This window comes from Prunus dulcis, chromosome 7, assembly GCF_902201215.1.
Source record: "Prunus dulcis chromosome 7, ALMONDv2, whole genome shotgun sequence".
Taxonomy (NCBI): Eukaryota; Viridiplantae; Streptophyta; class Magnoliopsida; order Rosales; family Rosaceae; genus Prunus; species Prunus dulcis.
Genome location: NC_047656.1, coordinates 15,583,980 through 15,719,330, shown reverse-complemented (window position 1 = coordinate 15,719,330; position 135,351 = coordinate 15,583,980). Strand labels below are relative to the sequence as shown.

Below are 135,351 nucleotides of genomic sequence, written 5' to 3'. Positions count from 1 at the left end.
AAAACACAAAAAGGAAGAAGAGGTGTTTGTATTAGGTTAGAATCATAGGTCTCTTAAGTGTTGGTAAAATTTATGAGCCAATTGGTAGTTATTTTGCTTTAGCTGAAGCATGATATTCACAACATTCGCCTCTATCAATTGTTGAATTTACTTACATCAATGGTTGAAAGCCGCTTAAACATCATTACTACGTTTAGCATAAAGAGACTTATGAAACCGAAATTGTTGTAATGAATTTTAAAAGAGTTTCCGTTTCGGAATCAAGAAAGGGTTAGTGAACTTTTTGTACATACTTTGTAAGCAAAAATTCCAACATAGAATGATGAGTCATAGCTTGGTGGTAATTATGGCTGTCACCACTTATATGTGTGCCCGCGGCATCCTCTTTTAAATTCTGAAATGGACCGTGTGACTTAGTAAATGGCTTCGGCTTATCGACTGACCTTTTAATAACCCACCTGACCTGATATTTTTTTTGGCCTTTAAAGCCTTCCATGGCCAATGCATGCTTTTAAACCTCGGACAAATATCAATATCCACTGTGAATGTGAATGTGAATGGCTCCAAACCCAGCACCAAAACCGAAGAAAGCAAAAAAAAAAAAACAACCCTCATCACATCAGGATTTGCAGGCATCGAAGCAGCTCTTTTAAAATCCAACGGTCAGGATTCAGCACAGAACGTGCAGTTTACGCCACGAGAAATTATGTCGTCTAGAGAAAAGCCTTGGCCTCTCTCGTGGCGCGCTCGGTCATAACATTTTTGCTTTCCAACGGCCACCAAATTAAAAAGGTTTTGAACGGTTTCAAATTCACTCAAAGGGTCAGTTTCGACAGACCACCAAATCTCCTCATTTTCCCTCTAAAAACCGAACCAAAAAATTAGGGGGCAAATTAATTAAATAATAAAAACCCAAAAAAAAAAAACTCTAATTAGGAGAATTAAATTTAAAACAAACCAAGAATATAATTTAAAAATTAAGTACATATTAAGTAAACTAGTAAAGTCCTGCCTAATCAGTTACATGCCTACAAACCTACCGCACCAACCCATGCAAAAGGAAAAACGAAAGAAAAAATGTACACTAACTCGGCCTGTTCGAACCGGGTTCAATCCAATCTAACCCCGGTTCACTTTGTCCTCTCTTCCCTACTTGCTAACTAAAAGTTTTAATCCTTTTTCTTTCCGCCTAACCAAAACTGGGCACCACCGGAGGTCTGGTCAAACCGGGTTCGGGCACGCCGGTGACATCCTTCTTCTTCCGCATCTCTAGAACTTTACGGTGGTGGTTCGAGTGCAACTCGCTCGAGAAAGTCGGGCTGCATGCGGGTCGATATTCCGGTAAGAGCCGACCCGACTTGTAACGTACCCCACAGGCGTTACAGAGGGTCTTGGCTCCATTGGGCCCGGTTCTCCACTGCGGGGTCTTCTGCACCCCACAATGGCTGCACCGACGAGGCGGCTGGCTCGAGCTTCCATCCACCAGTCTTCTCTTGGGCTTCTTCGGAGGCTTCTCCACTGACCCGACCGGTTCGCCGCCCGTTTCGGCTGGTTCCCGGTTCTGGGTGGTGGGGTAAATGAGCCAGGGGCTAGACGGAGACGAAGAAGAAGACGAGGAACTAGAACTCGAGGATGTCTCCGTCAACGAAGGTGACCCCAGTGACCAGACCCGGCCGCCGGTTCGGGTTCGCTTGCTTCTGGCCTTGGCCGGAACCGGAGTCTTGAAACAGGGTTTTTGGGGTAAAGGCGCTGCCGGGTCGGGACGTTTCTCGGTCTTGGGCTTCTCGGGGATGAACCCTGCCGGCAGAGACGTAGTGAATTCCGTGAAAGAATCCTCAACAAAATGAGACAACCACTCGAGGTTTTCCAAGTCGTCCGCCTGTAAAAATGGTAGCTTTTGGTCAAAAACCACAACCCAAGGCCTCAAAAAGGGTCAAAATCACCATTTTTAAAGATGGAAATTGGGAAGAGAAAGTACCGGAACGCTGAGTTCGCTGGTGGGTTCGGGCCCAAGTTCGTTTTTTTCAGACAAATCCGAGTTCTCAGGGTCCTGGGGTTGTTTCTGAGGCGGAACAGAGGCAAAGCCCTTGACTTTATCTTTATCGTCTTCCTCAGCCTCTGTTTCCACAAACCCATCTTCGTTCGAGAAGTCAAGGAGGTCATCGACTGAGAAATCGTCACAAGCGACACCGTTTTGTCCATTGACGCCGCCCCACAACAAGTCATCAAAAACCGCTTGTGAGCTCGCCTTGACAGCCATCTCCTTCCTAATACTGGTCTTCAGGGCCGCTTCCACGCATTCCATTTCAGTTTCAACCTAAGACAACAAAACCAGAAAAACCCAAAACCAAAATAAAGCAACATTCTTCCTTGCACTAAACACACAGCGGTTACAGAAAACAACAGGAGGAAACCCAAGCCTTTTTATTTGATTAATTTGAAGACAAAAATGACATTTTATCATGTATACCTGTTGTGGAGGTAGAGGTGGAGGAAAGGTTAAGGGCAGAGGAGGATGAGGAGAGAGAGAGAGGAGAGGAGAGAGGTTGAGGTTGAGGTTGAGGTTGAAGAAGAAGAAGGGATTGAACAAGTAAAGGGATGAAATTGGAATAAAAAGGAGTGGTGAGTTTGGTAAAGCATTGAATTAGGGCTGAAAGCGTCCGTGGCCTATACTAAAAGTGCCCGTTTCTTTCTCTCTCTCTTCTCTCTCCTTTAATTTACCTTTTTTTTTCTTATCTCCCCACCCATCCACTTTATATATCCACCTATACTGTTCTCTGTATTTACACTTTGGATACGTTTGCAGTCTGTCTGTACTAAATAAACCGTACTGTTCATAAATAAATATATTTGTTTTTGTAAAAATAAATAAATATGGAAAATATTATTTTTTCTGTCTGAAATTACGAGGACTGCCCTTTTGACTGGATTTTTCTTCCCTTAAACATATGGGTAGGCCAGGGCGGACCATATCCTCAGACAGCTCCCATCTTTACATAACTTCCATTTTCTTTTTTATTTTTTCTTTTAATTTTGTAATTTGTAATTTGGATTTTTGGGAGGGGGAGTGGGATAAGAATTATAGGGTGCGGTTCGTCCCACACAAACCTCTGCGTCGTGAATACCTAGGAAACCGGCACCTTTGTGTATTTTTCCTTTCTTTTTACTTTTCTTTGAGAAGGAAAGGAATTGGCCCATTTCTTTTGACTAATTTACAACATCAGCCTACCGCGTTGATCGCCGCTCGTTTTGGTCCTTCACCACTTGAAGCTTTTGTTTCCCCGCTCATTGTTTTCGCACTTTATTACGAACTCAACCGAAATTGGCGCATTGCTTATTTGTTCCTTTTTTTCTTTTTTCAAAAAAACTAAATTGAACTGGAATATATCTATTTGGCTTAGATTTTGTCGCTTACCTGATAACCGTCATATCCAGTTTTAATTAATAGTCCTTAATCGCTTGCATCGACAACTTACGATCTAAATATAGTTCATTGTTTCGGAAAAGTAAGGAAACACAATTCTTTTGTGTTGAACATTGCTTAGCTCCTTGAATTAATCCAACGACGCACATAATTAATAGTCTTAACCCTCACTTATACTCCTCAGGTAAGCGGGACTGACATTCCCTCTATTAGAGAAGGAATTCTAAATTGCATTTGCTTAAAAGAAACAAAAAACTGTAGAGTAGTAGAAATTAACAGGGTTTTCTCTATTTTCCTTCCAAAATTCTTGAGAATTTTGAGTAAATGGCGGCAATGAATATGAATACGATATGAATTGTTTGATATCATAAATCATGGCACAAACGCAGCTACCATTTGACACTTGTACTAGAAATTTCCAAAATAATTAGTACAGCTAATAATTTTCTACAACTTGTGTGATCATGACAACATATTAACGAGTTTTCTTCAAGTTGTGATTAACGCGGACAATTAATTAAAGTTATATCCAACGTGTTAATGTTTCGTGATGTGTCGTAAAACTATTGGCCCGTAAACGCAATACAATGAGTTCAAGCATATTTGACAGGTCACTAATTAGTACTGTATCCCACTTTTATCCACGTAGATACATCACCTTAATTAATTTTCCATATAAAACAAAGAAGAGAATCAGTGTATCTCAAGAAACTGAGGCAAAGCAAATTGAATTATTTTATTATTTTGGTCTGATAACCCAAATTGAATTGATCCATAAAATTTAATCAATTCATTCATGAATTGAGGCCAGCCCAGAAATTGGTACGACCAAATTTATATGGTACCCCTGGACTGGAAAACCAATCTCCAATCTGCAATGTCCATAATGATCAAAGTTCAACGACAGACATACATGGCTTAGAAGCAACCAAGGGCGCAGAAAAGTGATGATACGAACCAACGAGTCAATGACATGGGTCCAGCTTTTGTCTCCAACCTCTCCCAACTCAAATGATTCCCCTTCATTTTTATTTTTATTTTTATTTCCATATACATAGGTCTTCTTGTGTGCTGGCCACTGATCAAACCCTCATAGGTGTGAGTTCAAATTACGAAAAATACATTCGTGTGGGCAAGGTTGGGCAAGGGTGGACCAGGAAATTTTTATAGGAGTGGACTAATATGTTTTAATGGGAGATCCATTATATTGCCTTTTTTTTTTTACTTTTTAAAAGCAGGTTTACATGGTTAATTGACTATAAGTTATAGTTTTTTTTTTTATACGCAAAGAAAATGAGTGGTAGCAACTATTTTTCAATTAACAATATTTAAATTTTATGGGAGTACACATAGACGTAGAGTGTGCAGTCATATAGATCTACAATTGCTCAATCACAAGCTACAAGCATTCAACAAAACCAAGAGACAATTAGACTATATAAAAGCATATATCAAGTAATGAATAGATTAAATCAGAAAAATAACGAGTCATCAATAAAATCCTAGCAAATTGCATAAGCAAAAAATCCCCACAATTTAACACCCTAACTCTAAATCATAAAAAGATAACAATAACAATTGAAATTGTAAATTAAACAAAAAGTAAGAGAGAAACTTACTAATATTAAAGAACCCATTGGATATAGGTTGATAAAATTTTAAAGAGGAGGAGACCTACTACTTCTAAGCTCTCAAGTTCAAATATAAAGTTATAGCTTATATAGATGGGTAATAGAAAAACATGATGTTTGATGTGTGTGGGTGCCTCTAGAGATGAAATCTTATGGTTGTGATAGGCTAATATCAACAAAGAGGGGTGGACTATTTTTAATTAACTTAGGTTTGACTTATAAAATTAACATTAATTTTTTTCATCTCCAAATTTAGCACTAGGCTAGAGTCTAGCCCATGCCTAAATATGTTCTTGGATGTGGATTGTGACACTATCGCGTAATGTTATTAGATTATGTTTTTAAAAATAAAAATAACATATGCTATAACATAATATTGGTGCACGACACCACGCGACCCTCTAAACCCCTACACTATCAAACTTTATAATTTATAAAAACAAATTTGATAAATTGATATGGCCATCAAATTCCAATCTAAAATTATTATTATTTTTATTATGGCTTAATATCACAAAACGTCCCTAAGGTTTACGAAACTATCAGACTGTATCATTATTATTATTATTTTTTTTTGTCACTCGTGGTGCTCAAAGTTAGTATATGTGATCACAAATGGTCCATGCGGTTAGGTTCTGTCAAAAACTCCGTTAATTTGCTGATGTGACATATATATATCACAAAAAATTCCTGAGGTTTACACACCTTTCACAAATTGTTCATACAAATTTTTTTCATTTAAAATTCATAAAATTCTGGTTTTCTTTTTAAAATTATTTATAAAAAAAACCATTTATATAAGGATTTTAATATTGATGACCATTTATGAACCCTAAACCTTTAGTTTTTTCATTTTAAAATTTTATGAATTTTAAATTATTTTTTAAAAACTCCATTAGTTTGTTGATATGGCATATATATGAGACCACATCTATAATAATATAGTGTCACATGTATTTAAAATATAATATATATTTTTAAATCATTTAAAATTCATAAATTTTTAAAAAGATAACCAAAATTTTATGAATTTTAAATTAAAAAATTAAAAAATTTCGTAGGGACCATTTGTGATACGTGCGTGAACCTCAGGGATGTTTTGTGATAAATGTATATGCCACGTCAGCAAACTAACGGAGTTTTTTACGGAACCTAACGGCAAGGACCATTTGTGATCACACATACTAACCTTGAGGACCACGAATGACACCAAAAAAAAAAAAAAATTAAGGATGCAATCTAATAGTTTCGTAAACCTTAGAAACATTTTGTGATAATAAGCCTATTATTATTAAAGTGGCAATTTTACAGTTTGGGAAAAAAAAAAGTGGCAATTTTGCAGTTAATGCCAAACCTACTCTAATTGTTGAAAAGGACTTGAATGTCACAAGTAAGTGATAACATTATCTTATTATCTCTATCCAATCATACTTCGTCATATAATTTTTTTATCATATATAACAAAATATAATTGATTGAAATAGCAAAATAATGTTATTCTTATAATATACAAATTTTTCTCCTCACTGTCACGTGTTCCAAACCCTCTTTTAAATTATCAATGAACGCCAGTGGTTGAGTAACGCAGCTCAGCTGCGGTAGGGGTGGTTTTGTAACTTCCAGCGGAATAAAAATCGTCAATGGAAACAAAAAAACGGAAAAACAAAAACGGAGGGAGAGAGCCGGTCAAAATACGTATTTTGAGATTCCAGTAGTTGACGGTTTACTAGATGGGGATGGTAAAACAACAACATGAATAAAGAGCCGGCTTCGTAGACTTCCCCCTGTCGTTTTCAGCCGCCCAGAGTCGTTTGCTCACATGGTTGGTTACTATTGGACAGGTGACGTTGCCCAATAAAATCATACGTTATTTTTTCTTTCTTTCAATTATTAGAATTCTTTTTTTTAAGTTTTTAAAATTTGAAATTTGAAAATCAAAATTATGGATATGGTTCTGTCTTGGAAAGGAATGACGACGAAATCTTTATATTTTTATTTTTTTGGGAAAAAAAATAAATAAAAGAGTGGGCTTGAAAATGGAATGCGGATTGGCCCTCCTCGGCATATGGAGCCCAACCAGGATAAAACGGGGTGCCCCAAATGATATATATATTTTATAAAGAATGGACGGAAATGCCCTTGGAGTTGGAGCGTGCTGGTGTTTGTGATGATGGTACGGGAAAGTGAGAAGTGAAAATACAAACAGAAAGTACGGAATCTTGTGAAATTTCCAATGAAGAAGGTGACTCATGTCTTATATGTGTCTGTCCAGTGTCTTTTGTTGGTAATACGGTGCCTTCATTCATTACGGATATAAGGTATCTCCATCTATCGGAAATCCCTCATGAAGCTCCCCAACCGGCTTGGAGTAGGTTTTAAGTTCGACACACTTGAATATGTGTTCGATAGTACTATAAGTTCGACAACTATTTCTGACTCTATCCTATTGTAATTATTTAACTTTGTTGTTAGTGAGTTATCAGATTATAATTTTAGTTTTGTAAGTATCTGATCATTTATTAAACAATTAAATTGGTAGAAGAACTTTCGCACAACCTTTCTTATATGGGAGAAAACAAAATGCAGAAACATCCGAATGCTTGATAATTTGTGAATGGAAAAGGGTCATGCAAAGCACCATTTTCTTAGGTTAATTGATTGGCTTCTTCAATCCGTTTAAATTAACCACGAATCTTCCCAATAGGGTAGTATATCTCTCACACTCTTAATAAGGAGGAAGAATTGGATTTAACTCTTAATAGTAATTTACCTCTTTCACACTCTTTCTCTTGGTATAGGATGAGGTATTAGGTCTTGGATTTAACTGGGGCAAGTAATTTGAAGTATGAAGTGTAAATTTGGTTATATTCCTTTTATGTAGGGTTTTCAATATCAACATACTTAAGTTACTGCAGTCTGCAGACACGTTGGTTAGCCAAGTTGGCTAGGATACTGAATCAGTCCCCTTGCACTCAAGTTCGAATCTCCTCCTCTTTGATTATATTAATTTAAAGTAAACAAAACATACTTAAGCTACATATATTTTTTTGCTTCTTTGGAACCAGAATTGGAGAACGAAGATACGTTTGAGATGGAGGGCATAGATAAAGTGATAACACATTGAGATGTGGAGGGTGGACTCTCTCTCTTTCTCTCCCTCTCTCTGCTTCCATGATTGAGTAGATTCCCTTGATTCGTGGTCCCAAGCAAGCATGGGTAGCATTTTGAGCTGCTTGATGTGGACTGCCATGAATCTGCTTTTCAGGACAAGGGTATGCATATGCTGCAGTGAAAAGTAAATTTTTTGTCTGAGATCACTTCATCATGTGAGTGCAAACACAGTAGAAATCAGGGGTGAGATTGAAGAGGGTTTGGTATTGTAAGTGATAGATTTGATAGGTACATGAAAAATGAGAGGAGGTTTGAAAAAAAAAGGATTGGAAGTTACTTCCAAATGGTTGGGATATATTTATTGGACAACAAAAAGTGTTTTGAACAATGTTAGAACTTATAGATATAAACAACTCAGATTTCATTACAAATGCAGAAATTGTGTTTGCTGTTTTCTGCACTGTAACAATGAAAGGTAAAGAGAGTTCCTAAGGCCCATCATTCTCCATGAAGGGCTAGATAGAGCCCATCATTCAAATCAAATAGGGAAAGTTGTGCCCGGCATAATTTGGAAAACATCCATCTTGCAAACAAATGTGTATGATTTTTTGGAGCTTAAATGCTAACAGAGCCCACTTAATCTGAAGTACAACCACCTGTGACTGTCTGTCACAAACTCAATGACACATTCAAATTTGATCAAAGAGGGTCAGAGTTCAACGGTTGGAAGTTGGAACACAGAGAGAAGGAAAAAATAATTTGGGGGCTTTGACTTTTGTGTCCCGTTTCTTTCATTATGAACCCCTTTCAATTTTGAAGGTGCAAGTACTTTAATGAGCTAAGACTTCATACATCAACTGTCCAAGGAGCCTTTGATTGAGTGATATATTTGAATCAGAATACCAGACAGGATCAATTGTCAAGTTGGTTGATCAGCTTACCGCTCACAACAAATTAGCCTTTCATTTCAGTACAAGGCTAGTTAAGCAAGCATGCTGTCTCTCTCACAAACACACACGGCCACATACATAAAGACACTCACTTTCGTATTGATTTCATAGTTCCAGAGCATATGAGTGTGGTTGTTAGTCGTTGATGCATTGCGGGAGTCTATGTGCATCAACAATCACTCGCACGCAAGTGGACGATTGATGTCTCTATCTGTGCGGCTATGCCTCGCTTTCCTTGCATCACAATCATGGTTGTGCTCAATTATGGGTAACTTGTCTATATGGGTTATGTTTAGATTTGATGATCATGATCGATAGATGTATAATTGGCCTAAAAAAAGAGGAATTTCTTCTCATTTTGGCACCCCAAAATCAAGTTCCCTTTTCTCCTTTTTCGAAGATAGATAGGCACAAGCCTAGTTAGGCTTTTCGCTAGGCAAAAGTATAATGCATGTTCTTCAATATATCACATACATACGTCTCTAAAGCTATGCATGTTCAAACAAATAAACATGTGGTGTGGCCCAAATTTGACAGCAAAAACTCCTTTTGGGTTGCTTTATTTGTCCTCAGCCTTTTTCCTTTTTCTTTATATATATATATATATATATCCTTATTTGCATTTTTGTCATAGTACTTTTCGGGTAATATATTTCCAAATTTGGTTAGTCTTAAGCAAAACGTGCATGAATAGTTTTCTGTGGCACTCGTGAGACACAGATATGAACTCAACAGGACACGTGGCGAAATCAGATGAAGACTGGTGATATGATGAACATTGAGCAGCAAGAAAGGGCACGAGGCACTGTCACGTGATGGGCTGAGAAGCAGGACATGGCGGCCTTTGTAATGCAGGCGCACTAACCAAACCAGTTGCCCAAAAGCAATTTGCAATTTTTGCAGTCTTCTTCTGCACAATGCAACGCAATTTATGCCTTGGAAACTGCCAACACACGGGCCTTCGGTACTCTTATAATCTATCCAACTCGTAACTATTTCCATTTTCTGCATCATCCACTTATTACGGCTTAATTTAAAACCATATCCCACCACCATTGAGATTTGAAAGTGGAAACTCTTGATAAGTAGTTTTGTGAAACAATCATTAATGTTTATAAAGAGGGTTTGGATATTTGGACAAGGCAGTCGCTCGCTTCCTTGCACCCAAATTCGGGTCCTCCTCCCTTAAAAGTTCGAGTACTTTGATTATGTGGTATGTTGGATGTGCTCGATATGAGTATTTTTTGCAAATGTTTTGCTGGTCCCAAAGGTGTTTGTGCTTTGAGAGAAATGGTCAGAGCTTTTGCTTCTTATAACCAAAAAGAGGGTGAAAGGGGAGGAAGTGACAATAATGAACAGGTTATATATGGCATGAAAATGGTGCATGAAGCAAAGAGGGAGGAGAGTGTGCAGTGAAGCCATCAATGCAAGTTGCAGGGAACTTGTTTCTATGAACTGTCAATAAAAGCACTTTAGATTAAAGCGTGCAGCAACATATTAATTTAATATCCAGTTGAAATGTTGTTGTAAAATACAACAAAAAAAGAATCTGCACCAGCCGGGAATCGAACCCGGGTCTGTACCGTGGCAGGGTACTATTCTACCACTAGACCACTGGTGCTCTGCTTGTTAGCTGTCTAGCCAAATAAAATAATATATAATATATAATATATATATATGTTTACCTGGTGACGCTTATGCTACAAAAGGATATCAATGGTCTTTTAATTTTATATATTGACATCTCTCTCTCTGCCCTCCTATACCTACATAAATGCAACGCTTTGTTTTTCATTTATGAAACCTTTTCTTCATCAGAAATTTCTCGATATGACTGTCACACAATAACATAGTATTGCCAATTCATTTCGTTATAACACCTGTATTTATTTGTTAATACGATACTTGAAGTTCATGAAATATCAACAACCTCAAAATTTATTCCTTTCATCACCCCACTTTGTGAAGGTGATATATCCCCAAAATCAATGCAACATCAAGTACTCTTATCAGCTTAATGTTATTACTGAATTCACTGATTGGGAGTAGTAGCCGGTGTAAAGTAGTATTCTAGCTCAGAATCATAGACATAGCATATTCCAAACACAAGACACCAAAACAAACAACACAACAAGGAGAAAAATACAAGACATGGTTTGAGTCTTGAGGATGACCAGCTTACCTCAATTTGTTTCCTTACAGTATTTTAACATGTTCTAAAACTAGGGCAACGTCGTCCATTGCCCCCATGGCCTGGCCAGCATTAAGCTTTTTTTATTATTTATCTGCAACAGATTTGCTAGGGTAGTAGGTATGGACTGTGTTTTTATATTACAAGTAAATACCTGTCTCACATGGTGCTTCAAGGTGTTGAAGATTTAATTAGTCTTTGCTTTAAATCGTGAAATGTGGAGCTTAGGGCTGGAAAAATAGCCGTTAAGGGGACATTGATCTGTTGCCTCTCAAAGACTCAAACACATCAGAACTTTCAATATTTTAGTGATGCAATAGCATAAACATTTAAGCCTACACAAAAAGTAAAGATCTGAACTTTTTAAGTTTTCATCTTTAATCAGAATTTCAAGATAAACTTTAAAAATGGAAATTTTGGGGAAAATGTTAAGAGTGATTACAACGAGGAAGTGGAGCTCCACACAAGCCAGGATTATCTGCAAAAGCAGACACGGGGAAATTAGCTTTGTGAGGAGGAATTTTCCCAGACAATTGGTTTCCAGACACATCAAATTCTTGAAGATCCTTCAAATTCAGCACCTCCTTTGGAATAGTGCCACTCAAGTTATTGCTTGAAAGAAGAATTGTAGCCAATTTTGTGGCATCTGCAAACTCCATTTGTATCCTTCCAGAAAGCCCATTATGCACAAGCTTTAGGACCTGCAGCTCACTCAACTTCCCAAGTGACTTTGGTATGCTTCCTCTCAATGGGTTGTGTGATAAAACTAGACTTTTGATAGAGGTCATTGTGGATCTTTCTCCAATGTCCTCATCAATGGGGCCAGTGAACAAGTTGTTGGAAAGATCAATGGAATTAAATTGGCCAAGAGGGTTTTGGGTTTCTTTTGAGAATATTGAATCCATGTGGCCAGAGAACTTGTTGGAATGTAGATCAAGATCCATTAGAAGTGAAAGGTTTTTGAATTCAACTGGGATTGATGCATGGAAACCATTGTTTGATAAGTTCAGAAATGATAGGCTACTCATGTTGCCTATCCAATGAGGTAACTTCCCTGTCAAGGCATTGCTTGATAAGTCAAGTATGGATATAGATGATGAAGATAACCAACTTGGAAGCTGCCCTTGAATACCAGTTTTTGCCAACAATAGCCTGAAAAGCTTTAATCTTGCAAACCAGGTTGGTATACTAATCAATCCCAAAGGATTGAATGAAAGTTCCAAAGTGTCTAGCCTCTGTAGTTTTGCTAGCTGAGGAGGAATTTGACCCGAGAGTCGATTTCTCGATAAATCTAGTGTTTGTAGGTTATGTAAATTGCCAAAACTTGAAGGAATCTTGCCTGTAAAATGGTTGTTGGAGAAGAAAATGTCAGTAAGAGTTGCAAGATGGCCAATGGTTTCTGGCAGTTCTCCTGAAAATTTGTTGTTCTCGAAAATGAGCCTTTCGATCTTTGGGAGCTGGCCTAGTGATGCTGGTAAAGTGCCTCTGAGCTTGTTTTCTGATAACTGACAAAACCGCAGAGAATTGAGCCCGGAAATCGAAGATGGAATGCTTCCAGTAATCTGATTATGATTGAGATAGAGCAAGACTAATTGGGAAAGTGCACCAATGGATTGAGGAAGTCTTCCACTTATCTGATTTTCTGACAAATCAAGATACATAAGGCTCTTTAGCTTGCGAATGCTAGTGGGAATGCTACCAGAGATATTGTTCCCATGGAGATCAAGCTTTGCGAGCAACACCAACTTCCCAACTGAAGTTGGAATTGGCCCTGACAATGTATTTCCAGATAGGCCTATTTCCACAAGTGATCTCAAAGATCCAATAACAGAGGAAGGAACAGCACCAGATATATAATTGTCACCAAGAAAGAGCTTCTCCAATCGAAAAAGATTACCAAATGCAGTTGGTATTGAGCCAATGAGCTTGTTTGAATCAAGAAAGAGATGAGTGAGTTGAGATAGCTTCCCAAGTTCTGGTGGTATGGTACCCTTCAGGTCCTTGAGATTACTGAGGTCAAGAAGTTGAAGAGAGGACAAGTTTCCAATATAAGGGGACAAAGTACCAGACATGTACGTGTCGACGATGAAGTCATTGTCTGAAACAAGTCCCGAACGTGAGACATTGACAACTCTGCCGGAGGAGCTGCACGCGACACCTTCCCAGGCAGAGCAGCAGTCAGAGGAAATTGACCATGAATGCAGCAGCTTTGAAGGGTCAGAAATGATGTTATGCTTGAAATGGAGAAGGGCTTGTTTGTCTACAAAATGGCATGCTTTGGAGGCAAGAAATGAGAGGAGCTGTGAGAGAAAGAGGAGCAGCAAGGTTCTGCTGTGAATGGAAATCTTCATTTTCTTAACCTTGTAGAATTAATTGGGTGATGGAGGTGGTGTTCTATAGCTAGCTGTGCAGCAGGGAAGGAGTGAAGAGAGAGGTGGTAGGTAATTTAAAGATCAAAACTTTTTGTCATGTCTCTCATGTGTTTGAATTTATTGAACTTAAGCCTCACGCTCAAGTTCTTCTATGCTTATTTATTTTTATTCTAACTAAGATGCAAAGTACCCATTAATGTAGTGTGTGTGTGAGTTTAGTATATGATCGCCCCTCCAATAAAAAGTTCTTCAAAAAAAAAAAAATTTCTGACTAAGATAAGCAGTGCTCTCCATACTTAGTGGGAAGTGACTAGGATTTGTAATTTGGGGTTTAGCTCCACTGTGGCTAATGCTAGTTTTGGTAAGTTGGAAACGTAATCTTTTCAAACACTGGAATGAAACCAGTAGGGCCACCATGCTTGACCTGTTAAGCTTACTTATTATAGTCTGGCCGCTGATAAGTATTGTGGCTGGATCAATGTTGCCCCATGAATCATGATCATGATGCTTGTGTTGTGGAGGAGGTTTGCAGGTTCCATAACGGAAAAGAAAAATGAAGTCTGCAAATCGATAATTTAAGCATGTAGCGAAGGTTTGGTATGAAGATAATGTAAATTAACCATGGGACTACTCTTTCAAATCATGGATGCCGCCACACCACGTGTTACTAGAACATCGTCACGTGGTATAGAACATTGCTACTTGGTATAACTTCACACTTCACACCCATATTATAATACGTAGATTGGTTATACCACGAGAAAAAGGTATAAAAACTGGAAGCTGTAAAACAGTACAAGCACATTCAGCCTATACGTACATACTGTATGGTATGAATCTATTAGACATACGGTATAAAATACCAAATAGTAGATCAGAGTGGGGGCCTCAGTCCATCAGAAGCAAAGAAAACCACGTGGGCCTAGCGTTCCTGTGTCAGAGGAAGATAAAAAAAATCTAGCAGCTGCCCCTTAGTTTGATCATGTACCACCAGACAAGGACGGCCCTTCTCATTATTACCGTATTTAACACAAGATTTCCCACTTCAAAAAATAATCCAATAAAAATAAATAAATAACCCAAAAAAGAAAAAAAAGAAGCAAAAACAGAACCAGAGGAAGCAATCAAAATTAGTAATTTTTATGTCATAATGTTACAAATAATAACGTTTTGATCATGGGATTATTGGGCCGAAGCTTCTGCACTCAGAAAGCGATTTCTGGTCACCACCTTGACAAAAAAAGAAAACTCTCGGGCATCTGTACAAGCAGTTATCGGCCAAACCCACATTTGCAGAACCCGGTTTGAGCCCCAGCAACGGACCCGGGATGGGTCCGAATAAGTAATTCCCGCCCAGCAACAGCCTCTCGAACGCCGAGACTCCGGATCCGGGTACGGCCACTTTGAAGGCGTACTGGGTCGGAATCATACCCATGAACTTGTTGTTCTCCAATGTCAAAGCAGAGAGCTTTGGCATCATGGGCAGGAAAGATGGCAGGAGACCTTTGAGCTGGTTGTTGCTGAGGTCCAGGGCAATCATCTCGCTCTGGGTGCCCAGAGAAATTGGGGGCTGTACGGACGAGAATTGGTTGAAAGAGAGAGTGAGTTGCTGGAGTGATGGGTGCTCGAAGAGGTAAGAGGGAACAGAGCCACCGAGTTGGTTGTGACTCAGATCGAGCACCTGCAAAAAACCCAAGTGTTTGATATTTTCCGGGACTGTTCCTTGCAAGCTGTTGTTTCTCATGGAGATTTGGAGCAGAGAGCTCGGGAGGGTTAATGGGATTTGCCCAGAAATGACGTTGTTGCTGGCGTCCAAGTAGAAGAGGTTTTGCAGAGAACCCAACTCGGGCAACTCGCCGCTGAGTTGGTTCCCCTGAAGCTCGAGTCGTTTTAAGCTCGCCAGCCGATTCAAACTCGGTGGGATTGCGCCGTGGAGACTGTTGCTGTCGAGGTAAAGCTCCTCAAGGTTGGAGAGTGATCCGATGGATGCGGGTATGGAGCCAGAGAAGGAGTTTCCGGAGAGACCGAGTCGAGTCAGCCGAGTCAGGTTGGAGAGCGAGTCGGGGATTGAACCGGAGAAGAAGTTGTTGGAGAGGTCGAGGGTTTGCAGGTAAGGGAGGTTCCAGGAGATGGAGGAGAGTGAACCGGAGTAACCGGCTTGGTCGAGGCTGAGCTCGGTGAGTCGACTTGTTGCTGAGTCGACCAAGTCACACCTGAAGCCGCAGGTGAATCGGTCGCTGAAAATATTGTCGCAGGGGTCGAGCTTGAAGTCCCATGAGCTTATGCATGAGCCTGGGCTCACTGAGGTGGGGTCCAGAGCGTTCTTGAGCTCCTTGAGAGCTTCTATATCTCCCCAGAAGGTCTTTGATTCTGCGCCAAGTAGTTGCAGGGTTGTGACTGTGATTAGCAAAACAGCAAGGGACGAAGAAGATGGAGATAAATTGCTAGGAACACCCATTTGGTGTTTTTACTCGAGTGATGATGGTGGACCGTTTGTAGGTTTGAGGGAATATGAACGAAGATAAGGGTTATGGAGTTTGAGCAAGGACAGCAGGGTTGATCAGGACCGTTGATTTCGGTGGAAAATCAGAATGAGAATTCTGATGTGGGTGAGAGAGAGAGAGAGAGAGAGAGAGAGAGAGAGAGAGAGCTTTTGCAAAAACTCTTTTTGTATTTGGGGTCAGAGAGTTCAGAGATCTTTATATGATGAGTGGTTTTCTCACGGGCTCACGGGCACTTGTCACAGAAATGGAGAGAGAGAGAGAGAGAGAGAGGAAGAAGGTCGTGTGTTGGTCCTAGAGTGGACACCTTGGCTGTATGTATACGGATACAGTGACGTGTGTTTTGTTGGCTGAAGCTGAGAGTTGTTATTACTACTGTCGAGCTGTCGTTGTTTTTCTATATCCATGGCCATAATTTTCATAATAAAATGCAAGAGATAATGCTAAAATATTTAAGAGTTGGATAAAAATGAGGAACCAACTAACTTAATTTTTTAGACTCTAGTCCTGATCGAGTTGAGATGTGGATTGGCTCGTTGATGCAAAATGTGGGCTCGTATATTGAGCCCATGATACTCTCATATATTGAGCTCATATTCTTTCACACCAAAAATGTTTCAACAGTTTCTATAAATTAGGTTAATTGATTGTGTTTGTGTAGAACGATGCGATTTTCTTTTGCCTTCTTTATGCCAATATGCTTTGGACATCGAATAGGTTCTTTTGCCTTTGCCTATAAGCCACTCGGAATGGCCTCTTTACACAAAAGCAGAACCTACCGGTAAAAAGAAAAAAGAAAAATAGGTGGTTGGGCATTGGAATCAAATGCCAGCAGCACGTGGAATCTAATCCCCTTTGATTCAGTTGTTACAAAGAGCGAGCTCTAAGTTGGTGGGTGATTTTAGCAACCGATATCACTAATGTCAAATCGAGCGGTTGAATTAAGCACTTTTATTATTAGAGCTTATTAGAGCTAACAAACTTGAAAATACAGCAAACTTTCCAGAAAGCCACCCCATTTCCACCAAGCAGATTCGCGTTTGGTATTTCCAAGTCCAACCAACCACCATTCATGAAGATCCTTCAGAATTCCTACTGTGAATTTGGGAAATTAAGCTTGCAAACAGGATGAGTAATGCTAGAGACAGCCATCGACGGGCACGGTGGGTGGCTGTCAGCCGTCGATAAGCATGATTCCTGCAGTGGGGTCCCAGTCAACGATGTACACTAAGCGACTGCCTTTATCATTCCTCAAACAAAATAGGGACCAAGAAATACATCAATTGTCAAAATCCTAGTTGTCTCTTGGTGGGGGTTCGGGCTAATGATAAACGGCAAACGTCAACCGTTGAATAACAAACTACCATCAAAACATTGGGCAAAGGCAAGTTGAAATAACAAGGGAGCTGGTAATTCCTGTTAGCAGTGGTTACATAATTAGCAGTTATTTACTTATTTATTTATTTTTGTAATACATCTTTTCTCAACTAATTAATTATACATACATAGAGGTAAATTAATAAATGCCTATACATTCTATAATCGAGCATACCAAGTATGAATCTATTTTTAAAAAAAAAATTGGAACAAGAAAAGTCACCTTTACAATTTTCTCCACTTATGGACCTCTCCCAGGCGACCATTCAAACTTGGTGTATTTGTGATTTATCTCAAAGACAAAGGCCATTTCCCTAATCTGCAGATTGTAATAAACAATAAATCAATTGGGCTGTCATAAGCCAAGAACACGAAAACAATCCATTAATGAATACTAAATTAGTAGGAGCAAGCATGTTGGGGGAAGCTGGAACAAGTGCGGTAGCATAAGAGAAAGCAGAAACTTTGAAGGACGACAAGAGAATCCTACGAGGATATCAGCTGTTTTAGAATTAAGGATGGGAAACCATTACCCTCCTTCATTCTAATCACTTGAACCAAGACCAAGAAGCATATGCTTGAGACAACCCAGAACAAGGAATAAATAGAACTAAAGTAACTAGAGATTTGAAGTGTGACCAGAAAAATAGAAAACCATTTACCTCAATCAAGTTACTTGAACTAAGGCTAACAAGCTGTCCAATAGTAACTTCTTTGCCGTTCAAAAAAATTGAACCCTTGCCAAGATTCTTCAAAGAGAAAGAACCATCTCCTTCCATCTTTATCACGGCCTAGAGAATAAGTAAAAATAGTCATACGAATGTCATAGCCAAATTTCTTGAAAGGAATTTAAAAACAACTAGGACAAACAATTAGTACTTCCACTTTGGTCTAACATGCTGCAATCAGACTTGTGGAGACAATGGCCAAATTCACATGCTTCATCAGGTCGGATATTTAAAAAATAACATTAAAGAGAAAAATAGGGGTTTAAGATCATTAACCATTTATACATATCAGATTCTAATCTACAATCTTCGCCCTTCTCATTTTGTCCGTTTTCACTCCTTCCTTACAATATGCTTCATTTCTCCTTATGTTTACTCAATTACCAAAGCGCAAAAATAAGGGGGAGGACTGCAAATGGATAAAATGGGAATGTGGAAATCACTACCCTTATTTAATAATACCCTTCACAAGATAGGGTGTAATGTTAAAAAACTAGTTATTTGACATCTCAATCCCATTCTACCGTTTGTATGAATTATCAAAGAGCAAGTAACTGGTTTAATATAAGCTGACCATCAACAAATGCAAGTCCTGGAAACAATTACATTAGGAGAACAAAACAATTCTCACCTGCCGTCTAGATATTTTGTTGTGTAGCCCTTCCTTTCCCAAATCAATATCAACTTCATTATCTTCTGTTGCCCGGCCAAGTATTACCTGCAAAGTAGGAAGAGGTTGCAATAAGGTCTGCAAAGGTGACGTGTGATTCTGAATCAGAACTTTAAAATTTGACAAACATACCTCAGTTTTCTTAATATATTCCTTTACATGGCGACCATACAATACAGCAAGTGCACCTTTAGATGCAAGGTCTCTTTGCATAGAGGATCGTGCACACTGTTCTAATCTCATAATATGCCTTTTAGAATCCTCATCTTGATATGCTGAGGCTGGAAATAACAAGGAAAAGAATTTTAAAAGAAAATGAAAACTATATTTGAACATAATGGCAGACATGCTATACATTCAACAGTTACATTTAAGACTGAATGGCTGATATGTTCTCCTTCTCAATAACCAGATAAAAATGAAATATAAAATCATGAAAGGTGGTTTTTGTAATCTTTATCACTTAAAAACTTAAATATAGATGTTTAAACCATAACAAAGGCCAGTACATAATGCAGAGTAGATTTATACATAATGCAGAGTAGATTTATCTTACATTAAAAAAATGACAAGTATAATATAGTTCTTGACATCTAAAATCATAGAATTTATACTAACATGGAAATCTTAATAAAGCTCACTTATATATAAGAGTAGCTTTCTTCATATAAGATATCAAAATTCAGAATTGATTAGAAACAGAAGCAGAAGGATCATCAGATACTAGCACAGCACCCAAATTAGAGGAGTTACCTATTTTACTGAAATATGAATCCTGATCATCTGGACATAAATCCATCTCAAGTATCTGAAAAATAACATAAACAAGTTACAGAAGGCAGATCCTAGAAATGAACTTAGTAGGACATAATTATTACCATCTGTTCAATATCAGATGTTATTAACAAAATTAGCTAATCAACAAATGATGTAGGATATGGGTGAATCGAAGATTTTGATAGTTTAGCGCAAGCGAAAACAAAGAAAACAGAGAATTAAACGACCAGACCTATCCTTGCTTGTTCAACAAAATTATTAATGCTTACCATCTGTTCAATATCAGAAAAATAGGGAATGTCAGCATCATCATCATCAACATCGTCATCAGATTCTTCCTCAGATTCTTCACAATCTAGTGCTGAGGGGTTGGCTTCTGGTTCTAGAAAAGTCATTTTAGTAGAACCTGGCTCTGTGATTACGGGTGCAAGTTCTGCAACTGTAGATGAAGCAACTATTCCCTGTTTAGAACAACCACCTTTAGTGATATATTTTTGCAATAGAAACCAAGAACTTCATAAAGTAATTACATATGAAATCCATTGTATGAAGTGACCCCAGATAAAAATTAACCTCTTCTTTTAGCACTCGATTTGGGATAGACTTAGGAGGTTGATGTGCTGATCTGCATTGGCTTGGGTCGGCGGTGACATTTTTATCATGTTTGGAGACTGAAGCTAGACCGTTACTATCACCATATGCAGCTTTAATTCCAAAAGAAACAAGTGCATGGTTGGGGCTGTTTTCTGTAATTGTGTCATGTCCTACCATCCGAGGAACCTTAAAAGGTTGTGCAGGATCTTCTTCTTTTGTCAAGGTTATTGTTTGTTGATCACATTTTCTTTTGCCAGTAGAGGACGCTAACCCACTAGCTTCTTTTAAGGTTGGCTGCACTACAGCATGAACTGTTCCAGTAGGTGGAAATATATCATCGTTGCATGGGATTTCAGGGTCCTCGGTATTCAATGTGCAAATCATATCTTTCTCACGAAGTTCAGGAGTAAGAGGATTTGGCACTGATGTAGATGATGGATTATTGGCTTCAGCAGAAGAAATATCACGCTGCTCGTCATGCAGAGAGTGAGACGGTTTAGCGGAAACATCCATCTCGGCAGCATGCACATTGTGTGAAACATCCTGGCATGTTTCTGAAATCAAATTTTGTGGTTGACAAGAGTCGGGCATCTTGGCAGTATGCACATTGTGTGAAACATCCTGGAATGAGTCTGAAATCAACTTTTGAGGTTGACATGGATCAGGCACAACATATTCATGAACATCTTTGGGAGAACTCAATGGAATCGGCTTCAGGCTTTCATAAGAGGACTTATCCATTGACTCCTTTCCATTTACATCCATGAAGGTGAGCTCATCCTCATTCGTAAGGTATATATCTGCATAATCACCTCCGGAGATTGTTACAGACCTATTCAGTTCATCGCAAACTTCTCTATCATTCAACATTGTCTCAGAATGGACAACTTCATATTGAGATGAACCACCATCCGCATCATCAGGAACTACCAATGTCTTTTTGGCATCCTCACCATTAACCCCGAGGCTCACATCAATTGGCATTTCTGGTGCTGGTACATCCTCAATCGTTTTCCAAAGAGGCTCATCTGTCGATGCATGCGATGGCCCTATATCTTCCACATCCAGGGCATTTGCAAAATCAATTAAATCATCTCCCTGAGTAGGCAAATCTTCACAAGCAGGATCGTGGAAAAAAGTATCCTCTCCTAATCCATTCGGCAATAATGAAACCTGTTCCACAAATACATTAGGGCACCCTTCCCTCACAACTCCCTCCACACCATGATTTCCAATTGAGACACACTCTCCAGCACGAAATGCATCCTCAGCATTGCTCTCATTGTCATTGCAATCCATAAACAAGGGTTGATTATGATCTCCAACCCCAAAATTTTCCTCTAAATCCTTGCCATTATCAAGGTGTGGCGCGAACAGAAAATTGGGATCGAAAATTTTTTTGTGATAAGAGTTAGGATCAACGGAATTAGAAGTGCGGAGTCTCTTCTGCATAGCATAATAGTGTTTGCGTATGCTTTCGCCTTTTCGCTTTGAATCCCTAGAACTGCCGACTCTACTAGACTTGAACGCTGCGCTGGAATTGCAACCTTCGACTTCCAGCATCCGAAACGAGGCCTCGGCCGAGATATCGGCATCGTAGAGGAGCGAGGACCACCGCTCTCGCAATTCCCGGACCGAGAACTTGCGCGAAAATCGCACAGCTCCTTTGGCAAGTGCTTCCAGAGAAGCACCTGCCTGCAAATTGTCAAAAAGCACCAAACAGATTCAAAAATCAAATTTAATTAACTAATCACTCTAATGTGAAAAGGCCAAATTCGAAACAGAAGATGATGATACTAAAGTGGCAGTAACGACAATAATTGAAAAGTAAAAGGACTGAAATGTGAAATGCTGAAATTGAGCGAAAATTTGCAGAGAAGTACCTCCATGGCCTTCTTCAAGCGAAGGTCGTCTTCAGGGATCCAAGGAGGAGCCGAGGCCGCTGCTTCCATGTGGCTTTGGTCCCTCTGAAATCGTTTTGAAAATTGAACTTGAAATTGAATTCTAAGCTCTTCGTTTTCAAAATTTGAGAGATCTCCGTGGATTTTGAGGCCTCGAGAGCTGTTAATTTCTGAGAGTGGTGGAGAGAGAGTCGCAGCGTCTGAGTCACTGAGTCGACCGAGTTCTGGCGAGTGAAAAGTGGCAAAGGTGAAAAGCACCGGCTGAGTTGTCCGACTTTACGAACACGCGCGTAACGGTTCACGAACTCGTTGCTGAGTTAAATCTCCGTTTTGATTATTATTCGCATTGCTTTCGCTCAGTTTTTTTCTTTTCCTATTTTAATATTAATTCTTTTGGGATAGAATATTGATTTCGCTGTGATTTGATTGCACAATTTTTTCAGCGTTAATTTGCTACCTGTTAGCGACACTCTGTAATTTCATTGGTTGACTTTTCTTATCGGTTTCGTCCGAGAAACAAATATGGTTTCACCACATTAATTTTCTTCTTTCTAAAATTGTACTTCAGTTTAAATAAGCGACGCCGTTTTCAGAGTGGCAATACGCAAAGAGAAGCCCAAGCCCATGCCCGAGAAAATGAGCCCATTAACGTCTTTCTCTATTGAAAGATCAGTTGTATTTTTAGTTTGAGTAACGCTACGGGCACCAACTTATTTACCAACTTTTGGATACCAACACATGTGGCACATGACATGGCAACCTATGTCATCTGCCACCTCATTTATTTTAATTACATAATTTATTATATAAATAAAAGAAATTCTTTTTTCTTTTTTCTTTTTTCGGTGTGAAATTCTTTTATTTATATAACAAATTATGTAATTAAAATAAATGAGGTGGCAGATGACATAGGTTGCCATGTCATGTGCCACATGTGTTGGTATTCAAAAGTTGGTAAACAAGTTGGTGCCCGTAGCGTTATTGTTTTAGTTTTTGAGTACAAAGTTTACTCATACTTTTTGGAGTAAGCATCTCAAATATTCCAGTTTTAAAAAGGAAAAAGGCAAATATAGCCATAAAATCATACAAACAGAGTGAAATGTCATCCAAAACCAGCATTTTTGCACAATTTAACATTATGACACGCGTTACACTAAAACTCACGCAATGGTCAAGAAGCTAGTTGATTTGACAAATTAACATAATATACTAGAATTTGAAGAAAAACAAAAAGTATTATTGTGTATCAATTAGGTCATAATTGATAAACCAATCCCTCTATATCTTAAATGGAAAGGTTGCTAGAGTTTGGAGCCAATACCATGATCAAGATCACACTCAAAACACTATCAATAGCAGTGTCAGTCAAGATACATTATGGAATACAAACATTATACAAACAAAAAAACCCACAAGCAAGAAGGGCACTCAAATTCATTTCAGTTCTTTGGGGCCATTCTCTTAATGTTTCATAAAACATATATATATGCTTCTATTTTTAGAAAGATTACCAAGTCTAAGTCATTGCCTAATTACTTAGTGGCAATTAATCATCCATGGATCGATCAAGCGAGGCGCAGATCTTGCAGATGAGTAATGGAGGAGCCAAGCGAACTTCCTCCGTGGTGGTGGAGGTTAGCGTGGTCACGGATGTCTTGGTGGAGGTGGATAGTGAACAAGTTGGACGCCCCATTTGCCAATGCAACCGCAGATTCATATTCTCCCTCATTGTCCACGTACCCATATTGTGGATCCTCAGAGGCTACTTCCTGATCAAACTCCAAATTTCCAAACAAAATTACTCAATCAATCAAAAGGGCTCCACATATAAAACTTAATTATTAGAAACATAATTAATTTTTCAGGGTGCATATATAAATGCTTGCTTACATAACCATGTAGCATATTTCCTCTTCTTTCCTGCAAGTTCTTCACCTGCAGCAGTGGGATTAATTAACAACACTACCAAATATATATACATATATAGAAAACTATCCAGTAAAAATTCTTAATTACCTTCTTCTTGCAGGTCTCCGTCTGAGTTTTGAGCACGTGGTACTGTAAAGAATCCAGCAAAAAGATTAACCTCACACACAAACTTCCATAACAGCTGATTGACAGAGATTATTAAGGCTTCCTTTTGTTACCCTATCTTCTCTGAAATTCTACAAAATTGTTTTATTAATGGGGATTTAAAATTTTCAGGATAAACACACACAAAAGACTGGAATTTCTGAAACCCTAAGTTAAGATTTTTGCAGATCCATGTTAATGGGGATTTAAAATTTTCAGGATAAACACACACAAAAGACTGGAATTTCTGAAACCCTAAGTTAAGATTTTTGCAGATCCATGTCCAAGCAACACCAATTGAACTTTGTGATTAACTTCTAATAGCAAAAACGAAAAGTTAGAAACAAAAATCTGACCTTCCTTTCACGTATGGCCTCCAAGGAAGAAGCCATCTTATCCTCCAGAGAACGCAGCTGATCATAGGTCAGGCCGTTGAGATCATGACCCAACCTCTGCCTGTTAATTTCACAAATATATAATAATATTAATTACCCTAATCAGAAATATTCATCCACTCAACAATAAATTGATTTCTTCTTTTGCAGTTTCCCAATTACCTGATCTCTCTCCTCAGCTTATTGTTGATCTCTTTCAGTTTCCACAAGGTGTCTTTCATTGCCTGCATCCACCAAGAAGCAAACAAATTAACCAGAAAAAAAACTAACAATTATTTATTATTTTTATCTATATATAAAAAAGAAAAAAGATAAAAAAGAGAAGATAAAATAATTAAGAGGATATGTGCTTGGTTAACCTGGTAGTGTGAGCTCCACAGATCGACCCCCAAAGTTTTTTGGTAATCATCATACATCCTCTTGGTCCTGTTACATATAAAAAAATTAAACAAATTAAACAAATCGAAGTGGAACAAAAGGAAGGAGAAAATTAATTAAAGAACAAAATAAAAATAGGGTTTGATGAGAGAGAGAGAGAGGACGTACGAGGTGGTAGGGCTAATATACTCGTGCATTTTACCAGTGTTGGAGAGCATGATGAGAGAGACCCTGGCATCACAGAGGACGGTGAGCTCCTGAGCCTTCTTGAAAATCCCATTTCTTCTCTTGGAGTAGGTCACCTGCCTGTTTGTGTGGTTTTCGATCAGCTTGATCTCAATCTTCCCACGACCCATGTTTCCTCTCTCAATTTCCTCTATTTTTTTCTTTCTTTGAAAATTTCTAGGTCCTTGGATCTTTTTTAATTTCTGAACAAATGGGGGAAGAGGGTTGGTTTGTTTATATAATGAAAGTGAAATGAGGAAGAAGAGAGGGTTTCTATATCGGGAAAGTGAGATGAAAAGTTAGTTTGTAGGGTAACCAAGAATGTCGTTGCTGATAAACTGCTAACTGTGTTAACTGCTAAGTAGTGTCTTGTAAAGCTTTATGTATAGATAGCTAGTAGCCCTTGTAGACAGACATAGCTTTAGGCTTTAGCTAAAGCTAGCTATAAGGTTAAATTTTACACTGTTGAGACCATGACAGCACAAACACAAGCGTGCTTGTTGCTAAGCTCATCAGTTGAAGTTGATCAAGGCCACTTGAGTTAGTGAGATGAGCTCAAAATTTATAAAGAGTTTGGATACTAATATACTTTTTTTCAAAGTTTCAAAATGAGTTAGTTTTAAGTGATGAAATTTTTAATATGAAGGTTGAGATTAGAGGAGATAGGAAAAGTTAGGAATTAATTAGTTGGGATGTGGGTTAAATCTGCGTATATGCATATATAACTAATGTATTTATAAAGTAACACGTGATAAGAGAAATAAACATAAAAATGTATACATTCATCTCTGACATAAAAAGTTAACGATTCTTTCAATTTTAAAGTGGAGACTTGAAGTATGTATCTTTATACATATCTTTGAGTCTCTCTTTTGAGACTGAAGCTACAAGCCAGGCTCATCATGTTCAAGGTGTAAATCTCTAATTTACTTTGACCTCAATATCGAGGTTGAATGAGTGAGAGACTTCCAAGATATTAACGTTGTGGGTTAGCACACATCTTATGTCCCATCTCTCTCTCTCTCTCTCTCTCTCTCTCTCTCTCTCTCTCTCTCTATCTCTCTCTCTCTCTTCATAGGAGAGACAGGGCTTCTGAAATATCATCAGAATGAGTGAATGTAAATGACCTCTCTGTAATTTAAAAGCTTCATGCCTATATATATATATATATATATATATATATATATATGCATGCCTTGGTTTTAGCTCTTGATATTTTCACAATCTGTGATACGGAGTACTTATTGGCTTCTTGTTTTTGTGTTAGTTTTCTTAAGAGGGCATCTCTTGGACTGCCGATCACTTCATTGGGTTCATATATTTGCCTTAACAATATGTTTAATTAAGCAAAACTTGCTTCATAGGCCGATTGCTTAAAATGGCTCCTAGGCTATCTACCTTGTGGATTTGATTCTGGGCTGCACAGAAACTGATTTGATTGGACAGCCAGCAATTAGGCAATTTCCAACCCAATGCCCATGACATCCCTAAAATAGAAAAGTAAATAGAGAAAAATTGTTCTTCTTTCAAATACAAGGCAAAAAATGGAAAGTGCATTGTATGTACATAGGAGGATGTTGGTCATGTCAAAAAGCAACTAATTCAAATTGTTTGGGGGATGTTGGCCTCTTTGACTCACAACATATAGAAGGTCTTATTAATGACTGTTTAAGCAAGTGACTCTTAAACGACATGTCTTATTAACGATCAGAAATCATCCACTTACGTGCGTACCATCTCGGTTATCCTATGAGAGAGTAGCATGGCGCAAATCTAAAGTTTCTGTTCTAAATTCTAATGTTTTTTCTTCTTCTCCAAATTTAGGCTCAAAGCCAAAACATGGAAGCCCGGGCTTGCCTCTACTATGGGCCCGAAAAGACTGCCTTCAAAACAAAACTTGATTTTTTTTTTTCTTCTTTTTATTCAGTGAAAGAGATTTTAATCAGGCCATGCATAAAATAAAATTCTACAATTGCAAGGTTAAAGCAATTTTGAAATGTGAAAGATTTAATGATTTATTTATTATATGTCCAAGATCACTATGTCACTTGTTAGACCAAAAAAATACAGAATTGCACCGACGAATGATAATTTTCAAATGCCTTGTCATGAACCATAAATGCTTCAACCATATGATATTCTTCTTTTTTCAGTGAATGAAGGAGTTAGCTTACTTAATTGAGATATAAGCTCTGAATTATGCAGGTTACGAACCTAGGAGGCATGCAGATGCCGGCAACACACCGAAAATAATAATATTGGAGAGGTACATAAATAAATGAAGGTTAAATTAGTATCAACAAAATAAATAAAAAATATTGATATCAATCAATATCGAAGGCTTAGAGCATCTTTAATAGCCTCTTCAACAGCTTTGGAATGCTAAAATAGGTAAGCCACATTATCAAAACCCTCTCTAACAGTCTTGTCAAATTCTATCATCAAAGCTGCAATATTTTTTTATCTCTTTAGAACTGATAAGTTGATATTAACTCTTCAAAACATTTAATTTTACTTTGAAAAAATAAAACATACCTTGAAAATATTCAAAACATGCATTTTTTTCTTTTCAAACAATAGATACATAGATATTTTTCACATTTTTTTTCATATTTTTCATTCTTTTTCATAACATTGCATTAATTGAATTGAAGAGTTTGTTAGAGCATAAATTATTAAAGTAACAAACAAAGTTTTTCAAATTGTCACGTAGGTCAACAAACTTCATTTTAAAGAGTTTAGTTTGCTACTAGTGTTGGAGATGTGATTATGAAATAAATATCTAGGGAGTTATTAATAGCCATCTGTTTCATTATTATGACGTGATAATAATATTAAACCATTGGCCCACTTTCTTTGGATTTCAATTATAGTTTATGGTTATTTGTTAATCGCGACTATGACTTCTTTGTCTCTTCTGCCCCATTAATGTTTTTCGGTAGATAGTGGACTCTAGCTACTGTTTAACTACGTGACAGCAATGAAAAGCCTATTGAAGCTCAACAATAATCTCTATTTTCAACTTTTTATAAAGAATTGGCAATTTATTGTATTTGGGCGATTTCTAATTGTTGATCGCAATTACATGACACGTTGTAAAGCTGAATTAGCGAAACGTAACGGAAGAGATTGAGATAAATAGCAGACACATAGAGATTGTCGATCACACACTTTTGACGCTCATTTCTAAGGTAGACAAACCAACAAAAGTTATTGAGTTTCGGCTGATTAGTTTGTGTACGGTGATTTATAAGATGATTTCCAAGACTACAGTTAACAGGTTGAAGCCTATTATGCCTCTTATTATCTCCGAGTTTCAGAGCGCGTTTGTCCCTACACAGTTGATTATGGATAACATTATTTCTGCTTTTGAAAGCATACATGCTATTAAACGGCATGGTGGGAGTAAGCTGAAGAAAATGGTATTAAAGCTTGATATGTCTAAAGCTTATGACATAGTGGAATGGACCTTTATTGAGGCTATGCTTAAGCGCTTGGACTTTAACGACAGATGGGTGAAGCTAATCATGGATTGTATATCCACTGTTACATACTCTGTCCAAGTTCGGGGGGTGGCTTCGGGAATGATTGTGCCATCAAGGGGGCTGCGCCAAGGAGATCCTCTCTCTCCATATCCGTTTTTAATCTGTGTGGAGGGGCTGTCTGCTTTGCTTTCTAACGCACTCAGAATCAAGCGTATTCGCGGCATTTCTGTGGCTCATGGAGCACCTACTATTTCTCATTTATTTTTTGCATATAATAGTCTACTTTTTTGTAATGCCCATCTAGCTGATTGTGCTCATTTGCTTTAGATTCTCAGCATGTATGAAAGAGAAACTAGTCAAAAATTAATTTTGATAAGTATGCAGCATATTTTAGCCCCAACACTGATCCGGTGATGAAGCAACTGATTTCTGAAATGCTTGGAGTGCGGATTGTTACATGTCATGAACACTACCTTAGTCTGCCTACCTTAGCTCAACGCAGCTAATACTTGGTGTAACATCCCACATCGACCAACGGAGAGGGGGTGATGTGCCTTATATATACATGTCCACCTCCATCTAGCACGAGGCCTTGTGGGAGTTCACTGGCTTCGGAGTCATGGGAACTTTTTAAGTTAAGCAAGTTGGGGCTAGGGCAATCCCAGGATGGGTGACCCACTGGGAAGTTGCTAGTAAGCTCCTAGAAACAAAACCGTGAGGGCAGAGAGGGGGGCCCAAAGCGGACAATATCGTGTTACGGCGGAGCCAATCCCAGGATGTGACACTTGGGATACGAAGTTGCTGTCTACGACGGGCAAGGAAGTCTTAATTGCAAGGTACTGGTGGGGGAAGAGTGGCAGGAAAGGAATTCATTAGCTGGGTTGGAGGAAATTGTGTAAACCAAAATGTTTGGGAGGCCTTGGCGTATCTTAGAGAAACCCACCTCTCTGGTGGCTAAGATACTTAAACCCACCCCTCTGGGGATAATAAATATTGGTTTTTCTCAAAGAACGAGAAATATTCCGTTAATACTGGGTATTATGTGACGGCGAGGCAGTGTGATAAGGATTTTGGAGTGAGGGATCGAATCAGAGTGCTCAAGAAGGTTTTTAGGTGTGAATTTGGAAGCTTGTAGTCCCTAACAAAATTAAAATGCTAATTTGGAGGGCAAGTTCTGAAATTCTACCAACGGCAGTCAATTTATTTAAGAGAAGGGTGCTTACATCTCAGGTATGCTCAAGGTGTGGGAAATATCCTGAAGATGCCTACATACTTTGTGGTCTTGTGACGAGTGGTCCAAGCTCCTCTTCGTACCTCAACAGGTCCATTAGTTAAAACCACGGGTAAATACTTTTATTCTTAACTGCAATGGGGCTGTGGGTCGTGAGCAAAGTGGTCAGGGCCTGGGGGGCTGCTGTCGTGATCATGACTGAAACTTTATCTGTGGGTTTGCTTCTGGTGGTCCACCTGGTCTGAATATTTTGGGCACTGAGTTGGCGGCTGTCCGGGAAGGTTTATTGATGATGGGATACATGGGTTTTACTCGGTTTACCATTGGTCTTGATTCCCAAGAAGCTATTGTTGGCGTGACTTGTGGATATTGACTTACTTTTCTTACACACTGAGAATTCCTATTATAATTGTAATTGATTTACTTTAATTCCTGATTTCCTACTGTAAATGGATTTAGGAATTTATTATTTACTTGCCCATTCAGGTTTTGTTGTATTATAAATATGACCTCCTACAAGGAGAAGAATACACAGAAAATTCCCACAAACAAATATTCTCTCATAGTTTTCATATTTTAGCATGGTATCAGAGCCTCTTGGGATTGCTGACTCTAGTTTCTAAACCCTAGCCGCCACCATGGGGGAGGATGACTCTTCTAATCCTCATGGCGGTAGCACCACTGCTTCCTCCTCTCCTTCTCAACCAACCATAGCCGAGTTGAGTGCCCAGGTGGCTCAACTAATGCAGATGCAGACTCAGACCTCGAAATTGATCCTAAATCAGGATCCTACCAAGACGACCCCGACCTCGACTCTCGAATCAGACGACCCTTGAACCCGAATCAGACAACGATTCCGACGACAATTACCTATGAAGCTTCCGCTGCACAGATTGGCATAAAGTTGGATGGCACCAACTATGCCCTATGGTCCCAAGTTGTAGAGTTGTATATCTCCGGCAAAGACAAATTGGGATATATTAATGGCGATCTTCCACAACCTCCTTCGACCGCTCCAACGTTTCCTCGCTGGCGCACCGAGAACTCTATTGTGAAGGGATGGCTCATCAATTCTCTGGAGCAGAGCTTGATTGGCAATTTCATTCGATTTTCGACGGCAAAAGCAGTGTGGGATGCAATTGCCACAACTTACTATGATGGCACTGACACCTCTCAGGTTTATGATCTGAAACGACGAGTCTCTCGTATGCGACAAGCTGGTGGCTCCATTGAAACCTATTACAATACTCTCCAAAGCTTATGGAGAGAAATTGATTTTCGTCGTCCAAATATGATGGAGTATGAAAGTGATATCAAGCGCTATAATGATATTCTGCAGGAAGATCGAGTTTACATATTTTTGGATGGCCTTGATGATCGTCTTGATAAGGCCCGAAGTGATGTTCTTCACATGACTCCATTCCCTACTGTTGACCAAGCTTATGCCTATGTTCGCCGTGAAGATGTTCGACAAGCAGTGATGATGGGTTCATCCGATCGAGCCACTGGTGCTGGCTTAGCGGCCAAGAGTGCGCCTCGATCAGGTCCCCCTACTCGTGCCGGACAGCCCCATAATTCCTCTACTGCGGCCCACCTTCAGATCCAGTCATATGCTACTGCTGCTGGTGCGCCACTTCCTAAAACCATCCCACCTTCCCGTCCCAAGGCTCCGACTGATGGAAGTGGTTGCACGCACTGTGGCAACCTCAAACATACCCGTGACACTGTTTTAAGCTAAATGGTTATCCTGATTGGTGGGAGGACCTCCGCGCTCGCAAGCTCAAAGAAACTGCTAGTAATTCCGGCCGTGTTGCTCTTGTCTCTACCGAACCCCCATTAGCCTTGTTCCCGCAGGTAGATCCTCCTGATAGTCCCGCGCTTCCGGATGTCTCAGGTAACTGTGGTTATGCATTTCATACTTCTGATCTACGAGATACTACTGGTTGGATAATTGATTTTGGCGCCACTGATCATATGGCCTTTGATCCGAATGATTTTTTGCACACCACTACACCCCGCCGCACAAGTATTGCCAATGCAAATGGAGTTACTATCCTGTGACAGGGGCTGGCACTGTTGCCCTTTCACCTTCTTTGTCCCTTTCTAATACTCTACTCGTTCCATCTTTGTCCAATAAATTAATGTCTGTAAGTCAGGCCACTGAACAACTAAATTGTTGTGCACTAATTTATCCCAATTTTTGTTTACTACAGGATATTCTCACCAAGGAGATCATTCGGCGTGGTACTAAAAGAGGGGGGCTGTACTATGTGGATGACTTCAGTATGGGACGTGCCAATAGTGTAAAGCATCCGTCTGATGACAAGCACCAACAAATTTGGCTCTGGCACCGACGTTTGGGGCATCCATCTTTTGGTTATATGAGACACTTATTGCCCGAATTGTTTTCTGTATTTAAGGACTCAGATTTTAAATGTGACACTTGCATTCTAGCCAAGAGTCATAGAGCATCCTATCCTTTAAGTATGAATAAAAGTACTATTCCTTTTGCTTTAATTCATTCTCATGTTTGGGGACCCTCACCTATTTCTACTCATTCCGGTATTCGTTGGTTTGTCACATTCATAAATGATTGTACACGGATGACATGGCTTTATTTGATGAAAAATAAGAATGAAGTGTTTTCCCTGTTCCAATCCTTTCACAAACAGATGGAAACACAGTTCAATGCTCGAATACAGATTCTTCGCTCTGACAACGGTGGAGAATTTGTTAATCATGATTTTCAGACTTACCTCCAGACACATGGCATTATTCATGAGACAACTTGCCCCCAGACACCACAACAAAATGGTGTTGCCGAACGGAAGAATCGTCATCTCCTTGAAACAGCCCGTGCTCTTCTCATTGATGGCCATGTTCCTCGTCATCACTGGGATGATGCTGCTGTCACTGCTGTCCACCTTATCAACCTCATGCCATCTGGGGTCTTGAACTTCAAAACTCCATTACAAGTGCTCGCGCAACACGGGCCTCTGCCCTCTGTTTTGGTGCTTACCCCTCGCATTTTTGGCTGTGTGGCCTTCGTTCATCTCCACAAAAATCAACGAAGCAAACTTGATCCATGTGCGCTTCGTTGTGTTTTTTTGGGTTATGCCACTCATCAGAAAGGCTACCGATGTTATCACCCTCCTACCCGGCGAACCTATGTCACTTTGGATGTCACCTTTCTAGAATCAGATATGTTCTTCTATGACCCAGCATCCAATTCTACTCTTCAGGGGGAGATACCGAGTGAAGAGCTCAATTGGAGCAGCTTGGAACATGAGGATATTCATCTATGCACGAAGATTGCTCTCGGCCAAGAAACAATAACAATCGATCGTCCCGAGTCTGGCACGTGCGAATGCTCTCTGCCAAACAACGATCGATCACCTAACCCTTGCGAAGATGTTTTTGATTCGAGTCATACTCTTACAGACAACTCAGAACAACAAGATGAAGACCCCCCTCTCATTCAACAGTACCAACGGACCAATCTCCTGAGAATATCTTTGAGGTAAATACTCCTACTAGACTTGTGCATTTAGAGGATAAAACTATTGGATATCAATTACCTTTCAGGCAAAATCGTGGGAAGCCACCAAACCGTTATTCACCTGATATTGGCAAGACATCCAAGTATCCAATTGCAAATCATGTATCCACTGAGAAGCTGTCTGAACCACTCAAGGCTTTTGTGCATCAGTTGTCTGCTATCCATATTCCAACCAAGGTCTCTGAAGCATTGAAAGATCCTAAGTGGGTCCAAGCTATAAAAGAGGAGATGAAAGCTCTTGAGAAAAATCAGACTTGGACATTGGAGACTATACCACGAGGAAAAAAGACTATCGGATGTAGATGGGTGTTTACTATAAAACACAATGCAGATGGATCTATCGAGCGATACAAGGCAAGACTTGTGGCAAAAGGGTACACACAGACCTATGGTATAGACTATGAAGAAACTTTTGCACCAGTTGCAAAGTTAAACACCGTCAGAGTCTTATTGTCCCTTGCAGCTAATTTGGATTGGCCACTACACCAGTTTGATGTAAAGAATGCTTTTCTACATGGCGAACTCACGGAGGAGGTGTACATGGACATTCCTCCTGGATATAATACTACTCAGACTGGAACAGTTTGCAGGTTACGAAAAGCATTGTATGGATTGAAACAATCACCACGTGCATGGTTTGGACGGTTCACCATGGCAATGAAGAACAATGGTTTCAAACAGTGCAACTCAGATCATACTTTGTTCTTGAAACATCGAAAAGGGAAGGTAACAGCATTAATAATCTATGTTGATGATATGATTATTACTGGGAATGATAAACAGGAAATATCACAGCTACAAGACTATTTGGCTACTGAGTTTGAGATGAAGGATCTAGGTGGACTCAAGTATTTCTTGGGAATTGAGGTGGCTCGATCGCAGCAAGGCATATTTCTATCTCAAAGGAAATATGTCTTGGACTTGTTGACGGACATAGGAATGCTAGATTGCAAACCTGCGGACACTCCTATTGTTCAGAATCATCATCTTGGAGAATATCCGGATCAAGTTCCAACTAACAAAGAAAGATACCAAAGGTTAGTGGGAAGATTGATCTATTTGTCACATACTCGACCAGACATTGCTTATGCGGTGAGCGTTGTCAGTCAATTTATGCACTCTCCAAGTGAAGACCACATGAATGCAGTTCTTCGGATACTTAGATATTTGAAGTCTGCACCTGGAAAAGGACTTATGTTCTCAAAGCATGGTCATCTAAATATTGATGGTTATTCAGATGCAGATTGGGCAGGTAATGTAACAGATAGAAAATCCACATCGGGTTACTTCACATTCGTGGGAGGTAATTTGGTGACATGGAGGAGCAAGAAACAGAATGTAGTAGCTTTATCCAGTGCAGAAGCCGAGTTCAGAGGCATGACTAAAGGGATTTGTGAACTTCTTTGGTTAAGAAAGTTGCTTACTGAACTTGGGTATAAACCTACATCCACAATGAATCTCTTTTGTGACAACAAGGCTGCTATAGCCATTGCACAGAATCCGGTTCAACATGATCGTACTAAACATGTTGAGGTGGATCGACACTTCATCAAACAAAAGCTTGAGGCTAAAGTGTTTCAGTTTCCTTTTGTGAAATCCGAGGATCAATTGGCGGATATTTTGACAAAGGCAATTTCCAGTAAAGCATTCCACAATTCACTAGATCAGTTGGGCATTGGCGACATCTATGCACCAACGTGAGGGGGAGTGTTGGCGTGACTTGTGGATATTGACTTACTTTCCTTACACACCAAGAATTCCTATTATAATTGTAATTGATTTACTTTAATTCCTGATTTCCTACTGTAAATGGATTTAGGAATTTATTATTTACTTGCCCATTCAGGTTTTGTTGTATTATAAATATGACCTCCTACAAGGAGAAGAATACACAGAAAATTCCCACAAACAAATATTCTCTCATAGTTTTCATATTTTAGCAGCTATTTCTATTCTCAAATATGGTTTGGATTGGTGGAGTAATATTGGCAATGTGGTGGATGATGTTCGTCGGTTAATGGTTGATAGGGAGGTGGATGGAGTGTTTTATCAACACCGAAAAGGCAACGGGGTGGCACATGGCCTAGCCCAGCATGGATTGAAAGCGAGATCTCGACTTTTTTAGACAGACCGTGCTCCCCCATGGCTAAGCATTCTGTTAGATAAGGATAGAACTTTGGCGTAGATTTTTGTTTGCATTTTTGAGGTGCGGTGGTACTCTTTTTCTTTGACTGGATTTTCATCTATTGGGGGTTTTTGATGGCAAAGTTTTAATGAGACCATTAACGCCCTCCGTTCGTTTGTAAACTTTTATCGTTTATTTGGTGCTAGTGATGAATGAAAATTTTATATTTGATAAAAATTAAAAAATTAAAAAATAAATAGCGGACACTGTACACCATTACCTAACTTTTTAAACTGGCTGCTGTTGGACATGTCCTTTGTGATCGGGTAGCACATGTGAACGATCCAAACTAGTTCCTTTTCCATTTATTTCTTGTCTTGGTTTTTCCAGATTGGTAGGTCAAGTAGCATTGATTTCTAGCTCGTTAAACAAGCAAGACGATAAATGAAAACCAAGTGGAAAATGGAACTTGTGTTTGGTTACATCAACACATAAATAGTTGGATTTCTTTTGATGCAACTTCCTTGGTGTCTGCAACTAAAGTTAGTTTTAAAGTTGGCAACAGAGAACCAAACCAATAAAAGTTCTAGACATTCTTGGAGTTTCAGAGCTTATGAATACCACCATGGAAGCAATTACAGAAGTAGAAGAAACATTGTCTGAGCTGAGGCAGACCTTCAAAAGTGGCAGAACCCGAAGTGTTGCATGGAGAAAAAACCAAGTTAGTGCTCTTCTTCAGCTCATCCATGACCAGGAAGACGAGATTTTCAAAGCACTCTATGAAGATCTAGGCAAGCACCCGGTTGAAGCTTATCGGGATGAGGTAGATTGCTTCTTCTTCTTCTTTTTTTATTTTCTTTTTCTCTTTCAAGGCAAAGAAATTAGTTTGTATACAATATCAGAATTGGCTAATTCTGCTTTTGCTATTTCATTGTATTGTAGATTGGAATTGTGAAAAAAACAATCAACTATACTTTGAGCAATTTGGAGAAATGGGTGGCCCCTAAAAAGGTAATTTGATTAAATGATGTGTTGTTGTCGTGGCTATGAACTCATGAACTTATGTTCAGACTGAGGGAAGATGACATACACATAGGCCTTAGGGTTTAGCTAAAAATGATTAAGGTGAGATGACAGAGTAAAACTGGTATTGAGATTTCAACCCTCCCATGATCCCATATCCTCACTTGCCTCCGTACACTGAAACTGATTTTGGGGTTTCTGGTTATTGTTATCTATGTGAATTGCTGGCATTTTGATATTGGCAGAGTCGATTACCGTTGCTTTTGTTCCCCACAAGAGGAGAGGTGCTGCCCGAACCACTCGGCGTGGTTCTCATTTTTGCATCTTGGAACTTCCCAATATGTGAGTCCAGTTATATCCGGATCTTTGACATGATTGTTTCTTTTGATACACAAGAAGGAAGGAATTCAGCAGTTTCTTTGTGACAAGTGACCACATTTGAAATTGTAACACTAGCGAAAACTGTTTGAATTTTGTTATGTTGATATAAGCTTCTCACATGGAAATATCTCTCGAGTTTTGAGACTTCTGTTGATGCATTAGGCATCCAAGACACCCTGCTTCTACCTTCCCAACTTGGCAATAACAATATCATAAAACTGCGTGTATTAGATTTTTGTTAACAGTTTAAAGGACAAAGTAGAAAAGCTCATGTTCTGCTATTTATGCAGCCTTGGGATTGGACCCTGTGATAGGAGCAATATCTGCAGGGAACACAGTGGTTCTAAAACCTTCAGAACAAGCACCGGCTTGCTCTTCTTTTCTTGCCAACACTATCCCTCAATACATGGACTCTAAAGCCGTTAGAGTTATTGAGGGTGGAGCAGAAATTAGCGAACTCCTCCTGCAGCAGAAGTGGGACAAGATATTCTTTACCGGTATAGATCTCCACAATCGCCTCAGAATATAGAATTTCTTTCACAATTAACAGATTTCCTTATCATTCCTGGTTTCTTTGGTGATCCCTCATGAAGATTATCAAGAATGCAATACATAAAACTGTCATCAATAACACTTTGCTTCAAACACTAATTTGCCTCTCACAATTCAGGAAGTCCGCAGGTAGGGCGCATTGTCATGTCTGCAGCTGCAAAGAATTTAACACCTGTTACTCTAGAGCTGGGTGGAAAATGCCCTACTATCCTAGATTCCTTCTCCAATTCTTCAGACTTAAAGGTTTTCTGAGTTGCTTTATTTTGGTGCCTCTTTAAACTATAAATTTACTCGTATTAAATGCTTTTTTTTTGTGGTGGCCCTGAAGGTGGCTATAAAAAGAATTGTAGGAGGGAAGTGGGGGCCTTGCAATGGGCAGGCATGTATAGGAGTTGATTATATACTCATAGAGGAAAAGCTTGCTTCCACTCTGGTAAACTTGTCTTGAATAAATTCTTTGGTTTATAGTTATGCAAGGCCTAATGGTCCGTTGGCTTTGAGATGATTTCATATCCTAGTTGTATGTCTTTTAGATCGAATTACTAAAGAAAACAGTCAAGAGATTTTATAGTGATAGCCCCAAAGACTCAAAGTGCATAGCCAGAGTCATAAATAGGGGCCATTTTGAGCGGCTGCGCAATCTCCTCAAAGACCCTCTTGTGGCAGCTTCCATTGTACATGGCGGTTCACTTGATGAAGAAAATCTGTAAGTTCTCAATCCTTTTAGTCGGTTTTTTGAATTGGATAAGATAACTCAGATATCTTACTTTGTGTGGTGTCGGCTTTTTCTTTCCCCCCTGGCTTGAAGTTTGTAGTTTAAAAATGCTTTGCTGGTCTGGCCCAAGCAACAAAATAATTAGTCTCTGTAGACGCTTATCGGTTTTGTTCTGCAAACTTTTCAGGTTCATCGAGCCAACAATCCTGTTAGATCCTCCACTTGATGCTGCAATCATGACTGAAGAAATTTTTGGTCCACTGCTTCCAATAATCACGGTGAGAATTGCTATACCCCTTTTGTGAATATTAACTTCTCCAGTTCTCAAAAACGTCCTTTTTGTCTATTTTTACAGTTGAAAAGCATTCAAGAAAGCATAGAATTCATCAACTCAAGGCCAAAACCTCTAGCCATTTATGCCTTCACTAAAGATGAAGAATTCAGGCAACGAATTCTATCGGAAACATCCTCAGGAAGTGTGATTTTCAACGACGTCTTGATTCAGGTAATGCATTTGTTATTTTCTAAGTGTTTTCCTTTTTCCTATTTGTTTTTCAAAACAATAAAAGGGGGCCAAAAACCTAACTACACTACACATCTTTCTATGTACAGTTTATCTGTGATGCTCTACCCTTTGGCGGTGTTGGTCAGAGTGGCTTTGGCAGGTACCATGGGAAGTATTCTTTCGATACTTTCAGCCATGAGAAAGTAGTCATGCGAGGAAACTTCATCGTTGAACTTGAGCCTAGATATCCTCCATGGAATGACTTTAAAATGAATTTTTTCAGATTGGCCTACAGTTTGGACTACTTGGGTCTACTTTTGCTCTTCCTGGGTCTCAAAAGGTAGAATTTTCACTGGGTCATACAAGTGATCTACAAACTATAGTTATAGTCCTATTCCTATATCTTTATTTCGTCAGGTCGATTTGGAACAAACTTGCTTGTTTTACTTATTGAGTGCTTGTAAATTTGTGCTGTATGTTTTCTGAAATATGTAGTTTGATACTCTTTACCATTTGTTAAGAAGTAATAGGTTAACTGGAGTCTCATAAAAGCAATCCAATACCTGAAAGCATACAAGGAACTTTCTCCTACTACACCATCATGGAAACCAAAAGCATCTCGGAGCACAGGAAGAAAATTAAGACATGAGCAAACACAATATGTACCAATGAAATTGATAAAGCAATATTATTCCAAATTTCATAAAAGTGAACTGGGTTTCGTCACAATCCAAAAAGTGCCTCCGACCTCTATGGCCATTTCTTCTATTTCAAATTTTTTACAGTTAATATTCTAGATTTTCCCAAGTCTGGAAATTGGCCTTCATCTATTTCGAATGAAGCAGGCTTTTTCACAGGGTGTTGCCTTGAACGATGCCCTTCAAATCTACCATCCGTCTGTGAATGACGTCCTTTAAATCTGCCATCTCCCTGTGAATGATATCCTTCAAATATACCATCCCTTTGTGAATGATGATGTCCTTCAAATCTACCATCCCTTTGTGAATGATGATTTCTTTCAAATCTACCATCCCTCTGTGAATGATGATGTGCTTCAATTCTACCATCCCTCTTTGAATGATGATGTGCTTCAATTCTACCATCCTTCTGTGAATCATGTCCTTCAGTAGCACCGTCCTTCTTGTTTTGTGGTCTCTGGAATTCATTGATGTTAATAGTCTCTGTCTTAATCTTCACGTTAGCACCATCTTTCTTCCTGTTCACCTCTGCAGACTTATCTTGGGGCTTGGGGACAGAGATCTTCTTCTCCTCCTCCAATTTCTTCTTCCCAATAACTCGCATCAACTCAAATTCCTTAACAAGAGTCTCAGTCCTATCACAATCGCCATCAGAGCTTTTTTCCACAACTTCCACATCCTTTTTCTTGGCAACCTCCTTCTCATATTCTTTCAAAGTGAATGTATCAGTAAACTTTTTCTGAACAGAAAAAGAACTTACAGCAGCACCGGTACCTTCAGGAGCTGCTGCTGCTGCATTGTTGTCACCTTGGTTTTTGATAGCCTCTGCTTCCTTTTTTTGCTTCTTCATCTTTCTCCGTAGACTTCCATTAATGTTCGGCTTTTTCTTTCCTTCAGAAGAACTCTTGTTGCTGCTTGCAGTGACGCCATTACTCTGTACCTGTTGCTGCGTATTCCCCTCTTCCACACCACCCTGTTCTTGTTGCTCCTTCTCCACAACAACTTGAGCCCCCTCCTCCTTCTCCAATACCAACCCATTATTGTTACCATGGTTATTTTCAGCTTCAAAGTATCTTCCTCTTCCTTGATAACCATTACCTCTCCACCGCCTACCCCTCTCATCCCGAAAACCGCATTGAGCCCTCTGGTGATCATAATTGCCATTATAACCCCCATTAACCCTTCCATAATTTTGGCCTCCATCTTCTACGTGGCTCTGAACCCTCCCTTCATAACCACCATTACCCTCTTGGTAATATCGCCTCGGATAATTATAACCGTGATTAGCCCTTCCATAATTTTGGCCTCCATTATTAATCTTTCCTCCTTCTACATGGCTCTGACCCCTCCCTTCATAACCGCCATTAACCTCTTGGTAATATCGCCTCGAATAATTATAACCGTGATTAGCCCTTCCATAATATTGGCCTCCATTAGCCCTCTGAGGAGGGCCACTGTAATTATTGGACCTCTCAGAGCCAGTACTAGCAGTACTGGACACAGGTCTTACAGCTTTAGGATCAGGATCAGCACCATTCTGGGACTGGCCAGTAATTGGACCAGACTGTGCTGAATCCTTAGCCTGCACTCCGTTGCCTTGGCCTTGATCTTGATCTTTGTTTTTGCAAAGAACAATCTGGCTTTTGAGAAAACTGCGGGGAAGCACAAGACGCTTTGCTCGAATTGGCCGGGGATTAGAGTACCAAAACTCTGTCTTCCGCTGCCCTTGTGGCTTCTTCAGTTTTTTCTCCTCCTCCCCCTTCTTCTTTTTCTCCTCTTCCTTGTACTTCTTCACTACTGCCATAAATGCATCCTCCGCCTTCGCATCGACAATGCCGATGAGCTCATTCTCATCCAAGAGGTTGAAAGAGTTGGTGAATGTCGCCATGATGGAATCAAAAGCAGGTTTTGCCTAAGCAAATAGTGAGGGCCTTGCTAGGGTTTCTTATATCAAAGAGAGACCCTTAGAAAGCACAAGGAAAGGTCTCTCATCTTGGCTCTATTTATAGAGACTCAATCCTTGCTCTGCCCCCCATTTACTCGCTTCTTTTTTTTTTTTTTTGGTCCGAACCCCCATTTACTCGATTTGCTTGCTCTCCAAGCCAAAATCAAATCCTGCAGTTGTCCCTTTCCGTTAGTAATTGATTCCTACTTGCTCCCCAAGCAAAACATAGGGAAACCAAAAACAAAATAAAAAAAGCTTTATTGTATGTACTTTTTTCTTACACTTGTTTTTTGTTGATGAAAATATTACCTTTTTTATTATTTAGGCTTATTATCACAAAACGTTCATAAAGTTTACGAAACTATCAGATTGCATCCTTAATATATTTTTTTTGTCATTCGTGGTCCTCAAGGTTAGTATGTATGATCACAAATGATCCATGCCGTTAGATTTCGTCAAAAACTCCGTTAGTTTGCTGACGTGGCATATATGTATATCACAAAACATCTCTTAGGTTCACGCACCTATCACAAATGGTCCCTGCAAATTTTTTTTAATTTTTTTTAATTTAAAATTCATTAAATTTTGGTTTTCTTTTTAAAATTTTATGATTTTAAAATTATTTAAAAATATATATTATATTTTAAATACATGTGACACTATATTATTGTAGATGTGGGCTCCATATATATGTCACATCAACAAACTAATAGAGTTTTTAAAAAATAATTTAAAATTCATAAAATTTAAAAATGAAAAAAAACTAAAGGTTTAGGGTTCATAAATGGTCCTCAAGATTATAATCCTTCTATAAATTGTTTTTTTTTAATTTATAAATAATTTAAAAAAGAAAACCAAAATTTTATGAATTTTAAATGAAAAAATGAAAAAATTTCGTACGGACCATTTGTGATAAGTGTGTGAACCTCAGGGATGTTTTGTGATATATATATATATATATATATATACACCACGTTAGCAAATTAACGAAGTTTTTGATGGAACCTAACGGCAGGGACCATTTGTAATCGCACATACTAACCTTGAGGACCACAAACGACACAAAAAAAATTAAGAATGCAATCTGATAGTTCGTAGACCTTAGAGACGTTTTATGATATTAAGCCTTGTTATAAAAAATCTACTGGAGGAGACCAAACAAATTCAATAGGCACCACATGTCCCGGAGGAGGATAAAAAGACTAAAATAGCCCTGGTAAAAACTGGGCTAGGTCCCCATCTGAGCCCAACACACCTGTACTTGGGCTCCGGCCCATCTATCGAATTATAATGCAACTTAAAACCAATTAAATAAGCTCACGTGGAGAATCTCAGAATACCCACCTCGTGAAGACTTTTGACCACCACCATTCCATTACGAGTACATTGGACCCTAACCAGCCGTGTATGGACACGGCCGCGCATCGTCATTGTCTGCGCGCGCTCATACCGTACACCCCAGCGCCAGCCAATCACAAACCGCCAGAAACAGAGAATGTCCGAACCCACACGTGCCTGGCCATGAGAGGAGGAGCTATAAGCATCAGAATCTCCAGACTCAACCCAGCGCGACCACGACGACCCTTCTGCGTTCGCACCACCACCACCGCCCAGAACTCCATGGCCGACCGCGAAGGCGATGCAGCTACAAAGACCCAAGCCACTCAACCAATCGAAGCAGCGAAGTCGAAGGAAGAAGAATTGAAACCCGTCAAGGAAGCGGCTCCTCCGCCGCCGCCCCCCGAGAAGCCGGAGCCCGGCGATTGCTGCGGAAGCGGATGCGTCCGGTGCGTCTGGGATGTTTATTACGACGAGCTCGACGAATACAACAAGCTCTACAAAAGTGATGAAAACTCCAATTCTTGATTTTTGCTTCGTTCGATTGGCTTCAATTTGATTGATGATGTTGTAGATTTGAAGATATTTGTATTCTGGATTTGATTATAGATTTGTTTAATGAAATTCATAATCAGCCAAAATGAAATCTTTTTGTATAATCTGCTGTGAATCTCTGATGCTTGAAAACTTAAAAATGAAAATTTTGAAAATTGGGGGAATGTTATTATTGGGGCTGCTAATTAATGGGCCAGGCCCACGGGTTTCTTTATGCAATTCTGAATCTTGATATAATGGGAGAATAATAGAATGGTGGGAATGTCGTAACAGAGCGATCGTCGTGTCGTCGTGGGAAGATGCGTAGGTTAGAGTTGTTGGGCTGTGCTGCGATCGCGGCGGTGGCGGCGGCTCTGGTATTGTTGGGAAACGTCGTCGTCGCGGAAGCTTCGACTTCGCCTTCGGCGTTCGTACAAAATGTCATCTACTCCAACAAGATTGCCATCTTCTCCAAATCCTATTGCCCGTACGTTACGTTCTATCTCTGTTGCTTGTTCGTTGTAGTTTTTGTGATAAATTTGAGGTCTTGGGGTTGGGGTCTTAATTGGGAATTCAGAAGGCGATCAAATTGGAATTTGAGAGTCACGAGTGGGTCAATTTGATAATTATGAGAGAGTGTTAATGTCGAGGAAAGATGATACCGTCATCTTGATTATCAATAAGAAAATTTTCATTGTCATGGTATTGTTGCATTGTTCTCTAATTCTGGGAAGTGAATTGGTGCGTTTCATCTGCTAAATCTTCAGTTTTCTGTTATTGAAATAGTTCGTAAGTTGAGTATAAATGTTTAGAAAAAGAACTCTGTGCATGCCCTTGTGTGTGAATATAAGTGATGTTGGAATGAGGGATTGTGTGCTGTGCTGTTTTGCTGCTAGGTATTGCTTGCGTGCCAAGCGCATATTCAGTGAATTGCATGAGCAACCTTTTGTCGTCGAACTTGATCTTCGAGGTATGACATAGCTATGGCTTTTATGAATCTTTGAGCAGCTGCTTCTCCATAATGTGAAAAAGGTTTGGATTAATTTTCAAAATGTACTTGTTTAGATGATGGAGCCCAAATTCAGAGTGTTCTGCTAGATATAGTAGGCCGAACCACTGTCCCGCAAATATTTGTGAATGGAAAGCACATTGGCGGCTCTGATGGTGAGCTCTCATCTGTGTTTCTGTTTGCTTGCATGTTTGCGTGTGCTATTAAATGTGTTTTCCCTTCCTTCTTTGCCCTGTGGTCAGTTTTTCATCTGCATTGTTACCTTCAGTCTACTTTTTAACTTGTGATTTTACAATTCAGACCTCAAAGCTGCAGTTCTGAGTGGTCAACTTCAGAAACTTCTTAGTATCAGTTGAGGAGATATAAATGAAGCTGCATATGGCGATTAATGAGTTAGTTCTGTGACTTTGAAGTTGCTAAAATGATTGGTGACTGCAAAATAATTATCAATGTAATATTGAATTTGCTTGACCTCATGGGTTTTGGGCATGATTTGACTGTTATTAGTGGCTTAAAAGACTCATTTGATAACTCGCCGCCATCGTGACAATGTTCTTCCGTTATAATCCCTCACAGACAAATATCACAATTGATCAACTATTAGCAACCTGTGTTTTCTGTTCTGCAATCCAGATTGAAGCACTAACAACTGTCCCTCTTGTTGATGAGACCAATATAGAAGTGACAGTGCTTTCATTTTCCAAACGAATGTAATGTATGGTTTCTTGCATTTATGTTTTCAACGATTACATATGTATCTCACAGGGTTACATGCAATTAACAACATGAACAAATACATCTCTTTCTTGTTCAGTTCATGTAGCGAAATTAGTTTGCATCCAAAACGACCTTAATGCTAGAAATTTGTTACCACATCAACAGTTCCGGCCTACAAACAGTCTGAGAGCACCATATATGAGCCGAATGCTCTGTTTCTTTGAATGTTAAGAAGAATTTCTATCTGCATATGTGTTTGGCCGCCATTTGCCTTTCTGTGCACTGAGCATCCCTTCTTGGTTTTTGGAGACGGTTAGACTAACCTCCCAATGCAAGGACTTCAACAAGTTCTCAACCTCCCCGATTGTGCTGGACTCATCACGGACTATGAATTTACCTCCAGGCCTGACAATCCTATCAATCTCTGCCAGTACCGGAGGAAGTTTGCATCTGCGACAACCAAAACAGGTACGGTTACCATGAATTCAAGATCACAATAGTGTTTAGAATTATGAATATGACGAGTTGTACCTCTTTTTAAGCCTTGAAAATAGATGGTCTGCATGGAGTAGGTCATAGGTTCTGGGATAAGTGCTAAAGGATTCACACCAGTCATGGTATATTCCAAAAAGACCGCGTTCATAGATTATGGGAAGTGTATCTGGTGAATCTATATTCACCACATTCATGACCCACACTTTAAGGTCCTTCAAAGCTGCAGCAAACCTGCACTCACACAAGCAGAACTTAGTTGAGATTACCACTTAGAACTAAGTAAAACAATTAGATTAATATAAGATCATCCTAATTAGTAGTAGTACCCTCCGTAAACAGCTCTCATGTCCATGACATTTCTGACATTGGACCAATTAATGCCCAAACTTTTGATGTAAGTGTTATTGATGACTCTTTTCCAGTGTTCATAATCTCTTGCAAAATCTTGGGGTGCTGGCTTCCCATAGATGCCCATCTGGGAGCTGTTTAACCAGTAAGGAGGAGTCTGCAGTCGACTCGGCCATTTCTCAGGCCATTGAGTCCCTCTCACCGATTTGTCAATCGGTGCCTGGTGCATGCATGCCTGCAGAGGTACGTACCTGCACAAAATACCCGAGTCATGATCAACTTGGCTGATCTAGTGAACTTAATCTTATTATGATCAACTTAGGCTATAAAACCAAGTCATTAATGGAAATTACCAGGCAGCATTGGGGTCATCATCGTTGTTGCACATAGGAGGCTGCTTTTGCTTTCTTTGCTCATAGCACTGATTTGAGGTGGGTTTGCGGTAGATGGCAGCCGCAACCAAATTTACCTTATCATTCTTGATGGCAACAACCTCCCAACACATGGACGCCGTCAGCGCAGACATTTCTACAAAATTGAAACATTCTCTTATCGAAATACTCTAGCATCGAATGTTGTCAAACAGTCAATTTAACAAATGGTACGAGATTGACAGTGTGCCAATATATATAACGGGACAAGGGAACATTTTCCGCTACACTATACATGTTACATGAAAAAGTTTGGTTCCCTACCCTTCCAAATTTCTACATCTTCTTTCTCCTTGCGGTAAACAGGAGTGGCTGACCACACAAAGTAACCCCCAGGCCGTAAAACCCGATTCAATTCCAAAAGTAGCATACCACCTGCAATGGTACATAAAAGAAATTGCTTAACCTTGTATATAATCAAGGGGAAAAACATTCCAGAAAGATCGAAGCAGATTAAATGAACCTTCGTTGTGCCAAGGGACCCTGCAACGGGCGCAATGAACGACATCGAAGACCCTGCTGGGGAAGGGAAGCCTCTGGGAACCCATGACGGCAGAGATTGCAGGTATGCCCCTTTCAAGGGCAAACTGAACTTGAGCCTCATGCTCATCTTTGGGTGCAATTGACATTGTTAGAACGTCTCTGTCGAAAAGATAACCCCCAAAGCTAGCAACCCCACACCCGACGTCCAATATTACTCGAGTGTTCTTTCCCCATGCGATGCGCGGTACTGCCTGCATTTAACCAACAGCATTAATTTCTTCATATTACCACTCAATTTTTGCCAAACTTTAGGCTCCGATTTGAGCAAATTAATTAATTCAAACATTCCTAGATCTGTGATTGGTGTTAAAGTTATACTCCGAAGTATAAACTTGTCATCAACTCATGTTATGAAATGTGAATTTATTACATTATGTTGCGGTTTCTATTATCATGCAATAATTTATCGTAAATAAATATAATTTAATCAGTAATATAGTATGTTCAATTGAATGACTGTTACGTCTAGTCACTTACGTGCACACATGAGCGATTTCTAACCGTAGATGTATCTAAATTTCATAATGGAGTTCACATACATCAACGACATAAATTAGCTAACACATCAAGATCTATCATGTGATCAATTAACGTGGATTCAAACTATAGTACTTCTTGCATTACTAGTATACATGTGATAAAATGGTTTTATTCTAGAAAATTTTATCAAAGATGAAGAGATGCTTACGTTCTGAAGGAAGTCAATGTACACGAGGGCGCCATGTATGAACTGGGTCCCACCACCAGGAAAAGTCAACAATTCACCGGACACCTTAACCCAGTTCTGGTGGCCCTTCACCTCCGCCAGCAATGTGTGTGGTACATTATGATACCATATCTGCCAGACCACAATAAAAAAGTTACATACCCACTCATCCAACCGTTGGATTAATTTCAATCAACGGCATACGCACCTTGTCTCTGCTTTTCGGCCACTCAATAGGTCTCTTGTAGCCTTCGGGGAGTGGGACCAGGCAAGTGGGCCCCTCCTGAGGGCAATGCCTCTCGCGGTGCTCGAAGTGTTTGGTCGTACGCAATTGTTTCAAAGCTTTCTCGTTATCCAAACAAGGAATATAATCGGGACCCGCAGTGACGTTGCAATTCTGCCACGTGTAACCGTAGATGCCATCCTGACCGTCGGTTTCGTCCTTGCGCCTCTCCTTCTGGTTCTCCGACTGGTCTGCTTGCGTGGACCACGACTTCTTTGACTCCTTCGACTCCTTGGGAATGCCTGAGTTGTCCCCGCCCAGTAACGAATCGCCCGAGTTGGACTCAGTAGCTCCCTGCTTGCTTTGATCAGCTGCATTGCCGGCCTGCTTTTGCTGAGAGTCAGTGTCTTGTTGGGTTTTTTCTGGGCTCTGTTTATTTTGATCAGAAGGTGTTTGAGAAAAGTTCTGACCATCAGATGCCTTGTTTTGTACTAACAGGGTCGTCGTCATTGCATGGTTCGTCACGTCTGAAAATTGCACTTCACCGATTTTGGTCATGTTGGATTCTGAATTTTGTTGCTCTTGCTTTTGCTGTTGTTTCTGTTGTTCTTTTGCTTGCTGTTGTTGATCACTCTCTGAAGTCTCATTTTGAGATTCTTGTGATGAACTTCCTTGCTGTTTATCTGATGATTGGTTTTGGGACTCTTGTTGTTGCTGACCTTGTTGTGCTGTACCTTGTTGCTGATCTGCAGTATCTGATTTTTTGTCATTCTGAAAATCTTGAGAACTTCTTTCTCTGCTTTCAGAATTGTTATTATTTGTTTCTTGCTGATCTTGAGACTTGCTCTCCGAATTAATCATTTGATCATTTCCAGAACTACTGCCTTCTCCATTGCTTGTAAACATTTTCTGGTTGTTCTGATCAGATTGATCTTCAGAACCCTTCTGGCTGTTGTGATCGGATTGATCATCAGAACCCTTCTGGCTGCTGACGCTCTGTTCATCATGGTCAGCTTGTTGTTGGCTATGTTCAGCCACTGAGCTGGTCTGGTCCTCAGACAATTGGCTCTGGCTAATTTCTTTCTCCTTTTGATCCTGCAACTCTTCGCTAACTTGATCTTGTTTATTATCACCACCTCCACTACTATTTTGATCTTGTGTGCTACTGCCCTTTGATGAGTTGTTGGGTAGATCATCAGATTTGATGGCGTCGTCTGGGAGATCACCGGGGTTGTCTTCAAAGGCCTTAGGGTTTTCACTATTGTTATTACTATTGTCATTGCTGGTGCTTTTGGTGATCACCTGGGCCTGATCATCTTCGGAGGAAGCCATGTTCAATGCGGTGTTGGTTGTGTCATCTGTGGAGGCTGTCGTGGCGGTTCGAGTACTTCTGTTGGTGGTTTGTGGTGGAACTCCTGTATTAGAGTAGTTGAGCATCCATACAGCAAAAACACATACTGCTATGAACACCGTAATCGTAACAGTTGAGGCATAAGAATTTGATGATGACGACGACCGCTTGTTACTGCGTGACCTCATTGTGCTCTCTGTATCAGTGTGTGTGAGAGAGAGACAGAGAGAGATGAGGATTTGAGTTGTATTTTTGTGGGAAGAAAAAGAAAAGGATCTAGTTAGTGTGATTAGTTTGTATAGAGGGATCTGTGTTTGTGGAGGAAGATGAAAGTGAACATCGCAATTGAGAGAGACAGAGACAAATTCTAAGTTGGAATGTCTCAAGATCCAAAGGAGTCGGAAAAGGGAATTTGTTATACAACAAATATTTTCTTTTTTCCATGCAAACTAAGCAAATATTGCATGCATGATATATGCATATGTGTGTGTGTGTGTGTAAGATTGCTTGAGCACACTTCTATGTAAATGTAAGTGTTGGGCTCCATGCAAGCAGTGAAAGTAGAGAGAACGAAAAAAAAAAAAAAACTTTTAGTGAGGCCCAAACCACACTGAGAAAACAAAAACTGGGCCTTGAGCAGCCTCGTAGGGCACTTTAAAGATCCCCATCATTGAGACCCAAGTACGAAAATTTGGCTTATGTGCTTGGAGTCATTTTATAGTGAGGGCTTAATATATGGCACTTAGTTAAGGTCTTATTTTTTAATTGTTGGATCAAATTTGTTAGCCGTTAGATCAAATTAGTTAGTTTGATCCAACGATTAAGAGATATAACCTCACCTAAGGGCCATATATAAGACTCTCACTATAGAATTCTTGTATGTGCTTGATATTTAGAGCTTGATCAAAGTCTATAGCCCAAAAAGGGGAAGGATGAAGTATTCTACCACCGAAGTTATAAACCTTCTTTCTATGATGTTTACTCAAATGAGGATAAGATATTTGATTAATTAACATTTCTCATGTTAATTAAACACAAAATAACCAAAAAAGAAATGCGAGCAAAAGATAGCAGGTTCAAAATGAGTGGTCAAGGTATAGGCATGTATATATGTTTCAGGTCCCGACTCCCATTGATATAAAACACACCTTTTGCCCCCTTAATTAAAGACACATGCATGCTTTCTATGAAAACCAAGTACTCTCCTTCAGTCCATATATCTAGAGGGCTAGGGAAGATGTGCAGGCCAGTCCACTGAAAATGATATATATTAGCTAGTCTCGTGACCTTCCTTAGGGTAAGGTAACGACCATGCCCAATAATAAACTCAAAAGAAACCATATATATAGAATAGAGCCAAATTTCAATCCATAAGCTATATATAGACTTGCATTTGCATATGATCACTTAATTACATGCATGCGTTCCAGGTGACAGCGCCTCTATTCTATCTCAAGGGGACCTTACCTAGCTAGTTTACTAGAGCATCTACAGTGGAGAAGTGTATAATGAGGTGTATGTTAAATATACACCGGTTGTGATCGGAATCATCTGTAATGGGGGGTATAAATGAATGTATAATTACATCACTATCATGATATGTAAATTTAGATGCAATTGTACATCTTTTTTACATCTCTTGCGGGTGGGACCCAACTGAGAAAATGAGAGGAAAAATAGAGAAAAGTATTTACATCTTTAGATTTACATCTTTTCTCATTGAAGCAAAAAGCGTATTTACACACCCCGGAGGTGTAAAGTGGCTTTACACTCCCGAAAATACACCCCCCACTGTGGATGCTCTTACCATGATCTCTCATGCACCCATTTAATAATTTGGTTTCACCGCAAAGGATCCACTAGTGTAGTGGTTTGGGGCAATTACTCTCTTCGGAAAGGTCATGAGTTCGAATCCTAGCATCCATATAGTGTGTGAGTTTAATATGATATCGCCCTTCTCAATAGGAAATATCTTTTTTTTTAAAACCATTGCTCACCACCTCCAGTATGATTGAGTTTAATGCCATTTGGGGTGGTTTATTTTCAATTTGTTACTGGAGAAATACTCTCTTACTCCACATTCTATGTGGCCATACTCTGATAAGTTTGTTTGAATATATAATTCTATTAACAGTCTAATAACATAATATATGTATGAATGTAGCACGGATAAGTTGGCTCACAATAAGAAGTTCTATCAAATCTAGATCGAGTCACAAATCAACAAGTTTATAATTATGTGACTTGAGCTAGGTTTGGTGAACCTCAAAACAAGACCTAGCATTGAGTCTCATATCATATTGAACAAATACACAAAGGCTTTGGATTCATTTACAGACATAACTTATTGCAAGAATCATCAAACGAATTGTCTTTCTTTCCACGAGAGAATTATAAAAGTTGTATATTCCTTCCCCACCATCGATCAAATAAACAAAAATTTAATTACTTGATGGGTATTGGGTAACTCTTTGACTTCGATTACGACATCACAAGAAACACTATTCTGAGTTTGAATTTGATCAGGATTTGTGTTCGTCTCTTTGGTGGTCAAAGCCCTAATAGAATTCAAAACATCGAGTACCAGTAGAACGAGAGGTTTATATTGTGTTCAAAGAGTACTTCCACTTGCTTTGCCAAATCAAAGGCAAATTAAAGGGCAGTAGAATTTATACCATCCATCGAGTGATTTGCATAAAGAATTATAAATTACGTACTATTTGCGAGAAGAAAAAAAGGGTTTCATATATAGTGTGTGAACATATTATATAATAATTAAAAGGTGTTGTGCCAAAAAAATATAAAAATACAATAAAATCAAAAGGGTTCATGGCAAAAGTTTGATGTTGCCATATTACTATTTTGGGCGGTGCATCACTTTCACCATGCACTCAGCAGGGATATATTGGATGGTATTTATGCTCTGCTTGTCCAATCGAGGCAACTTCAAAATCATGAAAATTCCAAAGGCACAATTCCACCATGTTACCAGCATCATTCACCCATTTTGAAAATTAGTTTTTGTTTAGTTTTTTACGTAACAGTAATACCAAAGGAATCAAAGTTTATATGAATACATTAATGATTGTCGGTGCAAATGGCCGATTGATGAAGACAGTGCGTTCGCCTCTTTGCACTTGACCAAGTTCAATTCCCCTCCCTTTGTCAAAATAAATATGATATGCACATACTATTTACACAATAAGGGGGGAAGGGATGTAATAAAAACTTTACAATTGGAGGTCTGAAATTCTTGAGACAAGATCAAGTGGCATGACCGTACACAAACACAAAGTGAAGATTATCATCATCTAAAATCTTTAAGTATCAACTTTAGAAGTGTATTAATCAACTTGATGACATCCAATAGATTCTCTCTTTCTTTCTTTCTGCGTGGGCAGGCGTGTCACTGTGTGTCTCCATATTTGCTTGCATGAGAGCTTCAGCTCGGAGGAGGCAACCCATATTTCTTTACATCATTTCAATCCCCTTTATCTCTTTCCTAAAGGTTTGTTTGTGTGTCATGCACAGTTTCCCTTTGATGCTTTCACTCTATCCATTCACTCATAATTTTTTTTACTGTATATTTTTACTGTAACTTTTTCCCCTTAAAGACTGCTAACAGGTAAGTTTAAATATATATATATATATATATAGCCACGTTTAATTGATGTCCAATGATGGGGCTGAGACATAGGGCATAATATAGTACCAGCAGGGTATAATATATAGATAAGATTTGAGTTCCTTTGTTCTTGTGTTTCAGAAATGTTGTTAAAACCTTGAGCTCCGGGAACTGTTTTGATGACTTTGAGATGTCACTTTTTCTGTTCCAATTATGATTTAGATTGGCTACCTAATCTTGGACTGTCTTTAATCCTTGGATCCCCATTCAAGTATGCTTGTTCAAAGTTTTTCTTCTTTCTTTATGATGATCCAACAATAAATCTTATTAATTATTGTTTTCTGTTAATTTGTTATCTAATTATGATTAACAAATAAGGCGATCATAATTTCCAAGGTTTCTATATGTCTGTAAAAACCGTTAAAGTTGGGTGAAATTTTGAAAAAGTTGCATATGATATTGTTTGTACTAGAAGATAAGCCAAATTCACCCAAACCATTAACGATCCACCAGGACCCCTCATTGACTCAACAGTTGGTCTTCGCAGAAATTATTAGCCACAAGAAGAAAAAAAAAAAAAAGGTTTAATGTATGCTTTTGATCTTCGTATCTAAAAGCTAGAGAGTAAATAACCTATTAGTGTAGTGGTTTAGAGCTAATGTTCCCCCACATAGGTTTTGGGTTTAAGTCTCTGTATCAGTGTAGTGTGTGTGACTTCAATATGTTATCGCTCATTTCAATAAGAAATATTCTATATTAAAAAATATATATATTTAAAAAAAAAATCAGACATGTTCGTGAAGATGGGCAAGTCAATGGCCCTAAGTCAATAATTAAGTTGGCTTAAGTTATAGTGTGGGGATCGATATAATAATGAAATTAAGTTTAAGTACCATATGTACTTGTAAAATAAACTTGTGGGCTTATGGCTAAGTTTACTGAGGTTACTATTAGGAACTTAGGTCAAAATGAAAAAGACTGATAAAATTATTTCCCCATATAATTGTGAATTGTGTGGTTGAAATTGAACAATACCCAAAATTATCTTTCTATACTGTATTTGTGAATAGAGGTAAGCCTAGCTAGTGTCTAGTACCTTAGATATATAGTATTTAATATTAGGGTTTGGACCTCTGAAAATAGCTCAGCTAAATAATAGACACATTTTGGACTACTCTTTTATTATTTACATTTTGCTTTGTTATTTTTAGGAAATACTTGTTTAACAAAGCTTAAAGGGAATTATGTTTTGGTCATTTTAGTTAACAATAGCAATCAAGGGAAAATCCAAATTTCTTTTTGACAAATCCAATAGTTAAATTAATTCAAAGACGTGTTTCGTAAGATACTATTTATTTTGTTCACACTCATGTATAGATTATCTCTAAATGAATCAAAACACTTCTCAAATACATAAGTAAATACATTTTATCACTCGAGCTACAATCACATTGAAGCTATGAGATATTCTTAAATGACAGAACTGACGACTCTACTAGAATAACCCACATAAAGGTTTTATTTTATATTTTTAATATCACAATAAACGAGTATTTTTATGTTTACTATGAGGTGGATGGTTAACGGCAAACTTTTATTATGAGTTAGTTCACACATACACATTACCAATACGTCATGTGAGTTCAAATCTAAAACCATTATTGTGCAAGTAAAAGTCATGTTCTATTTGGCTAAACCTCATCGACATCTCCCGATAATGTTAAAAGAAGTTTAACAAAACATTTATATATAAAAAGTTTGATAGCAACGAAAGAACGCAGTTATAAAGATGAATATTTTCATTGAATTGACATGACAACAAATATATACAGCCATGACGCATTTCTGACTAATTATCTGCTTCTATGGATCCATAGGCCATAAAGTAAATTAGGCAGAAATTTTGAACTCCAAATCCAGTGGTCCTTGGTTGCCTTTCGGCTTGATAACACTTTTAGTTAGGCAAGTACCAACAAATTGGCTCAATTTTGGCTAATATTGACTAATTGAGCATTTAATGAAATTAATTCTACACCATTTTTCTCATACTTTAACCAAACAATATTTATATCTAACTTTTTAACCGCCATGATAATTACAGACACTGACCTACCAAGTTTTTCTCTGTAAGCAACATTGACCTCACCCCTGACCCCCAAGGTTTTTCTTTTTCTGGTCAGTGAGCTAAGAGGTTCAGATATACAGACACAGAGTATAGGAACTAACCTGCAGGGAATGCAGAAAAAATAATTGCTGAGGATCTGGTGAGTGGTTATGAAGAAAAATGGAATCGTTTTGAGTCGGTAACGAGGTGTTATTAATTCATATGTTAAAATATAAGTGGACGATATTTGTTATATATCATAGACCTAGAATATATATTTAATTAATAAATATATGTTACAATATGAGTATATTAATAACAACATGTGCGGGTGTAATTTGATACGAAAATTCTATATTCTAAAGTATTGAGTTATATTTGAAGTTTAACAATTGATACTTGGTCCTCTTATTCTTACAATCTTTTTGACAACTAGTGAAGTGAACTATGGAATATACAATTTTCTTGTTTATATATAAATAAATAAAAATTAGATCTCAGTTGGTCAACTTAGAAATGGGACCAAGTGTCTAATCCAGTCCCACTGCAACAGTGGTTTCAAAGATGAGAAAGAGTGGGCCCAAATTGAGCTCATGATCAACAAAATCATCAACATCATCTACTGTTCATGAGCAACCGCAACCAGCTCTGAGTGAAAGACTGAAACAAACCCCAAGGAATAAAAATGTGTGCATGTATGTATTTGGGCTGCTGCTTTCTGGTGTGCTTGCATCTTTACAATTGAGAGAGAGAGAGAGAGAGAGAGAGAGAGAGAGTGAAAGACTCAAGACTGAGGACGAGGGAGGCAACCAAATCTTTTGAGCATATTTTTGACTTCCTGTGTATCACATGCCTGTTCCCATCAAACCCCAAATTTATTGCCTTGACAGCGACCTCCCTCCCCTCAGTCTCCTCAAACCCTCCTCTTTGCTTTATCAGCCATTTCCCCTGCCACATACATTAATTCACAACTTACTTCAAATGTCAAGTAAGAAGAACCCACTTGAATAATTACTTTGCCCAATTCTTGAGTGCCAAAAAAAGAAGAAAAAAGAAATGGGATTGCAACATGAAAAGGGTACTAATTGGGGCTTCCCAAAAAGGGAAGTTTTTTTTGTAACCCCATAATCAATAGCATAATTTTTTCAATGTTTCTTGCTTGTGACCCAAGAAGGAGAGGGTTAGTTAACCTTGGGATTTGTGGTATTTTTTGGGGGGGTTACCCTTAATTCCCTTCCTTCTATTTAAATACTTCTTTCAATATTTCACTTCAAATAGTCGGAATAGGAGTAATACGAGAAAGATCAATTATTATGATAGTGATCTATTCATTTTCAATCCGAATCTACTCTGAACTTTATTTATTCGCAGATGACGCATTAAACAAAATAAACGCGTTTTGTTTTGTTGGCTTCTACTATGATACAGTTGACACAGTATGTAAGTAGCCTCTCTCTCTCTCTCTCTCTCTCTCTCTATTCTCTGTAGATTTTGTAGAGAAGGAAAGAAAAAGTTTCTCTCTCTTGTGTTGTAAGTTATATATGAAGCAAGCAAAGGAAAAGGAAAAGGATGGAAATGAAGCATAAAGTAGCTAAGGTGGTAGTCAACCATGGGAACAAACACAGGGCTCGAGAATGACAGACAGACAGACACACCACTGCAGGTACACACAATTATTGGGACTCGCACACATCCATCATTATTCACTTCTCTTCCTTCCTTCCCACCACACAAACCCAAAAAACCCAAAACCAACAACACAACAAAACCATAACTAATAATAAATAAAGCCTCCCTTTTTTTATTCGTTTTTTTTTCACCCACCCTTTTATTGGGGTAACTTAATGCGCGTGCCACACAAGACAGAAAACTTCAACTATATCTTCATGATGTACACAACTGGTTTTCTGTGGACTAAATTTTTTAAACTAAATGGCTTCTTTGATAACAATTTCAGTTTTTAATTTTTGGTTTTTAAATATTGAAAATTTGTTTGGTAATTAATTTCAATTTTTAGTTATAAATGGAATTTGTTGAGGTCAACTTGTGAATTTGAGATCATAAAATAAAAGTGCATGTTACAAAAAATTCATAGTATTTTTTAGTTAACTTTTTGAAATTTGATGATATTTTTTTGTGAATTTTGGATATGGATTGGCTCCATGGTTGAACACAATAATCGGGCGGATGGGTTCAAGTCGGGAGGTTCTAAATACCAAATTTTGCTAACTGGAGTGCATTTCATGTGCTGTTATGTAAACTTAGTAAATGAAAAATGCGCACAAACTGAAAACACTTTAAAGTTATTTTAAAAAATAAGGTTGATTTTGAAAACTAGTTTGCACTCTCTCTTTTTAGATAATTAATACGTAGGCATTCTTCACATGATTTAATTATTATTACTTTTTTCTTTTTACATAAGACAAAAACAAAACTAGTGATATTGTATTTGTCTTTTGTTTTGTTCGTTTTCCTTCTCTTCCTCAGCTCCTTCCAATAAGTTAATAACATGTCAGATACAAATTAGATCTTAACCAATTTGCATTAGATATCGAATCACATACTTCGCTTTCACAAACCCCCTTCTACTAATTAATTAGGATTTAGTAGGTCTAAAAGGATTGTGTTTTGACCTTAAATTCGAATGACAACCCGTGCAAGATTCATGAATCTAGACCCATTTCCATGCTTTTGTATTTATGCTATGCACAAAAAGTAATCATATATGTATTTATTCCTCACATGTATTCTAATTTGACGACATTCTTTTTAAGAGACTCGTTTCACTTATGCGAGAGATGTGATTATTAATATTCGATTAACTCTACAGACAAATATTTATTTAAAAAAAAGAAAAGAAAAGAGAGTTGCTCGGTGTATGTCATCAAACATAATAAGCATGAGCATGCAAAGTTGAAGCAACAAGAAGTACATATGATATATTATTATTCACATAAACAACTCAAGTGATTGGAAAACCATGTAATGATCTATATAATATATATTTTTATATCTAAGAAACTTTTCTGCATTCGGTCCTTCTAACAGGTAAAGTAAGTCGTAGTAGTTAGCCAGCTGTAATTTCAAAAGTTGACAATGACCCCTTGTTAATTTACCTTCACATTTCTTTCAATTCCAATCTCTCAATCTCATATGCTATGAGTTCCATTTTATATAAAATTCTTGTTACTCCTGTTTCTTCTGGCAACTTGGATGACAACAATACTTGTGCTTTTATTATATACTTCAAAATTATTTTTTCCTGCTCATCTAATTATGGATTGTGTTGTTTGTAGTTTAAATTGTATCTGCGCTTGAATTTCTGTGTTCGGATCTTCTCCATAAAGTATTGTTTATATAAAAAATGATTGCGTTAATAATTGCATTGTACCAAACAAAGAACAATTTAACATGACACTGTAGGACTCCCTAGTATAGCAAACGACTAACTTGTGTAGTGTTTTGGAGTAGTTTCTCTCCAAACAAGATTCAGGTTCGAGTCATAATATTCGTATTGTGTGTGTAAGTTTAGTACATTATAAACTCATCTCAACACGAAAGATTCTAAAAAAAAAGTAGTGACACTGTACTATATATATGATTTTAAAATGATATGAATGAGTGATTGGACGAATTAATTGGTCCAACATCCAGAAAATTCAGTTTGCAAAATCGAACAACAAAAAAAAACAAAAAAAAAAACCCTAGTTGAGTTGAAGTATCAAGTACATATAAAAGAAGTGATGGCCTCCCACATAAATATCTGACTTTGAGAACTGAGGGTGGTCCAGTTTTCTATCAACAAAAAGCATTCAGCCATCTCCAACTCGTGATGCCAAAATTCTAGTTACATATATTTTTGGATGGTTAAGATTTTATTGAGTGAGTGAGAGGTGAGAGAGCAGTTTGTCGTCAACATTTTCAACAGGAACCATGAGAAGTCTATGTCCAATTTGACACCCTAAATCCAATAATTTACCAAATAAATTAAAAATTAAATCAAGAGACCATTTTTTTATTATTAATATTTTCGCAAACTGACGAAGATGCCATTCACGTTCTGAGGCCGTGGCTTGATGTGACTGGGTGGTGCAGTTCCTAACCACAGGCCGATAAACACCCATTTCGGCCGTCGACCGAAATTGGTAGACACAAACTTAAAAAAGGAAAATTAGAAATTCAAAACTCCAATTCATTTTTCATTAAAAAATTTCCAGATGTATTATGAAAAATATAAAAGATAAACACATACACACTTTTTTTTGGGAAGAGGAGGGGGGGAGACAGAATATTGTACGAGGAAGCTTTGCACTTGGCCGACTCATGTCCCACTAGGGCCATGCCAGGTCAGCTTCTGGGCCCAACAACATGTTCGGTTCCTCATGACGTGGACAAACTTTTGGTAATTGGTAGGGACGTAAAACGACCCAAACCCACAACGTTTTACTATTTTGATTTGAGTAACTATGAAGCTGCATCAATTATTTACTACTAAGAAAATGTTTACTCCATTGGTAAAGCGTACGAATTCCAATCCCGCATAGTATGCCCGAAACGGCGCGTCGTCCAGAGGTGCGGCGGAGCCCGTTTAATTAACCTTTTGGAATATGCGGAAATTAGTTTAATTAAATTTTGGGAGAAAAATAAAACACAGATTAAATTATTAAAAGGGGAAACAAAACAAAAATGTACGAGGAGGTGGCGCTGTGTTCCCCCTCAATTATATTCTGGAAATACGACAAAATACGCCTCTTTTTCACTGCCCAAATCTCTCTACTTCAATAAACAAATAGTAAAAAATAATCTAAAGTATTGGTGACCTGGATGCTGCTATTGATAAGGTAAAAACATTAAAACTTTGTACCAGGCTTTAATATGCACATAAACATAACAAACGTGAATTAGGTTAGTTGGCTAACACAGTATATTAACTTTTTTATATCCGCAATCCATCCTCTCCGTATCTCTTTCTCAAAAGAAAAGGCATCTCATTGTATATTAGTAATGTAACATATACTGGATAAATAAGATTTGAATTTACTAAATTGCCCTATGCAGACAAGTGGCCGTAAAAGAGTGGAGGAGAATTTTGCTTTACAGCTAAAGCTTGGTGTAATGACCACCATAATTTTCACCCGGAAACAAAAAAAAAAAAAAAAGGATCAACAATTTGGTCATGTGAAGTGAAAAGGAAAGGTGGAACAAAAGTGGGATAAAAAAAAGTGTTAATTATTTACGTGCGGAATATTAATGGTGAATACAAGTGAGTTTTGGAGGGTGTTTAAAAAATGATATTTGGAGCAGAAATAAAAAAATTAAAAATAAGGGTCTGTCATTAAAGAAAAGGGGCGGGTTTTCCGGTGCAAAAAGGACGAAGGAGCAAAAAGCTGGCGAGACGACACGTATCGATGGAATTGACCGTTGGATGAGCATGCGAATTTAACAGTGATTGATCATTCTTTCTTCCATTTGAGATGAGATTATGACATCCATAGCTAACGAAAAGAGAAAGGTGTTATGTTACACAGTCACACAGAGAGAGAGAGAGAGAGAGAGAGAGAGAAACAAGAGGCACTGCTCTCAGAGCTAAAAAGCTCATCACCTGCAAACAAATCAGAGAGGGAGAGAGAGAGAGAGAGAGAGAGAAACTTAAATTTGTGTGAGCAGCTTGTGCAGTGCAGACACAGAGAAAGAGAGAGAGAGGCATGGCGGCGTAGCAGAGAGCGAGAGAGAGAGAGAGAGACTTAAATGCTTTTGAAATTTACAGACGAACACAGCACAGCATAGCACAGTGAAGAAGAGAAGGGAAGGGAATTAAAAGCGCGATTAACGCTGCCAAACAGAGCCTAACGTCTGCCTCTCTCTGTGTAAATTTTCACCCATTTTCTCCAAACCTTACTAACACTAAGCGCACCCGAAACTCTCATATACTCACACAAACTTCACAGATTACATAAAGATTAAAACTTTAAGCACAACAGTAAATACCCATCAGGGAATTGGGTGTGAAATTGGGTTCAGAATTGAGAGTGGAGCTTGATTTTGATATGGATTTTCGGTCACAATTGGGGCAGCAATGGCTGGTTTTTTCTCGTTAGGCAGAGGCGGCAACAACAACAACAACAACCAAGATCAAGACCACCATAACAGCAATAACCCACCCCCACCTGATCATCAAATTGCTCCGGAGACGTTGTTCTGGTACAAGAATGAGGACGTGGCAGCTCAGCCGTACAAAGGGTTCGAGCTATGGCAGCAACAAGAGCAGCTCCTCCAGCTCCAAACCCAGCCACCACGCCTCTTCCACCACCACCCCCATCACCATCAAGATCTCTACGCATCCGCTGCCGCTCTAGGCGTGGGGCCCAGCAGCAGGGGCTCGGATGACACGTCGTCGTCGCGGTCGGCCGCCGCGTTGATGATGATGAGGTCGTCCTCCAGCGGAGGCGCAGGTGGAAGCGGAGGAGGAAGCGCCAGCTGTCAAGACTGCGGAAACCAAGCCAAAAAAGATTGCATTCACATGAGGTGCCGGACTTGCTGCAAGAGCCGAGGGTTCGACTGCCCGACCCACGTGAAGAGCACGTGGGTTCCGGCGTCGAAGCGCCGCGAGCGGCAGCAACAGCTCATGGCTTTGCAGCAACAACAGCAGCAAGAACATCATCAACAACGACAGCAGCAGCAGCAGCAGCTGCAAGTGATTCGGGGAGAGAATTCCAAGAGGCTGAGAGAAAATCCAAACTCCAATTCTTCCCTTCGCATTCTCGGCAACACGTCAGGTACTATTATATATATTTATATATATAAAATATATATGTGTATATATGTATGTACAGTTTTTTGTTTTTGTTTTTTATAGTTTGAGAAAACAGCTTACTCAGAGTTTCTTGAAAATTTGACCCTCGTCTGGGAGTGAATATTAGCCAGAAGTTCTGAAGAAAAAGAGAGAAAAGAAAGAAACGAAAGAAAGGGTTTTGGAAGGTAGCGAGTAAAAATATAAACACAAGTAGAAGAGCATATCGATTGCGTGTGGAGTGGAAATCGACCTCCGTAGTAAAAATCTTCTTCTCCTCCTCCATAGTAGAAGAGCATATCAGACGTCGTCAGCTTTTTCCTTTCTTTCTTTCTTTCTTTTGATCATTATCTCCCCTTTTCCTTTTCCAATAATACTGTTATCCAGTCGTCCTGACGAGTTTCAACATTGACAGGGAAGAAAGACACACTATTTTTCTTTCTTGCCTTGGCCTATAGCTATAGCTAGCTTTAGCTTACCCTCTTTTGTTATGTGTGCTTGTGTCCATCTCTCTCTCTCTCTCTCTCCCTCTCTCCCTCCTTCTCCCTCTGGCTTGTTGATATCTGTGTTCATGTATGTGCGTTTCCTTGCTTTTGTGTGCCTTTCTTTTTCTTTTCTTTAAAAAAAAAAAGATAAACAATTTCTTAATTTCCACTCTCTTTTCTTTTGTATTATTGTATATACCATGAAGAAAATATAATATAGTTTATATGACGGGTTTTGAGCTAATATTACTTTGTGTATGTATTTATGTAGGGTTGGAGTTGGGGAATTTTCCGGCAGAAGTGAGCTCGCCCGCGGTGTTTCGCTGCGTAAGAGTGAGCTCTATCGAGGACGACGATGATCAGTACGCGTATCAGACGGCTGTGAACATAGGAGGCCATTTGTTTAAAGGAATTCTCTACGACCAAGGCCCCGAAACCTCTAACTACAACATGAACATGGCTGCTGCCGCTGCTGCAGTTGAAACTTCATCTGGTGGCGGTGGAGTGAATATCCAGCCGCTTAATCTCATTGCTGGCGCCACCACCGCCGCCAACACAGCCACCATTGGCGGCGGTGATGACGAGGGCGTGGCGGGGGCTTCCACGACAGTTATAGATCCTTCTTCTCTATACCCAGCTCCACTTAATACATACATGGCTGGTACGCAATTCTTCCTACCACCAAGATCTTGATGATCATCATCAAACAAAAGTTTCTCACCACATTCTTCCTCCCTCTTCTTCTTCTTCTTCTTCTTGTCTGCCTGCTGCGGTCGACTTTGGCGTAGTTAGTTAGTGTGTACTCTCAAATATTTGATAATATCTTTGTAGCAAAATTGACACCCCCTCCCATTTGAACTAGCTTAGCTAGGAGAGCTAGAGAGAGAGAGAGAGAGAGAGAGAGAGAGAGTAGAAAGAAACGAGAACCAGCTTAGAGGAAAATGATGCGCAACAACGAACGAGTTTGTTTTGTTGACAGTTTCCAATGCTTGTTAATTAGTTAATTTAAACATGATCATTATTATTCTTCCGTCTTAATTAATTTCTTGTTCAAATTCAAAGATGTTAGTGTTTACTTGATTTCTTCTTCCTTTTTTGTTTAAATATATGATTTTGTTGAGTTTGGTGGGTATTTTTCCCTCTACTGGTTTGAAACCCCGTAACACGTTTTGGTTGGATTTGCACTTGGAAGCTGCTTTTTTTTTCCTGTTTACCCGTATGTTTGCCGGTTTGAAATGAATCTTGAAAACTTGGTTTCGTCTTTTGTTGGACAAACTTCAAAGACTTCTTGTTTTTCATTTCGGTATGGGCGGTCCAGCCATGCATGACCAGCATCCAAGTTCAAAAGGTCAAGCAACCCTCTCTCTCTCTCTCTCTCTCTAATTTAATATTAACTTCGTTTGACCCTAATCTTAAAATGCATAGATGTGACCTTTATGTTTGAAATGGGAAAATTTGCTTACCATCTGCAGTGGTTTAATGCTTCTGCAGGAAGGTATATATAATTACAGAAAATGCTTCACATTTTATGGAATATTATATATATATATACACACACGTATATGCACATGAACTTAAATAATATTGTTACTTACTGTATGAAAATTTAGGAATTGTAAACAAAGCAGACAATTGAAAGGCTTTCCTTAGTTTACAAACTATTCTGACTGATAGCATGTCCTCTCATTTTTCATAATCAATGGTCTCTGCAGTTATCTATTTCTCCTTTCCCATTACAAGTCCCTTTTAAACCTTTTAATTTCAGCCTTGCTTAGGTAATCTTCTTTTGTGCCAAAATATAAATGAATATATAAATTTAAGAGGGAAACATTCTCAGATTGATTAATTAATTAGATAATAATAATATATGAGGCTTTCGAGTGTTGCAAGAATTTTAAATGAAGAAAGAATTAACAATAAAAACTTGAAAAGGAGTCATCTATTAATCATCAATCAAATCTCTGTAAAGCCTATTTAAAGTAACTGAATGCACAAACACATCCCTAAACTCTACGAGCATGTCCAACATAGTTGTTATACTTTAATCCTTAGTCATTTTGGCTAGAATGAGGGCAAAACGTAGCTCCAACAAACTTGCTATATGGCTCTCTATTTTGGAGAACTCTCTATTTGAGTTTGGTGGCTCTCTACGTTTGGAGAGGAGGACAAAGAAATTGAGGGTTCTCCATTTCTTTCTCTTCTCTCTTCCTAGGCACACAACCCTCTCTCACCTCTTACTCTTTGACTTTTTAATGAATTTTTTAGAAAGGATGAGAGAAAAATAATAAAATATTAGAGATTAACCAAAGTAGAGAACATTGAGGAAGGAAACTATTTTTAAGTAATTTGCTACAATGACTTTCTAGCTATTTTAGCTAAAATTTGCCTAAAATTTGGAAACTCACCTGGAGATGCTCTAAATCTTAAACCTTAATATGAATACGATGAATTGGTAATCAATTTTGAAATATGTACATGGTTTTATACAAAACCTTATTGTTGAAGATAATGGATAGATCTCCTACTTAATATGGGTTAGAGGAATGATAGTCAGATCTTACTAGGGAATACCTTGTATTGCATTACAAGTAAACTTGAGCCAAATCTTACTAGGGAATACCTTCTATTGCTTACCAGTCATTTGACTTTGATTCAATGGACATTGGTGAGTATGAACTTTCATGCTCATTGGTGAGTAGAAATATGATATATCTAGCTAGCGGTCTGTCAACTATATATGATCCATTTCTAACATATGTGATATTTGCAGAGAAGATTTAAACACATCACAATTTTACACTATTTCTGACAAGAATGTTGTAGCTACATCTCTCTCTTTCTATGTGTGTGTGTGTCAGTCTCTGTAGTTTGGGTTTTGTTAATGTAGCAGGTTGTTCCAATCTTTGAAGTAGCCAAATTATTTGTGTATGAATCGTTGATAGTCTAAACTACAGAGAGAAGTTTTTTCACACACACATAATCAAGATGTCATGGGAGTTCGAACTTGAAATCTCTTATGTGCAAGTCAAGACTCTTTTCCACTAGACTAGACCTAATTAGCCTCATATAAGAATTTGCAGGAATGTAAAAATTGGTTAGTAAGATTGTAGATATTCAATGAAAAAATTTATAACCTAGGACTTTATATCGACAGGTACTGCTTTACAGTAGATAAAATAATTGTACTTGAAATTATTTTGAAGTCCAGAGAGGGGGAATATAGAAATCAAGAATTTTTTAAGGAGGAGTAATATGTGTATGACATGTCCTGTCAAAATAATTGAACACTTAAATTTGTCACATCAGGAAAACAAAAAAACAAAAACTGCACATTAAGACTAGAAAGAAAGGAATGGATGTAGGTAAAACTAGTGTGAAACTTTATTTATGTAAAATTTACCACATGAAATGATGCCAGCTTCTCTATCTGTCACTCTCCCGTTAAGTCCTCCCTTAGTTATTCACCAGTTGATTTGCTACTTGTTATTAGTGTATTTTTTTCCCTCACAATGATATAACCTAAAACTGGTCATAGTATATCATTTATGTGTTAATTTCATTGTGATCAATAAGTGATCATTTTAAATGAATAGGGTAATCCTTGTTACAAATTCAACGTCCATTATATCAAGATATAGGACGAGTGAAGGGTAGTTTGAACAAAGTTTATTTTCAATCTCTGCACAAATCAAATACGAGAAAGAAAATAAAATAATATTTTCTAGTTACTTTCCTTAAATTACTAAACATGAAAAATGGTTCATTTCCCATCCCTTAGAAATACGGAAAATGATTTCATGCGAATTCCTTTCCATGTACTGAACGTTTCTTAAGTGATGATTCTAAATTCTTGTTACAAATCCAGTCTCCATCATGTTGACATATAGGAAGATAGAAAGAGCCAGTTTAGATTCAGAGGGAGATTTCTATGGTCTAATCCATGTCAATGCATGGGAATGAGAACTGATTGAGATGTTTCTGTAGAAATTAACCAGGTCTGTGAGTGATATACCATATCATTTTATGTGCACTTCTTTTACAGGAAACTAGAAATATATCACATCACGTTTTCTGGTAAATTACAGAAGGGCTTTTCTTCCGACATGTTTACGGCTGGGAATATAAAGCAATTGTGTTACTACAGTGGCGCCATGTGATGCAGCTGTTTTATTGTGGCTTCTTTCCCTAGGAATATATCTTTTTTCTTCTTTAAATTAACCAAAAAAATTACTGACTGGCCAAGAGAAAATTAAAAAAATTTGCTCTTGGGATTCCGTAGGAAAATACTTAAATTGCATTTGCCAACTACCCCAAACCAAATTATTATGTTTGGTGAAGAAAAAAAAAATATCATTAGTATATAATATAATATAGGGAAAGCCAGGCATTCCCAATGCAAAAATAATTGATATTACTTTTACCAGAAATAATGATGAGAATGACGCCCATGTTTTTTTGGCTCCAAAGAAAAAAACTTCCACTCAAAATATCGTGTTTTCTTGAGCAGCACAAGATCGAGAATAAATATTCCTTCCCTGGACAACTGGGCAAGTTCCTGTCGGGAATTGAATTTTCAACGTTTGTATCCATCCATTTTCTTCATCGACTGTTTCTTTCCTATTTAAAAGTATATTGTCAAAAATCTCAGGAGCCGATTTGCCATGAAAAATATCAATCACCGCCTTTAATCATAGTGTTAATCATGGTAAAATACGTATTGCATTCTAATTAACATATATACGCTGCAAATATTACGTAGAGTAGAGTGGTAATATCATCCTCGTATAAAATACCGTTCATATGGACACATAAAAATGCTACGTTTTCCGTCATGTAAATGGGTAGGTTATTGTCAATCAGGACATTGATCAAGTGGAAGTAGTTCTAATCTAAATGTGTAGTTGAAAAACAAAAGCTCAGATTTTGGTTGAGTTGACCTAAGTTGCACCGATTAAATGTAACGATATTCAAACTATATATAGTTTGCAAATGCATGGAAATTGTTGCCCGACTGCGGTCTAGCTGTATTTGTACACGCTTTAGACCACAGTTTTTCTATAGACGCTGACAAGCGACTTTCCTTTACTATCTTCCAAATACAATGGAAAGTTTGTCTTGTATTAGAGAAACCAATTTGCACCTATAATTTCTCCAATACTTGACCTACGTACATTCAACTACTTCCTTTTTAAATTCCACCATTTTTGCCTAATTAATTCACTTTATCTTTATATGCCCCAAAATGAATTTGACGTTCAAGGTGGTATGTTCTAATATAATCATATTGTTTTGAATATGTAATATTATTATTATGCAAACGAGAGAGAGTCACATCAAATAATGTTATCACAACTACAACATTTGCATTATTCTCAACTCTATTATAGCACATTTTCTCAATACAATTATGAGAGAGCGTAAAACATCTAAGGAGGAAAGTGATAGGAAGAATGGGACAATTAATACAACCGGGGTAGGGAAGTATTTCTCCCACTAAAACATTGCTAGCTCTCTCCTATGGCAGGAAAGCTTTCAACAGCCTGTAACCCAACAGCTTTATTACTGTATATCACATAATCACGGTCTAGAATATATCAGACTTGTGTTTGCCACCAGACCAGATAGCTAATAGCTCTCTCTCTCTCTCTCTATGTGTGTGTATATATATACACACACTTGCGTAGCTACTTTTGTCAGTACATAAATGGGCAAGAAAAACCCAGACCCATATTATTAGGGTTCTTGTAATGTTTGGCATTGAGTTTTATTTGGCCCTTAATTTTCTCTTTGCACATAAGATATATATTTATGTCTAGAGACCCATAGAGCAATATAGTTAAGCACCAGAAATGGCTAGATTTCCCTAGTAAGCCAAGCCATGGCACAATCAAAGAGAGCACTAGGGTTTGTTATGGTGTATTAGGGCAATCATAGGCAGGCGGGTTGGCATGCATTTTGATCAGCTCTAGGGTGGTAGAGTAGAGTGAGCCCAAGAAGGCCATGATGTGGTTTTGTGTGTGTGTGTGTGTTGGGGGCCATTGTTGAATTATTGTGGTCCCTCAACAAGTGCAATTCTGCTGCAAAAAAAGCTAATTTTGCTTTGGTCTTCTCTCTCATCTCAACTAGCTGTTTTCCTCCCTCCCGAGCCCTATTTGCAACTTCTGAGAAAGCAGTAGAGACTAGAAAGAGAGAGAGAGAGAGAGAGAGAGAGAGAGAGAGAGCAAATTGGTGCAAGTTAAGTTTTGTTGTTGTTTCCATAATTAACTCGAAAGCCTGTGTGTCTTCTGTCAGCAGCACAAAACAAGGCTGCAAGTAAAAAGGGGTTGAAGCCGTGACTTTTGAGGCACATTTTGGAAGACCAAGCCTTGTTCATCTGCGATGAATTGTCTCTTCATGGACCAGTAAATATTCTTTTGGTTGCTTCATCTCTCGACCGTTACTTGTAGTTTATTTTTATTTTATCCCTTCCAATTAGGTTGACAACCCATGTTGCAAAACCACACATGCACCTACTCAATTTGAAGAAATTAATTAATTTAAACCCATCTTATTATAATTTAATATATATTTAAAAAAGAATTCAAAAATAAAAACCTTTCCCCGGGTTTTGGATCCAAGAACAATGGCACCTTGGGTATACTTGTTTGTATTGACTTTAGTCATAAGGTGCTTGAATGAGACCTAGACCTCCCACTAGCTTTCTGCCCCACGGAATTTTCTTGTAGCAATATCTTACTTTCCTCCAAGAAATCTCTTTGAAATGGATTGATATGGAGGACCTTTTTGAAATGACATGCATGAAAGTGAAAGCCATTTGGGATTTAAATAGAATGTCGTGAGAGGTATGTCAACATTTCAATATAATGACATATATATGTACTGAAATGCCTTTTTTATTTCTTTTTTTGGTAAACAAAGAGAATTAAGTTGCACTCAATCAATCAATGACAGCATTAATTCCAATCGCGTTGTATATCATTTTTTGTTCTATGTGTTATTTCAACAATCTTTTGTATTAAAGTTTGTAGCTGTTTGCAAAGCACCACTAATATAGTGGTTTGGAGCAATTACTTCATCAAAGAAAGATCATGGGTTCAAGTCCTATTATCCGTATAGTGTGCGTAAGTTTAATATACCATTGCCCCTCTTAATAAAAAGGTTCCCCAAAAAAGGTTCGTATATGTTTATTCTTCGAAACCTACTAAAATTTCACCAGATTGGCATGATTTAGCTGCACCCACCCATTTGGCAAGCACCCTTCGGCAAGCAAAAGGAGACCCAAGAATTCTTTAGCAAATAGAAAGAAAAAAAAAGTAACTTGGAACCTCGCACGAAGAACAAATTTAGGTAATTTTTTTGACCAAAAGAAAAAGCAGAGATTGAAATACAGCATATAAAGTTTAATTTGTAAGCTTATGAAAAATTAGATGCAAAAGGAAGCAGAACAGTAAAATTTATATACAAAAATTTTCTATATTAAAGAAAGAAAAAAAAAAAGCGGGATCAGTCTGAAAGCTTCCGCCATGTTTAAATATAAGGCTTTTACATGCAAAGCTAACAAGAGTAAATGAACTGCTACAGGAGTATGACTGAGAACACGGGGAGGCAGGTCTATGGCAGCTCATCAATCAGATGCTGTTTTTAAGGCTAAAGGATACAACCCTCCGTCAGGCTTATGCCGATTTTTCTTTATCAAAGGAAGATATCAATGAACTCTCTTTGCTTCTTCAGGGCTGTGGCAATCATTCGTTTAGTATATTCATTATGAAAGCAGTGCTTCTTTCACTGAGCAGATGAAGCACGGGGTTTGCCCTTTATGGAGTTGAGGTGTTGGGTAACAAATACGACTCCCATTACAAGTATGAGGCAACCAACCAGGGTGCTGAAGAAGAGGGCGCCTGGTTGCCTGGTCTGTACGAACCCGTACACCCCGGTGTTGGTCACAATGATAAGATCAGTGAGGCCATCGTTCGAGAAGTCCTCAGTTACCAGGGTGTGTGTGGGTGGTGCTGGAAGGTCAACTGATGTTAAAATACTTCCTCCAGGAGATATCACGACAGCCTCTTGTTCTCCAGCAGCAAGGATCACTTGTTGATTATCATGGACTCGTAATGAGAATGACTTCAGTGTAGGTACCACTATACCAGATTCCATCATCCCTGATGGGGATGGAAGATTTGACCATATAGCACCCGTCGAAAGCTGCCACTGCCAAACAGCACCATGACCATGCAACCCAGGGGAGTATGATGTTACCTGAGAGAAACAACACTTTTAAGATTCCAACTCAGCATAAGAAAACAGAAGCCTGCACCTTGCCGGCTGACAACTGAATTATGTAAGCAATCCTGTGGGATTCATTTGAGCACCTCGAAATATAATCGTCCCAATCCATCATGCAAGGAATTTGTAATAAGCATAAATTATGACAGATTGGATAATCAATGAAATTTCATTCTGAAAACGCCCCGATTTGATGCCAACATTTTAAAGGTTCTAGCAACTTTTGGAGTGATATGACAATTATAAAGGCCAAACAACTTTTTGGTGCAATCTTAGATTCGTGTATTGAAATTAGATTCAAAACCATTTTGATCTGATAATCCAAAAAAAGGTCCATTCTCAAGATAACCACAGGAAGAAGACTAAAAGGACCCAGATTAGCATGCATACCTCACCACGATTTGTCAAGAAGACAACATCACCATGGCTTCCCTTACGATGCCTATGGCCATCACTTCTTGGGATGAGAATGGGAGTTGCTACCTCCAATGAAGCTAAATCATGAGTTCGACCAAAGTTTCTTGAATATTCTCCATGTTGGAATAAGTTAAAAAGGGAATGATGGCATATAGAAGCATTAAATAGTTGTTCTCGTACAGGTACACCAGAGGTCGCAACAGCCCAACAGGGGCGGAGCACTTCCATGGATCCACTGGCAACAGTCTGCTCAGCACCATTCCCCCCTACAGCCTGAAGAGAAGGAACATATTCTGTCACGCTTTTCACCCAGGATTCAGCCAATAACAAAATGTAATATTCAAAGGAAAGGCCACCACTTGATTGAAATTCATATGCAAAATAAAGTTACCCACGCATATTTGCTTTTCTGCTGCCGTGCACCTCCATTAAAAATTATGAAGAGTTCACGCATGTACCGTGCCGGTATAATGCAAGGGGAACCTAATATGCAAACTAGCATTTTTTGTGGTTGCAGTCACCAATCATAAGATACATATCATTGTGCTTTAGATCAAATTTTATCCATATAATTGCACGAAAGGGCTGGATTATTGTAACCTAAATTACTTAGCATGCTCCCTGTACATCACTGAACCTCTGAATAAATGGGAAATTGAAGAGGTAGGTAATCAAAACTCAACAGACATTAACTTCCAACATCCACTGAGCAGCTTTTGTTCATTTATTTGGCTGTTCAAGACCAACTACAGTTGAGATATAAGACTAGAAAGCAAAGAGATAAGCACCTGGACATGATCTAGGACTCCATCGCCATTTATATCAGCATGAAGGCCACCCTCTTGAAGATGAAGCTGGTGAGATCAACAAATTTTAATTTTACTGGCTAAGGCTAATATAACATAAATATTACCCAACACAAACATAGTTTAAGCAGAATATATTAATGTAGAGAAGTATGTCCATATTAGATACATAAGCAAAAGGTGGTGAACTATAACCACAGGAATATTTCCAATAAAAAAAAAAGGACTGAGCTGAAGCAGGGTGAATTATCTCAAAATTGATTGATTGATTTTTTTTAAAAGAAAGACGGTTGGCCATTTGTTGCCCAAACAGAGGCATGTACAGCTATTATATCAAGTGTAATTTCACTTTGGTTATGGCACTACGAGGGAAATTGCGCGGGCATTTGTTTACCTTACAAAAAGTGCGACCAGATGCTAAGTGAATAGCTTCTATTCCTTCTTTTTGATGAGCTACAACAACATTAGGAACCCACCAAAGTTGTGTGTGGTTTGTTATGGTAGGAATATATGGAAATGGCTGCATCAGAAATATAAACAGGTTAAAAAGCCATTTCAAAAGACAATCAACAATTCTACCTATAAGTAGTTCACAAGTCACACCTTATTAGGTTTTGCAGAGCCAGCATACTGTGCAGCTTTTCCAATGAAGTTAGAAATTTTTTTTGTTGAGTCTTTTCCAGGAAGATGGTTTTCTTCAGGCTTGTGGAAAGGGTAGTTAATAGTCTTTCCAGATGTTCTCTTCAATATTTTCCTTTTGTGCCTCTTGAACCTTGCAAGTTCCAACAAAGTATCTTCTCTTCTATCCTGATGATGGCACACAAATTGGAAAATCACTTGCCATCTAGAAGAAATATAATGAATAGAATGAAAGTTCAATGAATCGAGTAAAAGACAGTATTTTTAACCTACCCAGTGATGTGGCATAACTCCAAGGATAGATTCTCTGAATTCCCTACATTCAAACTACAATTTAATCTGTATCAGGGAGCTTATCTCACAAAAACATATCAGAAATTTGACCCCAACAAGAATGAATCATAAGAAACTACAGCAACAAGATGGAACTAATAACACAGAGAGAGAGAGAGAGAGAGAGAGAGAGAGAGAGAGAGAGAGAGAGAGAGAGAGAGAGAGAGAGAGAGAGAGAGAGAGAGAGAGAGAGTTTCCATAAGAGCTCATTCAGGCCCATGTCAAGTCAGAACTCAAACATGTTATATGTTTGGCCCATTTCACAAAATTACTATACAAAAAACAATAAGTATAGGGATTAAGACATCCAACATTGAGCAGAATAACATACCTCTCCTGGTTGACGACTGTTCAAAGCCTGAACATCAAGCTTGTAGTTATGCTGTGGAATTAACCGTGATGCATCTGAAGAATGTTCTTCGATATTCTAAACAACCAAATGATATAATTAGCTACTTGAGAAGTCAGATAGTTCAATAAGCTTAACCAAAAGATAAATCATCTAATTGAGAAGAGGCGGACACTAGGTTGTAGTGTAATAGCAACGCTCATAAATTAGACCCTACGATGAAAGCTTCTTGCTTCTACACCTGCTAAACATTATACAAGAGAAATTCTGGACATTTTACACTAAAAAGTTAATGTCTTGAGTGTTTGACAAATTGATGATATATTACAATGGCAGCACAATTCTATGCGTTTATAGACTGAAATAAAATTCTAGGAAAGGTACTGAAGTATCTACACACCAAAGCTCAATGAAGATTAGTATTATAATGGTACGCAACCCATGTTAATAGTTCTATATTTGGACTCTTCAATAGTTTTCAATGAGTCTGCGACAAACTTACTGATACCCAAGTTGTACTCAAAATGGAAAAGGATGGGGAAAAGAGTCATCCTCCAAAATAGCAATACCTCAAGAAAAAGCGACTCTCTTTTTATGGGGAAATCCTTTTAGCATATCATGAAGCAGAAAAGTGCCAAAATAGGAAGCATATGAAAAAAAAATTAACAATATAAAGCACCTCATTCTTTCTGGTCCATCGAATTGCTCCAGAGCCACCAGCAAATGCAAACAATGCAAAATGGCGTAAATCCACAGTTCCTGAATTCTCAGAAGCCTGAGACAAATAGAAAAAATCATCAAAACACTCTACTACTAATAACCAAAAAACAAAACTCTACTATGAATAACTAAACAGAAAAAGAACTCCAGCTGTTATTACTGGCTTTCTATAGTTCATCCATTTAGAAGCTCAAAATATAAAGAGAACATATACACCATCATGCCTTACACGAAGAAAGTTATAATGCTTCAGTAAATGCAAAAGACTGAAAAACAAATTATCTACTCAACCACAAAAAGAGTAATTATGAAATCATACAAGACTTTTTCATGCATAAGCCAAAAAATGCTTTTACCTCCTTTTCAGTTAGATTTCTTCTATGCTGATCAGCACTTCTCTCTGTCCTCCCAATTTCTTCAAAAGGGTCCAGGGAAATCTAAAGATCACAGAAGAAATTATTTCTAAGAGCATTGAGGAACGATAAACATTTAGAGTTATCAGATTAAACATTAATACAGTATCAACAGGTCAAAATGCAGATGCAGGAATGCTAAAAGTTTGTGATGACATTGGATGCAGGACTTCTAAAGTTAGTGGATAATGCCTCGGCCATCATACCCGATGAATTGTTTAGAAGTTATGAATCAAAAAGATGGCCTGCAAACTTTGTAAACAACCTTGGCGGTTGGGTGAATTTGTAATCATACATGCTTTATCCATTACTTCTCCATAAAACCAGAAATTGAAGTCTGATTTGTCAACCCAGAATAAATGTAAACAAAGTTGACATAAATACAACAAAAAACATACATGAGGCTGCATTTCCATCCTTCCACCAACAATCACCAATCCTGTATCCCCATGCCTCAAGGTGTAATTGCTTATGGAGATGGCAATCTCCCTATGATGAGCATTATGTGGAAAATCCTCCTGTAGAAATGCCAATAAGAATAAGAATGTGAATTAAAACAAATAGCACCATTACGTCACTGGTAGCTAATGAGCCAAGTAACCATTTTCCAAGAAAGGCGTGAACAAAATTGAAACTTGCCACAAACCTGCAAATTGACTTCCCAGAGCTTTTTGAGGTTGGAATCGAAGCACATGACAGACCAACCCGACGTAACAACCACCAAAACCTGCCTGGGTCTTTGCCCGGGTCTGAGCTTGTCGATAACCCCGGTAGCCATTGCCACGGGGCGTCTGCCGGAGGAGATGCGGATTTTGTCAGGCAACAGGCTCACCTCCGCAAGCACGCGAGCATTACTGAATCCTTCATCCACACGCCTACTATGAGGCTCCAAAACCTAATGATAACAATAACACAAAAACCCCAACCATAGCCAACAAGTAAGCAACAACACTGCTTGTTATTAAAAGAAAGCTAACATGAAAATGAAGTGAAAGAGTGAGAGGAAGACCTGGATTTTGGCATCGTGGGTGGCCACGAGGACTTCTTTCTTGCCGTCACCGTTGAGATCGGCGACGATCGGCGGAGGGAGACGGTCGGCTTCGTACTTGATGGGGTAGTCATCGGAGAGATGCATCCATGCCTCTCTGAACGAGAAATCACCCTCGTGCTGAAATTCCAAAAACAAAGCCAATAAGAAACAATTCAATTCGATTAAAAAGAATGAAAAATTCGTGTCGTGCTTAGGGTTTGTTAGGGTTTTTGGGGAGCTGACCTGAAGAGAAAAGAAGATGGCGAAAGCAGAGAGCATGAGAATGGCTAAATCTCGCTTCCTCATGTTGAAGCCTCGTCCAGTGAGAACCCAATTTTGCAGAGGCTACAGTGCTTGCTTAGCTGCAGAGTTGAGTTGAGCCTCTGAGTCTCTGAGACTGTGAGGCCGTTACTTTCGGCTAGATTTTACCTCCAGTTTTCGGACGACGGCGTTCTGACTTCCGAAACCCCCTCCTCTCTCTTTGGCTTTTGCCACGTTCGTAAAGGCAATAGACTACTGCAACGGTAGTACACGTCACCATTTCTTTCTTTTTTTTCTAATTACATTTTTGCTCATCACCAATTTGTATGTTTAGATGGAGAAAAATAACTAAGGATTTAGCTAAGAGTAGGGAATTGAAGAGAGGAAATTGATATTTCTGTTGTTTGTCAAGCATAGAACTTATTAGATGACGTGCGAAAAAAATCATAGAAATTAGGGATCAAGATTCACGAGTTAAATTTTCGTCAAAAATGCGTCATTTCGCAATTTCTATTGAGTAAAAATTCGTTTTTCGCTGTAATTTCCGTCATTTACAAAATTCAACATATATAAATTCAAACATTGATATTATTAATTGTCAAAAATTTAAACAATGGAGATCTAAATTTCGTCATTTAAGAATTCTATACAATTTTCAATTCCTTCATCCAAATAGAGGGTTAAGAGTCAAAAGTGTTAGCTAGACAAGGTCTTAATCGATCTGATGGCCCTAGTCCACCCTGCTGCTCGTGCTAATAAGGTAGTCCAGGCCAACCTTTCCAAGAATGAAGCGTCTCACACCGCAGAGTCGAAGCTCTTGTGCTATACTCTATTTGCAAGGAGAAGTTCCATCCTACGGAAGGAAGATAAGGGTCTGTTTGGTATTCAACTTGAATCCAACTTTTTAAACTCAAAAACAGAATTTGAGTCCAAAACAAAGAAAACCTGTTTGGTAGTCCTATTTTTAAACTCAAGAACAACTAAAAAACACCCCAATTTTTAAAAACAAAAAATATTTGTTTTTTCAGTTTTTTTCTAACAACCCACGAGTTCTCAAATTTTTTAAGATTTGAAAACAGTTTTCAAATTGCATACTAAACAAATTTTTGAATCTTAAAAATAGATTTAAAAACTTCTTGTTTTTAAGAAAAATCAAAGTTTTTGAGTTCCTTATTTGAATAGGATACCAAACGCCCCCTAAATTCTTTCCAGTTGAGGGGGCTTGACCAAGTGAAGAGGAAGAGGGACAAAGGGAAGAATGGGGCTTGAAGGGCTAGAAGGACCTGAACCGCCAGAGATCTCTTTACAAGCTATTGTTGGTCTTCGCACACCGCAAAGCATGCGAGTTTAGGGACTACTTGAAAGAAAAGCCATCTCCATTCTGATTAGGGACTTCTAGCTCACTGAACCCGAAGTCCTGTTTTTATTCCCTTTTTTCCAAAAAAAACAAAAAACAAAAATTATAATCCATATTAATCATATTAATCATAGTCTATATTATTATAGTACTAAAAATATTTAGGACAGTGTACCCGCCACTTTGCACCCATGACATTAATCTGCAGTAATCTCGAGGGAGAAAACTAGGGCAACAAATTGTGTAAATGAGCCAGCACTGTAACAAATGAAGGCAACTTGGAGAATAAAGCAGCTTTGAGGCTTCCAACGAGTTGCATTCATTTTTTCACATTTCATTACATATGTTCATGTACATTCTTTCGTAGTATTAAGCATTCTTCAAATTATATCCCGAACTAAGGTGGAGTAGGCCTGTGAAGCGCTGTCCAAAAGCACAAAAACATGTGATCTATCGCTTCAACGTTGGTCTCTTCAACGTTGGTCTAGTTGCAGTGACCGGTTCAGAATGCAGTTCTAAGATTTTATCAAACCGTTTCGGTAGGTTGTTTCATTATCTTTTGCTTCCTCTTTGTCTCTAAATATGAAGCAAGTTGAGCGCTCTTCCTTTTGGCCATCTCCAATTCCTTCTCTAGGTTTTCAATCTGTTTCATTCCAGAAACAAAAGGCAAAACTCAGTATCCCATTATTAAAGTAACTCAGGCAGTAAGTTGAAGTGATGTAAGTATGAATCAAAGATGTCATTTGGATACGAGTTTATACATACCGTCTGCCTCAACTCAGTCTCCTTCTGCACCTGTGCCTCACACCTGTAGCAAAAGGGTTTTGTTGGGTTCAACTCAACAAAATCATAAAGAGCCACATCATATGGCATGTGAATTCTAGCCCTACCCCCAACTAATGTCTGGTACTTGAACCTAGAGGTGTTCATAACAAGGATCTACAAATGAATTCCAGCCTATTTTATCGAATATAAAATTAAAATGATACCTCATGAAAAGTTGTATATTCTCTTCACATATCTCATCAACTGACATGGGCTCTCTATTGTCGGCAGACGTCACTACTTCCGATGACTTCTGCATTTGCATTCAACAACGTAAGAATACTTCAACCAAAAAGAAAACTAAGGCAATGATACAGAGAAATAGAGGATCCATTGTGGCCCATTCCCTTAGAAACCATCGTACACAAGACAACATTTTTTTATTTTATAACGAATGTGGTGAACCTGCTGATACAATGTTCTCCTAAAACTTCAAGTGGCTGTGTCAAAATATTCACAGTTGAGCATTTCAGGTGATTATTGGTTAATGGTATGTTCTTGTTTAGTTACTGACAAATAAGATTTTTCAAGTTAGAACTAATCCCTGCACATTGCAATACATAACAACATATGATAGTCATAGGAAAAAATGAACACTGCAAACATTTAAGACACCGAAGCTAGTGACCAGACTGTCAGCAAACTCAACATAACTCCTCAGCCATTTGGACATCCACGGTAAGGAGTTTAACCAAGAATGTCCTAACCTGCATGTGCTAGCTGTCAACTATACTAAATAGATTGGGATAACAGTGCTAAGAAGCAAACCAGAAATCACTTACAGTTCGCGAATCATTTTGAAGGACATTAGCAGAAAGGCCAGCCATAGTTTGATCCAGATGCATATCTTTTGGTGTAACTCCAACAGAAGGTTTAAAAGTCTGATCCTTCTGCAGGTTGCGTGCACCAATGGGCTGATATCCCACAAAGTGACAATTGGTTTTCCTGTCTTGTCCAGAACAATTTCCACAACTCAGACCAGTGTAAAAATACATCATTTTGTGTTGGAAAAACACATCAAACTAAAGTACACCAAACCATGTGTGTTTGTGTATGAGAGAAGGATGTATGGAAAGCATAAACGGACACTAGTAGAGCGATTGATAGTACATTGACATATTTCATGAGAGAAACCCTTCTGATGCGTAAATGTATACTACTAGATAGCACACCTAATATTCCATTCATCTATAAATGCCGAGGGAAAAATGCTTGGAATCTAAAATGGAGACCAAAGTTTGCTTCTATGGTGCACTCGTTTTAACTTTTATGAATGTCTAGACCTTCAGTGGCATCAAGCTCCAACTCATGGAGTGGAAGCTTCTTCCTTGAGACCACTTTATAATGGATAAAGAAGTATGCAATTTTCATTTTTATTTTTGGATTTAGTATTGTTTACTTCTCTTTTATGCCTGGTCTTTCTTACGTACACCCCCCAGTGTGCCTATGATATAAACCCTTTTGCACCTTTTTAATGGAAGTAACTTACCACCAGTTTCTTTTTCTTTTTTTTATTAGGACCAAACATCCTCAACACTGAAACGACAAGAGTGTGGATTGGCGCAGCTAAAATGCTATCCCTAGATTCCCTACCCTTATGGGCAAAAAGTTGCCTGTAAATTGCAAGTTAAAGTAACTCACCAGTACTCATTTACCATTTGTTTCAGCCTAGTTTCAAGACGGAAAAACAATGAAGATCTTTCAAAATCCTGCTTATCATGTGCTGGCTCTATAAAATTTGCTTCAAGAATTCCTGTAATATGTACATTAATAAAATTAAGTAAATGAACACATCCAGAACATATCTAAGTGAGAAATACAGAGTTAAAGAATGATACCAACAACACCGTTCCCTTTCGAAGAACCATCAGCTGTGACTTTCCAAAAGGGCTGCAACAATGTAAACAAACTCACTGCCTTATTAAACTAATTGGAATTACTGGCCCACAATTACACAATGCTCATCCTTATCATGTAACCAACTTGGAATCCCATAAACTTTCATGGAAGAACTCAGCTGTACAGGGATCAAAATAATCAACCGAAGTTCAGAACGCTGTGTGACTAAAAATTAAATTCTGATCTTGAACATCCATACGAGATATATTAATTCACAGCAAAAGCAACGTAAAAATCAAATACATAGAAAGTGCACTTCAGCATTATCAAAACATACCCTGATGAGGCGATTTTTATGGTACAGGTTGAATCCAGTAACTCCAAGATCAGGCGCCTCCTTTATGAATCCAATGGTTGTTTCCACTATAACCTTAAACAACGAAATCATGATTTTAAAATCTATTCTCTTCGTTTTTTCAAAACTATAGAACTTCCACAGTGACTTTTTTTCATACACTTGAGATTACTTCTCCAAAACCTCAAGAAAACTTCAGAGCTCATGAAGATTATTGCAGGGAAAAGGAAAGATCACTAGATAAGGATTGATGTTTTTATCTTACCTCATTCAATGTTGTTATCTGAGGCCTGTATGTTTTAACTTCTAAATATTTCAAGTCATCTTTAATATGATATTGCTGTATAGGTTTTCCCCTTAATACAATTTTGAAGTTCGTGAATGTTCTGAGGTACAGAATGGAAGCATATGCCTGACCAAAAGAATATGGTTGAATTAGAATCGTCTCAGTCTGTCAAACCAATAATGCTGAAAACAGAAATTTCATAAAATTTTGATAAGTTACCCTCAATGAATAGCGCATACGGTAAGATATATGGGATTGTATTTTTTGTTGTACTTTAGTTGACTTTCCACCGGCAGCTTCATCTCTCAACCGTATATCCTACATCAAACAAAAGAACCACAAATATTATGAATATTAGGATCCTCTAATCTATATCAATGAATATGTTCCCACCCTCCAACTTTTGAAATAAAGTATATGGAGTACCCTGTTAACATTAATCTATTAAAATTGTACACAAAGATAGTTTCTTTTTCATTAAAAAAAAAAATCAAAATAACATGATATACTTTTGCAAGCTTTGCATGCTTGATGTCACAAATTTTTTTGTGTATGTTCGCATTCGTACATGTTTTAAGGGGTTGAAATATCATACAAAGCACTTTTATATTCATCATCGTGTAGAATAAGTCATAAGATAAAAGGATCATCTTCAGAAATGCTGAAAAAGAGAATTATAGCCAATTAGTGGTTATCAGGGCATAGTTTAACTGAGTTGACTTAACCAGTTAATGTGGAACACTAAATCATTCAGTTATTCCGTTAAAATTCTGAAGTTCAGACATGTAGATGAAATTTTTTAGTAAATCAGTAATTCATAATAAGACAGCTCTTAATATATATAGCTAAAATATGTCCCTAAGAAAGCTTTTACAATTTACGTTCTTCTGAATAAGTATGGCATACCTCATCATCATCATCAAAACTCAGTTCATATATTCCTTCATCATTTAGCCACAAATTGTATATAACTATTCTTGTTCCATGGGCTCCAATTTCCTCAAACTGGAAAATAGAAATTATAAAAACAAGAACAAGAACAAAAACTAGTCAGGGAACAACGTATGTTGACGGCAACCTATAAAATAGTAAGTAGTGCATGCAGTAATCAGAGCCTATACATTCGGTTTTAAAAAAAGGGCAGCCTGTATATCCACTACTGTGGTTGTAGAAATGTGATAGCTGAAGGCATCATGGCATGCTGGAAAAAGTCAGTGCAGGCACTAACTGGGTGGCCTTAGGAACTTCAGATATTAAAACCTATTTCCCTATTTCTCAAAGGATATCAAAGTAAGGGCAAACCGAGCATATGTTTCTGCCTGCAACACCACAATGGGATTGTTCAAATCCATGTACCAATATAAACTCTTTGTTCTAATAGCTTAAGGAAACATGAAGACTGAAAGCAAGGGCATCTCATGCATGATAAATCTGTAACATATCCACACAACCCCTTCCAACTAGGTAACAACCATCTGAAAGCAGATACTACCAATGTACAACTTCTGTCAAACAGTTGCTTTTAAGTTAATAAACTTAGGTAGATGATGATATTTCTGTAAGAAGACTCAAATCAAATAACCTGTAGCATGAGATCCTCCTTTGATGCAAAGGGAGACCATTCTAGGATTGTTTTCAAATTAGAAGTCCAGTCATCCTGCGAGCCATAAGTTATTGGTTCAACCCAGTTTCCAGAGATGTCAAAATCAATCTGCAATACAAATAAAACTGAAGTGTTAATTGTGTACACGGATTTCACTGCAAAGTCTCAAGGAGGAAAAGAGAAGCTTGATGTTAACGGGCCAAACAATACCATTGGAACAATAACATCATCCTGTCCAGTTCTCCGGAGGAACGTATAAGATAAAAGACCAACACTCTGGGTAGCTTTGCTAAAAGACAGGTGTAAGGGGAAAGTAAGTCATAACATTGAATTTTTAAACTCAATTCTGCAAGCGGAAATTTTATTTATGTCAAGATAAAATAATTAGCGAAAAAAAATATACTATCCCATATGAGTGCGCATATATCAATCAATGAAAATTTTGGAAAAATCACACAAATCCAAGCTAAATGCATACACAACCATTAGGTTTAAATCGTAGCTTCAAGTCGGAACCTTTAGTTTCATGAGGTTGTTCGTGTTAATCAACCATATTTGGGCATATGGTTGTAAATGTGTGTGGATGTAGTGGAAAAGAAATATGGTAAAGGGTGGGAGTTGATTGCCTCAGCTAGTTTGACAGGAAAGTAAATTAAAAAGAAAAAGAAATTAATAATACCCTGCGTGAATTGCACGGCTGAAAACAATGACATCAGCACCTAGCCGCATGGTACTTGTCTTGAATCCATTACCATCTGAAATGTAAAAGCTGTCAGACGGCAAGATGAACAAAAACATGCAAACGCTTGCAAATATTTCTTTAGCATAAACAAAACAAATTCTAAAACCTAGCTATACATGCAACTCCTTGAAAAATAGTCCAACAAAAATGACATCGTTGAAAATAAACATACAGAATCACATAACTGTGCAAATGATATACTGACAAATCAAGCCAACAGCTAATGAAACAAGAAGATAGGTATAATTACATTGCCCAATAGTCGTGTTTGCCTTCTTAGTAGAATAACCCAAGCTCATGCATTTGCGCATACCTTCAGGATCCATTCCCCCACCATCATCTGCACAGAAAGCATCACCATTTGCAATTTTTCTTTACTGTTTAAGAAATCACATATCAACCACAAATTAATAAACTTAACAATTGAAGCCATACCTTGGAAAAGTAAGGCTGGGGAGTTATCTTTCACAACATCAATTTTATCAACTCTCACAAAAGTTGCACCATTTTGTACCTTTATTAAGGTAGAGAAAAAAAGAAGAAGGATTTAGTGTCTTACTTTCCTTTTTCTTCACTTTTGGGTGCATAACACATATAGAAAGGCATAACAGCATAAGCTAAAGCTCACCTCATCAACAGCATTGTCCAATAGCTCAGCAATGGCTGCAAACAAAAAACAAATAAGCAGAAAGAAAATTGACTGAATTAGTTGAAAATTAGGAAGAAACCCAATTTCGCTAAACATGTAAAGAGGAAGAAGAGCTTACCGCCAAAAGCCCATTTATGCGAAGTAGCATTGGAATGAAGAAACTTGGGATGGACACGGGCATGCTCCAGCTGCCCTTGGGAAATATAGGGCCTGGCGGTGGGTCCCACCGCATAGTCGCCGGCTTTCCAGAAACTACGAGAGTCTAGGGTTTGACAGTTGGGAGCCAAGGGCTGTTGCTGCGGTTGAGGTGTGGCTTGCGGCGGTGCTCCGGTCGACGAGGCATTGTTGTTCTGGTTCGGTGCTCCGACTCCGGCACCGTTATCGTCGTCGCTGTCTAGCTCCACAACAGGGATGGCTTCCTTCTCTCTTTTAGGCGCCATTTCGAAGGCTCTCGCTTTCACAGTAGAGGAGCTTCACTTCTTTTTTTGGCATGCTCCCCAGCAGGACAAAACGCACCGTTTTGGAGGCGAAAGAGGGTAGTTTGGGCTTGGGCCGGTTGGTGAGGGCCATACTTACTAACCCACTAACCAAACATACCAAAAGCACCACAAACACGCATTGTCTGATTTGGTTTGAAGCTTGAAGCATCGCTGGGTGCTGCTGGGCTCATTTTCTTGACGACAATTCCATTGCCATTCAAAGGTACTCTGGTTCTCTTCCTCTGTCTCTAAGATTTGTGTTGTGATACTCTTTTTGCTTTTAGCTACGGTTTCTTCAACCCCTGAAGTTTTCCTGACAGTTTCTCTTATTGGGTATCTAATTTAGGGTAAAAGCAAAACATGTAGGCAGTTGGGTGATGCCTCAAAGTATTTTTATGGTTTAAGTTAGCTAGAAATGCAATTAAAGATGTTGAATTGGAGTTAATAAATGCTAATCGTGTGTGTGTGTGTTCCAAAACTAGATGAATATAGCAGACCAGGATAAGGAAGGAACAGTTGACTAGCTTCTGAATTTATGTTTGCTCCCCGAATAAATAATTTTTTGAACATTTTTGTGATATGGTGAAGAAATTTCTTTTGGATCTTACCCTTATGATAGTAGGCGATTTCCAAACCAACGAAGATATTATGGCATTACCGTGTCCCATAACCTTGTTGGAATAATGGAAAATCTCTTTTTTGAACAAGAGGAGTTAATTGTAAGAGTTATCTTTGACCGCATGCCATTTTACATAGGAGAAAATAGATTACTACAATTTGATAATGGGGCAATCTCTACTGTTAATGATTTTTTGATAATAGCTTTTCCCGAATTTAATTAGAGTTCATAATGTGTCATAATATTTGGTTGCAATTTGTTTTATGATCTTCTGAAATATGCTGCTTGTTGGAAAATATTGTGTTCTGTTTGGGAAAGAAAGCATTTCTTTTTATCTTTTGGACAATGCATTTGTAAATTCTCTGTGTAAGTGAACTTGGTGCCTTTTATTTTGGAAGCACCTTTGCATTCCGAGCCAGATTTGTGAAAAGTATCTAATGTTTTTGAGGCAACTCAGCAGCTTCCAATTTTGGCAATGGAAACAAGTGCAAGCCCTGAGCACAACTTGATGATCGATGGAAGTGCTTCACCAACTCTGCAAATTGACCCTAGAAGAGCCCGGTTTCCATGCTGCATTGTGTGGACACCCCTTCCAGTTATTTCATGGTTGATTCCTTTCATTGGCCACATTGGCATATGCAGAGAAGATGGTGTGATTTTGGACTTTGCTGGGCCCAATTTTGTGTGTGTGGATAACTTTGCTTTCGGAGCAGCGACTCGCTACATCCAAATAAGCAAAGAAAAGGTATATGCACTCTTCATATCTGAACCCTGATTTTGGCTTCTATGTAATTACCCTTTATAAACCTGATCCATTACTGGAGAAGTGTGCAATTACTATAACCCTGCTTCATGAGCAGGGACATGCCTATATACCTTGATTTGGTGCAATGAGTAGATGGGAGCTGCTCCCTTAGTCCAACATTTTCGTTTATGCATTCACCTGCTATTCCTGTCTTAATTTGTGTTCATTAAAATTTTGAAAAGCAGTGTCACTCTATTCCCAATCCATCTGTGTGTCAAAGCGAGGATCAATACAGACAGGATGAACCCGGAAGAGACATAATGACATGGGATGATGCACTTCGGAAGGGCACACAGGAATTCCAACACCGATCTTATAATATTCTTACCTGCAATTGCCACTCCTTTGTAGCCAACAACCTAAACAGGTTAGGCTTTTGTTCTGGTGGGTGGAATGTGGTGAACCTTGCAGCTCTGATTTTCCTCAAGGGTAAATGGGTGAGCACGGCATCCATGGTGCGGTCCTTTTTACCATTTTTAATAGCATTCGGTCTTGGAGTTGCATTTGCAGGTTCAACCTTCCTAACTTACTTAGGATTCTTCACGGCCTTTCTTGTTGGATGGTTTCTTCTTGGTACTTACTGTTTCAAGAGTTTGATCCATTTGTAAGATTTCTGTTATTTGAAGTCAGTCATACAGAAACCTGGGTTACTAGAGATGTGTGATTCATGTGTATACAACAGTGGCATTTGCCAGCTACTTTGTACATTTTAAATAGCCCCTGATCATTCCTGTTAATTTCTAAGTGTTTGTTTCCTCCTAAGAAGGCATGTGATCCAGGAATTGAATGCTGTTCCAATTTTAAACTTTATAGTTTCTACTTTTATGTTGGTTTCTTGTATTTAAACTCTGCTTTGTCTCTCCAACAGATCGAAAGCTTCTGTTACTATGTTTACGTTTATTGGCATTCTCATTATTTCTTAAATAATTAGTTAATTAGTGAGTAGGAGAATTAAGATTTGAATTCCATTAGCAAGTCTCCAATGAATCAAACGTGCATTCGGACCTGACAACATTCAAACGTAATCATGTTTGGTAGGATAAACACTATTTACAAATTGGGAGATTCACTATTATACTCAATATTTTGTGAGATTTATGTACCGTAAATAATATGGATTCTACTAATAAAACATAGCAATCTTAATGGCATGCAACAAATCAAGATTGGATTTTAGACATAAAAGGTTAACCAATTAGCCCTTTACTACAAAATTAAACGATATTTTTTTAAAAATTATATGAGAGAACTTGATTCGATTGAATTAAACCATTACTTTGTTTGTTACCTTACAAGGAATCCAACGATTAACTTATCCTAATCCAAGCTCATTACTCCATTCTTCACAGCTTGATTTCACCCAAAAAGGCACTAAATCATTAGTTTGTCCTCCGACAACAATGATGGAGTCAAACGTGGGCTTGAGGATTGCCCTACCCACAATGCGACAATAAGAACATAACTTCTTCTTTTTTCCACGTTCATTCAAATGACTCTAGAGCTGTCCAAATTACATAGCAATGAAATGAAATGAATCTAGAGATATACCAACACATCAAGCACAATCAAATCACATGATATATTAGGTGACCACCATACCTTGTTTGTCCGAGTATACCTAACCGGATGCCCTTGATTCTTGCAAGTCAACAGTCGAAGTCTACTCTATCAACGGTTATGATTTAAAGATCCACGGATCATATTGTGGGCTAGCACACAATACGTCCACCTAACAGCAGCACTACATTACGCTCGCATTACCGTACGTCCATTTACGTTGCATGGGAACCTCCTTTTATACACCGTCCTTATCGATCGTGGCACATTCGTAATTAAACTGAATACTAAGGCCAATTGGGCAGTGACAAACAACTGCGGGTTATCCTTTTCTTATTTAGGCCAGTGAGAGAGTCCGAAACCAACATAAAAAAAGCGGACGCGTTTATTCTGTGTGGTATTTTCTGTTTGTTTCTTAAGAAAATTGTAGAGAGCGAGAAAATAATGGCAGCAGAGGAGGGACAAGTTGTCAGTTGCCATACTCTCGATGCATGGAACGAGCAGCTCCAGAAGGGCAACGACTCCAAGAAGCTGGTATTTTATTCAATTGCTCACACCCAAAAAAAATAAACAATTTTTTTCATATATATATATATATATTTGGTTTGCTGTTTCTGGTTTTGGGTGATTGGGTTAAATACTTTTAATGAATCTGATTAATGGGTTTTGTTTGGTTTTATTTTTTCGTATGAAAAAGAAAAAGATTTGGTTGGTTTTCGCTTGGTCTAGATTTATGTACAAAGCGTAAAGATTTGGTTTGGTATGCTTCATAATCCATGCATGAATGAATTAGCCTGATTGCTGCTGTACCTTAGGCAAAGAGGTTCTGTTTGTTTGAATTTTGAATTTTCTTTTGAATTTTGTGATTCTTCCATGGAAATTATGAAGCCCTTGGCTGGATTCGTTCTTGGAAAACATGTTGGTGAAAGCTGTTTAATAAATTGGCTTCGTTTATTTAGCATTTTGTTCAAATTCAAGCGTCTTTTGTTTCCTTTGTTAAAAGTAATATGGAACCTCTTGTTAAGTTTTGTTCGACTCCACTCCACCCTTTAGTGTGTCCTTTATTTGATCATATAACAAGTTCTTAGGAGAAACACTTAGATGAAATAGGATAGCTTTGCTATTTCCGGGTAATCATGGTATGCTATGCGTGATAACTTTTTTACGTGACATTATAATAGCAAAACAGTGTTATCCCTATTTTATATAAATTTTTCTGAGTTAGTAGACGCACAACTTTTCTTTTAGCTTTTTTATTATCTGGAGGAAACAAACTGCCAAGGGGCATATGTGTTCATTCTTCAATATTAAAAGAAAATTCCAGCTCAAAGATAATATTTTCCTACCACGTTTATTGCGTTTGCTACGTTTGTAAATCCAAGAATCCTAGGTTGAAAACGACTTCTTTGTGCTCCTTTTATTGATAAGGGTATATAGTGGTGGAACTACATCATGTTGTCTCTCTGACTTTAAGTCGTTCTCTGTTTTTTATTTTCACCCTCCTGTTACTTTTTTGTTTTGGTACCGACAAATGCCTCTTGTACCGTCAAGTTTCTTTATGAAGCACTTTTACTTGTAAATGTTTTTATTATAAAAATATTGAAATTTTCATAAGAAATCGAAGCACATAACATATGCTTCTCTAAAAAATAAAACACATCTGTATTTTTCTGCTAAAAGCTATCAAAAGTGTTTTTTATTATCAAAAAGTACTTTAAGCCCTTACAGAAACGCTCCTAAACATGTTATAGGTTGAACTCAAAATATTTTCCTTCTCAAAGTAGCAGATGTGCCACTAGGACTAGGCTTCAAGAGGCCATGGTGTAGTCATAAAAAATAGTCATGATGGGACAAGGTATATATTATATACATGCATGCGCATCTGTAATTAATGGAGGGATAAGGTTTTTGTTTTACTATTCACATTTTTCTCACAGTAAAGTTGTATTGTATTCTTTTACTTCTTTCTCATGTTCTGAGATCTTCAATCAAATGCAGATGGTCATTGATTTCACTGCTTCATGGTGTGGACCATGCCGCTTCATCGCACCATTCCTGGCAGAGTTGGCTAAGAAACTGCCAAATGTCATATTCGTAAAGGTTGATGTGGATGAGTTGAAGGTAACATACAAAAATAAAATGAAAATCGCTCTTTCTAAAAGTAAAACTTATTTTAGAATAAACTCATTTGCAAGTGAATTTTTTTTATGTTTTTTTATGTTGCCAGTCTGTGGCTCAAGACTGGGCCGTAGAGGCAATGCCAACCTTCATGTTCCTGAAAGAAGGGAAGATAGTGGACAAAGTGGTGGGAGCAAAGAAAGACGAGCTGCAGCAGACTATAGCAAAGCACGTTGCTGCTGCTTCTGCTTCTGCCTGATAACTTATGATATAATTTGCATTATATGCCTATTTATCTTAAGACTATATATGTAGCAAAAGCACATGGCCACAGGACCTTATTAGACTTTTATTATAAGTTATGACCCCTTTCACTTGTTCTAAGTCTTGTGTGGTATTTTTCATATGGGTATTGCTACATAAATACAATTCTATTTAGCTCATTTCATGGTTTATGGTTGCATTTTATGCAAATCTATGAAGTTAGCAGATGACATGCTAGTTTGGCATATTGTGAAAATTCCGTATAGTTGCGGTAGGTAAGTCCATAACTTGAAAGGGACTTAGGATTCATGAGTACATGATCTTAACCACTTGAGCTACAAACCCCTTGCCAGTTTACGAGTCTGGTGTGTTTTTACTTCTACTGTTGAAAGCACTATCATCAAGTCGTAAATCATGGGAGATTATTTGCTTTTTCTACTTTCCCTTTGATAGAGGATTTAAAGAATATGCCATCAGAGACAAAGCCGAAGTAACACAATGAAATGGACAACACAAATCTCTCACTTTTCTTTTCATTCCTGAACTGCACAGTAAACAAATGGTCATACTAGGATCCACTCCCAACATGAACCTTAAATACCTAATTAGTTCTGGGGCATCCTTTTTCCCCAACAACAGATGAACAGTAAATCATTCAACAGAAAAACACATCACTTCCCAGTGCCCATATATCCCGTTAAAAGGCCGGGGACCGGGGCTTGACCCCTAGGGACCAAATTGTAGGACCCCAGGTTTCCTACCAACTCACCTAAGTAACAAGTTCACTACTTTACACAACTTCATTAAGCTCACTTAAATTAACAGCTAATTGCCTTTTGGCTCCAAACATAGCTACTACTCTTCATCAGAAAGAAAAAAACTATGGCACTCCACCTAACTACATTGCTATCTCGCTGTACTTGAACTCTTATTCTTCTTTGCTTGCCTCTCTTGCTGTGGTGTATAATTATGGGATTAGGTGCAACAATTATGGTATGTTATTTCACACTTTCATTAACCCCTCGAATTGGGTTCCACGGTCGTTGAAACTATGGGAGCACAAACAGCTTCAACTGACAGCCGCTTCAACACCTTCGGACATGGATCTCCGAAGTTGCTGTTGGATATGGTGACTGCACATCTCTGCTTCCCTATGCACTTCTGTGATCACCACAAAAGAAGAAGATAGAACACAGTTAAAAAGGAGAGGGTTAGAATACTAGTACATTATGAAAACCAGAAAGCATTGTTAAGCACCTTCTGTAATACAGAATATGATGTGGCGGCATGGCAAGTTCCTTCTTGGTAGCTCCCACAGGTTCCCAAGGGTGTGCCGAAGCTAGCGAATTTAATGGAAGAGATAGCCTGGCCTGGGTTACACCGTAAATGCACCTTGGGACTGTGGAAGTCTTCTGCTTTTCCATAGCTTTCAATGTGCCAATTCTTTATTGTTGGGTGGTATTCGGCGACCTCAGCACAAACACTGCTCACTGATCTCTTTACTAGAGAAATTCTTGAGGGATCCCCTCCAAGTTCCTCAAAAATTACCAACAGATTTTGCATTGGTTTTAACCAAGACCGAGGCACATGGTACCTGAAAATGAAATCCACGTGAAATTGAAGGGGAGAATTTGTTTGCTGAGTAAAGCCACGAAATGTTTATTCCATACTTTCATACTACAATTCATGTTATAAATTTTCATCATAGGGTTACTTACACTCGTTGTGTGGGTTGGCCACAACCCACTTGACACTTTGGAGGCCTAAACCCTCCAGCATAACTGCAACCATTGCAATTACCATTAGCAAATGCAGTCCAGTATCTCCCAATACTCTGCCCATTGATCCATATTTGGCCCTTTCCCATTCCTTCCATGTCCAAAGCCAATGGCTCATCCCCTTCAGGTGCATTGAAAAGAGTCTGCAAAGTTGAGTAAGGGAGTTTTAATAATTCAATTCCCTTATTTTCCATTACAACATTGAGTTCAATTTCCTTTGTGGCCTACCTTGTGCCAAGTCAATGGCTGCTGTTTTTGTGCAGCTAATGATCCACGCATCCAATCAACAGAGGAAATAGAATTTGGAGATACAAGATTCATGGCTTCTCCTTTCAGTCCAACCTGTTAAAGTACCAGGGATAAGGGAAAACGTTCCTTTGAATATAAATAAAAAAATTTGATTTCTAAAGTAAGATCGCTTACCTGGTATGTCCACTTCTGCCATGACAAGTCCCATTTTCCCTGGTCTAGTCCATGAAGTGCAACTGGGCCAAGGATTCCAGTATTCCATGCCTCAAAGTGGCCCCCCACATTCTTCAACAAAAAACAATAACTTTAAGTCAGGAAGTAAAGAAGGAAAACAAGAAGAAACCTCACTACCAAAAGTCAGGTTTGTGTAGAATAGTAATGAGGTTTTCACATCTCACATTCACAATTAAGGATTGGCGGATCCCTTTCACTAGACCACAAAGAGTACTTTGATTGGTCCTTACAAATTACAATATCTTCTCTTTTTTTACCATTGTTCTTGGGGGATAATTCCCCCAAGACTACAATAGCCTGAAGCCAATTTTAATCTAAGGTTTGAGCTGACATACTTCTATAAGGTTAACTGTTCATTCATTTCATGACTGCAAAACAGATTCCTCTTTCTTTTGTACTAGGTTCACTATTACTCAATATAGAATATGAAAAAATAATAATCGAGGGCAATGGAACTAACTGGTAATCCAACAGCTACACTCAGCAGTGCGATTCTGTTTGTTCCTGCATGTAGATTGACTTTGCCAGTATATGTGAACCTCCTACTCTCCCTTGTTCCGAAGGAAGAACCTGTAATAATACTTGTTAAATTTTTTACTACTAATCAGCTAGGGGATATCCATGCAATAAAAAATGTACCTGAAAGCTGTCCATTAATGAAGATGTGCACAGCATGGCCTGTTGATTGAACAATAAGGGTCGGGAGTTCACCTCCACGCAGGAAGGACTCAGATGAGCCAATATCAACACTGCAGGCACATTGAAACAAATACGATGCTTTAATATCTATCTTTCAGGTCTTTCTAAAGCTCTCACATCCTTACTTAATGTTTTTTTTCCCTCTCTGGTCACAGAGTCAGGATATCACTGAAGGCATATGTAACACTGTCCTGAGGCATATTTGATTGTTGCTTATGTCTTATTTCAAATTGCATATTAGGTACTTGCGATAGACCAAGATGGTCAAATCAGAACATTTTGCGATAGACCAAGATGGTCAAATCAGAACATTCTTTTGAAAGGCTTTCTAAGAATTCATTGCTAAATCATTTTTCTGTGAGTTAGAAATACTTCTGAGAAAAACAGACCAACCGTGGAGAAATCATGAGATGGTGATAAACAAAAGAGTTAAGCTTAGGAAATTCTCACCTCGTTATGTACCACAGGTAATCAGTACTATCCCTTGTGACATTTATCTGTTCCAAGAGACCAGGAGCGGTGATTGTTGAGCTGTCATCCAGAGAAGTAATATCTTCATCGTAACTCTCCCATGATAACATCTGAATATTTGTTGGCAACATTTCCATTTGCGATGTTTGAACTCCAACCTGATGAGAAGGAACAAAAAATGACTTCATTTTAAAACTTTAAAACCTTTCAATGTTACAAGAAAATGAAACAAAGGAAATAAAGATTTGTGTTCCTGAAAGTGCGGTCACAGATTCTGTCCGAATACACATATCACAGTCCAGAATTAATACCTTTGCAGTGTTAAAGACTACATTTCTGCAATCAGGAAGGATACTGATGGACCAAGGAGGCAGGTTGTAGTGCATGTTATTAAACATCACTCTTGCAGCTGACTTGGAATCGTGGTTTGAAAGAAATGCTGAACAATCTCCTGATTCTGAAGTGTATACATAAGCCTGAAAATGGCAAAAGATACCTAGAGTTTAGCAAACAAGAATAACTCATGCAAATATAAAAAGCTAGTTTGAGAAAGAGATGAAAACCTGTTGAAAATTCCCCAGTGAAGTGATGATAGGATCGGCTGAAACTAAAGCACGTTCACACATCTTAATAGCCCTATGAAGCTCCTTTAGATGACCGTACTTTGGTTGCCTGATTAAACCTATCAAGTTTTAGGGTTGAGCAGTTAGCTATATTATCAAAAGTTCAAAACTTACATGCAGTGAACTGGTATATCATTACACACACAGATATCAGCTTGCATAAGCAATTACTAGCAAAACTCATCATTTTGTGGTTGTAATATTTGAGATAGACTGATGGATGCTGAACATCAGTGCATGTTCAGATCATCAGATACACCTAAAAGAATGCAACCCAGTAACCCATTTAACTCATTATTTTGTGGTTGACACCTCTCTCTCTCTCTCTCTCTCTCTCTCTCTCTCTCTCTCTCCCCACATAATAAATCAAGTGGAACTCATGTCACTCCTTGGAAAGAAAGCTTGTAAGTTTTGGTTCTTACCATATTCATCTAATGGAGCATCATAGTCATAGCTGGTAGTGATGAAAGGGCCCCCCGCTGTGCGTCCAAAATTAGTACCCCCGTGGTACTGTTTCACAATGAAGCACAGGGATTCAGTTTTATATAGGTTTTAAAATTTCACATTCGTAGCCTCAAAATAGAAGTTAAAGGAAACTGACCATGTAATAATTAACAAATGATCCTCCTTTCTGTATGAATCTAGCGACTGCATATGCTAAATCCTGAACTGGTCGTTGGTGAATTGGACCGCCAAACTCCGAAAACCTTCACATTTTTGTTGAAGGAATGAGTGAAAAGGATGTATTTTCATTTGTAGCAAATTAACAAACAAGCATAATAAACATACCAAGCAAACAAGCATAGTAAACATACCAGCCACTCCAAGCCTCTGTCCAAATCGTAGGCTTGTAGGGTTTGTTGGGAGCGAAAGAATCACAGTAGAAACCGTTACATGTGTTTATCTGCCACCATCATGCACAAAACATTTCAGCGACCTCTCCGCAAAAGATGGAATGAAACTAGAAGAGATCTCTTTAATAAAGAGTGACGACACATGTCACACAACTCTTTTTCTCTTTTTTTTCTTTTTATGTTCAAACAAGTCACACAACTTCTTTAAGAACTCAAGAATCAGTAACCCATTGCGGGAATGTTAACTAAAGGGGAAATGCAGAACAAGACAAGCTAAGATCTGCAGCACAAATAGTTTTAATTGCTCACCACTGGATCTGGAGCATCTTCTTCCTTGCACATCACCCACGGCACCCCAGTTCCCAACCCAACAGCCATATTTGCTGCCCAAGTCATGTAATTATGGCCAGCCGCTCCAAATAACTTACTCTGTGCTCCGTACTCATTCTCAATCTGAACCAAAGGAAAAAAATTAACAGATTTCCTTATAACTTGACTCAAAATAGTTTAATTTACTGCCAAAAATGAAATCATAGAGCAAAATGGAATATCCAAAAGGCTCATATACCTGAGAGAGAATGATGGGGCCACCTTGGGATTCAAACAATTTTTCACTCTTCATCAGTCCCACAATCTTTTCGGTGAACCCTTGCATTGCCCTCTGCAACACCAGAAGTTGTACATTATAAAATTATACTGAATATATCCCAGCAAGCTCCCTAAATTCTTCTTAGACAGGTTATGCAACATAATTAAGAAGATACTGTAAGGAAGATTAACCTTGAAAGGCTCATTGTCCGTTCTGAAGCTGATGCCCGGAACATACTTCAACCAAACGGGAAACCCCCTAACAGTCACAGAGTCAGAAAAGTTAGAAAATTTGTGTCAAAAAAGAAAAAGGAAAAAGTGAAAATCCTCAAATGCAAAACAAGAGCCAAGATAGTTAGATCGAGAAGGAAAAAAGAGAGAGAGGGAGTACCCAAAATTCCATTCAGCACAAACATAAGGCCCAATGCGAAGGTGAGCATAGAGCCCTGCTTTCTGTATGGTCTTGAGGAATCTCACCAGATCGTACCTCCCTTTAAAATTGTACTGAAACCCCGCACAAACACAGCAACATGCATGATTAGAAAAGAAACTAAAAGGCAAACAGAGCACAACAAAGTAGAAAACTTTGAATGTAAAATGAAAAGAGTCAGTGAAGAGTACATTGCCGGGAGAAGGCTCATGCACATTCCAGAATACATAGGTTTCAACCACATCAAGGCCTCCATCTTTTGCCTTCTGTATCAGATCTTCCCACATCTAAACAACCCACAAAAAGAACAGAGGGAAAGAACACTATTTTATGAAACAATTGTTAAAATGGAAGACAAGTGAAATGGCAAAATGGGAAAGATTTGGGTACCTCAGGAGTGCTTCTGGGATAATGTATTGAACCGGAAATGAGGATTCTTCTTTGCCCATTAATCACAATGGCCCTCCTATCGTAGGTGACAGTACATTGGACAAGCTGAAACCCCAAGAAGCAAACCAAGCCCAGGAACAAGCACAACTTGGAAACTGAGTTGGTTTCCATGTTTTGCCTTTTCTCTCCGTCTCTCTATCAACTCAAATGGTAGACAGAACTCAAAGCAGAGAATGAATTGTGAAATACAGAGAGAGAGAAAGAGCAAGAGCAACTAAGAGTGTGGTGAAGCAGCAAGACCAGCAGCAACAAGGTCCATTCACTTTGGTGTCCACACTCACAGGCCTGAGACTCTGAACTGAGCTATATAATATGTGTATATATATAAATTTGGTCACAGAATAAAATAGGAAAATACAGAATTGTATTTATGATTTTTTGTGAATAAATAAGGTAGAGTTACACATGGACCTCTTTACCAACTTTGGGTTAAACGTTTGGTTTGGAGTGAACCTGTATTTATTACTTGTGTAACAGATACAGACAGCTTGCGCTCCTTCACAGTTCACAAATCACCACAAGTGTCAAGGCTCATCTCTGCGTGGCTTCAGGCTACAAATGGAGTGGAATTATAACCTGTCAAACAAGCGCAAAAAGGTAAAAGGGAAAGGTAAATGTACCGAGCTTTGCATATACGAGTTTAGCCAAATTCACTAAGGTTGATGTACTTTTTCGAGTTCAAATTCTTCTCTTTGTGGTTTAGATTTGAGCTTATGAAGAATGATAGTTGCCTATTTCATATGTGAAGCATCTAAATTATACAAGTTCTGGATATAAAATTAAATTGCTAATTGCTGATTAAAGTTGGTGGAGGTAATCAAGGCTTGATAGAGAGTGTATAGAATTATTCTGATGGAGAAAATTAAGGACAATTAACACTTGGTAATTAATACTTTTGACTTGACATGTTTGTATGTATAAACTAGAACAATAAAGCACCAATCTCTATTGTTATTTTTAATTAAGCAGCCAATTAGTTAGGCCATGTTTGGCAGTAAAAAGGTTTTGACCAGCCAATGTGGCTATGACCAAAGGGCATTATTGTCATTTATCAAGCTGAAATGAGAGAGAAAAGGGACACGACCCACAGTAGTCTGGCATTTTCCATTGCCATGTGAACCCCAAAACCCTTTTGGTTTCTTTTGCGTCATGTGTGAACCATAAACTCCCTTAGTCTCTCTCAAGCTCAACCCAAAACCCCATCCTCCACATATTTTTGTCACTTTTCTTCCTTCATATTGACACCAACCCAAACCCCACCGCCCTTTCTGTCCCAAATTTACTCTCTCTCTCTCTCTCTCTCTCTCTCTCCTCTCACAGCACAGAAGCACCCAGTAGATCTCTTATCTCTGTCGTCGAAGGTCACAAAGACTATCTGTCATTCAAGCCACAAAGCAACCTCCCTCCTTATTTTATTTCTGTGATCTTATTTATTATAGTGGTATAGTTCCAATTTATTGTAGTTATATGATAATTCTCTTTTGACCCAAGCTTCCATGTTACTCATAATTTATTATAGACTTGTGATGAATTCTATTATTCCAGTACGTACTGGGAATATTATATTGTTATGCAACAGAGCTCACATCTAGTAACACCTTCTGGTCAAACTTACCAAATCTTTACAATATTCCTTCTTGTATTTTTACATGCCACTACCATTACAAAGCTTTGTTGAGAGTATAAATCCCATGTTTGCAAGGCCGGAGCTAAAGATGGATCGAGAAGTTTAAATATCTCAAATTCGGAGCAATTAGATGAACTTTTGTTTTTAAATTGTCCAAAATGCGACAAATAGAGTACATAAAAGTACATGTAAGTTGGTGAACGGGCTTATATCAAGTATATCATTTTCTATGCTTACTGCTATGAATTCAATAGTGAGGGAACATTTTTGTAGTTAGGGTAATTGTCACCAATTGACACCAATTGACCCTTAACCCTAGTTAAGGAGAAACACTTTCATAAATACATGGATAGTATCGTTTTGTTATTCTTGGTCAATAATACCATAATATACGTAATAACTTTTTCACGTGTCATAACATTATTAACCGAGATAGAAAAATAATATCATCCCCTTTGAAACCAAATTTGTCTGCTAGTTAAGAGAGAGACACGATTTCTACAACTAGAGTTTGGCAGCAGAAGATTGCTACTTGCCTAAATGTCCCATCAAAATTTGGCGCCACTTCTTCAAGCATATTGTTTCTTGATTAGCGGAAAAAAGATTGGTGACCTGATTATTTTATAAATAAAATTCTTAATTAATATAAAGCCGTTGCAGCTTTCTCTTTGTTAATAGGACGACATGTACTAGTATGGTATACCAAAATCATCAAAAGCGCCTGCTTTCGTTTTTTTGATCATTATTAAAAATAGATTATGATGATAATAATCACATCCCTCATGTGCTTTTTAATTATAGTAAATTAAATCCGTTGTGTTGAGTTGAGAGAGTCAACAGGGTTGGTCATGATCTAGGTATTGATCGTCTGTCCCTCCCTTCATATGGTCCCCATGTGCCATGCCTTGTTTAGTAGCCTAGCTAATCAACCATTTAATTGACCAAAAATAAAATCAACCAATTAGCAGGAAGCTTCTCTGATCTTTCTTTACCTATGTTCCTTCCTTCCTTCTTTAGCTTTTTGTTCTCTCTCTCTCTCTCTCTCTCTCTCTCTCTCTCTCTCTCTCTCCTCAACTAGCATAGCATTCATAGGCGTGAACAACGGAGAGAATTGAAATGAATTCATGGGAACCCTAGGACAGTGGGGCCTTCGTCGCACTCACCTCCAATTAGGTCAGCTAGATAAATACAATTTTCAAGTCTTCAACTAATAACTTCTTGTGGGGGGATCGATTGTGTCGACACCCAAAGGCAAAGGGTGCAATACCAATATTCAATCCTAGTTGGCTTTGGGATCAATCCATGGCCATATGTGGTGGATCCCTAGCTATCCAAGCTGGTACAAGATCCTAAGTAATTAGGAGCTTCTCTATCCGAGCACAACTCAACGGCATTTTGTTACTTTCGACAATGCTAACTGTTTTCACTACATTATGTTAAACCACGTTCCAAATCGAATTATAAATAATTATCGGATCTATAATTTATAATCACGTTCTTTATTTTTTAGTTAAATTTTAGTTAAAAACATATAAAAATTATTTTAGGAGCTCTCTATAAAATTTAAACTTCAATCATGCTCTCTAGTTTAGGGAGTCATAAATCATATTACTCTGTTTTAATTGGTCAATCTCTATTAAAAAATAATAAATATTAATTAAAAGTTCGAAATACTCATTAATTAAAGTAGCATTAAATTATAGGGAGCCACTATGAGTCATTTCTCTCTCCTCATATTTAAGAGCTCACAGAGGTCTCTATATTTTAGGAGAAATTATACAATAATACGGTATTACCACGTCAGCTGGTGATACTCCCACTCAAGATCTGCCATGTGTCCTTTTTGAAAAGAAAATTAAAAAGAATTTACACATGGACTTTGTCTTACAAGTTTACCCTTCAACATTAATTACCCTAACCCCTCTCCCCCGTCTTCCTTGTGCTATCGACGCCACCTAGCCATCTTTGCATCTCCCTCGCCACACAGTCGTCTTCCCTCCTCCCTCGCCACCCACCTGGCCTTTCTATGCCTCCCATTCTTAGTAAAAAGTTAAACGTATTTAGAAAACCCAGAAATCTTGAAAATCAGTGCAAACCCATCAAACATAAAACAAAAATCTTCAAAATCTCCTATGACGACAACTCACTAGTGAAAGAAGGGTATGTTTGATGTTGATATTATTGGAGGGGGATTGCAGCCAAGGGGCAGCAGTGCAAGGTGGGCAGATTGCCAATAAGGGAAACTGCTACAGTCATCTTGTTTTTTTTTTTTTCAAATTTTATTTTATTTTATTTAGGGTAAAGTTGGAAGACAAAGTCCAACAGTGCAAAAAATTTACACGGGTGTATTCAATTGAGATTTTAATATATTGTAATTACATGGTTTTAATATAATAGATTTCAGCATGATTTGTAATTACATGATTTTTCTTATGATTTTAATATATTGTAATTACAAGATTTTACTTATGATTTTCATTCATATGTAGGACTTTCTTGTATTCTCCAAAGTAGATTTCACCGAAGTGTGGATTGGATTCGGGTTAACCATCTTTCATCTATTAGTTAAAGGATGCCAAGCCTTTACATAAGCAGAAAGTTGAAGTTACACCAATCTTAGCTCAAGTTATCATTACTATCTGTCATGTATGGCTTTCTTCAAATCATCTTGTTCTAGAGCTAAAACCATAGTTGTCCCAAAATTCAAATGTAACTGTCATTAAACTAAACCATACAGTTTTGGATAGAGAACTTGGTTTGGAACTGAGAATTGACATAGGAACAAGCTACAACAAGGAAAAATCTTGAATTAATTGAATTTATAAATATTACAACGGACAAGGTAATTGAATCAATTCAAATAAGAAATTGGACAGCTGAAAACAACTCAAAATGGTCTAGCTATGACATGATACTAGTATAGAACACTTGTCACTCAAATTGATTCCACAAATTGACTAAAGAAAGACAAATAAATCAAAGGAAATAAACGAGCTGAAAATCTATTGAGAAAAATGCACGCATATTGCATAATATGAACAACTATTGAAAGCAACGTATATGAAATTATTGTTTAGATATTTTAAGGTAAGCCATCTGAGTCTTTTTTTTTTTTATTAGGCAAAGAGATTATCTATAAGATGAAAGCAAACTGTAATGACCCAAACCAAAAATTCATTTTTATCAATAATTTATTTTGAGAAAAGACGATTTTGCCCTCAGAATATTTTATTAAGAAAAAGGTGACTTTTGATTGAGAAAGAATTTGACCATTCCGCTTACGCTATTGCGTAGAGCACGGTGAAATGAGTTCATAGACACGTAGTGGGCCCGAATCGGAGTAGTAACGAGAAAGTTATGGTCAAAAGAGTCCCAGTGGCATAACCGTAAATATTTTAAAGTTGGACTTATAAAAACCTGCTCAGCCTTCTCTCTCCTCGCGCGATTCTCTCTCTCTCTCCTCGCCGCTGTTCGTGCCGTCGCCTTCTCGGGAGTGCCGACGCCGCCACAGGGCACCACCGGCCACGAGACCAGTGGCGTTCGAACCGCCGTCGAGTCCCCTTCCTTTCCCGACCCTTCCCCGCCGGCGGCACGGCCTGTGCTGGCCAGAAAATGCAGAAAACCGACGGGAACTCACCGAAACTTCAACGCCGTCGATCTCCCTCCTCCGGCCACCATTTTCGTCGACCCAGGTATGGATCTTGAACCTCTCGAGCTGTTCTAGCTGCCTGTTGGGTAGGATTGGATCGATTCGTAGTGTAGCTATTGGATTTTTGAGCTTGAAGTTTCAGCCGATTTTCGGCCTCCGGTTTCTGCCACTTCCGGCCACTTTTTGGGGTAGGTCCAAGAACAAAAGTGGCTCCAAATATGGTTTTTTACCTAGTGTAGGAGTTTGGAGCCGTGGTTTCAAGTTTTTCCGGCGAGGCAAAATCACTTTAGACACCCATTGCTGCCGGCGCGTGCTGCGGCGTGTGGGTGAGGGTGGTGCAGTGGCACTGTGTCTTGTTGCGATCCTTATGTTGTCACGAGCGCGTAGGATTTTGCTGATCTCAATTTGGATACCGTTTGAGCCCCGAACGGATTTTTCATATTGTGCGATTTTCAGATTCGATACTGCCGAACCGTTGGATCGCGCTCAATTTCGGATATGTGGTTCCAGATAATTTCAGAATCGTGTAGGATTCGACGGATTGTGAATCGGTGTCTCGGATACCCCGAAATCGCGAACACTGGGGCTAGGGTTTGGAAATTCTATGATTTGACGATCGGGGTCAATCCGATCGTCAATTTCAGACCAAACTTGCAGGACATGGTTCCTTAAACGTGAGGAACTTAAAGGAACTCTCAGATTGGTCATTGGAGGTTGTGGACCCACGGGGTTCCGTATCGACCAATATGGACGTTTATCGCTTAATGAAGTCTCGAGTCTTTTCAGACGATTGTAAATATCTGAAATGCCTAAGTGGGCAGGAAAATGACTTTAAAGTTAGTGCACGCACTTCTAGAAGTCGGGGGTCAGGATTTTACTTAAAAAGTTATACCGAGCAGTTTTATTAATTAAATATTCCTGATGGTTGACCCAGGCATCCGGGACCAGGCATACCCGCAGAAGGGACCTATAGGAGGTCTAACTAGCTCGGACCAGGAGTTAGTGGACTTTTCTTTCATAAATGATTTTTGTAAATAAATTTCATTATTTGATCTTGAATAAGTTTTATTCATTGTGATTTTCCTAGCATGTCTGTGAAGTTAAATATCTCATTTATACATTGCTTAGCTGATTATGCTAAAGTGATATAAACAGCAGAATTTGAGATTTATATCAGCAGAAATAGCAGCTTAATTCAGATTTATCAAATTACAGTTAATTATCAGGCTTTTCTAAAATAGTTTATTTTAAAACCACCATGTACCCAATTATGGTTATTACCCTCAGATTTACCGATGTCTACGAACATCCAGTTTATTCTCAGTTTTGTCAGTTCACTTGACATTTGCCTCACGAGTTTCGGGGACGCGCGGACCGTGAGTGCCAGGATTTGCAGCTCGGTTGGACTTGGTGTCGCCGAGGTCTGCCAGGATTTGCAGCTCGGTTTGGTGTCGCCGAGGTCTGCCAGGATTTACGGATCAGGCTGACTACGGTCCCCTAAATCCTGCCAGTGCGGCTCGAGTTGACTGTGTGTCACCGAGACCTGCCAGCGGATCAGACTGACTGTGGTCCCCTGAATCCTGCCAGGATTTGCGGCTCGGATAGACTGTGTGTCGCCGAGACCTGCCAGGAGAATTGACGGAATTACATGGGTACATCCGAGTGGTTGTTTTGATTGATTGCAGTGCTTTGATTCAAGTTTTGAGTACATTGCTTTTATGCAGGTTTGATTTCAGTGTTTTTATGCAAGTTTTGATTTCAGTGCTTTCATGAAAATTTTATCTTGAATACGAGTATATATTTATTTAAATATATAAATACCTTGTTTTCAGCATGTGAATGCCGTGAGTTTAGTATACTTCAATTGCAGAGTATATATTCAGTTCACTAAACTATTTTAAAAATGGGGGCTAGTATATTCTTAGATATTTTATGAACCCTTATTTTTTTGTCCACTCACAATTTCAAATGTTTTGCGCCCCCAGGCTGTAGCGTGCACATGACATCCACCATCGGGCCATCTTGACTTTCGCTCCTTCTTGTTACAAAATCGATGGTTTGTAAAACGATTAACTTATCTATAAACTATTAGAACTGCTCTGATATATTGCCCTAGAGTGAGACTGGAACTATCGGATTGTATATTGAAGTGCTGGCAGTTGGTTGTGTGGATATTTTTGCTCGTTCTGACAGGTGAAAATTTTGGGACCGAGCAAATTATAGGGGAGACTCTGCCGAATTTTCGGCAAGAGTCAATCTTGAAATTTCAATTGAAAAGGGCAATTAGGTCAATTGTGGCCGACATTCGCCAAGTGTTGGACACGCACAGGGTTCGACTCGAATTCCAAAGCGGAATTTGATTCGGGTCTTGTCACAAACAAACAGTATAGACATGAAGCCAAAAGAAAGGCTGGAAACACCTCCTGCAACCAAACAGCCAAGAGAAAAAGAAAACAAGATAGACTAGAGAAAACAAGGACAACTATCTGAGTCTATCCACTAATACAGAAGGATCGAGTCTGGTTAAACCAAGCCTTTGTAAAGACATAAGTACCTTGTTTATCTTCATTTGTTCATCTTCCCCAAAATCAAAAAACATGATAATTAGGCATGGGAGGGTGGGATTTTTTTATGGGGTTTGGTATTTATATCACCCACTCAAAAGTCTCATACAATACACCATTTAACGAAATACCTCAAAATCAGTAAGTTTTTTTAATACCACCGTACTTTTTCTTATCTTTTAAAAGTCTTAATGGAATACCACAAGACTTGGATAGATTATTTAAAAAACTTAATTGAATACCACCAATTTTTTATTGATTACTTAAACATCCTAATTGGATACCACTGAACTTTTGAGCTTCAAAACAATCTATTAAAATCTCAATTGAATACACCCTCTTAATTTTCTTTTCAAAAAAGACACATGGCAAATTTTGAGTGGGATTATCACCAGCTGACGCGGTGATACCGTATCACTCTATAATTTCTCATATTTTAGGAGGTGGATAGGGAGTATGGTTGGAGATGTATTTTCCAAATCCTCCCTATAATTTAATGCTTCTTTATTTAATGAGTATTTCAAATCTTTATTTAATGCTAACTATTTTTTGTTTTAGTTTTTAATAGAGATTGACCAATCAAAAAAGAGTTATAACATTTATGACTCTTCAAATTATGGAGTATGGTTGGAGTTAAATTTTTTTAGAGAACTTCTAAAATAGCTTCTTATATTTTTAGCTAAATTTTAGGTAAGAAATAGAGGGCATCATTGTGAATGCTATTAGATCATAGATGTTAAAAATGAGTTTGAAAATTATGGTCCCTTGAACATAATTCCATTATGTTATTATTAGTTAGAAGAGAAACCGTCAATCAAGATATGCCACATGACTTGAAGATCTATCTTAGAAGTGCCTCAAATTTTTAGTCAAAAGCCAAAAGTGCATGCCTTAAGCTTTCTGACAAAATAAAATTCGAGCTTATAGTAAGTAAACAGTGTGGACAGCTTTATTATGTTGTAATATTGTTTCATAATTGTTATATATAAGTATAAATTATTTCCTGAAATAAAATAATTAATAAATTGCAAGTAAAGATATCAATATATCCAGTGATATGCAATTATATATATAAATTCTCATATGCGGACATGCAAATAGTATTATCATGTTAACATCATGTATGTTTGCCGGGTTGGTCTTTTGTAAATTGCCCTAGTAAAATGGGGAACACTACACAACTAATATCTGTCTCCCTATGACTTTGATTAAAGTAATAATTGAAAGCCACTTTGGTGAGCACTTTTTCATGTCAAAGTATAAGGGCAGGCAGGCAGGGTTAGTGCCCTAGCCTGCCGAAAAAAAGAATAAAAGATAAAGTAGTGCATCCACTAAAGACGCAAATTCAGGTTATTTTCATATTAAAATTCACACAAAAAATACCAACCGACAATGTTCCGGGTGTTTTTATTAGCATAAACTAGGTTTCCATGACCCAATACCACAAGAAAGCAGTCCAATATTCCCCTTATCACTATCTTCATTATTATTATTTTTTTATAGTAAAAGTCATAGTCTAAATTACAGTGAGGGGAATTTTTCACACACACATAACTATGATGCTATGAAAATTCAAACATAAAACCTCTGATCTACAAAACAATACCCTTTTTCACTGGACTAAATCTCGTTAGCATCACTGTCTTCATTATTAATTATATAGCATAACACCTTTTGTATTACTTAATTTAATCTTGCACCGTACACATGTATTCAATCTCTTTTTTCTCTTCGTACCAAATAGTTTATTTTTTCTTCATACATACAGCTAATTAATTAACAAAAATCCCACCACTAATCACCTAAAGCATATATACATCGATCTCCCTCTCTCACATCAAAAAATAATTACGGTGTTTTAATTTTTATCAGTAGAAGAAAATGAAAGCACATTTGTCGTAAGCTCTTATGAAAAATCACATGAACGTGTCAAATAATATTAATGGAAGAAACACGTGTACAGTTAAAGGACACGTGCCTGATATATTAAGGACAGGTGCCGCCGTACAACAGCCGAGCAATGGCAGTCTGTGGTGACGTGGCCGGTTGATGGTCCATATATATGGAAGAAGGTGTGGGGTCCAAAGTGTAGTGGTTGGTGTGGGTCCATATGACGTGGGTGCATGTGCCGTGCATTATATTTACCTTGGGCTTTCTCAGATTAACTGCGCGCCGTTTGTTGCACCATTACCCGCCAATATTATTATTGTGAATTTGAGATTTAATTAGACGACGTGCGGGGATTGGCTGGAGACTCGTGATCTTCCTTCTGTTAACGTCGGTGGAAACGATGCCGTTATGGTTAAGCCTCGTTTGGGGAATATTCTCTACGTGTTTGCTTTTCCTATGCGCCACTGGTTAGATTCTGCGTGTTGTAACGAATTGATTGGGTGTGCAATGGAGAACATGAATGCTATTGGTTATTTAAGAAGAGGAATCATGTCACGGGAACTGCGATGGCGTCCTGTTGTGTATGTCCAAAGATAACGGGAGAGTAAGATGATGTGGACATGAGAAGAATATTTGGATGTCACCCTCTAACTATTAGTAAGAATAGTTACTAATTCAGGCGTTATAATATAAATATATATATGGTAAAAGATAAAGAATGGTGAAACATTCCAAATATCAGAAAATGTCATTAGTTAATTCAAACATTAAGAATTAAAATTATTAATTAAATGAGGATAACATGGTAAATTCACATTTTTCATATTAAAAAAATAAAATAAAAAACAAAATCAGATAATAGCTTCTACTTTTATAAAACATAACTACCCATATTATTTTTCTTAATTCAGAAAATAAAATAAAAAATAAAAAATAAAACCAATTGGCACATGCGTGAGCGTGTGCCAAGGGGCTAGTAAATAATATTGATTTGCCATACACTTTGATAACCTCACTAGGCAATATGATTGTTATATCAATAAATTATTTGTAAGATAAGAGGATTTATGTTGGATGCAATTGCAAATTAAAATGCTATGCATGCCCAAGGACGAACTCAAGAATCTTATCTTATAGGGTCATAGTGTAAAAGTTCAATTTTTTGGAGGAGCTGGGGCTGGGGCTTAAAGGTTTGGTGGGGAAAAGGGTTAAAGGTTTTGGGGGTGGAGACTAGAGATTTAGGTTTGAGGGTTTAGAAATTGGGATTTTGGATTGGAGATGGTGAAGTCGGGAGAGTTCTCTTTGAATCTGTTCTATTTTTTTTTTTTAAAAAAATACCTTGACCAAAATGACGTCGTTTTGGTTATGTCTTTTTAAAAAAAAAATTCGATGGGGCTGGGCCAAAACGACACCGTTTTGGCCAGCGTGTTTAAAAAAAAAAAAATCACTGAGCTGGACCAAAACGATATCGTTTTAACCAGTGTGTTTTTTTTCTAAAAAAAATTGACGCTGGGCCAAAACGACGCCATTTTGGCCAACATGTTTATAAAAAAAAAACAGAAGCGCGCTCTGCTTCTTCTTCTTCCTTAGACCAGCAACCATCTCCTTCAGCCATTCATGGGGTCACACAGCTATTAAAGGGGACCTTGTAGCTTACGTTCATGGAGTCCATAGAGTCGTTTGACCCCATTAACCCCACTGTGGATCCGTCCCTGTATATACCACCATGTGGTTGAATTAGGCCTCTCTCAAATGCATTATTAACTTCAAAATTATATTAATGATCACTTTTCTAATATAAGTAATACCTATCGTATAAGTAAACTTCTCTTATATAAGTAGGTACTTATATACACGTAGGATTCTTTAGAAGAAGGATCTCATTTTTTATATGTGAAACATCCAAATGCATGCACAATCGGCGGCCCCTTTCCTTATAATTCACTTTTGAATCTCATTATGCGTAATGTGATTTACTAGGTTTACAATTTTAAGGCTTAAAACCTAATAATACTTCTAATATGTCACAAGTACGTCACAAAAACTCACCAAATCATTCAATCAAGACATACATAGCTAAGTATCAATAAAGAAGAAAAGGTAATTAAGCCGTTGAAACAATGATTGGTAAGCACATGAGCTCCAATCACGGCGGTTAAGAGTAAATTAAGAGAGTGTGGGTGTGGCACACCAAACCCTAATTGCATGCACAAGTTCTGAAAGGAGGGGACTGTGATTCATTAGGGTTTCGGCACGCGCTTGCAAACCACCCCTTGCTTCATCCACAAGATTTACTTTGGATAGCATAGATGCATACTTTTCGAGCCCATCATTATCTTGAGGACAATTATCTTCTTCCCACTACGGGGCCTCCTTCCCTTTAAGATGTTGGCCTTCATCATTCGTAGGGTTTTCCATGGCATGAGTCACCCCTGTCCTCTAGAAACTAATTATCATTTTGTGTTCCACTGTTCCTTCAACATGACCACACTTGTTGCAAAGTATATTTGATACCTCACTTTTCCTTTTTCCCTTGCTTGGCGGACCATCATCATCTCCAAGGACTAGGACAAGAAAACCGTTAGTTAAAGTTAGAAAAGTTCATGTGACCGTTGAGATGTGCTTATAATTTTTGCGTTGATCAAGTGCTTTGCAAACTAATTCTACCACAAATTTTAGAAAATGTAGCGCTAGATTAACTAATTTCGTTTATTAAAATTTGAGCTCACTTTGAATTTTACTTCTAATCAATGAAATACTTGATATATCATTAAATACGATTAACGCGAACAAGCCATTTTTATTCTTAACAACGATCGCATTAGAGTTTTCTCCTAAAATGTTATGTTATATAAATTGAAGGGTCCACTTCTCAAGGCATAGAAATCATCAGAGCCCCTGTGCTCAGTGCTATAATGTGGTTCTTAGTTTGTCAATTAAAACGCTAACATGGATTAGCAAGAAGAAAACAGAGCTTGTGATATCTCATGCATACGGTATAATTAAGTCCCTCCATCACTAAACAAGAGGAAATAATATTATGATTCAATCCATATTTTGGAAACCATAACAAGAAAAAGAACCCATAGCTAAGCTTGAAACAATTATGATAAGCAATAATACCGTTAAAACGTAACTATCAAGCATGGAACCTTTTTTCTTATAAAACGACAGCATTTTGCATTAGCAATAATATAGTTTTGTTCTTTTGTGTCGGTGCCTGCTTAATGTTGCATATTAAACTCCCCCATAAAAATACATATTACATCGCTGAGTCTAAATCATCATGTTCCTTGATAGTCTTTCCGAGGGGCCAATGCAACATAATTACGTTTGGAGGAACAAACTGAACATAATTACTGCAACTAAATATTGCATACTACAAAGGTTTTTGTTTTTGAACAAAGCGATATTTTTAACTAATTTAATATGCGGAGAGAGGGATTGGTTGAACTTGAGTGCAAAGTAGCGAGCACACTGCCTTAACCAACTGACAAAAATTAAGTATTCATACATTTGCAATCAAATACGATAAATATAATAAAATTATCAAAATTACAACAAAAGTTTGGGCCTGATAATTGGCCCAACCATTTTTTTCCCAATAAAAAAAGGAGAAAGAAATATAGCCCAAAATTTATGCGAGTTTGGGCCATTATGAGGCATCTAGCCCAATAATTAAACTACCAATTTGTTATGTGTTTAGTTTTCATCGCCTGACTTGCGAAGGGAAAACTCCCACCACAGCAACTAAAATTCAAATCTCAACGGTCAGTCCCTTTGAAACCAAATTAACGACGAACAACACATATGCTTCGACGCGCCAAATGTCTTTATGGTGTCATCCTCGGGCATGGTTCACTTGGGCAGCTGCAATCGACGTCCAGATATCGCTCATATCGGAAGATCAACGGCGCAGATGACGACGGCCGTCGGAAAAGAGAGGAGGGTCAAGATGGGTATTTGCAGTTGCACAAGAGCAAAGGCCAACACCTCTTAACCAACCAACGTATTCTCGACAGCATTGTTCGAAAATCCGCAATTAAACCCACAGACACCGTCCTCGAGATCGGACCCGGCACCGGAAATCTTACCCTCAAGCTTCTGGAAGCTGCCAAGAGCGTCGTGGCAGTCGAAATTGATAAGCGGATGGTGGAGGTTCTCCAAAAACGTGTTGCGGAGTGTGGGGTTCAAGATAGGTTGACTGTAAGTCAAATGGCGTTTATGTGTTTGATGAAATGCGTGAACCAAAATTTTGTGCTTTTGAGACGAGTGGATTAAGGTGTTTGATTATGCGTTTTGCAGGTTATATGTAAAGATGCACTGAAGGCGGAGTTTCCTCCTTTTGATATTGTCGTGGCGAACATTCCGTATGGAATATCTTCGCCCCTGGTGGCTAAATTGGTGTATGGGGCAAGGTCATTTCGGAGTGCCACGCTGCTACTTCAAAAGGAGTTTGCAAGGAGATTGATGGCTAAGCCTGGAGACTCTGAGTTCAACCGGTTGGCTGTGAATGTGAAGCTGGTGGCTAATGTGGAGTTTGTCATGGATGTGAGCAAGAGGGAGTTTGTTCCTTGCCCGAAAGTCGATTCGTCGGTGGTTATAATTCGTCCGAAAGCTGAAGTTCCAAACGTTAATTTGGATGAATGGTCGGCTTTTACAAAGGCTTGTTTTGGTAACAAGAACAAGACACTTGGGGCAACGTTCAAGCAAAAGAAGAAGGTGATGGAGCTGTTGCGGTTGTCCAAATTAGCTGGCTCAAATGGTGAAACTGACAATTATATTTGCAGCAACGACGACAACTGGGATGGAGGAGAGAGCGATGAAGAGGAGCTTTCTTCGTCGTCTTGCTCGGAAATGGGAGCGAGTTCCTTCAAGGAGAAGTTAATGGGGGTTCTGAAATCGGCTGATTTTGAGGACAAGCGGCCTTCAAAGCTGTCAAATGAGGAGTTGCTGCATCTGCTTGCATTGTTTAATCAAGCAGGAATATATTTTCATGATCAGTCCAAGAGTAGGAATGCTGAGAATGAATCATTTTCTGTTGCTTACTGTTGATAGCTATTAGTCTATTAGCTCACTCATTAATTAGGATGTCATAATAGGAAAAACTTACTATAATATGACAATGATTTGTGTATTTCTTACTATAATAGGAAAGTCCTTTGAAAACAGATCAGTTTATTTCTTTCTGAAATGCTCATGGCTCTAGTATTTCTCTAACTGGATGTAATCTCATGACAGTTCCATAACTAAAATGAATCGAAATCCATGTTTCGAGTTCAACCATCTGATTGTTTTATGTAGAACATCAGTGATGGAAGAATCTTTGGTGAAGCGGAACTCATTCCATCAAAGAGAATGATTATCTTGGCTTTATTGGTTAAGAGCATTTACCTACACCCGACGACAGACTTCGAATCCCCTTTGTATAAAATCAAAGAGTAGTTAATTTTGCTGTAGAAAAATAAAAAGCAAGACAACAAATACTGGTACGGTACAAAACAATCAAGGCTTTATGGGCAATTGCACTTCATCTTGGTGTGCATTATTATATGTCACCATCTTTTTAGTGGTTCTATTTCATATCATGGATCAAGGATCTTGAACCCCATTCTTTGTTTTTTTCTTGGACCCTATCTTTTCTTGATATAGAATTGCAGTTGTCCGTTTCTCTCTTCCTGTATTTTTCTGGCCAGTAGTGCATTTATGCAAGTTATATCTTCCTTGAGGACCATAACTTTTATTCTTTGTAATTAATTTATAATTTTAATCTAAAAGTCCAATTTACAATGGCAGCAGTGGAAGACCAAATTTTTTTGAGAGTGATTCTTGATAGGCTAATAATCACTTTTATGGAGAATTACTTCTTCACATAACCAATTTAAATGATTTTACGGAGAAGCACATGTGAGATGCTTCTCCCTTTATATGATCCTAACCCTCCCAAAATCTTTATTATAATCTTCTCATATAACCGACACAAAGTTATCAGATCAAACAGAAAAATTAATAGCTGGGGACTTCGTACACATGGGAGTAAGATTCATTCGTCCCCACTCGTGTTGAATTCAATTTTGAAGGACCAAGGACAGCAAATTACAAAGATGGTGACACCAGAACTACCCTATAATGCAGACAGAGCCCATCCACCTAAAATGGGGACTTGTTACACCTCTCATGATTGTTTTTTTCGTAATAGCTCGAGATATTATGCTGTACAGAATTTTCTTGATGGGATAAAATTCAAATGTGGTTGTGATTTGTATGTTGAAAGATCAAATTATACTTTCTAAAATTCTAAGTGCTTGTGGATGTGACAGAAATTGGCAGCTTCCTCTTCATCTTGACCGTTGGAAAGTGAACAATTTCATCCTTCTCAGCTACCCATCTGCAATGAGGAACCACAAAAATACATAAGCTATATTGCTAGGTCAATTATTGAAGTACTCATTGGACAAACATAAGCTAGTGGAAAGCAGCAATTGGGTCTGATTCAAAATTGCCTTTTTCAATCAGGAACATTTTTAATATCCCATTGGAGTAATGATGTGATTAGGGGAAGATTAATACCTGTAATTAGTGACAAGATGATGAAGGAAGATTGATAATTCAAGCCTAGAGAGTTCCAAACCAGGGCAGAGCCTCTGTCCCCCACCAAATGGAGTGAAACTAGAAGTGTAGTTTACAGCAGTTTCTAACTTCTGCAGTCAAAGAAAATTTATATGAACACTACACTTACAAATTAACATAAATTAAAGCAAAAAGAAAAGAAGAAGAAGAAAGTTTACCTCCCATCTCCATGGATCAAACTGATATGGGCTTTCATAGTTCTCTTCATCCATGTGAACAGAAGTTAAAGATGCCAAGACACACCATCCTTGTGGTATCAAATACCCTGCAAAACCAACATAAAATTCCTCAAATTGTACATATTCTTGTTAATTATTTACTTTTTTTTTAAAAAAAAAAAGAAAAAAAGAAAAAAGAAAAGACAGATACCTTTGATTTCAACATCTTTAAGAGCTTTTCTCCAAATAGCATTGATAATATTTGCCATTCTAAGAGTCTCACTTATCACCTTCAGCAAAACCAAAAAAAAAAAAAAAAAAAACTTTCTGATATATTTTTTGGCAAATATAAAAAATAAAGAAGGAAATATCAAAAGAATGTGATATGATACTGTAAAAAGTGACACAATTTATATTCTGTTTCAAACATATGGGACTCACATTTTGAGTAAATGGCAAGGACAGGTAATCAGTCCATGCATAATTTTCAGAGGAACCAACCTTCTGCCTCTTCAATTCCATGTTCTCATCCTGCATTTACATGTGATATATAAATAATAACAAAAAGCATTTAAAACAGACAGACAGACAGAGAGAGAGAGAGGCAGTGCTTTTCACTTTAAAATCGAAACCAAGAATTGAAGGACAGCATGTTCATCTGTTTCCTTTCACTAAAATGATCATCCCTTCTTTACTTACACATATATGGAAACCTACTTTTGTAGAAATACAGCAATGCTTCTAAAAATAAAAACACAGCAGCTCTGCATTTTTGCAGCTCTGAGTTTTCATTTTCACCCACTTTCTCAGCATTTCTTAAAGTCGGAAAGAAACAAAAGGTTTCATATACAAACTTTCAGTATTTTGAGCTTCATTCTACGACTGTACAAGACCAAACAGTTATTTTTCTGCTTAATCATTTTTCAATCATTGTATTATTACATAGTAATAAGGTCCTTTGTGTTTGCAAATTTTCACATTGCACTTTACTATTATATAGTCCTTATTAGGCCCCATTGCACATATAAATCGTACGAGGAGAGCTAGTGTAGACTTTATAGTGAGACCTACACGACGATTAACAGTTATTCACACGCGCATAAACGTCTTTAATAAAACTTATTCGTGAATGATTGTCGGTTGTTGATTATTGCAAAGAAGATGAGTGGACGCATGTTGCCTAGTGGTCACAAGTCGGCACCAAGGAAAAGTTAATAATAGTGGGTCCACACCTAACAGCCGTTCAATCTAAATCTAACGGCTGCAAAATGTCCATATACTAGTCACAGCAAAGTGGGCCCCCGGACCGCCCCACAGTCTCTCTCTCCCCGTCCATGTCTCACTCGTGCGTGCATTCATTCATTCAAGTGTCTAATAAGATGAAAAGGACTTCTAAAAACAAGTCAAACACTTCAGAGATAAAGCCAGTGGGTCCACAGACCCAGTACCAAAACAGATCCTGACCGTTGGATTAAGGGGCAATTGAGAAAAAAAGGCAAGCGTCTATATTATTATGATGTGATATACGTACGTACCCTTAGTTTGTCTAACGCCACAGGGCTGTCACTGAGGAACTTGACGGCTAGGGTCATGGCCACAGGCACAGTCTCCTCTCCTGGGATCATCATCTCTATGATATTCCCCGTGATGAAATCCAACGGCAGGCGTTGCGTCTCGTTGCTTTGGTCACCGCCATCACGCAACAGCACATCCATTGCGTCATTGACTGGACTTGTTTCTTGGATACTATTATTTTCCATGGCCTTTTTCTTCTGCTCCACTATTTTTCCCACCATCTTCAACAATCGCTCCCTAGCCTGCAACATACAATATTTGCAATAATAATTAAAAAAAAAGAAGAAAAAAAACCCTAATTAGGGCTCCTATGAAGACATGTATTTTTTTTTTACCTTGAGAGATTTGTAGAGTCTAGTACCAGGTAGCTTGATTGGTATGCAAATTAAACCTTTGATGAATTCTTCAAATTCTCTCTTGAGAAAGTTCAAATCTTCCCCAGGATCGACGCTCATTAATACTTTAACTAGAATTTCAAATGTTATCTGAAATACAAGTAACGTTCTCTTGTCATATATTTAATATGTTATGTTATCACAATAATGAATTTAAATCACGCGTTGAAACTAGTAGTTGGCATAGAGATGTAGGGACCTTTTGGGTTTCATCTTGAACGTAAATGGGAGATTGCATGTGTCTCCAACGAGCCAAGTTGAGCTTGACAGAGTTTTCAATGTCTCTAGTGATTCGATCTTTGAACTGTGGTGATTTGAGGAAGCCACCGATGAGCCCATGCACTCTCTTATGAATGCTTCCATTTATTTGCAGAATCGAAAATTTTCCCAGCAGTTCTTTGACAGATTTTGGATAAGCAGGGATGAAGGTATTTCCATGGTTTTTTAACACCACCTTGTTCACTTCAGCATCGGTGGACACTATGATTGGAGTTCCCAATATGTTCGTCTTGAACACCTTTCCATACCTAAAGAGAGAGAGAGAGAGAGAGAGAGAGAGAGAGAGAGAGAGAGTGTGTGTTATTTACTCATTTAATTGAACTTTGCTACTTTTCATTGATGATGGGAGGATATTTTTGTTGGGAGGCTGAAATCTATGGAGAATAGGATGTGTTGTTAATTAATTATAGCACAGCCTGCAGAAGAAAGAAGCAATAAAGGGGTGTGAAGTCTAAGGCCTAGTTTTTTCTAGCCTTGTAGCTAGTTAGTATAGAGCAGGCTTTTTCTTCCTTTCTTTACTTCTTGAGGTTGTTCCTTTTTCACTCTTGCTTTCTTTTTTGTGCTATTGTCACCATCTGTCATTGAATGAACAAATTCCATTCTGTTATATACATGTTGGTAACCCTCTTGTTGCCCTGCCTGCCCCAATAATTTATTCTTTTTTCTTCTTCTTTTTTAAAAATCAAAAATCGGTGGTAGGCAAATGTCTATGTCGAAATGAATTCATGTCTTGTTATTAGTTTGGATACAAGCGATAATTTAAAATACTTTAAATTAATATAATTTATGAAAGGAGAATTCGAACTAGGATATAAAGTGAGAACTATGACTTAACCTAAGAGCACCCTGACTAATTGGTCTAATTCAAGTATTGCACATCGGTTTAAAAACGTTATCCTTTTCTTTTGTTGCTCATCTCTTTTCTGGTACATGTTAGATGATTCCCATTAAAAGCTACCTTTACCAACTCGAATCTCTTTTCGATCAAACCCTTTAAGTTTGAGAAAAAAAAAGAAAAAGAAAAAGAAAAAAAGGAAAGCAAATATATGAAGAGTTGCAGAATCAATTAAACATGGTTGAATATGTTTGGAAGTCAAGTCACGCAAATCTTTTACAAAATTGAAAAGCACATCATCAAAACAGGCGTACGTTTTTCAAGTCCATGGAAGTACAGCAGGGCAAATGAAGGATACTTATATTCATAGATGTATAATTCTACTGCTACTTGCTATTCCATCTCTATCATTGACAGCATAAGCAGGGAAAGAACATTTATCTGTTGTTGACGATATGGTTTGAGAAGAAAGATGCTCGTTTTGATTAAAATATTTCTACACTTTATATTGTATAACATTAAGACCATAATTCCTTGATTAGGATAATAACGATGGAGAAATTAAATTAGAAAAATATATATTTTTTCGGAAAAAAAAAAGTTGCAAATTAATCTGATGGCAAGTGTGAGAGAAAGAGCAGAGAAGAGAGAGCTTACAGAGATCTACGTTTTTCCATGAAGCTGACAGGTCGAGAGGTGTAGCCGCAAGCAATGAAGTCAAGAGTTTCTCCTATCAAAGGCCAACCTAACTTTCCTTTGGGGACTTTAGCACCCTTATGATTTTGGCTTTTGTTCTTCTTCTTCATCTCCTTAGAAACCCAACACAACGATCCTACAAAAATTCCCACCAAAACCCAACATCCCACAATCCATTCCATCCTCATCACCAAAAGAAAAGAAAAGGAAAAACCCTTTTGTTTCTCCTTTGAACTCCTTGTAATGCTTATATGTAACCCTACTCGTAGAAACTAGGTAGAAATTAAATACTACTGCAGAACTTTTGAGCAACCCAAGTGGTGGTGATCATGAGCTTCTCACTCCATGCAGCTAGTCCTCTATATACTGTAGATAGTATCCTAGTAGTTGAGAGAGAGAGAGAGAGAGAGAGAGAGAGAGAGAGAGATTGACAAGTCAATGGAGAAACTACTTGTTTGGTCTTTGTGGGGTGAATTGAATTGAGAATTGAATGAGAGGGCTTGAGTGAGAGATTCGGAAGATCTAAAGGGTTTCAACAATCATTAAATGAGGTGGTCAAATGTCTTCGGTTTTTTTTTTCTTTGTTTCCATAAACGAAAAAGTAAAGACAATGTAACCAACGTAATTCACATGTGTTTTAAAATCAGATCCAATTAAAGCTTCTCTTTCCCAATTAATTTAGGATTTTTTTAATATACGGAATTAATTTACGATATTCATAGATTTTTTTACAGTGAATTTCGCCATGTTTGTCTAATAATATGGGAGATTTGGCTGCAGATAGAAAAACTTCAGGGATGTGACACAAGAAAGAAAAAGGGGAAAAAAATAACAAAGATGGGGGGATCCTTTAGCATTAATTGTAAAGGCATATATAAACTTCATATGAGATTTCATGGGCTAGCAAAACTTATGATCTCTGTATGGCTTTTTATTTCCTTTATTAAATTTAGTATAGGGAAAAGATTACCATTTGTAAGACCAAGAAAGCTTAGTAGGAGACTTAATAGTCACACTTACTACAAACGGTTCAATTCTCATTAATTTTTTCTTCCCTTCTACAAGAGGATGAGTTTCTTACACACACACTACGAATGTGTCATGAAAGTTCAAACTTGACACTATTAGTCTGTAAGCTAAGATCATTTTTCACTAGACTAGACCCCGTTAACATAAAAAATTAAATTTAAGATAATGAAATCTTAATATAAAGAATCAAATGGTGGAGTGACAACATAACATCAAAATAGCTAGTGCACCTTTTAACTAACGTTATAAAATTTTCTTCATACAAAGTATATCTTCACTTACATTATTTTATGCATAAGTCCATAACGTTCACTAAGTGTGTAACCTAAAGTAGGAGTATAATACTCCAAATCATGCACTGATGATTATTTATTAGTGCAAAGACATGCTTCTCGGATATTAGCTTATGAACTCGAATCTTAGCCCCATACGCGAGATCAAGTCCAAAGTACCTTATCGCAAGTATATGTTCAAGTTTTGGAGTCATGTGGAATTTAATACCTAATTTGTATATAATTTATAAATGAAACTTTGGATTCTTAAAGTTTCAATACTAAAATCTCACTACTTTTTAAATATAAGATTTCTAATAAGTACTGCTAAATGAACCTTAAAATTAACTGAGTACACCATACTACCAAACTATATTATATATATATATATTATGTTATTAAAAATTAGTTTTCCTTTTATGCAAAACTCAAATACAAAAACCTTTACCCTATAAATAATAAATAAAACAAATTGAAAAGCTTAAACCCTAAAATAAAACTAATGGAACAAATAATAAGGAAATAAAAGTAAAATAAATTAAGAGTAAGAACGCAAGTATGGTATGGTGAAGCACGTCAAATACAATGTCCTAAAGCCTTTGTACGTAGTCTCCCTATGTGCAGGTACTAACGGTATACAAGACTCCAAGATATGACCTCAAATACATAAATTTAAGGTCCGTTATGAGCACGTTCGTAGTTGAATATATGATGTAGGACGAAATATGGGTCAATTATGGTGTGAAAAATTAATTAAAATAAAGTGACTCAAAGTTGGAAGGAAATCGTGCAAGAGAGGAAATTTTCAATTAAATGTCAATTATGGCGCTAGGAAAAGAAGGAATGCGTATTGTTGGGATTTTCTAATTGATTGAGGAAGTTTGAAGCAATTATGATTATGTCAAGATTTGTATTTAATTTAATGTTTTATTTTATATTTTGAAGAATAAGTTATCTAGTAGGATATTATCTTCCTAACATGATTTTTATTATTTTCGTGTTAGTTAAGTTTAGGAATATTCTAGAACCTAGGGTTTTTCCTACGGTTTTAGGGTTTCTTTGTTTTCTATTTAAGCCAACTCATGGCGTTGTATTTGTAAGTTTATTCATCTTATTTTTAATCAATATATTTGAGGTTTACTCAATTTCTCTGATGGATTCCAACATTGTTACTTGTAGGGTTATCGTTCGATCTTCCTATTCCTTATATCTCGTTATATCAATATTTGTCTCCAAATCATAGAACCGTTGCCCTAAAAAATAAAGAAAGTAAAAAATATATAGAGAGAATTAGTTGTGTGCCAAATGTAAAGGAGTCAAATAAAAAAAAAATTAAGGCATTAAAAAATAAACTGAAAAAAAAAATGTTATACCCCATAATAAATAAAAGAAAACAACCAAAAGAATTAAAATAAAATTTAAAATTCAAAACTGTAAACTTTGAAAATCTTTTAAATACCAACATATTTTATATGTATCCTAGTCGGTCAACCTCTTATTACATGTTTTTTTGGTCCTACTTTGAAATTAAGCATGTAGCTTGGATTACTTGCATGAAACTTGTAAGTAATTAAGAATATTTACTTATTCACCCGATTTCTTAGATTTAATTTTTCCCACCTCCAATATCACTTATATTAAAAAAATATATATATGTAGATTACTATCTAATAAATTGTCGGAGAGAAAGAGAAAAAGAAATGAGAGAGAGAGAAAAAGAAGAGAAAAGGACAAGAGTGGTGAGTGAGTGGTGACAGGGGGTCTAGTCGATTATCTATCTCTTCCTCAGTAACAGTAAAAATGGTACTACTACTACTAGTGGTGGTTCATCCCTCACGCGCCATATTTCCCCATGAAGGATCAAATTCCAAGTTCCAACCAAGAAAAAGAAAAACCCATTGGGACAGAATTTTGTACCTTCTGTTTTCCTTTTACCACCTAAATGAATGTGAAATTGTCAACCTTATGTTTTGACTCACTGTGTATGCCCCAACAATGATTTTTAAGAATGGTGAAAAGGTGATTGTGAGCCATTGATGTAAGTAGAATCAATAGTATATTAATTGGTTGCAGTTTGTGTGAGTGTATGAGGGACTAACAGTAGCACTTAGTTGCAATGAGGAGTAATAAGTGGTTGGGTTGCTTGCTGATTGTGAATTGTGAAAGGGGGGGTGTGTGGAGAGAGTGGGGGTGGTGCACTCTGAAGGGTCAGTGCTGCTCATTGACCACTTTTTACTTGCTGCTTGGATAATCATGACAGTTCAATGTCACCCATTAGCCATATTGATCATCATCAACATTCTATCACTGGACTGGAGGAATTCATTGATGGAGACCCTTTGCATTATTTCTGACTGGTTTCATAATTGTCATCCCTGTTGGCTACTTTGGGTCAAAAGTACCATCAAATTTTGGGATGTTGGAATTGGTAGAGATATTTAAGGTAATACTTTCAACTGTTTCTTGAGGGTAGAACGGTTGATGAAGAAAGAAGAAAATTTGACAGCAAATAGCATGAAATCTTCATTTCATTGGGGGAATCTGATATTGAAGTATTTTCAACTGGATAATCCATCATTATGCAAACAATTTACACCGCAAACAACATGGATCATTCTGGTCAATTCGAGTTGCATTTAAACAAAATTCACGTCTCAATGGAATTAACTTTGGAGAGGTATTTCGTCCCAAAAAATAAAAAAACAAAAAACTTTGAAGAGGTATAATCTGCAGAATTCACATTTATCAAACCAATGGAAGCCTACTCATTAGATAAAAGGCAAGTAGGGTGGAAAGGTGAAAATCTCATATATCAAATTACATAGGTTTTCATCAGATCTTTATCACAACTCGTTATATATCAAAGGCAAAAACGTTGCACTAGCACCCTAACCTTTTTGAAGGTTGAGGCTGTTACTTGTCATTGAGAATGTCAAAGCTATACACTGCCAGAGTCCCCAAAAAACCAAATGTCAGGGGCAAGGACGACCAAATGCATAATTTGAACCGATCGTTGTTTTACCAGCATCCATAAATTCCCAACCTTCAAGCAAGAAGCTGCTCCAAGCATCCACCTTTGACAAAACATGAATGAAGTAATTCTGTAACGATAAATTACATAAAGAAGTAAAACTACTGCAACATTCATGAGCAGCTCAACTAGCGTGCATATTCATGAACAGCTTTGTTCAACTTCTACTTCCACAGGCAACAGCTTCTTCCTCCACATTGTCGTAAAACAAGCTCAATTTACTTATTGCAACAGCCTCTCCAAATAGGGATGCTCTTGTAGATTTCAAAATACGCACTTCAACATAATCACCAACTACGGGATTCCTTTCCTCATTTGAATCAGCATCTCGATGTGGTAACAGCACGTTAGCGAAAGAAACTCTATGGCCTCTATCACTCTTGCCAATGAGTTCTGTATCCGGAGCTCTCTTATTGGGTCCTTCTACTAAGATGAGTTGGGTAGTTCCCACCTGTGAGTCATAACACTGACCTGTGCTCTCACGGAAAGCCTCTATAAGTTCGGTCAGCCTCCTCTGCTTCACTTTCTCTGGAACATCATCCACATAGTTTCTATGTGCATGAGTTTTCTCCCTCATGCTATATGCAAACATGTAAGCCATATCATAACCAACAGCCTTTACAAGGCTCAGTGTGTCTGCATGTTCCTCCTCTGTCTCCCCACAAAACCCTGTAATTAGAAACAAACATGTTAGAAGGGTAAAAAACTTCATATGCTGAAATAAAAAAGAAAATATTGTAGGTTACAGGTGGAAAATTGATAAGAAAGAACATTTCAACCGATCAGTTCAGATTTATAAAATCCAGACCAAACACTGAAAATATATAATAAAAAAAGGACATCATAAAAAAGTGAGAAAGAAAGAAACCAGATATCGGAAGTAAAAGCCTCTTTCCAATATGATTTGATCACTACTACAGTACCTTGTAAAAGATTTGCAGTGGGCACCAAAAAACATCCATATAGAAATGCTTAAGCATAACATTTTAAGAACTCAGTTAGATTCACAGTAGACATAGAAAAGTACAAGCTGGAATTTTCTTCTCACCCAAAGTTGATAGCCAGTTTTGTAAGCAAGATTAACAAAATTGAATAGAACTCTGACAAGAGCTCTTACCGCATATGAAATCACTGCTGATGCCCACATCTGGAATAATTCTCCGAATCTTTTGCACAAGATCTAAGTATGCCTCACGGCTATAGCCCCGACGCATTCTTTCTAGCACTGTGCTACTTCCAGTTTGAGCAGGCAAATGGATAGATTTGCAAACATTGGGTCTGTCTCTCATTATATACAGTAGCTCATCAGGGAAATCTTTCGGGTGCGGGGATGTGTATCTAAATCTCATCTCTGGAAATTCTGTGGAAAGTCGATCTAAGAGATCAGCAAAACGAGAACCTACTTTTTTCACCTTGCACATGCTGGAAAAGCCTTCACTATATCTCCAATTGGTTCCCGTTTCAACTTCTTTTTCATACTCAGAGGCATCATTATAGCTGTTTACATTCTGGCCTAGCAGTGTTACCTCCTTCACACCTTCTTCCCAAAGCTCTGCCACCTCCCTCACAATTGATTCCACAGGGCGTGAGCGCTCTCTGCCTCTTGTGAAAGGAACAATGCAAAATGAGCACATATTGTTGCAACCCCTCATAACTGAAACAAAAGCACTAATTGAATTTTTAGCAATTCGAACCGGACTAATATCAGCGTAAGTCTCTTCCAGTGAAAGAAGAGTATTGATTCCTTTCTGCCCATAGTCCACATCTTCTAATAATCTTGGCAAGTCTCTGTATGCATCAGGCCCACAAACCACATCAACCATTTTGTCTGCATCTAGTATCTTGTCCTTTAACCTCTCGGCCATGCATCCCAAAACTACAACTTTTGGAGGGCGTTTGGACTGCGACCTCCCTATTTTAACATTGCTCTTCCAGTGCCTTTTGAGAAACCAAAAGTAATTAAGCCGCTGCCACACCTTCTGTTCGGCATTGTCCCTAATAGCACAAGTGTTAATGAAAATAACCTCTGCATTCTCAGGAACATCAACAACTTCACTATACCCAGCATTCTTCATAATAGACAGAACGATCTCCATATCATTAATATTCATTTGACACCCATAAGTCTCATGATAGATACGGCCCATTGGAGGAACTTCTGAAACTTCCGTAGCTGTTACATTCCTAGACATAAAAAAGGAAAAAAAGAAAGGAGAGAAACAATTGAAGTACGAGATACAGATCATAAATATGGAAATCGGATGTAAGAACATTCAAACTATTTAATATTTGTTGGGTTGCCTTTGTATATCCATCTATGGTCTCTGAACTATCAGAATACAATAGGGCATTTAATTTCCAAATTTCTCCTACAATGGCAGAACATCACAGTAATATTTTAGATCATACGCACTAGCATTTCTTATGTCAAAATTCCACCTTAACGAGCATCTCCTATAACTCCACCGTCAGCTAATTTTGAGTGCTTAAAGAATTGTTTTGTGCAGTATTTGTAAAACACAGTTTCCATGAGCTATATAAATCCATGTCTTTATAAGCAAAATCCGCAAATGCCAAATGATAAGCCACAAAGACTATTGCTTTAAGACTTTCTAAGACAACCCAATCCCAATAACTGCACAAAGCCCTGAAACACTAACCAATCCATTGAAATTTCAAAATGAATGTGAACTCACTGGGGCTGGGCTTCAGAAGTGGTGAGAGCAGCCTGAGCGACGAAGAAGCGGAGGCTCGGGCCCTCAGACTGGTTCGGGAGAGAAGAAAGGTTAGGGTTAGACTGAGAGAAGCTTCTGGAGAAATTGGGACCAAGACTCCTCCTTTGCGGCCGAGGCGTCGGCTGGTGGTGGTGGTAGCAGCGGAAGCTGGACTTTTCTGGTCTCCAATTGAGAAACCTGAGAGTGAAGCAGCATGGTCTCTGGAGCTTCAGGCGCAGAGCACAGTGAGGCTGGTTCAGGATTGACGAGAGGGACGAGAGCGACGACGCCATTGGTGAGATACTGCTCGTGCTTCGCAGCTTTCTGCGCCAGAGAAAGTTGGATAGGGATTACAGTTTACGACTGAGGAGAAAGAAACCCGGTAATATTACGAAAACCGACATGTCGTATTTCAGTTGGGCCGGGCCAATCAGACCTCTCAGTTGCGTATAAATATGGAAGACCAAATTCACTTTCATTTAAGGGAGCTGAAACTCTGAAACTGAAACTGAATTTACAAAAATGGAGAGGTTGAGATTGAGAGCTACCGGTAGTTTCTTCAGATACTGTTCTAATAGATCACTCTTTGATCGCCGATTGAACACTAATTCTGAGAATTCAATCCACAACTCTACTTCAGGTATTTTACAATAGAAAAGAAACACTCTTTTTCAATCTCCAATTTGAGTACCTTTCTTTCAAATGCTATTCTCTCTCTATTATAGTTTGAAAGGAAGACCTGGGTTTGATGAAATATGAGAAATATGATCGTTTGGAATTTGAGAAATGTTTCGTTTGGTTGCTCAGAAAACAGAAATGGTCTTGAAGAAAATGAAAAATATGACTTTTTGTTTATTGGGTTATTATTAGAGCTCAATGCTGCTGGTGTTTAATTTGTTAAACTATGGACGTGTGGATTACTTTCTTGTAAAATTAATAAGGAATTTTCATCCGAAATAGGTTATGCGCATGGCTTTGGCAAGAATTGTAGAGATTTCCATTTCTTTAGTGATAATCACAAGTGGAATGTTCAGACATGTTTTGGCTTCGTAAGATATCAAGGAGAGAATTTCCGATATTCTACGGAAAAGGGTCTTCTTGAAAAGACAAGGAGATTTCAGTACCGAGGTTTTGGTTCTTTGGCGGCAAAGGTTCAGAGGAATCCTTCTTTTTCAACATTAAATTCTGATGATATCAGCTATTTTAAGGAAATATTAGGGGAGAAGGGTGTAATTGAGGATGAAGAGTGGCTGGCGACTGCAAACACAGACTGGATGCACAAATACAAAGGCTCAAGTAAGCTTCTGCTGCAACCTCGGTCCACTGAGGAGGTTGACTTCTTCTCTTCCAGGAGTCTTATTATTACCATAAAAGTTTCCAGGATTCCTATAGCTCACTCTTAAAAGCCTGAATTTTCATGTGTGTATGTCTCAATTGCTTTTGATAGATGTATTACAAATTAAGGACTTCTATGTATTTATTTCTTCCTTGCAGGTCTCACAGATTCTTAAATATTGTAATTCCAGATGCTTGGCTGTTGTTCCTCAAGGTGGGAATACTGGTCTTGTGGGCGGAAGTGTTCCAGTTTTTGATGAAGTAATGTGGTTTGTTCTGCTTCTTTAATGGATGAGAGTGGTTATTTAGCGGTGGCATTTTCTAGCATCTACCTAAGTTTGAAAAATGAGAGCTTTGTCGTCTAATTATTGTGACATGATATATTATATACTATGCATAGGCTGTGTGGTTTTGTTAAAGATCTATCATACTTCTGATATTTTCACCTGAGTAGCCTTCTGTATTTGCAGGTGATTGTCAATATGAGTTTGATGAATAACATAATATCTTTTGACAAGGTAGACATTCAGTGCTAAGTATTTAGTCTGGTGCTCCAACAATTCATGAAGTCAATTTTTCAAATGGTTGCAACAGTAAAACTGCATGCTTATGAAGAGATTCCCTGATCCCTACTTTCAGGTGAGTGGTATTCTGGTATGCGAGGGAGGATGCATTTTGGAAAATCTGATTACTTTCTTGGACAACCAAGGGTAATTTCTGTAAACTGTCACTTTCTTTGCTAACAGGACCTGCAATGACAGGATCAAATGCCATAAAACAGGGCTACAACTTAATTTATTAGTTGCATGATCTCCTCATGATTTGCCCACCCACCGCTCTTGTCCTTATTAGTAATTATATGTTTCTTTTGTAGATTCTCATCTCTGGTTGTGCAATTTACTTATAATCCAATTTTGGCATATGTACTACTTTAAACTGTTAGATTGTCGCACATTTCCCCCTTTTTTGAATTACGCACCATGGAAATCTAGATATTCATGTTCTTGTCATATTTAAGCACTTTATGCTTCCATTCAGATTTATTATGCCACTGGACTTAGGTGCAAAAGGAAGCTGTCAGATTGGTGGAAACGTTTCTACCAATGCAGGTGGTTTGCGCCTTGTCCGCTATGGATCACTTCATGGAAACGTACTTGGTGAGGAATTCACATAACTTTGATGTTTGACAGTCATCTGCTTCAAACCTCATTGGTTATCTTAGTTTAAATTGCATATGACTTTACACCAATAATTATGGACTTCTGCCAAAACAAATAATTTTTTGATTTCTGAAGTATTTAAGAGCTGGTAGAAACTTGATATTTTGCAAATGGCATGGTTCTTAGAGAATCTTTTGTTCATAGTTGTTCTGCACTGAAGTATATTATATTTTACCGTATCTCACAGGTCTAGAAGTTGTTTTGGCTGATGGTAATGTTATTGACATGCTTGGGACTTTACGCAAAGATAATACTGGGTATGACCTAAAGCATTTGTTCATAGGTATGTACTGAACACTTAAATTGTTTTTTATTTCTGTGTAGAAGACTAGGATTTTTTTCGTGAGGATGTGATTGTATAATTTTTGTTTATCACTAATGTAGGCAGTGAAGGATCTTTGGGAATTGTAACCAAGGTTTCCATACTTACCCCCCCAAAGTTATTTTCAGTAAATGTAGCTTTCCTTGCATGCAGCAATTACTTTAGCTGCCAGGTAAGATAGTTTCTTTGACAGGAAATTGTCGCGCTTCTTCATAAGTTCTGCTAAATTAAGCCCAGTAGAATGCAGATATTGATATCCAGTTGTTATTATTATTTTACAAGTGCATCACTGTTTTAGCTCATTTCTCCCGCTTAAAAAAGTGGTTCCTCACCTTTACGCTATAATGTTTATCAGAAACTTCTAATGGAAGCAAAGAGGAAACTTGGGGAAATTCTATCTGCCTTTGAATTTTTGGATAGCAAGTCATTGGATTTGGTGAGCTTTCTGCCACAGATTAGATATTTTCATTATTGGTGCATATCAAGCTTTCAGGTTTCATAGTTTTTCTTTGTTTTTGCTTTTTTTGAATTTTGAGGAACTTAGTGTGTGCTCAACATCTGTAGTTACAACAAAACTATATCACCGTCTCTGTTTCGACTTCAATGCAAGTATGGTCCTATTATCAGATGCATAGCACTTGTAGAAGTGAAAGTGGATGCATAGCACATTGCCTAAAATAGCCTTGCTGCTTTATCACTGTTTCATTTTGAAGCCTACTCATTGTATTTTACATAGCAGGTTCTAAATCACTTAGATGGTGTTCGGAACCCATTACCTCCCACATTGCACAAATTTTATATTTTGATTGAGACAACAGGCAGTGATGAACCTTACGACAGGTAACCTCTTTTCCACTTGTAATTATTCACCTGCTTGAATGAGAGTGCTTTAACCCTAGCTTAATTAATTTTCTTTAGCATTGAGGTCCAGTTCCTCATTGGCTCCTCTTGGTGGTCCTGTGGTCCTGCAAATATATTTCCATTTTTATTTTTACTTTTAAACACCTTATTTTGAAACAAGTTAGGGTTTAAAGAAAACTGACACATAACTGGAAATAGACTATTGTTATTCAGTATCTTTGCTTTGTAGTTAACAATTATTGGCATGCTCATAATCATAAAAATCACGAGTTATTTGGATACAGACAGAAGCTTGAGGGCTTCCTGCTTCATGCAATGGAAGCTGGTTTGATTTCTGACGGAGCTCTAGCACAAGACATAAACCAAGCATCATCATTCTGGCGTATACGTGAGGTACTCTTTTTTCTTTTTCCTTTTCCTCCTCAATCCAAACTTCGTCCTTGGTTTTTAATTCTCATATTCATGATTATTCAATGTGGTGCTTTGAATTCATGAATCAGGAAGCGAAACTAATCTTCATTAAAGAAAACCACTTTTTTCTGTCTTCTGGACCTGTATTTTACTTGCTTTGGTCTCAATTATCAGTGTTGATCAATATACGATAAAAAAAATTCACTTTTTTCTCTCATCTCATGTTACTTTTTCTTCAGGTTTCTATGCATTCTTATTCTTACTATTCAACCATTTTGACTTTTTCTGTCTGAGAAATTGGTGGTAGGCAAGAAATGTAGCTGCAGGATTGTTATTCCTATCTATCATTTTCTTGTCATTAATAACCATTTAGTAAGAGTAGCAATAATTTCAGCCGTCAGGTCATTAAGATTTTCAATGATCATTATCCCCTTTTTGATATACATGAAGAAGCAAATATTTGCGTCTTTTCGTAAGCATCCTATCCTTCAGTTGGTCGTATATTTATGGTGGCAGGGAATACCAGAAGCATTGATGAAAGCAGGAGCTGTTTACAAATACGATTTATCATTACCTGTTGAAAAGATGTATGATCTTGTTGAGGAAATGAGAACTAGACTCAGTGAGTAAATGCTTCTTATTGCTTACAATAATTGAAATATTCTTTAGCTTCTTGCTGCAGTGGCCATACCTATCCACTTTAGGGGTTGAGTGGGTTTGGGTGTGGACATACAACTGCAGGTAGTCCCTTGAAAGAGTGGTACTGTTTCAATGTTGTCAAGTATGACACAAGTTTAGGGATTTTATTTAGTTTTATTATTATTCTTTTGTGCAATGTGATCCTGCGACATCTATATTTATTTGGATTCTGGAAGATAGATAATTTTTTAAATAGTAATTTTGAATATACACTTTTTGTTTTATTTAAATCTTTAGGTGATTCAGCTAATGTAGTTGGATATGGCCATCTTGGAGATGGTAATTTGCATCTTAATATTTCAACTGCACAGTATGATGATGGGGTAATTTCCTTGTACCTTAATTATAGAGCTATTCGTACATTTTCTTTGGTGCAGTTTAATTATTATCTTCAGTGCATCTGTAGATTTTGACACAAATCGAACCCTTTGTCTACGAGTGGACATCTAAGCATCGTGGGAGCATTAGTGCAGAGCACGGCCTTGGACTGATGAAAGCTAATGAGATTTTCTACAGCAAGCCAACTGCTACTGTGAGTGTTATGTGAATATGAGATGGAGAGTGACCTGCTTGGTGTTCTCCTCTCTACTTCCCCCTCCAGACTCTGCGGTTTCTTTATATAAAATGTCTAAACACAGAATCTGCTTGGACAGGTGAGCCTGATGGCTTCCATCAAGAAAATGCTGGACCCCAAAGGGATACTCAACCCATATAAAGTTCTTCCGCACTCTCTTAGTTCTTAGCCCTGAAGTAAGGTTTGTGTTAATTTTACCATGACTGTTTCCTAGAGAGTGATCTCGCATTTGTTTGTGAGATTGAGATGTGTGGAGCAAAAATGCCCCCTGACCGACGCCAGCCAAAACGTGGAATTGGGAGCTGACAAATAATCATGGGAAACATTTTCTTGAACACTGTTTTTGATGTTCTATAAGAATCTCATGTAAGAGCATCTCGAACCGATGTGTCAAACATGCCACATAGACATTTAATAGCTAAAAATAACATCACACATCACTCCAACTGATATGTCAAAGCTGATGTGGAATGAAGGTTAGAGGTTGAGATGTTATTTTTGACATCCCAAAAGCAAGATGTCAAATGAATATTTTATTATTATTTTTTTCTTTTCTTTTTAATTAAAAATGAACCAACACTAAAATGTAATAAACTAATAATTTAATTTGACATAGGTGGAGTGTAAAGCTGTGTAAGATGTCAAATTGTCACATCAGCCATCAAATTTAAATTTGATGTTTGGTATTTGACATCTCCCTTAGAGATGCTCTAAATAAAAGTGAGAAAATGCTATATTTTGCAAGGAGTTTATAAATAGTCACTCTTTAATATTCACGGTCGAAGTTTTATCGGAAGGTTACAACTCACAACTTCACAGCTTGCTCAAGTTGACGTCAACCTGATGTCACAGTTTTCGGCCCCGGGGTTCAAAATCCGAACATTGACGCTTGGACATAACAACTTCTTTTGGCGTTTGAGTTAAGGCATTGGCCTTGTTGCTACTTTCCATTTCCTTCTGGAAACCAACGGGATTTTGGCAAAATAAAGTTGACCATTACATCACATTGACCTTTGAATTATCCAATCTACTAATATCATCACTAATAAATTGGAATGTCTATTTTTTATTTTGCCATCAAATTGGAATGTCTATTTGCATCTAGTTCTTTATTCACCACATTATTTTTAATTTTTAATTTTAATTTTTACTTTAAAAATTAATAATAACAAAAATTAAGGTCCATGGTATATACCGCGATTTGATTGTCACTCATAAAAAAGATTACTTGTAATGCATTTTAAGAAAAGAATCTCTTGCCTTCCCAAGCATATAATGAAACCAAACATTGGAAGATTGCGCATGACAAATTGTCCTGCAACATTTCCATTAATCAAGGCTGGAATATGCTAATCCTAATTGGCCTCAACCAGATACAAACTTTATATTGATAACTTAGAGGTAAAGTCAACTGGAGGCAATGACATAGCCCACCTAAGAAAATGGACACAAATTAAAAAATATGAGGCATTATTTGGTTTTCTTCTTTACTTTTTACTGCTTAGTGTGGACATTGAAACACTGCTTTTGAGTTTGACTTGGCCTTTACTCCAGCTGCCGACCACGTAGACTCGATTATAGAACAACAGTTTTAAGTATCGAAGGTGAAAAAAGTACCAAGTTCGAATCACTAATTCTTTCTTCAAAAAATAAGAAGAGAAAACAATAATGTAAGAATCAAATTCTTGAACAAAAGTCACTTACTAATTATTTAACCTATCCACCTGCTTGTGGAAGTGCTTGTTTCGAAGGAATATTTGGCAAATTGACACAATGTGGATATACATGAAGTTGGGTGGAAAGTGGAACCTTACTTCAAAGATACTGAGAGAATCACTAACTGCCTTTCGGCCTTCACTTTGTGGAGCTCAACTCACAAACTATAACTATAGGCTGTGCGCCTAAGAAGTGTCTCTGTTTTTTTTTTTCTTCTTCTTTTCTTTCAAAGCAAAATGCCCATTTGAAGTGGCCAATCCATATACTGAAAATATGAAAGATAATTGCCCATTGGTCCAACCAAAAGAATCAATTCTAGTAGTGACAATAGGATCCAATTCCCCAAATCTAATCAACAATGGAACAATCTACAAGTGAACAAATTTAAATCATAAAATAAAAAAGTGAATTCATCAAGATTCATAGTTTAAAAAGACGTGAGTTAGACCAGTTGATTATGATATGTGGTTTGAATTCTCTATTTCTCTAAATTAGAGTAGTTATCTCTTGTAAATGTTTGCATGCAATATGAACTCATATTACAATTTTTTTTTTGGATTTTCATTGAACAATATAAAACAGCATTAGTATTTAATTGGTAAGTGTCCAAACACTTGAGGGAAAAGACCTACAACTACCAATGAAAAACTCTAAAAGAAAAAAAAAAAGAAAAAAGAGGGACGACGTGATTAGTAGGTAAAAGGAGGCTACGACGTCGTTTAGCCAGGGCGCATAAAGTAACCTCGTCACCGTGAAGAGCCACCTTGGCAGAGATAACAATAAGAAAAAAAATATATAAGTATACAAAATCGGATATGGTGGGGAACACAGACGAGTTGTGAAACCGTGGCCGCCCGGTCCCTCTTTGTCCCTTTCGCCTCTCGTCAACACCACCACCATCACATTCTACTCTCTCTCTCTCTCTCTCTCTCTCTCGACGATTTTCTAGAGAAAAAGCATGACCAGCTCCTCCGCCTCCGGTCGCAAGGTTTGCCCTAATTTCACGCGCAGCACAATCTCATAATCGCTTTCTTTTGCAATTTCTGTTTTTTGGTTTTTGATTTTTGATTGGGTTTCTTTGTTTTTGATTTTGATTTTGGGTTTTGTGTTTGTTTTGTCAATTTTCAGACTTTGAGTAAGATTGCTTGCAATCGGCTCCAGAAGGAGCTCCTGGAGTGGCAGGTCAATCCCCCGGCAGGTTTCAAACACAAAGTCACCGATAATCTCCAAAGGTCTTCTCTTTTTTTACTTTCTGTTTGTTTGCCCAGAAAGAAAATTCAATGGAATTAGAGGAGGATAAGAATTTATAACTTATGCATCTCACACTTATTGCCGTTTTCGCTTTTCTGTTTAAATTTCCTTTCTTTTTTTCCCCCTTAACAGTTTTATTTGGCGAATGAACTCTTTGGGAGTTTATGATGTCTACTTTTTCTCTTCAATGTCTATGTTTTTCTGCTTCAGTTACTTCAATTCAATTCATTATTGTGTTGTGGGATTTGTGATGCAAAGGTGGGTGATTGAAGTCAATGGAGCCCCTGGAACTCTGTATTCTAATGAGACCTATCAGCTTCAGGTCGATTTTCCTGAGCATTACCCAATGGAAGCCCCACAGGTTCGTCCAAATCCATCAGTTTGTGTGATATGTATTTGCTTGAACATATATCTACAAATCATTTTATGTTGGGTAGATTTTAATTTCCATAAAACTGGTGATTTAACCTGTTTTGGTCTGAATCCTTGTGGTGGGATGAACAGGTTATATTTATCCCTCCTGCTCCACTGCATCCTCATATTTATAGCAACGGTCATATCTGTTTAGGTAATTTATGGGTTCCAGTTAATCTTTTGATGTCATAAGTTACTGATCTTTGCTCTGTTTTGTGATAACTGATATGTGATTTTTACATAGTTTAATCATTGATCCTTTTTCTTCTCAGGTACGAGGATTATTTCTTTCTTTCTTTTTCTTGATTTGGTATTCATCATTTGTTAAAAGTGACAGTCTTGTCCTCATAATGGACTTGAATCATCCTTTGTTGCTTTTTTTTTACACATAAATTTATTATCATTACTTGAAAAATATGTAGTCAGTGTTTCATTTCAACCTCAGTTTCTTATCAAAACATTTCTTGCTGAAAATATTTAGTTAGCTGAAACAAATTTTTTGTGAGATAATAATAAAACTTTACTCCTTTATTGGCTGTTCTGAAAGCCTTGTGGGGAGCAAAGTGGGGAAGGAAGAAGCGCGGGGGGCCGTATTTGGTTGTGAAATTGTTTTCGTGACTTATATTGCATAGTAAAGCTAGCCTTGGAAATCCTGCTGAATAGTGATTTTTGCTGTAGGTTTGGTTGGTCACTGCCAGCCTGGATATGTTTAGTCTGTTAGTTCAGATTAATTTTTATGTAATGGAGATTTTAATCATACATAAATTAAAGGTGGTATAATATCACAGCAGCTTTAAGTCGTCATTTTTCATTGCTGACTTCGTGGTGTATCAAACATTCTTTATCTCCCAGGAAACTTGATCCATTATGAATCCAATGAGTTAAAGTTAAAGTTACATTGTATTTAAAAGAATATGATTTTTTTAGTTTTACCCTCGCTGCCTCACCTGATGTGCTCTATTGTTGATATGGAATTTTGTAGATATTTTGTACGATTCATGGTCACCAGCCATGACTGTTAGTTCCATCTGTATTAGCATTCTCTCCATGCTATCAAGCTCCACCATGAAGGTTTGTGTTCCCTTTTTTCTGCAGCTTGGTGTTTTCAAATCTTTTAACTAGCAAGTCTTTCCCCCCCTCTCCATTAATATACAGAAAAAGACTAGGAAGTATATCATGTCCAGTCACAATTTTGACACTGATTGCATGAGGGTATGCTTTCAATTTATTCTGCTAAAATACCAATCATTATATTGTAAACATTGGGCATGCCCCCTTAAGGAATTTGCAATTAAATGGGATATTAGATTGAAATATGTAGGGGATATGTATCTAAAGCACTTTGTCCATGCCTGCAGCAACGTCCGGAAGATAATGACCGATATGTAAAGAATTGTAGAAATGGCAGATCTCCCAAGGAGACGAGATGGTGGTTTCATGATGATAAAGTGTAATTACCGGTGCACCGTCTTCCGTCATTAGTTCAAGAAATTAGAGTAGTTGGCTTTTCTGTTCAAAGGATGACGAAGACAAAAGAAAAAGCATTATAAGAAACTGGGGTTTGTCCCAATTGCTCAATAACTCTTTATAGATTGACAATGCCCGGTACTTGTAAAGCAAAGGGAACAATTTGTGTTTCTACTGATTTGTAAGGAACAAACTAAGGGCAGAGGAAGTTGGTATGCCCATAATTTAAGTTCCTTTCTTCTTCCTGTGCTTTGTAGAGGTAAACACCCGCCTCCCTTCAGAGAAGTAGATGTTGGAATGCATGTTTTCTTGATTGTTATACCATGCTATTACTGTCATGTCGAGTGTCAACTTCAATTTTTTTTTAATTTATTTATAATGTTTTCATTTGTTTGTGCAATTTGCATAGTGTGCGCCTCTGGAGAGTAGCTCATACATAGTCAGTCCTGCTCACCAAAGAACCTAAAAATGAGGCTATGACTCGTGAACAAAAACCACATATAGTTAATAATCTTAACCCTCACTGATGCTCCTCTTTTTAATCAAACAAACCCTTTTAATTTGCAAAAATAAAAATAAAAATACAAAGAATTTCAACGCTTGTCTTCCTTCCTCCCCAGTAATCTTCTCCTTCTCATCCTCTCCTCTCTCGCTCTTTTTCACAGATGATATAATAACAGTTGGGATGATAATGTCTTCTGCTTTGGCTTTTGACTACAAAGCCTGTTTGGATTTTGAAAAATATCAACGGAGACAATCTAACCAACCTTTTCAAAGGCAACTTCTTCTTGTGTCTATTGTTTAACTCGATTTCAAATTTTTTCTTTGAATTTTTTATTATAGAAAATTGGTAATTACTCTCCAGAAAACAATTTGGATGTTCTTTTTTGATTGTGTAGCTTTCTAATGCAAATAATTTGGATGCATACGGCTGTGCCCCCTTAGTATACAAGAATCCGGAATTAAAATCAAGATGAATGATTCCACCATATGGGTCGGAACCACGGCTATATGAACCTTTCGGATGCAAAACTCAAAGAAGATGGGTTCAGTCGAAATCAACTTGCATCTATTTTTTTTGTTTTTTGTTTTGTTTTTGCAAATTAAAAGGGGGTTTCAGTAAAAAGAGTAGCATGAGTAAGGGTTGAGATTATTAACTATATGTGCCGATACATTAATATAAGAGTTTTTATTAAAGAGGATCTCATTTTAAGTTCCTTAGGTGAGCAGGACGACATACATAGGAAGGGGTCTATTGCTGCTTCATTTGGAGAGTAGCTCAGATCGATAGTTTTTCCCATTCTGATAGATTTTTAATTTTTATATTTTGGGTAATCGCTGAGAATTGATAGTGAAACATGAAATAGACTTCATTTCTGTTTGCTTGGTGAAAGATTTTAGGCAAGATATATTGCACAAGCTTATATAAAAGGGAGAATTTAATGGCACCCCATACTAATTTTAAATATGAGTAATTTATTTAACCCTTGTACATAATTACCGTTAAAGACAAAAAGTATTCAAATTAAATTTGCTCACTACACCCCACATATGTTCCTGCAACCCTAGTTAGACTTTTTTTTCTCAAACTATCATGTTTCTACAACCCTAATGAGGTTTATACGCTTATATTGGTGAAAAAATATATTGTACTTATTCATGAAGGGTCAGATTGACGTTAGAGAGGCTTCAAATGAGGTATGAGTTTATTTTTTGGCATTTTTCAAGCTTAGGATTTCATGATGGTTCACTGGTTGCGTTCAGCACACCAGTACCCAAAGCGATAGGTAAATTCGGTGGGATGCCACCGAAACATTGCACCTATTTCGGTGGTGTTTGATCGGACGTTAACTTTAGATGCAGTGGAGATCCACCATAATATGGAACAGTGTTCGGTAGTGTATTACCCAATTTTTGCCTACAATTCAGTGGCAACGAATCGAAATATATTAATTTTTTTAGTAACTTATTGTCGACCACAAATTTAATGTAAGCTATTTTGACCTTACTCCCATTGAAGGAACAAAAACAAGGTGATGCCCTTAAAATAGATGACACATCATCCAATGTGATGGTCATCTCACCAAAAGGCATGTGAAAGATGTTCGTTTCGGGATGCCATCTCTCAACGAAGGTAGATACAACAATCTTATCTGCATTCCAATAAGAATACCTAATAAGTTGCTCTAATCCAAACCTCTAAATGTAAGCACACATGCAGCTGTGCGAGACTAGTGCTTCTATCAAGTGTGAAGCAAATCGGTTCACTCCTCCTTGTCTGAAAAGATTCAGGAAAAATCGGGTAAGTTCGCTCTACACTGTCCCTTAGATTGGGAAGGACATAGGCTCCCGCTAAATAAAATTTTGAAAGTATCGTGGTTCGTTCTTCCAAAAGG

At 37.8% G+C, this 135,351-nt stretch overlaps 20 protein-coding genes and 1 non-coding gene across 35 annotated transcripts; 8 read left to right on the top strand and 13 right to left on the bottom strand.

Annotated features, from left to right (window-relative positions):
* Positions 1-941: 941 nt before the first annotated feature.
* LOC117635895 (GATA transcription factor 5-like) lies at positions 942-2,757 on the bottom strand. Of its 2 annotated transcripts, XM_034370272.1 has the most exons (3): positions 2,471-2,757; positions 1,979-2,317; positions 942-1,879 (listed from the first exon to the last, which is right to left on the bottom strand). In XM_034370272.1, the coding sequence occupies exons 2-3, from the start codon at positions 2,303-2,305 to the stop codon at positions 1,190-1,192; spliced, it is 1,017 nt and encodes a 338-aa protein (XP_034226163.1). In that variant the 5' UTR covers positions 2,306-2,317; positions 2,471-2,757; the 3' UTR covers positions 942-1,189. The 2 variants fall into 2 exon arrangements, with proteins under 2 accessions (XP_034226163.1, XP_034226164.1); XM_034370273.1 differs by having other exon boundaries at positions 1,979-2,705.
* Positions 2,758-10,666: 7,909 nt separating this feature from the next.
* On the bottom strand, positions 10,667-10,737 carry TRNAG-GCC. The gene has a single exon. It is a non-coding gene; the product is annotated as a tRNA-Gly (tRNA).
* Positions 10,738-11,735: 998 nt separating this feature from the next.
* Positions 11,736-13,658, bottom strand: LOC117635455 (LRR receptor-like serine/threonine-protein kinase FLS2). The gene has a single exon (XM_034369769.1). It carries the CDS (start codon positions 13,656-13,658, stop codon positions 11,736-11,738), a length of 1,923 nt encoding a protein of 640 aa, XP_034225660.1.
* A 1,125-nt stretch (positions 13,659-14,783) lies between these two features.
* On the bottom strand, positions 14,784-16,406 carry LOC117634092 (leucine-rich repeat receptor-like serine/threonine-protein kinase BAM3). The gene has a single exon (XM_034368010.1). The coding sequence runs from the start codon at positions 16,135-16,137 to the stop codon at positions 14,854-14,856; it is 1,284 nt and encodes a 427-aa protein (XP_034223901.1). The 5' UTR covers positions 16,138-16,406; the 3' UTR covers positions 14,784-14,853.
* LOC117634090 lies at positions 15,956-22,613 on the bottom strand. 5 transcript variants are annotated; one of them, XM_034368009.1, is made up of 9 exons: positions 22,210-22,613; positions 20,306-22,021; positions 20,002-20,193; positions 19,709-19,763; positions 19,088-19,236; positions 18,917-19,003; positions 18,220-18,348; positions 17,781-17,876; positions 15,956-16,049 (listed from the first exon to the last, which is right to left on the bottom strand). In XM_034368009.1, exons 1-8 carry the CDS (start codon positions 22,276-22,278, stop codon positions 17,799-17,801), a joined length of 2,475 nt encoding a protein of 824 aa, XP_034223900.1. In that variant the 5' UTR covers positions 22,279-22,613; the 3' UTR covers positions 15,956-16,049; positions 17,781-17,798. The 5 variants fall into 5 exon arrangements, with proteins under 5 accessions (XP_034223900.1, XP_034223899.1, XP_034223898.1 ...); XM_034368008.1 differs by lacking the exon at positions 15,956-16,049 and adding an exon at positions 17,117-17,419; XM_034368007.1 differs by lacking the exon at positions 15,956-16,049 and adding an exon at positions 17,117-17,377.
* An 893-nt stretch (positions 22,614-23,506) lies between these two features.
* Positions 23,507-25,657, bottom strand: LOC117634664 (agamous-like MADS-box protein TM6). Of its 2 annotated transcripts, none has more exons than XM_034368847.1 (7): positions 25,242-25,561; positions 25,055-25,121; positions 24,858-24,919; positions 24,657-24,756; positions 24,244-24,285; positions 24,118-24,162; positions 23,507-24,005 (listed from the first exon to the last, which is right to left on the bottom strand). In XM_034368847.1, exons 1-7 carry the CDS (start codon positions 25,427-25,429, stop codon positions 23,793-23,795), a joined length of 717 nt encoding a protein of 238 aa, XP_034224738.1. In that variant the 5' UTR covers positions 25,430-25,561; the 3' UTR covers positions 23,507-23,792. The 2 variants fall into 2 exon arrangements, with proteins under 2 accessions (XP_034224738.1, XP_034224739.1); XM_034368848.1 differs by having other exon boundaries at positions 23,557-23,996; positions 25,242-25,657.
* A 10,293-nt stretch (positions 25,658-35,950) lies between these two features.
* LOC117633525 (aldehyde dehydrogenase family 3 member F1) lies at positions 35,951-39,582 on the top strand. 4 transcript variants are annotated; one of them, XM_034367165.1, is made up of 11 exons: positions 36,054-36,521; positions 36,641-36,709; positions 36,967-37,063; positions 37,393-37,599; positions 37,773-37,897; positions 37,983-38,087; positions 38,188-38,360; positions 38,557-38,647; positions 38,725-38,874; positions 38,982-39,214; positions 39,405-39,582. In XM_034367165.1, exons 1-11 carry the CDS (start codon positions 36,312-36,314, stop codon positions 39,421-39,423), a joined length of 1,479 nt encoding a protein of 492 aa, XP_034223056.1. In that variant the 5' UTR covers positions 36,054-36,311; the 3' UTR covers positions 39,424-39,582. The 4 variants fall into 4 exon arrangements, with proteins under 4 accessions (XP_034223057.1, XP_034223056.1, XP_034223055.1 ...); XM_034367164.1 differs by having other exon boundaries at positions 39,399-39,582; XM_034367163.1 differs by having other exon boundaries at positions 39,396-39,582.
* LOC117633524 lies at positions 39,536-42,950 on the bottom strand. Its single transcript, XM_034367161.1, has 2 exons — positions 42,862-42,950; positions 39,536-41,687 (listed from the first exon to the last, which is right to left on the bottom strand). The coding sequence occupies exon 2, from the start codon at positions 41,458-41,460 to the stop codon at positions 39,640-39,642; it is 1,821 nt and encodes a 606-aa protein (XP_034223052.1). The 5' UTR covers positions 41,461-41,687; positions 42,862-42,950; the 3' UTR covers positions 39,536-39,639.
* Positions 42,853-45,103, top strand: LOC117633526. Its single transcript, XM_034367167.1, has 5 exons — positions 42,853-43,360; positions 43,684-43,876; positions 44,286-44,359; positions 44,455-44,553; positions 44,699-45,103. The coding sequence occupies exons 1-5, from the start codon at positions 42,925-42,927 to the stop codon at positions 44,752-44,754; spliced, it is 858 nt and encodes a 285-aa protein (XP_034223058.1). The 5' UTR covers positions 42,853-42,924; the 3' UTR covers positions 44,755-45,103.
* Positions 45,095-49,400, bottom strand: LOC117633523 (probable methyltransferase PMT27). Its single transcript, XM_034367160.1, has 8 exons — positions 47,847-49,400; positions 47,621-47,770; positions 46,853-47,123; positions 46,654-46,764; positions 46,312-46,486; positions 45,937-46,209; positions 45,647-45,841; positions 45,095-45,565 (listed from the first exon to the last, which is right to left on the bottom strand). The coding sequence occupies exons 1-8, from the start codon at positions 49,398-49,400 to the stop codon at positions 45,343-45,345; spliced, it is 2,952 nt and encodes a 983-aa protein (XP_034223051.1). The 3' UTR covers positions 45,095-45,342.
* An 11,054-nt stretch (positions 49,401-60,454) lies between these two features.
* On the top strand, positions 60,455-63,234 carry LOC117633520 (protein SHI RELATED SEQUENCE 1-like). Its single transcript, XM_034367157.1, has 2 exons — positions 60,455-61,717; positions 62,488-63,234. The coding sequence occupies exons 1-2, from the start codon at positions 61,018-61,020 to the stop codon at positions 62,907-62,909; spliced, it is 1,122 nt and encodes a 373-aa protein (XP_034223048.1). The 5' UTR covers positions 60,455-61,017; the 3' UTR covers positions 62,910-63,234.
* Positions 63,235-69,669: 6,435 nt separating this feature from the next.
* On the bottom strand, positions 69,670-75,750 carry LOC117634794. Of its 3 annotated transcripts, XM_034369013.1 has the most exons (13): positions 75,450-75,750; positions 75,186-75,344; positions 74,823-75,071; positions 74,575-74,694; positions 74,120-74,200; positions 73,723-73,818; positions 73,026-73,121; positions 72,635-72,688; positions 72,326-72,529; positions 72,117-72,242; positions 71,705-71,770; positions 70,890-71,189; positions 69,670-70,472 (listed from the first exon to the last, which is right to left on the bottom strand). In XM_034369013.1, exons 1-13 carry the CDS (start codon positions 75,510-75,512, stop codon positions 69,999-70,001), a joined length of 2,088 nt encoding a protein of 695 aa, XP_034224904.1. In that variant the 5' UTR covers positions 75,513-75,750; the 3' UTR covers positions 69,670-69,998. The 3 variants fall into 3 exon arrangements, with proteins under 3 accessions (XP_034224904.1, XP_034224905.1, XP_034224906.1); XM_034369014.1 differs by lacking the exon at positions 71,705-71,770; XM_034369015.1 differs by lacking the exons at positions 71,705-71,770; positions 72,117-72,242.
* A 1,189-nt stretch (positions 75,751-76,939) lies between these two features.
* On the bottom strand, positions 76,940-83,597 carry LOC117635813 (protein MICRORCHIDIA 2-like). Its single transcript, XM_034370181.1, has 17 exons — positions 83,242-83,597; positions 83,103-83,137; positions 82,910-82,988; positions 82,725-82,814; positions 82,412-82,487; positions 81,943-82,021; positions 81,712-81,840; positions 81,036-81,134; positions 80,349-80,447; positions 80,109-80,255; positions 79,826-79,918; positions 79,488-79,539; positions 79,291-79,402; positions 78,432-78,594; positions 77,814-77,902; positions 77,590-77,632; positions 76,940-77,467 (listed from the first exon to the last, which is right to left on the bottom strand). Exons 1-17 carry the CDS (start codon positions 83,561-83,563, stop codon positions 77,351-77,353), a joined length of 1,824 nt encoding a protein of 607 aa, XP_034226072.1. The 5' UTR covers positions 83,564-83,597; the 3' UTR covers positions 76,940-77,350.
* Positions 83,598-83,724: 127 nt separating this feature from the next.
* Positions 83,725-85,872, top strand: LOC117634369 (protein RTE1-HOMOLOG). 2 transcript variants are annotated; one of them, XM_034368452.1, is made up of 3 exons: positions 83,725-83,825; positions 84,682-84,966; positions 85,212-85,872. In XM_034368452.1, the coding sequence occupies exons 2-3, from the start codon at positions 84,697-84,699 to the stop codon at positions 85,632-85,634; spliced, it is 693 nt and encodes a 230-aa protein (XP_034224343.1). In that variant the 5' UTR covers positions 83,725-83,825; positions 84,682-84,696; the 3' UTR covers positions 85,635-85,872. The 2 variants fall into 2 exon arrangements, with proteins under 2 accessions (XP_034224343.1, XP_034224344.1); XM_034368453.1 differs by having other exon boundaries at positions 83,732-83,825; positions 84,679-84,966.
* Positions 85,873-86,939: 1,067 nt separating this feature from the next.
* Positions 86,940-89,144, top strand: LOC117634670 (thioredoxin H-type). The gene is made up of 3 exons (XM_034368854.1): positions 86,940-87,117; positions 88,582-88,704; positions 88,811-89,144. The coding sequence occupies exons 1-3, from the start codon at positions 87,028-87,030 to the stop codon at positions 88,958-88,960; spliced, it is 363 nt and encodes a 120-aa protein (XP_034224745.1). The 5' UTR covers positions 86,940-87,027; the 3' UTR covers positions 88,961-89,144.
* A 327-nt stretch (positions 89,145-89,471) lies between these two features.
* Positions 89,472-95,929, bottom strand: LOC117633806 (beta-galactosidase 3). The gene is made up of 19 exons (XM_034367588.1): positions 95,282-95,929; positions 95,083-95,178; positions 94,853-94,965; positions 94,654-94,720; positions 94,442-94,534; positions 94,183-94,326; positions 93,835-93,923; positions 93,621-93,726; positions 93,442-93,529; positions 92,960-93,078; positions 92,708-92,872; positions 92,376-92,554; positions 91,866-91,975; positions 91,687-91,796; positions 91,167-91,277; positions 90,972-91,085; positions 90,684-90,886; positions 90,223-90,559; positions 89,472-90,126 (listed from the first exon to the last, which is right to left on the bottom strand). The coding sequence occupies exons 1-19, from the start codon at positions 95,450-95,452 to the stop codon at positions 89,980-89,982; spliced, it is 2,562 nt and encodes an 853-aa protein (XP_034223479.1). The 5' UTR covers positions 95,453-95,929; the 3' UTR covers positions 89,472-89,979.
* Positions 95,930-108,806: 12,877 nt separating this feature from the next.
* On the top strand, positions 108,807-110,256 carry LOC117636129 (ribosomal RNA small subunit methyltransferase, mitochondrial). The gene is made up of 2 exons (XM_034370605.1): positions 108,807-109,277; positions 109,377-110,256. Exons 1-2 carry the CDS (start codon positions 108,882-108,884, stop codon positions 110,124-110,126), a joined length of 1,146 nt encoding a protein of 381 aa, XP_034226496.1. The 5' UTR covers positions 108,807-108,881; the 3' UTR covers positions 110,127-110,256.
* Positions 110,257-111,096: 840 nt separating this feature from the next.
* LOC117636128 (3-epi-6-deoxocathasterone 23-monooxygenase CYP90C1) lies at positions 111,097-116,089 on the bottom strand. Its single transcript, XM_034370604.1, has 9 exons — positions 115,601-116,089; positions 114,029-114,356; positions 113,770-113,919; positions 113,395-113,676; positions 112,301-112,390; positions 112,071-112,149; positions 111,860-111,966; positions 111,642-111,772; positions 111,097-111,459 (listed from the first exon to the last, which is right to left on the bottom strand). The coding sequence occupies exons 1-9, from the start codon at positions 115,825-115,827 to the stop codon at positions 111,369-111,371; spliced, it is 1,485 nt and encodes a 494-aa protein (XP_034226495.1). The 5' UTR covers positions 115,828-116,089; the 3' UTR covers positions 111,097-111,368.
* Positions 116,090-119,724: 3,635 nt separating this feature from the next.
* On the bottom strand, positions 119,725-123,035 carry LOC117635941 (CDK5RAP1-like protein). The gene is made up of 3 exons (XM_034370333.1): positions 122,668-123,035; positions 121,089-122,155; positions 119,725-120,640 (listed from the first exon to the last, which is right to left on the bottom strand). Exons 1-3 carry the CDS (start codon positions 122,976-122,978, stop codon positions 120,129-120,131), a joined length of 1,890 nt encoding a protein of 629 aa, XP_034226224.1. The 5' UTR covers positions 122,979-123,035; the 3' UTR covers positions 119,725-120,128.
* A 145-nt stretch (positions 123,036-123,180) lies between these two features.
* On the top strand, positions 123,181-128,841 carry LOC117635000 (D-2-hydroxyglutarate dehydrogenase, mitochondrial). 3 transcript variants are annotated; one of them, XM_034369315.1, is made up of 15 exons: positions 123,181-123,325; positions 123,646-124,016; positions 124,180-124,281; positions 124,491-124,538; positions 124,660-124,730; positions 125,059-125,177; positions 125,428-125,523; positions 125,625-125,656; positions 125,918-125,998; positions 126,302-126,402; positions 126,708-126,816; positions 127,351-127,456; positions 127,771-127,856; positions 127,940-128,065; positions 128,187-128,841. In XM_034369315.1, the coding sequence occupies exons 1-15, from the start codon at positions 123,208-123,210 to the stop codon at positions 128,274-128,276; spliced, it is 1,656 nt and encodes a 551-aa protein (XP_034225206.1). In that variant the 5' UTR covers positions 123,181-123,207; the 3' UTR covers positions 128,277-128,841. The 3 variants fall into 3 exon arrangements, with proteins under 3 accessions (XP_034225206.1, XP_034225205.1, XP_034225207.1); XM_034369314.1 differs by having other exon boundaries at positions 125,625-125,734; XM_034369316.1 differs by having other exon boundaries at positions 123,188-123,325; positions 123,646-123,981; positions 125,625-125,734.
* A 1,786-nt stretch (positions 128,842-130,627) lies between these two features.
* On the top strand, positions 130,628-133,293 carry LOC117635636 (probable ubiquitin-conjugating enzyme E2 18). The gene is made up of 6 exons (XM_034369973.1): positions 130,628-130,811; positions 130,952-131,055; positions 131,333-131,435; positions 131,579-131,642; positions 132,471-132,559; positions 132,847-133,293. The coding sequence occupies exons 1-6, from the start codon at positions 130,782-130,784 to the stop codon at positions 132,940-132,942; spliced, it is 486 nt and encodes a 161-aa protein (XP_034225864.1). The 5' UTR covers positions 130,628-130,781; the 3' UTR covers positions 132,943-133,293.
* The last annotated feature ends 2,058 nt before the right edge of the window (positions 133,294-135,351 follow it).

What these genes read in the sequence shown, in the direction of transcription:
- LOC117634670 (XM_034368854.1), top strand. Translation starts at nt 87,028, where the DNA reads ATGGCAGCAGAGGAGGGACAAGTTGTCAGTTGCCATACTCTCGATGCA. An exon ending in GCAACGACTCCAAGAAGCTG is followed by an intron (nt 87,118 to 88,581) that starts GTATTTTATTCA and finishes AATCAAATGCAG; the next exon opens with ATGGTCATTGATTTCACTGC. An exon ending in TTGATGTGGATGAGTTGAAG is followed by an intron (nt 88,705 to 88,810) that starts GTAACATACAAA and finishes TTATGTTGCCAG; the next exon opens with TCTGTGGCTCAAGACTGGGC.
- LOC117635813 (XM_034370181.1), bottom strand. Translation starts at nt 83,563, where the DNA reads ATGGCGCCTAAAAGAGAGAAGGAAGCCATCCCTGTTGTGGAGCTAGAC. An exon ending in GTTTTGATGATGATGATGAG is followed by an intron (nt 80,448 to 81,035) that starts GTATGCCATACT and finishes TGTTTGATGTAG; the next exon opens with GATATACGGTTGAGAGATGA. An exon ending in GAAAGGGAACGGTGTTGTTG is followed by an intron (nt 79,403 to 79,487) that starts GTATCATTCTTT and finishes TACATATTACAG; the next exon opens with GAATTCTTGAAGCAAATTTT.
- LOC117633523 (XM_034367160.1), bottom strand. Translation starts at nt 49,400, where the DNA reads ATGAGGTCACGCAGTAACAAGCGGTCGTCGTCATCATCAAATTCTTAT. An exon ending in GGCCGAAAAGCAGAGACAAG is followed by an intron (nt 47,771 to 47,846) that starts GTGCGTATGCCG and finishes GTGGTCTGGCAG; the next exon opens with ATATGGTATCATAATGTACC. An exon ending in TTTTCAAGGCTTAAAAAGAG is followed by an intron (nt 45,566 to 45,646) that starts GTACAACTCGTC and finishes TGGTTGTCGCAG; the next exon opens with ATGCAAACTTCCTCCGGTAC.
- LOC117633525 (XM_034367163.1), top strand. Translation starts at nt 36,312, where the DNA reads ATGAATACCACCATGGAAGCAATTACAGAAGTAGAAGAAACATTGTCT. An exon ending in AATGGGTGGCCCCTAAAAAG is followed by an intron (nt 36,710 to 36,966) that starts GTAATTTGATTA and finishes TGATATTGGCAG; the next exon opens with AGTCGATTACCGTTGCTTTT. An exon ending in CACTGCTTCCAATAATCACG is followed by an intron (nt 38,648 to 38,724) that starts GTGAGAATTGCT and finishes CTATTTTTACAG; the next exon opens with TTGAAAAGCATTCAAGAAAG.
- LOC117634794 (XM_034369013.1), bottom strand. Translation starts at nt 75,512, where the DNA reads ATGAGGAAGCGAGATTTAGCCATTCTCATGCTCTCTGCTTTCGCCATC. An exon ending in CCATCTTCTTTTCTCTTCAG is followed by an intron (nt 75,345 to 75,449) that starts GTCAGCTCCCCA and finishes TTGGAATTTCAG; the next exon opens with CACGAGGGTGATTTCTCGTT. An exon ending in GAAATCTAACTGAAAAGGAG is followed by an intron (nt 73,819 to 74,119) that starts GTAAAAGCATTT and finishes TATTTGTCTCAG; the next exon opens with GCTTCTGAGAATTCAGGAAC.
- LOC117635941 (XM_034370333.1), bottom strand. Translation starts at nt 122,978, where the DNA reads ATGGCGTCGTCGCTCTCGTCCCTCTCGTCAATCCTGAACCAGCCTCAC. An exon ending in ACTTCTGAAGCCCAGCCCCA is followed by an intron (nt 122,156 to 122,667) that starts GTGAGTTCACAT and finishes TTTTATGTCTAG; the next exon opens with GAATGTAACAGCTACGGAAG. An exon ending in CAGCAGTGATTTCATATGCG is followed by an intron (nt 120,641 to 121,088) that starts GTAAGAGCTCTT and finishes TTCTAATTACAG; the next exon opens with GGTTTTGTGGGGAGACAGAG.
- LOC117633526 (XM_034367167.1), top strand. Translation starts at nt 42,925, where the DNA reads ATGGACACGGCCGCGCATCGTCATTGTCTGCGCGCGCTCATACCGTAC. An exon ending in ATACAACAAGCTCTACAAAA is followed by an intron (nt 43,361 to 43,683) that starts GTGATGAAAACT and finishes ATGTCGTAACAG; the next exon opens with AGCGATCGTCGTGTCGTCGT. An exon ending in CGTCGAACTTGATCTTCGAG is followed by an intron (nt 44,360 to 44,454) that starts GTATGACATAGC and finishes GTACTTGTTTAG; the next exon opens with ATGATGGAGCCCAAATTCAG.
- LOC117634092 (XM_034368010.1), bottom strand. Translation starts at nt 16,137, where the DNA reads ATGGGTGTTCCTAGCAATTTATCTCCATCTTCTTCGTCCCTTGCTGTT.
- LOC117636129 (XM_034370605.1), top strand. Translation starts at nt 108,882, where the DNA reads ATGCTTCGACGCGCCAAATGTCTTTATGGTGTCATCCTCGGGCATGGT. An exon ending in GGGTTCAAGATAGGTTGACT is followed by an intron (nt 109,278 to 109,376) that starts GTAAGTCAAATG and finishes TGCGTTTTGCAG; the next exon opens with GTTATATGTAAAGATGCACT.
- LOC117634369 (XM_034368452.1), top strand. Translation starts at nt 84,697, where the DNA reads ATGGAAACAAGTGCAAGCCCTGAGCACAACTTGATGATCGATGGAAGT. An exon ending in TCCAAATAAGCAAAGAAAAG is followed by an intron (nt 84,967 to 85,211) that starts GTATATGCACTC and finishes TTTGAAAAGCAG; the next exon opens with TGTCACTCTATTCCCAATCC.
- LOC117633524 (XM_034367161.1), bottom strand. Translation starts at nt 41,460, where the DNA reads ATGGCGACATTCACCAACTCTTTCAACCTCTTGGATGAGAATGAGCTC.
- LOC117635636 (XM_034369973.1), top strand. Translation starts at nt 130,782, where the DNA reads ATGACCAGCTCCTCCGCCTCCGGTCGCAAG. An exon ending in CCTCCGCCTCCGGTCGCAAG is followed by an intron (nt 130,812 to 130,951) that starts GTTTGCCCTAAT and finishes GTCAATTTTCAG; the next exon opens with ACTTTGAGTAAGATTGCTTG. An exon ending in CAACGGTCATATCTGTTTAG is followed by an intron (nt 131,643 to 132,470) that starts GTAATTTATGGG and finishes GGAATTTTGTAG; the next exon opens with ATATTTTGTACGATTCATGG.
- LOC117633520 (XM_034367157.1), top strand. Translation starts at nt 61,018, where the DNA reads ATGGCTGGTTTTTTCTCGTTAGGCAGAGGCGGCAACAACAACAACAAC. An exon ending in CATTCTCGGCAACACGTCAG is followed by an intron (nt 61,718 to 62,487) that starts GTACTATTATAT and finishes GTATTTATGTAG; the next exon opens with GGTTGGAGTTGGGGAATTTT.
- LOC117633806 (XM_034367588.1), bottom strand. Translation starts at nt 95,452, where the DNA reads ATGGAAACCAACTCAGTTTCCAAGTTGTGCTTGTTCCTGGGCTTGGTT. An exon ending in ACAGAGGCTTGGAGTGGCTG is followed by an intron (nt 93,727 to 93,834) that starts GTATGTTTACTA and finishes AAAAATGTGAAG; the next exon opens with GTTTTCGGAGTTTGGCGGTC. An exon ending in CATTAATGGACAGCTTTCAG is followed by an intron (nt 91,797 to 91,865) that starts GTACATTTTTTA and finishes GTATTATTACAG; the next exon opens with GTTCTTCCTTCGGAACAAGG.
- LOC117635000 (XM_034369314.1), top strand. Translation starts at nt 123,208, where the DNA reads ATGGAGAGGTTGAGATTGAGAGCTACCGGTAGTTTCTTCAGATACTGT. An exon ending in CCTAAAGCATTTGTTCATAG is followed by an intron (nt 125,524 to 125,624) that starts GTATGTACTGAA and finishes TCACTAATGTAG; the next exon opens with GCAGTGAAGGATCTTTGGGA. An exon ending in CTGCACAGTATGATGATGGG is followed by an intron (nt 127,857 to 127,939) that starts GTAATTTCCTTG and finishes GTGCATCTGTAG; the next exon opens with ATTTTGACACAAATCGAACC.
- LOC117635455 (XM_034369769.1), bottom strand. Translation starts at nt 13,658, where the DNA reads ATGAAGATTTCCATTCACAGCAGAACCTTGCTGCTCCTCTTTCTCTCA.
- LOC117634090 (XM_034368009.1), bottom strand. Translation starts at nt 22,278, where the DNA reads ATGGAAGCAGCGGCCTCGGCTCCTCCTTGGATCCCTGAAGACGACCTT. An exon ending in ACAAAATATCTAGACGGCAG is followed by an intron (nt 18,349 to 18,916) that starts GTGAGAATTGTT and finishes CTTATTCTCTAG; the next exon opens with GCCGTGATAAAGATGGAAGG. An exon ending in GTTCAAGTAACTTGATTGAG is followed by an intron (nt 17,877 to 18,219) that starts GTAAATGGTTTT and finishes TACAATCTGCAG; the next exon opens with ATTAGGGAAATGGCCTTTGT.
- LOC117634664 (XM_034368847.1), bottom strand. Translation starts at nt 25,429, where the DNA reads ATGGGTCGTGGGAAGATTGAGATCAAGCTGATCGAAAACCACACAAAC. An exon ending in TGTGGAGCTCACACTACCAG is followed by an intron (nt 24,920 to 25,054) that starts GTTAACCAAGCA and finishes TGGTGGATGCAG; the next exon opens with GCAATGAAAGACACCTTGTG. An exon ending in CGGAGACCTGCAAGAAGAAG is followed by an intron (nt 24,163 to 24,243) that starts GTAATTAAGAAT and finishes CCACTGCTGCAG; the next exon opens with GTGAAGAACTTGCAGGAAAG.
- LOC117636128 (XM_034370604.1), bottom strand. Translation starts at nt 115,827, where the DNA reads ATGAGGATGGAATGGATTGTGGGATGTTGGGTTTTGGTGGGAATTTTT. An exon ending in TGGCGTTAGACAAACTAAGG is followed by an intron (nt 112,391 to 113,394) that starts GTACGTACGTAT and finishes ATGTAAATGCAG; the next exon opens with GATGAGAACATGGAATTGAA. An exon ending in TAAAGATGTTGAAATCAAAG is followed by an intron (nt 111,967 to 112,070) that starts GTATCTGTCTTT and finishes TTGGTTTTGCAG; the next exon opens with GGTATTTGATACCACAAGGA.
- LOC117635895 (XM_034370272.1), bottom strand. Translation starts at nt 2,305, where the DNA reads ATGGAATGCGTGGAAGCGGCCCTGAAGACCAGTATTAGGAAGGAGATG. An exon ending in CCAGCGAACTCAGCGTTCCG is followed by an intron (nt 1,880 to 1,978) that starts GTACTTTCTCTT and finishes CCATTTTTACAG; the next exon opens with GCGGACGACTTGGAAAACCT.